Source organism: Amblyomma mixtum, chromosome 3 (genome assembly GCF_055824585.1).
Source record: "Amblyomma mixtum isolate Tamu chromosome 3, ASM5582458v1, whole genome shotgun sequence".
Lineage (NCBI taxonomy): Eukaryota > Metazoa > Arthropoda > Arachnida > Ixodida > Ixodidae > Amblyomma > Amblyomma mixtum.
This window is the reverse complement of record NC_143014.1, coordinates 324,503,297-324,606,880: the sequence shown is the minus strand read 5'-3', so window position 1 is coordinate 324,606,880 and position 103,584 is coordinate 324,503,297. Positions and strand designations below refer to the sequence as shown.

Sequence of the window (103,584 nt, the reverse complement as noted above, 5' to 3'; positions counted from 1 at the left end):
ACTACATGCGTGTTTGCTCTCGTGTAGAGGAATCGCCCTCAAGTCGTTGTGGTCATGAGTTTATGCTTTAGTTTTTTTTCATGTTCGTTTGTTTTCTTTTCATTTAGAAGAGCCATAGCCTTGAAAAACTTAGAGATCACTGCGTCGATCCGCACTAGAGCAATGAGAAAGCGAAACGTCAACATACTATATCGACGTCCGTGGCTGTTCTGACGTCCATGTACACTATAGACGTCCATGGCTGTTTTGAGCTGTTCTTTTTCACGTCGTCGCTTTTGATTAATTAACTAATTGCTCATCACCAACCAAATTTTTCCCGCGGGAACATTTTATCACACTCTATCGCAACCACACTTTCACACATTTATCTTGAAAGAACGATGTAATCGCGCGGAAAAAATTGCGGACACACATTGCTGACGTGAAAGAGTCATATAAAGCTCTCACATTAATCAAGGAGAAACTTGATTCCGCAGCAGTGTTTCTTTTTCAAGTTCAACTTGACGTGGCAATGAAGGCTAACTTTCCCCATCTGTCGCCCTTGCTTCAAATGCGAGCTGCAGCGCTGAAAATGAGAGACCAACAAACGCGCGTGGTGTTTAGAAAGTTCGTGGACTTTGCATTACATCAATGCTATCGTACAGCATGTAATTTAGACAGAAGTACGCTAGATTGACTCATGAAGAAACCCAGGCTTTTTAAAAGAAATGGGGCCGTATTCCTTGGCGCAGTTAAATCGCTCAGGTGGTGCCACAGGGACCTAAGTTCTTTATCTGGTTTTCATTTTGTGGTGTTTCTACATTAGATGAGCAGTGTTCCTGTTGGTCGAGGTGCTTCCCTCCAGCTCCTTCGCAGCTATACAGCGACGATCATTATCGTCTAGGCCTGGAAGCCTAACGGAGGGATCCTGCCTCAGGCGGCGCTTCTCACCTCTTTCTTCTACACCTCTAAATTCTCCTCCTTTGTCGTATTCGGTGACGTCACGAATCTGCTGATTACACCACCACTTATCCAGGACGGTGTCCACTGGACAGCTTCTCGCCCTCGAATTTCTTCAGGTAAACACAAAATAGAGAATTTGTGGTCCGAGTACGAAATGATTTGGTTAGGGAATGGAACACCACTCGAAGAGTTGTCGACGGTTCTGTTACGTGCACTGGGATCGCACAGTACATGGGCCTCCAGAATTTCATCTCTACCGAAACCAGACCGCTAAGGCCGAATTTCGATGTAGGCGAAATTCTAGAGGCCCATGTACTGTGCGATTTCGGTGCATGTTAATGTACCCTAGCTGGTCAAAATTTCCGAAGCTGTTCAATACTGCGTCATTCATAGCCTGAGTCACTGTGGGACGTTTTTTATTTATTTTATTTATTTCAGTATACTGCAAGCCAGAGTTGGCCCAAGCAGGAGGGGCATACAACTAAAAAAAATTCTAAAAGAGCATCATCTACAACACCACGAGTCAGTAAACAGGACACAAATCCAGAGTCATCAAACAAGATACTAGGAGCCATACAATAAGTTCTTTAGCTCCTTCTCAAAATTCCTAGACTTACATAGACCCGAAGGAAGACCATTCCACTCCGCGACAGTGTTCGGAAAAAAACTGTTCGTAAACCCACTAGTTCGAGCGAAAATTGGTGCTAATGACTGCTCATGTACATGACGTGTTGTCCTAGTGCTCGCCAGCTTCACACAATCACGAAGATCTGCCTTCAGATTTCCAGACATGTAATTATGAAGCAGTACTAGACGGGTAACTTTTCTTCTTATTGCCAAGAACTGTAAATTACTCTTTCGAATTAATGCAGTTGGAGAGTCTATCCTTCTATATTTCCCATAAATAAAACGAAGTGCTTTTCGCTGAACACGCTCCAGTTGAGCAATGTCTTTCTTGTTATGCGGGTCCCACACTGCTGCCGCATATTCAAGTCGGGACCTAACACAAGCCTTGTATGCAGTGATTCTGGTACTCACGGGAGAGTTTCTGAGTTTTCTTTTAATAAACCATAATTTCTTTACTGCTGATCAGCAGATGTCAGCTATATGAGTGGACCAAGTAAGTTTGTTCGTGAGGGTTACTCCGAGGTACTTATAGCTTTCTACTTCTAAAATGGGATGATTGTGAAGTATATAACTGTGAAATCTGGGCGCTTTTTTTCTTGTGACTTAATAATACGGTTTTGTGTGGGTTAATATCCATGCCCCAGCGCTCACACCAGTCTGCAATTGCTAGTACAGTTTTTTGAAGTGACAAGTGGTCAGAACCACTTACTACCTCTTTAAAAATTATACAATCATCGGCAAACAGCCTCACCTCTACATCCTTTTCAACAATATCCACTAGGTCATTCACATAGATTAAAAATAACAGGGGTCCCAAGACACTGCCTTGAGGAACCCCTGAATTCACATGCAGCATGTCTGAACAAGAGTCCTGGATTGCTACAAATTACTGTCTATCTGTAAGATAGCCATGCACCCACTGAATTATAAAAGAGGGAAGTCCAATCGATTCAAGTTTAAACAATAATTTTCCGTGAGGCACCTTGTCAAATGCTTTACTAAAGTCAAAAAATAAGACGTCTGTTTGTCCGGAAGCATCCAGCACTCTTGAAAATTCATGCACTACAGATAAAAGTTGGGTAACAGTAGACATACCTCGCCTAAAACACCAATCAACCGAGTAATGTACGCCTGAGCCACAAAGTTGATAACGGTCGCAGACAGAAAGCCGCTGGACTGACGCGCGGTCAGTCAAGCGACGACCGTGATGTGAGAGATAAAAATCCAGAATGTAGCCATGGCAACCGGTAAAAAAAAAGGAAAGTACAGGTGAAGCCGCGCCTTGGCAGGGGCGGAAATCGCCGTTTTCATACCTTTGTGAGCAGCTGCAGCAGCCCAGGTAGCACACGACGGCGGGCCAATATTGGAAATCCACTGGCAAAGCGCGGCCCTAACTAGGCCCAGAGTTGCCAGTGAGCATCCGATATTGGTTGTGCCACTCCTTAGCACATCCAGCAATGGCCCTGGTTGTCCGTCGCTTTACCAGTATTGGCTGAGCCCTCATTAGATCCTGGCTATCATGAGCCAGGTTAGCCAGGATTGCCCCACTGTTTGCCATTGCTGGCTGTGCCATAATCGAATCATGGCTATCATGGACCATGTTAGCCAGTGTTGTTCCACTCTTTGCCAGAATTGGCTATGCCATTTCCGGGAGATGGCTATATTGGCCTAGGATTACCACCGCTTATCCAGTGTTCAAAGTATACTGGCAAACGTTGGTAAACATTGTGTCATCCATTAAAATGGGTTCAAAATTAATTTTATTGTCGAGTACCATATCGGCAGTTCATAATTTTCGAACGCGCTAAAACATGCGAGTTCAAAGATTTGGTTTTATTTAGTATTATATTTTAACCGAACACTTTTGCAGTTTGTGAGCAAAGCTACCCATGACTCCGTTGGAAAAGCTGCACTCTGGTTGCGCAGTGAGCAGCAATAATACGTTTAGAATTGCGATTGAAGTCCTGTTGATCAGAATTAACGTTCTGATTACACCCGAGACGCCTTCAACAAAAATTTTGAACAGGTGCCTTCAACAAAAATCAAATAAGTTTCATTTGATTAAATTTTTGGAATAAAAAAATCACTTTTTTTATTCGCTCTAGGAATTCACTGCCGCAGTGCGCAGCTGGTGTCTGCTTCAGGGAGATCGCGATACAAATGTAATAGATTAGCGCAAGTGCATTCGCTAAACCGAAATTGTGCTCAGTTTTGGGAACGTCCAGAAACGAAGCAGTCGCCTCGTAATTTCGAATTATGCGTTGCGCTCGTGAAATATTAGGCGGGTGCTTCATAAACGCACGCGGACACGTGCTAAGCGATTCCTACGCTTCCCTACGTCGTGCCCTGTGGTCGCGTCTTTCCCGTGTTTTCTGATTTGCTATTTCCTTCCTTTTCTGCAAATCGTTGTGTTGGAAATTGTTGTTTTTGACCATTTTATACTTCTGTTGCGTAATTTGCATTGGGGGCAATATAGCTCTTGCTCACGTCCTTGCATATTTACTCGCAAGTTTTTTTTTCTTTCGAACATGACCTTTATTGATGAAAACCGTCGAAAGTAGTTGCGAACCACAATTCAACATGCCTTTGTTTGTTTTTGCTTTTTTTGCGCGAAACTTCCACACCAACAAACAATTTGAGGATTCTTCGACGACCACTGAATAAATGGACTGACAACTGGCGTTAGACGCATGTTAACCTAGCTTGTTTGGCGCATGTACGGTACATAAAACTATGAAAGAGCGCGCATTCTGCTTGGATATTTTTTTTGCTTTATATTTTTGTTATTATGTGGTAACATTTTAAGCTATCTTGAACTAACAGAAGCCACATCATACGGCCCCACAAAATACGCGAGTGTCTCAAGTCGTTTTGGCGAAATGCATCTTGAAGCTCCAAGTTTTTCACTTCAAAATTTTCAGGATTTTGCTGCAACTTTGTAGCAATACTTTGACACTTCCGTGTTTCCCATCCACTTCTCTCTTGTAGATATTGCTTTCTGTACTGCCTGTGGCCATGTGACTCATTCTCCAAAAATTCCAAACCCTTTTCACGTGTTTTTGCCTCTTTCCCTCTCTCTTTCAAGTCTTCAAGTCCAATATCTCCCCACCTGTTCTCCCGGCCGTGCCCTTTTCCGGGTAGCGGGCTAACCCCCCACCCCGCGAAGCGCTATTTTTTCTTTTTGGTTGTCACTTTCTCAAACCTGTTTTCCCTCGCGCGCAGATACGCGCTTCGCTGTTCCTCCACCTCCCTGTCTCCACCTTTCAGCTCGAGGACTTTTCTCGGAACCACAAAACCTGTGTAAAGGAAAATTACTCTCTCCCCTCTCTCCCACACCATCGTCTCCACTGCTCGTCTTGGAACCGCGCGACTCATCACAAAAAACATTCTTGACTGCACGGCGGAGCTCAACCACGTGCAAACCAACGCGACGAAAATGCATGCACACTCGAGCTAGCACCGTTCATAGTCTGCGCACGCGAAAAGCCACACTCATATATTAGGAGAGCTCCGACGCTGTTCGTACCGCCTGCAAGATCTTTTGTAAGTACTAAAACTCTTTTATCTTGATATACGTCTGGAAGTTAAAGTGGTTTTTGTAGTAAATGTTGCTTTGACTACATGCGCCATATTTTTTCGGCAGGAGAAGAGAGCGGGCCAAAAAGCACGAGGACGACTTCTGTGTACCCACTCTCATTGCGAAATGGCTTGGTTGACGTCGTGCGCAGTGGAATTGCGGCCGAATGGTGAGAATTTAATTTTTCGTCTTTGGTGAGATGAACTCACTAAAGATTCACTACTTTGGCTAACAGCGGGTTTGAACTCATATGAATTGAGATAGGATGCATTCGGGAATATGTCCTTTACCGCTTATGCACGACGGAAATCAGAACCGCTTAATTAATTTTCCACTGCAGACTAGTTGGTAAGGATATGTGTAATACTTCCGTAGTGTTTCTTTTTGCCTTCTACTCTTGCAGACTCAATAGGAAATCCGCAATTACTGGTTAAAGCTTTTGCCCAAGTTCTCTCGCAATGAAAAAGGGCATTACTCTGGACTATCAGACTAGTATTTTTGTGTGGTTTTCAAGTTGCAGTTTCGAATCCAACTATAGCATGCATGCGAAGCAACTAAGGTAAAACAAAGGTGCCCTGAGTTCCTTGCGTTCAGCGTATTTCGTCAAAAGTCGCAAGCCGCATTTTTGACCCCATTAAATAAAACTAATCAAAAATGTTGTTTTGACGTCCATGTGGAAGAGACGCTACAACCTGTGCATATTTACTGGAATAAAAAATTACCTCGCAATTTAGAGATACGAGTTATGATATTAAAACAAAATAATACATTAATCTGTTTTCAATAGCACATTAATTTGCTTATCTTGCATTGAATATATTTACTGGGAGTGCGACACGACGCATTAAACTAAATTAAACCATTTGGAATAAGGGAAGTTTAGTAAATTAAATTCCACTTTGTGCAACTAATGTGGGGCTGGTTCTTAAGAACAAATTAAAAATTATCCTGTAAAATATGTTGCTAGTGTGTTCACGATGACTGTTTCACAAAATTCGGTGTTATTTTTGTTATGTTTGTTATGTTATGTTTGTTTTTGTTCTGTGATGGCCATAATTCAACTTACCATGACATCATACATCTCTTTGCAGGCTTGGCACTTCGTGAGGCCATCGTGCAAGAACTGGACGAGGAATTTGTTTGAATGCAGTCCAGCAGCCCCCTTGCAAGTGGAGTGCAACGATTACTTCGGATATGACTGATCAGTTCACTGGAGGACAGCTCCGTTGAGCGCTTTATGGATGCCTTAGCCGTGCCGCAGCAGCTTGCCGAGATGCTTTGTCCAACCTGATCGGCACTCACCAAACTTGAAAATAAATTGTTTTCCCACAGCCTCTGCCACCATGCTCTTGGGCCCCTTTTCTTTACTCCCCAGGGTGGCTGGTGGTAGCGCAAACCATCCTGTGTGCGCTAGAAGCGTGATTCTTGTAACTCAAAGCAATAAACGGGTCTTTTTTCTGGAATTCTTTCGCACCCTCATTTATGAATATTTGCTAGGTAGAATGTTATGTATGTACATCTACCCACAGTGCCGGTCATTGGCGAGTGGGTTAATTGCATGTGCCAGCGTTGGAAAGCTGGAAACCTTTATTCGAATGCTGGATGCCAATATTCGAAAGCTGGAAACCATTATTCGAAAGCTGGCTACCAATGTTTGAAAGTTGGCTACCAATGTTTGAAAGTTGGCTACCAATGTTTGAAAGTTTGATGCCAGTATGAGACCTTTGCTGGTCCATGCTGCAGAACGAACATCGGGACTGCGTTGGCCGCTTGATCGGCCGAGCGTTGGCCCAAAACTGGCATGAAAGTAAGGCCAATGTGTAAAGTGGTAGCGCTCGGCCCAAATGCCAGTGTAGGACCGATGTTCGTGCCAAGTTTTGCCAACACTTGCGCGACGTTCGGCCAATGTTGTTGTGCTGCCTGGGAGACGGCGTGAACGATGTCTCCTCGAGGCCAGCAGTGCACGTTGGTAGGCTTCGCCGCCGACCCAGACTGGAGACCCCTGCGCTTCATTCAAACCATTCCGCAGAACAGGATATGCCGCGCCTGTGGATTGGTGTGCAGGATGACAGCACTGTTCCCCTGCATGCACCTGTTGTGCCTGTCCTGCTACGACCAGTGCAGCGAAGACGGGGACCGGGTGTGCCCTCTGGATGACCAGCATTTCTTGGACGCAGACGTCATCTGGACCGAGTGCCCTCCCGAAGAGATGCTGGAAAGACAGGTGGGGGCAATCTTATTTTCAAAAGGACGGCGCAGTAATCTGTTCAGCTCGGTTCAGTTCAGTTTATTTCCTTAAAGACCCTTATTCAGGGATTTATATAATGGATGGAGCTATGGATAAAACGTGAGATTTAATTTTCTAACATCAGCTACGTTTTTCTCTTGGTGGAAGCTTGATACACAGGTAAGGGCTCCGAACTGAACTGAACTTCTGTAATCTCAACTGAACTTCTGAACTTCTTGAACCTCATGTAATCTAATCATTAGCCTGACTACTCTCACTGCAGTACAAAGGCGTCTCCTATATCTCTCCAATTAACCCTGTCACGTGACAGTGGCGGCCACCCTATCCCCCCAAACTTCTTAATCTCTTTTGTGACGGAACAGCGCAAAACACCGGGACAACAATCACTGAGTAGGGGCGCGATACATGAACCGATACATGGGGCGAGATACATGCACAGTGTCGTCCACTCTTAGTCAGAATGCGCTAGCGCATGGCCGTGCTCTTTGGAGGGTCACTGCGTCCGAAACAGCTGAGCATCGAAACGAAGTGTGAGATGACGCGAAGGACCATGTCCAGGTAAACCTTCTCCTGCGCCACTTTGCTGCGATGAGCGACTGTGTCGCATGCAGTGGCCCTCTGAAGAGTGCGGCCACGCGCTAGCGCATTCTAACTAAGAGTGGACGACCCTGTACCTCAGGTCGACTTTCGTCCTCTGGGAAGAAAAAGTGTATCTTCAGAAACGCGGTGTTTGCATCGGTTCATGTATCGCGCCCCTACTCAGTGATTTGTACTTGGCGCGAAAAGGCAGGTTCCTGAACGCAACCCTTGCTGGTACAAGTGTTAAAAAGGTATTTAGGTACGTTGATGACTGCCTTGTTCTTTGTGATGGCCAACGCACTAATAAGCTGGAAACCGTAATGGAGGAGGTGGGTCGCTTTGCGCAGGCATTGCAGCCACTTATTGTCACGCACGAGCTTCCTGCTCAAGGGTCACTCAGATTTTTAGACCTGAGACTTGAGTTCACTAGTGGGCATGGCTGCTGGGCCTATGAGCCCAGAGGGGAGAAAGCGCCAATGCCCTACCAATCAGCTCACTCTAAGCTGACCAAGAGGGATATTGTGAACTTGTGCCTCACAAATGCCTTGAGGAAGTCCTGTGTTCACAAAATGGAAGCGAGCTTTCTTCGGCAGGCGGAACGGCTTGGCAACTCGGGTTACCCCTCGCACCTGTTGGTATCTGTTGCCAAGTAGATGAAAAAGCACCTGATGCGGGCTAGGCCCGAGCAGCAAGATGTGGCAAATAAAAAGAAAGAAAGGAGGCCGGTGGTAGCAATACCGTATATTCACAACGTTTCCCATTGCCTGAAAAGCATTGGTCGAAAAACTGGCGTGAATGTTGTGATGACGGCTCCTAATAAACTCAAAAGTCTGTGCAGACGAGTCAATTCCGACCCGACCAAAAAGAAGCAGGGATGCACGGTAAAGCACCGAACCCCCTTTGTGGAGTGTACTGAAGGCCTTGTTTATTCGTTGCCAGTGACATGTGGTAAACAATACATAGGGCAGACTGGCAGGTGCATGAACGAAAGGCTACTAGAACACAAAACTAATTTCGAGCAAGCTTACAGGAACCTGGAAATTCATTGCAGAGATTGCCCTTCAACAAGTTGTGCAGCTGATTTCCAAAAATGTAGAGCTTTGGCTAATCACAAAGACCAGTTAGTCCGTGAAATATTTGAGGCAGCTTCGATAGCAAGTCTGCGCGACGATTGTGTCAGCACGCCGTCTGTTGCTTTGACAAAGAAAGAATTTGACATGTTAAAAATGTGATTATAAATCTGAGATTATTTATCGGATGTTGTAATTTTTGGACGCTTGAACGATATGGTTGTGACGCATATGTTTTTGAGGGTGTGGAGAAGGTATAAGAAGCAGTGTTTCTACGAAATAAAAACCAGTTGTAAGTCAGCGCTTGTCTCTTGTCCCGGTGTTTTGCGCTGTTCCGCCACAAATGAATAACCAACATGCCCAAGCTAGTGTCCTGGAGCGCTATGCCGGAAGGCCCGAGTTTGGCGTTCGCCTGAGTTTCATCCGGGTTTGCGATGACGGCAGTCAGTGAACGAAGATAGCGCGGAACGTGCGCAGGCAGCGGACAATGAAATGTAGAGATAAAGCCACGCAAAGGCGATACAAGCGCACCCTGCGCGCCTGTTTCACACTTCAAACACAATCCACTGCGCAATACCAGGCCGCAGCGCTACCTGAAGTTATCAGCGCCATATAAGCAATCGCGAAATCGTGACTTCTCTGCTATCTATCTGCACACTCGCCGCTAGCTGTTTGACACGCCTTTTCGGGCGAGTCAAAGGCGTGCATAGGCGTGTCTTCTTTTTCAGGCTCTATCTGTCTCTCCAGTTCCGAAGACGAACAGCGCGCACTAGGTGCACTCTTGTATCAACCCTTTATTCTCTCTCGAATACGTTAAATGCAACAGATAATATTATGAGCATTTCGTTCATTTCCAAATATATTTTAAAATCTGGATCCATTGAAGCGTTGTTGAAAAGCATAGCTTTAGGAAATTAACAAAGATTTGACACTTTCTGCCGCTAGTGGCGATAGTGAGGCCATTGCTTGCATCTTGGGTTGCATACGAACAAGAGCGGCAGCCCACGGTGCCGAAAACGAGTGAGCTTATCGCTGACACTCCGCCGGTAGCGCTGCCTTCGACTGGAAAGACTGGGCAACTACTACACGCTGAATTTGTTTTATTTTTCGGCCATTGCGATAATATATTTTATTTTGTCGTATACCAAAATACAACAATGATGCATATTCCGGCTTGCATAATACACAAAAGTAAAAAACTGAACTGCACTGACCCCCGAGTCACTGCTGCTCTCCGCAGCGACCTCAGGTGGAGTTCTCCGCTGCTACGGCTGCTTCCGCACCCCGCTATGGCCAACCATTGCTTTAGTACGCTCTTGGCGAATCTCAGCGGTGGAAATTGGCCGTGAGAGCGGCTGTGGTGCGGTGTGAGAAAAAAAATTGCTGTTTGGTTGTATTCAACGATTCATTACGTGTGCCTGTTGTGTGTGACGCCTCTTTAGTGCACTGCGGGTGCGAAGAGCGTGCTACCAAGCGACACAACTCATCCTATGTCATCAGACGGTGACTAAAAGCTGTGAAGGTGGTGGCGCGCGTATCTGCGTAGTTTTTGTTTACGTCGCGGACTGGTTTTGTCACTAACATCGATCGCCGTTGTATACCGTAGTGACATCGCAATAATATCGTTCGGGCAGATGATTTGGTTTTATGGGGGTTTAACGTCCCGAAGAAGGCTATGAGGGACGCCGTAGTGAAGGGCTGCGGAAATTTCGACCACCTGGGGTTCTTTAACGTGCACTGACATCGCACAGCACACGGGCCTCTAGAATTTCGCCTTCATCGAAATTCGGCCGCCGCGGCCGGGATCGAACCCGCGTCTTTCGGGTCAGCAGCCGAGCACCGTAACCACTGAGCCACCGCGGCGGGGCCGTTCGGGCAGATGAGGGATCCTGTTTGTAATAATGGAATCGGACTTATCACAAAGAAAGGTGTTACGGTTGTGAAGTACGCAGTGCTTGCGTGCTGGAAATTACAAGCTCTTTATTGCACTGGGTCTGGAGCAGCGACCGTTTGTCGATCCCGGATGCAAGCCGCCGCGGTGGCTCAGTGCCTATGGTGCTCGGCTGCTGGCCCGAAAGACGCGGGTTCAATCCCGGCCGCGGCGGTTGAATTTCTTTGGAGGAGAAATTCGAGGCCCATGTACTGTGCGATGTCAGTGCACGTTAAAGAACCCCAGGTGGTCGAAATTCCCGGAGCCCTCCACTACGGCGTCTCTCATAGCCTCAGTCGCTTTGGGACGTTAAACCCCATAAAACCAAACCAATCCCGGATGTGTTTGACACATTGATGCTGAGCTTTATCACCGATGAAAGGACGGCCAAGCCAAACACCTGTGATGTGATGTTGTTGGAGTAGGACGTGCTCCAAGCACCGTTTCGTCGTCGTGCTCCGCGTTTGACGCCTTGCAAGCAGGTGTGACGCGCCGTCAGTGTTGTGCTGTCTTACGTAGTTGCAACAGGCTATAGTGTTGTGCAATCTTGGTATGCGAGCGAATAAATCGGCGGCTGTCGCCACCTTGCGTGTCCTTCGCCGAGGTGCTTAGATTAATCAGCTATGACGTCCGTTTTGCCTGTTATATTTCGATGGTCAACATCGTCGATGTCTGCGAGCAATCAGCACAGCCGCGCAGCATACCTGTAACCGGCAGGGATGTTGGGAGTGGCCCACCCATATCGCGTGCGCCTATAATTTATGTACGGCATGCCGGGGGCGGGACCAATGGTTTTGATTGACAGGTGAACTCGGAGCTAAACTCGCGAACGGTGAAGTGCCCCGAATTCATCTCGGGACTGTCATGGCGGCAGCAGCAGCAGCCTTGGTCATCGCTTCCTCTGACGGCAAATATCAGTACGGCCGGATGGACCCGTTTACTGCCATGGCCGACGACGAATTCCAGCACCATTTTCGCCTCTCCAAAACATCGGTGCGATGGTTGTGTAAAGAGTCAGGCGACGACCCACGCCTGCGGAAAGTGCGTACCGGGCCTCATTCGCTTTCGGTCGAAGAGCAAGTCCTCTGCGCACTCCGGTTCTTCGCGACCGGGAGCTTGCAGGGGAGCGTCTGCGCAGACCGCTTTATTGGATGCCACCAAAGCACTGGGAGCCGCTGTGTGAGGGACGTCTCCGACGCGCTTATCGACGCGGCTGTGCAGAAGCGGTGGCTCGCTCTCCCCACGACTACGGCCAAGCGTGCGTGTGTTAAGGAGCGTTTCCTTCTGCGTGGCGGCATCACAGACGTCGTGGGATGCGTCGACGGGACCTACATTGGCGTAAAGGCCCCTTCGAAGTCCAGCCCTGACATGGTGAAGGCCAACTATTTCACGAAGAAGGCACATTATGCATTGAACACAATGGTTGTAAGAATTCTCTGTTTTTGCTTTCATGCATGTCATGGTTAATGGAATGTTCTCCCATTTATTAGTGATAGTGGTCCGTGTACTGTGCAGTGTCAGTGGATGTTAAGGAACCCCATTTTTTTGAAGTTATTGGCAGCCCTTCACCATGACATGCCTCATCGCTTGAGTTACTTCGGGACATTAAACCTCAAAAACCGCTTCCGTTTATCAGTAACTGAGCAGTTTTACACACAGTGTACATATTTTTTTGTCTTTGCTCATGTTTGCACATGTAATAAGTGCATGGATTTTTCCACCTATTTCATGCAGGCCTTTTAATGGGTTTTTAAACGGTAGAATTTGTGTCACTTGGCAGATTGCATTCTTATGCAATATTCATAGTTGCAATAAATTATTCACTTTGACTGAAGTGGAAAAGCTTCTGCCGGAAGCACTGACGTCTGTAAGCCAGGAAAACTGGCAAAACTGTTGTGTTCATGTGGAGCAAGTTGAGGCTAAAGCATGGCAACGCGACATGATTGTTGCCGCGAAAACTGAACCGGTTGTCTTCAGCATTTCTGACTCGTGCAACTCCTCCTCTGATGAGTCGAGCACTGATTCTAGTGATGAATATTTGAGTGGCATCGAGGAACTTGTCTGACTTCGAATTGATCTGTAATACACATGCTGCCGAGGAAAGAGAGAGGACTCATCGGCTTGCTGTGATCACCTTTGTGCGTGTGTGGGTGGAAATGTGAAATACGTGTGCATGTGGGTGTGTGTGTTGATCAGTCCACCGAGGAAATTGTAAGTTTCCATCAAGAATTGCAACATTTCCATCAAATCATTGCATCATTGCAATTCATTGCATCAAATTGTATCGGGCAGTAACTTGTAGTGTAGGTGGTAAGGTGGTCGTGTTAATAGTGTCTGTATAGAAGTAGAATTTGTAAGGTTGTGCAAAGAGTACTTTTTCCAATTAGAATACGTATACTGGTACACGTCGTCAATGTGTGCAGTTTTTGGAAGATTAATTACAGAAAAATAACGTGGAGCTTAATCAAGCGTTGTGTCAATTATTCGAAAAGTATCTGAAAATTTGAGAGCAAATTGGATTCATTTAAAATAATTTTTAACATATACTGTTTGATTCGTTCCACTAACTGAACAGAAATTTATTCAGTTATGCTTTCCAAAAAGTTGGAACATTCACAAACCCCTAGGCATTGTCCTCATTTTTTGTGTGAGCGTTGCGAATGGTATGTATGGGTGTCTGATCTTCATGTCCTGAAAAGGGATTCATGGTTTGATGTTGTCTTGCATTACTGTCAATCTCTGGTCGTTTTGACATGTTATGCAGTGCCAGTGTTGAGGTAGCCAGTACTGTATGTTTTGTCCTTAATTTTTCGGAGGTGTGAATGATTTCAAGCTGGCTCTTGCTCAGTTGAGTGTGAATCTGTTTCGAGTCATGTCTTTGTTAGTACATTGGTCAGGTTTTCGTTTTATGAAATAGTGTTGTTCGATGGCTCCACATTTTTTTTTCAATTTTGGAGCACTTGATTGATTGTGTGTTGGCGTACGTGCACTGCACGTGTCCTTTAATTTGTATGCACTGTGATCCATGCCACTGGCTGTTTCCAGAATAAACCATTTCTCGCAAACACTTCGGGGTCAGCATTCTTTATTGTGCTGTCTCATTGATTGTTTGCTCTTTGAAAATATTTTTTCCTAGCGTTGTACAACTTTTTCTGCATTCTTATTTGACGCTCCAACAGCTTGGAACTCTTTTTACCTGGCTGCATGAAAATCCTGTCTGAGCAGCTTCTGCTCTTCTAGGAGAGCAGGGAAATCGAGCCAAGCTGACTCTTGGGGCATTACTATTTTCTGTCACTGTGTGAATCAACACTATGTTCAAAATTTAACACTTAACACAGGAAAACAGGCCATATCGACGTGGTGTGTGTAAAAATAATTTGACCAATCAGTTTAAATATACTGCTCTTTTGCCGCATATAATAGCCAAGTTATAGAGCTCTCTTCAATGACAAAGGAAAACGTCCCTTGCTTAAGAACGAAATATATTTTAACAAAAACAAAAGAATTGCTGATATGCACAAGAATGTGACACATTTAGAGTGACAAAATAGGCGATTAAGAAGTCTAGAACTTGTTTTCTGGGCTCCTGCATGATAAACCAGCATTTTAAATTAACAGACATCTTGCTACTGAACTTTGCGATCAGTAAAAAATAATTGTTCTCGCCAAGTCCTTTGGGCTACTCTACAGCACAGTGCCAAAGTCGCTCCCAGACTCTTTCGGCGCAGACTGGATCAGCCGCTAACCGGTTGCACAGAACAATTCATAACATGCCAGGTACCTTAAGAGAGGCCCACGAAAAAGTGGGCTCCTCGGCAACGGCGAAATCGAAAGTTGCAGACGGCCACTTGTTAATCGGGCCACTGCAGATCACTCACCACTGTGCTAATAATTAAGCCCGACGAATGAATGTCATCTTCCGCACAAACCTCTCGCTTGCATCTAAAAATTATAGTCACAATGCTGCAGAATAGGGAAGAAAACCGGCACTGCTGACCAAAAGCCGGTGCGAGCTCACTGACAACGAATTTCGGACAGCTCACATTAACGCGGTATGCATCAAATGAACAGATGCATGCAATTCATTTCAGAACGCGGCATAATATTCAAGCGATTCTGAACAAAACGAGTTTTCTCATTCAAGTCACGCGAAATTCAACTTGCGATGAAAAAAAAAAATTTGCGAAAAAAAAGTTTCACCATGCGGGATTAGAACCCACGCACACCCATTGCCTGGCTCGCAGGAGCGACGGGTTGGACCACACGGCCACAGAACAGTGCGGAGCGATACACCTCTCTTTATTTTTTTTTGCGGACTACTTGCGTAGCCTTCACAGCGTTGCACATGTACCTCGTCGCCATTGGCAGTCAGCTGATGACGGGGCCGTAGCGTTGGAAGCGTTCCCTCGCGGTACAAAGCAAAATTTAATAATGCATGAATCACTCTAAAGGGCTTTAAATCCAAATCTTGCAGAGTATAAAATGCTTATAAAGGTGTACTAAGTGCATTATAAAATTCAACAAACCTCGTTTCTTTAATTGCACACGCAATGCACTTGGTGGAGCGACACACAAATGAAAAGTGCACCGGCGGTTGGCTCACGTGACCTGTTCTTTGTAGACCGCCCAAGAAGCCCATGAGGTGGCGCCGATGTGATGATAAAGCACGGAATATATCCAGATAACCCAATGAAGCTGGAGGCGTGACGAGGGTGGGATTTTGTCTTGCTACCATTAGTTCACTCATCTGAGGGCGTCGCCAGAGCTCGGGAAGATTCCGAGTTTGAGCAACCTCGGGCCTTCCAGCATAGCGCCCCTGATACGGAGAAAGACAGCGGTTTACTCTGAGGTCAGTACCATTACTTAGCTGCAATATTTTATCATTTGAAGCTATTCGTGCCGAGCAGCCAGAATAAGCCGGCGACTCACGGGTGCTTTTATCCGCTCAAGTGCCGCACCGCAGTAAAATGCCAGTGCTGAATTATGTTTACTAGCAATTAAAGTGCTGGTTAGAGGAAATTTTCTTATATGGTTCTTTAGCCTACCACAGAAGGAGCTAAGTTGCTAGGGAGTTTCACGACTTTGTTATAATAACGCCAGAAGATTACGCACACCGATGCACTCATATGGAAATGATTTTCAGTGGTCTCTATGTTGTAACTATGCGTAGCTGCCGCTATTCGTTGGCCTAATCACAAATGATCAGACTTGATCCAGTCGTTGAAACTTAACTCGGTGAATTTATTAACATGTTAAATACAAAGAATCAAATGCAAGCAACTACACATCTCTCGGAACGCTCGAGCAGTCAGCGAAGCTAGCTGCTCGTCGTTCGGCGTCCGGAGTACAACTGCCTCTCGCTCTCCCCACGCTGTCCAAAGCCACTTCCAACCGCGGCACCTTTGAGGGGGCATCGGCGCCCGCGCTCACACAGAGAGCTTCCGCTTTGGGTGAGCCGGCACGGCTCCTAACTGATTACTTCGGAAGACCAGAGCGCGAGCCTCCAAAGGCCCCCCCAGGCGCTCCCAGGGCCAGAAGGACATGTGGCGGGGAACGACAAGTGGGAGATGGCACACACAAAAAACACTAATGGGCGGTAGGGTGAGCCCGTCCTTGACCGTCGCGACGGAAGGTCGCAACACTCCCCCGCCGAATGGGTCAACGACTCATTCTACGCTTCTGACAGCTCAGTCGGGTACATAGCTGTACAGGCCGTCTAACTACTTTGCCCTTCGGCAGCCGGACTTCGCAAGACCTTATCTTTCCGTCGCGTCCGTGGAACACACGTTACAACGACTCCGCTTTTCCACAGGAGGCGAGGAAAGCTTTCGCGGACCAAAACAATGTCCCCAGGCTTCGTGTTCATGTCCTTCACCAGTTCTAAATGCACAGCACGCGTCACAGCACAAGTGAACAGAACAATGTAGGATTTAACTACACTTGAACCCTCTTTCACGAGGAGTGGGCACGCAAAATCCACTCCGATGACTTCGAAAGGCTTTGCTTGAGAAGTTCTGTCGGGGGGGAGTTGGTCCGTGTCCAATTCGACGCGGGTGGCACTCAGCCGCCGGCACACAACACAGGAGCGCACTACACCTTTCACCAAATGCCGGCCACGCACTATCCAAAACCCTTCGCGCAGTTGGACGTGCGTGTCCCGCACTCCTGCATGCAACAACTTCTTGTGAGCCTGATGCACTAACAAGACAGTGTATCGGTACTGCTTCGGTAGGACGATAGGTTGCCGCTCGTCGTAGTCCTTGTCCGCTGAACAGGGGTGATTGCGTATCCGTAGCAACCCGTTGTCATCTCTCCGTAAAACGAAGTCGTTGAGGGTTGAATCACGCGGCGTCATGTCTCCTTTGGCTACGCGCTGCAGCTCTATACTGAATGTCGATTTCTGTGCCTGCTTCAGCCAATAAAGTTGTGCACGTTCCAAATCAAGAGCCGTTAAGGGTCCCGTATGTCTTTGTCTTGTTTGCAGGTCATTTACAAACCGCAGAATCCAACCTGTCACTCGGTTTACGTTAGTTACGGAGCTGAATCGATTCAAGTCTAGGAGTTCGCTTTCTTCTCCGCAGACGGGCTTCGTGGCTTTTACTCCCCTTTGTTCTTCAAGCTCGACAGGTGTGAAAAGGTTCAAAACAGGCTCCACCTGTTCATCTGCAACCGTCGCTCTCAATGCGACTGCATGAGCGCAAGTCGCTTCCTGACAGGAAAATGAAGTTTTGCCTTGCACTGCCCATCCAAACACTGTTTCGAGTGCCGTTAGCCGAGCGTCCAATTTCTCCATCCTGCCAGTTAGAAATTCCCAGAAGTGATCTGAACCGACCAGGACATCGATCAGGGCAGTGTGGGGATGCTCAAATTCGTCACCCGGTGACAATGAGAGCTCGCGCAGAGTCTTCCTGATCTGCTCGTCGGGACCAGGTATGGCTTGGTCGCATATAGTAGGTACCTCCAAGGCCTCAATTTTACATTCTGTTTTGGGGTCACCTTTTCCGAGTAGATGCATTTCGACGCGTCGGAATGTGCGCTGCTTCTGTGTTCTTCCGAAAACTCCAATAGTGAGTATTTCGTTTCCTAGCAGTCGGCAACCGAGCTGTCGCGAGCAATCTTCGGAAATGAAGCTTCTTTGGCTTCCGCTGTTAAATAATAGTCGAGACATTCGTGTTGCCCTAGCCCATTTGTTCCAAGCGGTCACCGTCGGCATTAGCACATTTTGATTGGGGCGATTCTCCTCGGCTTCGGAAGCATGCAGGATGACTCCTCCAGCTCTTTCGGTAGCTCTCTCTCCTTTCGATGAGTTCTTAATGAAGGCGGGATCGCACATGGAGGTTGCATGCCTTAGTGCGCATTTCTTACAGATCAATCTCACTCTGCAATTCTTGGATCTATGACCTTGTTTCGTGCAGCGAAAGCACCACCTGCCTTTGGACGTTAAAATTGCTTTCTTCTGCTTTACATCCAGATCTGAATTGCAATCTTCCCCTCCGTGATTGCTTGATCCGCAGATTGGGCAGCAGATGTTTGATGCTGAGCTATGCAAAACTGCGGCCGAGGAAGGTCGAATGCTCCCTCTAGATTCTTCCTTTGGCCCGTGAAAATGAGACGTTGGCTTACCGGATGCAGTGTCAGGTCGATGCTCGAAGGCTTTCTCGCGGCTCACCAACTCCAGTCTGAAGAACCGAAGTAGAGACTTGAGTGGTGTCCGGCTGACCGTCGCTGTTGCTGAGGATGTCGTGGACCGGGCACAATCTTCTGCCGTTGTCGATGACGTTGTACTCGGAGCATGTTGGTCCTCTGCGTGCGCGCGGTGATAGGCGAGGACGAGCTCTCTTGGAGGTGCACGAAGCAGGACGGTATAGAGCATCGCGTTGTAACTGTCGTCGCCAACACCTAATGCTCTCAAGCCTCGCATGCGCACTTGCACGTCGTCGTAGAGCCGCCGTAAGTCACGTACTTTTCCCGCAGACATCACACCCCGGATATCGATGAGCCCCTGCATGTGTTCCTGTATCAAGGCCGCTTGGTCGCCGAATCGCTGCTTAAGGATTTCGATGGCGTCGGTATAGCATTCAGCTGTAGCTTGAAGCCCGGCGATGGCGGCTTCAGCTTCTCCAGAAATCAGCGACTTTAGGTAGTTAAAGCGGTCAACAGGGGAGAGGTCCGGATTCGTATGAATAGCTGGCTCAAACTGCTGCCAGAATGGCTGCCAATTGTTTCTTCTTCCGTCGAATTTCGATAGTTCCAATTTCGGAAGTTTTATCTTGTGATGTGCGGATGTCGTAGAGGTGGTCGCTGACTCCTTCCGGCTTTTAGGACTTGTCTTGAGTTTTAATCTGCAGATGCTAATGGCAATCTTGTCCGTATACTCAAGGACCTGTTCAAACTCAGCGTCTGCGTCGTCATCTTTGATATGTGGCTCGATCGCGGAGTACACATCGTTGAGCGGCCGTTGCACCAATTGTAAGCGCTCGAGAAGAACGCTCACCTTTTCGATGTCGGGTGCTGTCTCGGCGGCCAAGATGTCGTCGGCTTCTTTAGTGAGACGCGTCGCTGATGCTCTGACAGCCTTCCTCTTCTTCTTCAGCACCACCATCTTGTCGTTGTCGTTGGGGGTCCGGTCGATGTAAGAAATCTGTTCCCGGGTTTCGGCACCAGAACTTTTGTTGTAACTATGCGTAGCTGCCGCTATTCGTTGGCCTAATCACAAATGATCAGACTTGATCCAGTCGTTGAAACTTAACTCGGTGAATTTATTAACATGTTAAATACAAAGATTCAAAGGCAAGCAACTACACATCTCTCGGAACGCTCGAGCAGTCAGCGAAGCTAGCTGCTCGTCGTTCGGCGTCCGGAGTACAACTGCCTCTCGCTCTCCCCACGCTGTCCAAAGCCCCTTCCAACCGCGGCACCTTTGAGGGGGCATCGGCGCCCGCGCTCACACAAAGAGCTTCCGCTTTGGGTGAGCCGGCACGGCTCCTAACTGATTACTTCGGAAGACCAGAGCGCGAGCCTCCAAACGCCCCCCCAGGCGCTCCCAGGGCCAGAAGGACATGTGGCGGGGAACGACAAGTGGGAGATGGCACACACAAAAAACACTAATGGGCGGTAGGGTGAGCCCGTCCTTGACCGTCGCGACGGAAGGTCGCAACACTCTACGACGGCCTTGGTTGCTGCCCATATGCAACATCTTTTCTGCGCATATGAGCAAAACATGGCCATGTTTTCCTTTCGTTCGTTCACTCTTTTTACGATTCTTACCGTGAAGTGCAGATGTTCATACTGGCTTTGTATTAATCTCTCTGCAAGGTAGCACGCCATACATTTAATACTGACGTTGCAGAATGACTATTTGAGCGGATGAAAGCGCCCGTGAGTCGCCGGCCTACTCTGGCTGCTGGGCACGAATAGCTTCAAATGATAAAATATTGCATCTAGGTAATGGTAGTGGCCTCAGAGTAAACCGCGTGAACTCTCATTTGGACGATGTCTTTCTCCGTATCAGCTTGTTGTTATGTGTTGATTGCAAGAAGAAGCGATAAGTAAAAGCCTTAGGTACCGAGGATGCAGCTCTCGACCACGCGTAGGTGCTGGGCTTCTAAGCTGCTGCGTCGGAAACAATAATCACCCCGGCGCTTTGAGCGCTCAGTGCGAAAGTGAACTTCACTGGAAGGCAAGGTTTATCCGGCTGTGCTGGCGCGCTGTTGCAGCCGACGCGGTGAAAGCCACGCCTATGGATTCCACTGCGCCTGCACGCTAGTTACCCAGGCGCCCGAGAGAGGCGCTGCGCAGAGCGCCGGCTGCCCGGAGCCGTGTTCAAACTAGAAGTGGACGACCGTGTACATCATCATCAGCCTGACTACGCCCACAGCAGGGCAAAGGCCTCTCCCATGTCTCTCCAATTAACCCTGTCCGTTTAAGTTGCGGCCACCCGGGTGTCGAACTGGAACCGAACCTGAGCCCTAAACCGGAACCGAACCCGAATTTTCACCCAGAACCGCAACCGAACCGAACCCATATTTTTTTTCCCCATCTTGGAGCTGAACCCGAACCGGAACGATTCAAAGGAACCGCTCTGAACCGGTTCGGACTCTGTTCAGCCCCACTTTGTTAAACCCTGCACACTTTTTTTTTTCATACAAAAAGAGTCTAGCGCGTAGGTTTACCCATCCGAAGCTGTCGGCGCTGGAAAGTGCGAAAATGGCACCCAGTGTATGCGACAACAGAATTGAATGAAGTGTGTTGCCTGGGAAGAAACCTACTTGACGCTTCTGTAATGTACCGGCACGAATTCTAAAACATTTATTTATTTAATTTTATTCCAAGGGCCGAAGCATTACAGAGAGGAGTGGGTAGTAATAAGAAATATACAAGAACAATATTGGTACAGCAGAATTAGATTATATAATCGCTAACAACATTCTTAACTAACTCAGGAGTTTGCAACGCATGCGATAGAAGCGGGAGGGTAATTACATTCCTTAGCTGTCTTGGGGATGAATGAGGAAAAATGAAAGTTGCTGCGATTTCTTGGCACTTCAACCTTGAAGTGTTGGTCGCTGAGGGAAGAAACATATGAAGGCGGCAGAATTACCGAGTCTCTGAGATGAGGGTTATAAAAGTAGATTTTGTGAAACAGACGTAAACATAAACATAAATAGGTACAGACATAAACAGACATTGTACGTCAGGTTTATATGAAATCTTGAGTTATTACTTCTCCCTCTTTATATGTTTGTGTATGGCTGTAATCATATTGTTAGCACTGATCTAACTCAATAAAGGTCTTAAAACACCAATTTTTTGTTTGCGTTTTTCCTTCTTTCAAACGATGCTTTCGACATAGGTGCTCGTGAAGCACCCCGTGGTATTCGCCTACGAAAAACAAATAAATTATATTTGAATTTCTTCTTGACGCTATTCTGGTTTTATCAACAGAGCGATGGTTCTGACGTGTAGTTGAATTCAGGGTACATTAGGCACGAAAAAAAAATAGCAATATAACTGCCAATATGTAGTTTGTTGTAATGCTAGTTTGTGAAGCACGCTGGTTTAAGTGCAGTAGTGACTCAGAACAATGTGTCAGCGCTTATATCACAGTTTTTCCGCGCCTCACGTGACCTAAATTTAAACTAGACGTTATAGCATCGTTCGGTTTATGAAACCGAGACCGAAAAAGCATGGGAAATTAAATTCTTTTCTGCATTATTCAGTGGCCGTAGGCAAATGCCACACGGTGATACAGGTATTCTATTATCTAGTGCATCATTTGAAAGAATAAAACGCGCAATAAAATTTGTTGTGCCTAGTACTTTAAACACCTATTGAGAATACCTTCCCGTTCTTTGCGTCATTAACCACAAATTTATGAAACATTAGCGCAACAACCCAACAACGTTGTGGTGATAGATTTTGAGGAAGGAAATGGCGCAGTAATAGTCTCACTTCTCTATGGACACCTCAACCGCGCCATAAGGGAAGGGAGGAAGGTGGGAGTCACAGACGAAAGAGAGCATAGGGTGCCGTAGTGGAGAGCTCCGGAATAGTTTGGACCTACTAGAGACCTTTAACGTGCACTGACCCCCCACAGCACACGGGCGCCTTTTGCGTTTCGCCTCCTTTGAAACGCCGCCGGGTTCGAACCCGGGTACATCGAATAAGTAGCCGAGTGCCCTTAAGTCTGAGCCACCGCAGTAGGTAGTGCAACATTTACTTTTTAAGCGCTGGGTGTCTCCGACAGCTGACGACATTGAGACTAGGGAGGCAGAAAGTTAGTCCCAACAATCCGCCTCACAGGTGGGCAATGGGGGTGGGGGGACGGTGAAGGTTGCTGAAAGTGCATTTTTACCAGTCAGTGCCCGGATGTGCACCCACCGCGGTGTGGTGTGCATCAAGGGTGGAGGTTGCACGCACGCACGAGCACACACGCAAGCCCCCCCCCCCCCCCCCAAACGCAGTGTGTTTATTATTTTTGGTAAAGGAGGCTATAATACTAAGGCAGTGAAAGAAAACAACGAAAACAGTATTCATACTCCGAGTTGGATTCGCACTAGTGGCGGCGCAACAGAAAAGCTCCGTTTAGAGATGCCTCAGGCTACTCGGCCATGTCCTAGGCTTCTTGTTATCTTGGTTGCATGGCATATTAGGAACCTTTCTGACCCTCCTTGTGCCTTGCTTGATCTCATCGAATTCAAGGATCTCGGTAGAAGTCCCTACGCCACCATCACTTCCTTACTCTGCTCGCACATCAAAATTCCGGAACCAGTCAGGAGGCTGAACTTACACAGAATATTCCTTCTGCGGTACTTACACAGAATATTCCTTCTCTGCACAGTGACTTCGTTGAACGCGGCAATTTTGCGTGTTCATCCATCATGCCCGTTTTCCACACGTTAAGTGGTCCTTAAACACGAAGAGTTCGCACGTAATTCCGGAGTCCTTCATCGCAGACAGAAATGTTGTAGTGAAGTGCATGATCTCAATGTATTTCTTAGCAAACTGCTGAATTTTGTGAAAAAAAAAACACAGCATCACGACAAAAAAAATCATTTTGTGGCTCAATGAATTCTCGTTGCTCGCACAGGTAGCGGTTCACTGACCACGGCACAAACGCTTCCTTGGCGCGAAGGTACGGCCTAACGCGTAATGTCCATGTTTGAAGCTTGGAAAAGGTTTTACCGGCCGTTGGAAACTAAAGTCGAGCCCATTTATAACGAGCCTCACGGTCACGCGGATTTCGTTCATTATATCCGATGCTCGTAGTAAGCTGACTCTCCGTATAACAGCGAAAAATACTAAGGCCGCTGAAAGTGGCCTTTACTTCTTATAGAACTGCGTTATGCGCGCCTGCTTGTGCAAAGCAGAGATTGCAGCAGATCTTTGCAGGCTATCTAGGGCAGTTATTTAATCCTCGTCGAGGCCCTTGTTGCCAACTATCAAATTTAGTGACTGTGTATAACTAATCATGGTTGATGTATGCACGGCAGCTGGTGGCACGAATAAAATTCCTGGTAGTACGGGAGGGCTCTTACTTGGTGTTCAAGGTCTTCGTCAGAGCACGCGCTTCTGCGATTTTGTGGTCCACAGGAACTTAGTTATCCGAGGAAACATCTGGCCAGCTATGGGTCAGCGAAGCGTTTTCTCAAATCTACATGCGTCTGGTCACGTGTGTTTCGAGCTTCTTGTTTTGTTCCTGGGCTCATGCAGCGACGAAAGTAGCGCCGCGCTCGTGGCACGGAGTGCATCAGTTGCAGCGCCCGCTCTATGACGCTGTCTGCTCTTGGTAGCAGTGCAAAAGATGGAGCCGACTGGGCAGGCAATGCATACCACGTGACCAGCATGTCTAGTAATTCTTTCAAAATTCTCAAGTCACTGCTATTAGTTGATGCATGACCATGGGCAGTAGATTCGCATTCGGCGATGTCCCTTTACCACGCGCACCGCGCTTCTTCCACCTGAGATGCTTTGTCCAGCCAGCGAACACGCAGGAAATGATTGCCCTCGTAGGCCATCGACGCGGGCTTGGCCGGAGTTACTTACTGCTTCAATAGAGTTATACCATGCCGTTACCGTGTTAATGCTACCGTTTACAGTGTTTCCAGACGCCGGACTTTGTTAGCTCTGCGCACTGCAGTGCTCCCTTTTATTGCATTTTTGGTTTGACATGTTCTTTTCAGGGCGGAGTCGTGAAGATTCAGAGGCGCTCTCTTATATCCGCGCTTACTGGAAGCACAACCTCTTCAACTCCAGGGGTAGTTTACGGCGCCTCCTCGTTCGTTATAACCGAGTGGTGCGGCCAAAGGTTTGATTGTATCTGCGACGAATTGCCATTGCCCTCATGCATATTTTTACGGTAGCACCGTACCCGTTCGTAATAAGCAAGCGTATACCTGCGGCCGTTATAAGTGGGCTCGACTACATCCGCTGAATTCGCTTGAATACACAGGTATCAAAAAGGCTAGGTAAAGCTGGAGATATATGGGTAGAGGAAGCAATGACCGATCACAACCTTAGTCATTTACCTTGTGGAGAGGTCGCACAGGTGTCCGAAAAAAGTGAATAGTGAAAAACCCGAATGTATTAGCATGAAGTTCTGTCACGTCCATGTCCAGAAAAGACCGACGAGCACTTAGTCGCCTGTTTAGCACAGTGGCCAGAAAGCGTTTGTTTTGTAGGTCTGAAAATAAATCCCCTAAAACAAGTTGTCGGACAAATGGTGCACGGCTGATTCACTAGACTTTATCAAGGGCCCAAAAAGTCTGTAGACGCACAGGTTCTCTTTAATAGCGCCCCAGAAAAAGTTACAAAAATTCCATGTAGTGTAATCATACCTTCTTTCGAGCAGAATGCTGCACTTGCAAGAATGATGCAATGCAACATCCCAAGAAGCTGTTACCATTTGCATCCGTGGAGAAAAGAAGCGTTCTCAACCCATCGAAGATTGTTTTTTTATCACACTCTTTTTATCAGAACAAAAGACGTCGACGTCATCATAATAAGCTAAAGTTGCAATATGTCCCTGTACTAGTGAGAAGCCACGATTAGCTGTGTTTTTGAAGATACAAAGGTATAGGGGCTTGAGATATACAACACGAGTCACAAAGGCGATATAGAAGAGATGATTTAACTAAAATATGTTTGGTAAGCTCAGGATAGGGAGAGCCAGTGCTCCCAAAAGGCTCTCGTTGGGTGGGGGATGAGCGGTTGAAGGGTTCTCGCATATTCCCGTACCATGTAGGAAAGGAAGGGGGGTGACTGGCAAGTCGGTTTCGGGGTGACGGAAAGGTGTCTATCTGTATACAGGTGCCGGTAAATAACAACTTCGTTTCTCAATAGTGCGCGGGAACGCAGAGGCCGCGTGCGGGGTCAAGTCGGCGCCCGCGTAAGTGCACTGCGCACGAGAAATTCCCGTCTGACTCCAGCGTCAAGATGACCAATTAATCGCGCGACGGGGTCGCCGAAACTGATCAAGCTGGTGGGTTTTGTAGATGCAAAATCCACCTAATAAGACGGATTATAGCGTACACAGCCGATATACATGAATTTCGATTTCATTGCATTTTGCGGCTCTTGCCGTAAATACGTCGTTTTGTCACGGACAATAAACAAAGTGGGTAAAATGAGAACATATCGCATTATAAAAATTTTTGCATTTTTTATTTTATATTTCGATGGTTCCCTGTTGAACATTACTTTAGTTTTCTGCATGTTAGTTTTTAGCCCCAGCGTTCTGCTCAGCCTGCCTAACTCATTGATCATGCTTTGCAGTTCATGTCCTGATTGGCTTAGCAAGGCAATGTCATCAGCGAATTGCAAATTACACCGATATTGTCCATTAACTCTTATCCCCAACTGCTCCCAATTCAGGCCCCGGAATACCTCCTGTATACAGACAGCAGTGAATAGCATTGGCGAGATCGTGTGTCCCTGACTGACACCTTTCCTTATTGGAATTTTATTGCTGACTTTATGGAGGACTACAGCAGCTGAGCAATCGTTATAAATATCTTCCAATATTTTCACATGACACTCTTCTACACCCTGATTTCGCAATGTATGCATCACAGGTGAGGTTTCCACTCAGTCAAATGCTTTGTCGTAATAAATGAAGCCTATAAATGGGGTTGGTTATATTCTGCGCATTTCTCTATCATCTGATTGATAGTGTGAATATATCTATTGTTGAGTGTCCTTTACGAGGGCTTGCCTGATCATTTGGATGATATAAGTCTAAGGTTGTCCTGACTCTATTAGCGATTACCTTAGTAAATACCTTGTAGGCAACGGACAGTAAGCTGGTCTCCTTTCTTAAGAATTAAGATAATCCTAGTGTTCTTCCAAGCTCCTGGTACGCTTGAGGTCACAAGGCATTGCGTACACAGGCTGGCTAGTATTTCTGCCACAATCTCTCCTCCGTCCTTCAACAAATCTGCTGTTACCTGATCCTCACCAGCTGCTTTCCCCCTTTGCATTGTTCCTAAGGATTTCATTACCTCCTCCTTCATTACTGGCGGGTTGTACCATTGGTGTGCTCTGCTTCCTCTCCAATTAACGTTCTGATTGCATTCGCTACTCGACAGATTTGTGTAAAACTCTTCGGCAACTTAAGTATCTTATCCATATTGCTAATGACATTGCCCTCTTTGTCTCTTAGCGCATACATCTGGTTTTCTTCACTGCTTTTAGGCTACCTCCGTTCTGTCGAGCATGCTCGATTTTCTCCATGTTAAACTTCTTTATGTCGGCTACCTTGAGCTTATTAACTTCGATAGCTCTGCTATTTCTATACTGTCTGCTTCGGCGTTTCTTAATCAGTTCTTTAGTCTCCTGAGATAGCTTGCCGGTATCCTGTCGAACCATCCTACCACCTACTTCTGCGGCGCACTCCGTAACGATAGCAGTGAGATTATCGTTCGTTGTTTCAACACTACGGGTGTCGTCTTCTTGAGTGAAAGCGGAAAATCTGTTCTGCTGCGACATCCTGAAGTCGTCTACTTTCCCTCTTAACGCTAAGTCGTTAATAGCCATCTGCTTCAAGCGTTTCCTTCGTTCGCTCTCCAAATCTAAGCTAATACGAGGCCTTACCATTCTGTGGTCGCTATAACGGACCTTTCCGAGGACCTCCACATCCTCTACGATGCCAGGGTGAGCGCACAGTATGAAGTCTATTTCATTTTTAGTCTCACCATTGGGGCTGTTCCAGGACCACTTCCTGTTGGCTCCACCATATGCGTCAAGTCACCGCGAAATATTTCGGAGTACAGACTTTCTTTTTTCCAAGCTGCCGGATATGGAATGTATCCGGCTGCATCAGCCCTGCGTTGTCAGAATGGCGTGCACCAACTATTGCAGGCAATTCGCTTTGAGGCGGCGCTAATAGTTCTTGAGCGTTGTCCTCCAGGATTTCTATACATTATGTACGTCATGAAATGATTTTCTCTCATAAGTCCCCGAGTGCTAGTTTACAACGCTGTGAGATCTAGCCGTCGCAACTAAGCTGGAGTTTCAGGGGCGACGCAGCTTTCATATCGTGAAAATGGCGTTAAGCTCAGTCACAGAAATTTAGGGCATCCGCTCGTATGAATCGTTTTCTATGCTGCCCCGAAGTTTTACCGATGGGATCCGGGCAATACTCCAAGCCCTAGAAAATTATTTCAATCATGCGCTCTAATGCTGTATATTGAGTGAAACAGTGTAAATACCGGGAGTTTTTAAGCTCTCTGTATTAGGAGTGACCAAGCGGCGCTATCGGCGGAAAGCTTATTTCTTCACCATCAAACCTGGCGCATCAGCTCATTCCACGCACAGAAGCAAACACGCCATAGAGGTGAAAAAGTCCAAGGACTGGCCACGCGACTGCTCCGCGTCACTAATGGTCTCATAGCAGTTGCCCAGAGCAGAAGGAGTTGGCGCGCCAGCCGATGGCGCGGCATCTGCTTCTGTGCTTTCATACCCTCTGAGACACCTTTTCTTGACAATGTATGCAGCCAAGGGTCCAGAGCGAAAACAGGCCTTTTTTTCCTACATCAGTCTCCTGTTGCAGTGATTAGGTGTCTCTTAAAACATAGTAGATTGGCGATGCGCATGTTTCTAACATAAGATGAATTTTCAACGTCAGACTGTCATGGAAGGTGTGTCGGAAGATTGTTTCACTTCAATCAGATGTTGAGGCATCCGGTTCGAAGAAGCTTCCATCGAAGCATAGCGCCAGCTGCTCCACCGACAAAGCGGAAAATAGCGGTATGGAAAAGAGTAACACGATTACTTGAGCCCCGCCTCTGCACATTTCGTTTAAATGCCCGAAAAAGTTGTCAAGTATAGCTCTTCTCGCAATATATTGTTTGAGTTTGGACTTCGGCGATCACGAACCGATATACCTTCGAAAGGAAGTACAAAACTGCTCATTGTTACGGCGACCACAAGTGAATTAAAACTTCAAACTGTCAAAGATAGCACCTCTCTGCGTACTGCTGCAAATGAATTTATCGTGGACGGCGTCAGGGACGCTTATTCGAGGACTTCAGGCTCCGCTGGCAGTGCGTCTGCGAATAATGTCGTAATTGGCATTGGGAGTGCAAACACATAGTGCAAACCACACTGTGAATGTCAGTGAAGCGCAGCTAAGCTCTCAGGGCACTGTTGGTTCCATACAACCTTCCACAAGCAGCTCCAAAAGGACCTCATGAGGAGAAAGGCTTCATAAAAAGCGCACCAGGTCAAAGGCGAAGTAGGCAAACAATGCCGAATGCAAAGGGACACACTGGGCGCATTTGTTTTTCAGTCCCGGACTGTCCGGGACTACTTGCGGACTCGAGTTCGGTATTTGGTTTTCTCGGGCAGCCCGAAAGCTCCGCCCACCTGCCTGCATCGCCATAGCAACACGTTCGTTTTTAGCCTATGGCAGTCCGCGGGCTGCTTGGGGCTGCTGAGAAGGCAGCAGACGATAGCTGCGCGCCGCGCTGGCAGCCATATTGAGTTAGACTCCATGTGCATTTTGAGTACTTTTCGTGTTCCTGGAGGTCGATATCATGCGTTAAACCTTCACATGAGCTCCGTGGCTGCTCTCTGAGCCATCGCAAGACTTTTTGTTCTTGCATCTTCGTTTATTTTCTTGAAATCCACCGCACACGGACGCGCGTTCGAAGCTGCGAGCGCGTATTGTTTGCTCGTGTCGTCAAGAGGTTCTCGTTCGCTTGTTTTGCGACATGCTGCCTGTACGCTTACCTGAAAGCATCGCAGGTGAACCAGTCGTATACTGGAGCAGCTATAGAGCTTGTTGTCAGCGTTTTTGCGAAGGCTTTCGTCTATCTGCCTATCCGCAACGAGTTGGGCTACTTTGTGCGAACTTCGCCGCAAGCAGTAGCGGCGAGCATACCTCCGAAGCTGAGTTCTGTAATGCACCTACGCTAAGCTGAGAGTACAGTCTTTAAATCGACTCAGTATCATGATCGAGCGCACGGCGTTGCTTCGGCATCGTGGTGGCCGTGGCTTGCGTCGTCTGCTAGCAGATGACAGCGTCCTTGTAAGGTAACCGAGGGGGAGCCCGGCTCTGGCGCCGAGTTCGAAAGCAGCCTATGGCAAGTAGGTCATGTGACCATGAGGCTGTTTCCTGTCAGAGCGGAAGCCGAGACCTGTCAGCAAGTAGTCCGGGACTGGAAAAACAAATGCGGCCACTGGCCGTATTTGTAATATGGAGATAGAAATAGCCCAGTTGATAGTGTATGTGCGCGCCTGCCTTGGCGCGAAGAAAGAACAGACGCATAGGGCGTTGACCGCTGTATCTCAGCCCGAGCCGCCGTTTAAGCTTCCGTGAAGCGCGCCCGCTCGACTCCCGGGACCACACCACTCGCTCAGCCACGGACCAACGAGGCAGCGCGTCCCAGTCTGAGGGACGGCATCCTCCTGAACCTCTGGACGTCGGACTGTCGCAGGGCCCGGGGAACAAATTGTGTTTTGTTTGTTTGCCTTTCTCTTGTGTTAGTGCACTTTTGGTGCAATATTTATTTTGTATTGTAATCTCTCTTGAGTGTAACTTTGCACGAGTTGCTTTGTATTGTAAATCACTTTGTGTTCGTACGAGCGATTTTGAAATCCTGTGTATCGTCTCATCGCTGTATAAACTTTGTTTTGTTTGTGAACCTTTGGCTCCGATCCATTCTCTAGCTTGCGACTGGCAAAACCTCGACACTAAACGACCAAAAATCTCTTGTCACTTGGTAGCCAGTCTCTGGCTGAGCTTGCCACGCTGAGTCGAGGGCATCTTTGTGACCGAGACGCTACCCCGAACCGCTCTGATGGTGTCTGGGGACTCACCTAAAGGTGCGGAGAAGTGGTGACATACACAAGCTAGAAGCTCTGAGTTTTGTAGAGAAGTAGATGTGGTGCTCAACGTGGAAAGCCTTTTTCTCAAGATTTTCCCGGGCTGTTGTTCACCTTGTGGGGCGGATTGCTTTGAGGCTGTCCTATTAGACCTAGTTTGTCCTGTTATAATCCTGGAAATAGCCTGAATGCAGTGTCTGACAATCCTAGGCATAGAGATTGGAGAATTGTGATATATTCTCAGTCTGCAACTCCATGCCAACTAGAGGACAAAAAAATTACGAAATATTCGTTTCTGGGCAAAAAAACATTCCGAGACTGTCCCGACACCTACAATACGTTCAGAAACTTTGAGAAGGTTAAACCAGACGATTATGACATTTAGTATAGTTTCCAGGCTTTTTATAATGTGTACAGTCTGATGAAACCTTTAAAAAACAGCAGTCTGTCACTGCTGCTTTCCGTATTACTCCTCTGACCAGTTGCAATAGTGCACAAAACTGGCTTTTCGGTGTTTGGCTATCAAGCTGTTGCTGAAGGCAATAAGTCTAATTTTGTCTCATGATTAACTTATTGTTTTGGTAAACAGAAAAGCTTGAATAACTGCTTGCTTGTTATCCCGGAGAAATTCTGTTTGCCAGTATTCACTGTGGGCAGAGCTCCATTGCAAACGGGTAGTATAGGAATACAGGAACAAAAATTGAGAAATACTTCGAAATATAAGGCAAGATCGTCAACCATGCTTTGAAATTCATACCTCTCAAGTTGTTTAGCAAGGCAAGCCCTGAAATGCACCACTGGCATGGCAACAGAATGAAATTTAAACCCATTAAGGAAAGCCAGAGCAGATATTCTAGTATTATAAAGTTGCAGAAAACATATTTCATGATGAGTGACGACCATTGGACTACAGTAATGGTGTGAAAAAGCCACAGCATTCTGCAGGCTTGTCAGGCACCGTGCAGCCTTTCTGCATTCACAGACTAGGCTGAAGAAAGTTCTCGCAAATGATATACGATCAACTTTATTACATTAGGCCATGTGCCCAGGTTTTCAAGACCTCCATGGTACAAATACGAGAAAACTAACACAAGACTGTAGCAGAGAATAAAAATGGGATACGCACGGTTTTGAAGCGAAAAGCATAAATTCACAAAAATACATTGTGATGCTTTCTTGCGAAGTGCATTCAACAATGAAGCTAAAGTTGCCACACGCATGCTACAAATACGTGCCACCAGCGGCCATACTTATAGTAATGAACAGAAATGTCGAAGCATTGCACTCGTTCAGAAATTCGTAAAGCTCTGCCCAAAGCCAACATGTCTGGACTATTTGCATGCCTAAATTCATAAGCATAGAGCAAAGGGCCAAAAAACGGCGTTGCTCTGATGCTCTTTTCTGAAAATCCGTCACATTTTTCAGTCATTAGAACAAAAGAAAAAGCATGGTACGTAGGGTGCATAATGGCTTCTGTGACACCATGTATTGCCCCTGGCGAACAGACTGAAGACCACTACTGAGCACAAAAAGTGTTGCAACCTGGCTTCAAAAGTGGTATTTTATGTTATTCATTACAGACCTGAAGAGCCCAGGAAGCAGGTATTTGCGACCAAGAGATGGCCGTTCTTTTGCTGCACACGTCATGACGCGTACGTCGGCCACGTACACAATTACAACCAGTTCACAGAACACCAACACAATGTAAGTTCTTCATCGGGACCAGTAACCTCAGCACAACCACTTCAAAGTGAACACAGCACAATTTTGTGCCTCAGTGCACAAGGACTATCGTCAGGGTTGTATTCTTCCTGTACAGTATCTTCCGATGTACTCGTGCCGGCAGCTCTTGCAATTGTCAAGTCTCCAGCAGCCTTTGCACTGCAGTCGCTGAATCTTGACTGTCTATTGTTCATAACAGTGTCCATTACAAAATCACACACTGCTAGGCAAGCACGATGACTGCATTACTTGTCCAAAATAAAGAACGTTATATAAAATTATACCATTACAGGTAAAATGATTGCGGCAACAATGCCTAGTCCCATTCTGCCGAGCCCTGAAAGATTCTTGCGTGCTGTGCCAATCTGGCACTGGTTGACCTGCAAAAGAAATAAAAGAGAGAAGGGCGGGACCTTCAACAAGACCCACTCTATACGAATGTTATAGAGCACTGCAGTGAGCTGCATTGGAGAAATGCTAAAGCATTTGCGTTTGGGCGTCAGCAACTTTTTTTACTTTGAAATTACCGTTGTCACCTGACGCTTATCACATGACCCTTGGATGACGTCGACAACTACTCTTTTTGCAAGTACACATCCCCAACAATCTTTACTGTCGCACAGACCCCCCCCCCCCCCCCCCGTGTTCACTTCATGCCCCTCTAACGCAGTTGAGCCAACGACAGCCTACTGGGATTCACAAATTTTAACTCTACGGCGGCAAACACAGGCTTGGATGGGTAGGGAACTCTCAGTGTTTGCGAGGGCACAGGTCTGTAACATATTTTTGTTTGCAAAGCTGGCGTATGTTCTTCAAGTCCTGCATTGTGCGAGGAGGAAGGTGCAAGCAATACACAGAATATTTGCAACATTCGTGTGGCGTTCTCAATGGGAGCCCATGAGGCGTGACAACTTGTTCCTTCCCTTAGAGGGTGGTGGAGTGGGCCTTGTTCACCTGTTCGTGCATCAACTTGTTTCCCATTTTTTCTTCTTCAAATCGGCAAATCAACCGTTTCTGGTAGCTGTGCTCATTAGGCGGCTTAGTTTTCATTTGCCTTACTCATTCGCACCGACTGTGCAGGCTCGTGAGTGAACTTTATGGGGATTCCTTAAGGAGGTTGCTGACACTTTCAATTTCCTCACTGTGCGCTTCTCTTTAGATTACCTCTATAGCCTCTTGAGAAAACAGATGGCCCAGGCTCTCACTGAGTCTTTGTTCCCTACACCATTGTATCGGCAGCCTTATCTGGGGTCTTTGGACATCAATGTTCTAAAGCGTGTTAGGCGGATGTGCATTCAGGCATCCCCTAAAACGTTCTTTTTCAAACTACACACAGCGACGCTGCCTGTCAAGACATTTCTTAATGACGAGCAGATGTTCGTGCCCTTGAATATGAATTGCCGTCTGTGTAACATGCCTGAGACAATGATCATTGCTTCATCCTGTGCCGTGATGCCATGTTCTTTTGGGACATACTACAACGAACTCTTAAGAAGGACATTGAAATTACACTACACACTATTAGATTTCTGCTTGTTGGCAAAAACTCTGTTGTGCCTTATGATCTGTTTGTGTTGATGGGACTATTCAATCTTTGGAAAAGCCGTATGATGGACAGACATGCCGAGCCACCAAGATCGTCCAAATCTGTGTTTCGTGAACAGGGTGCTTTGGTGAGGAGTGTATATGCTGCACGCGAAGAACCTCCAAGCTGACTGCCGTGCCTAGATGCATGTGTGTGCCTCCCTGAATTTTGATGTTTTGATGGTGATGCAGTGTTGAGTTAGGGCTATGGCGGGCTCCTATTAAGCAGCCCGGTAACTTCGACGCGAACCAGTTTTTTTTTGAAGTTTTTTCCCCTTTTCACGGAAGTTCTTCCATGCAATAAAGAAAAAAAAGACTCTTTGTGGCGTACGCGTTGCCTGCCCGCCAGACACACAGAATGCCTGGGTTCGAACCGCAACCTGGCGAATTTTTTTTGAATAGATATTTTTGTGCGCGCACGCTCCAGCAGACATGCTGTAGCCAGGGCGTCTAACTGGAATTTTTTCGGGTTTGGTTCGGGTTCATGCCTTTCGGGCTCAATTCTGGGTTCAGCTCCTGAGCAACATTCCGTTCCGGTTCAAACCAGTTCGGACTTCATTGAACCAGTTCAAACAGGTTCAAATGGGTTGAGGACCAAAAATATTCTGAACCAAGAAAAATTCTGAAAAAAGAGTAATGCGTTTTATGGAACTCGTTATGCTGTATACTTTTGTCTGTGGCATCGGCATATAATTTGAAAGATGCACAATTAACATGTTGTGAGATATTTTCACTTTTACACTAATTTACGCTTCATTGCAAAAATATACGAACTGAAAATTATTGTAAATCTATAAACATGCTTGAATCCATCTCATGAGGTACACATACATAAGGCAAAAGCAGGTGGATTTCGCCTCTATAAAACCTTCCAGCTTCAGCAGTTTCAGAGGCCCCGTCTCGCGAGTAATAAGTCTCCCCTGAAGCTAGTGTCAGTCAGAGTTTCTCCTAAGCGGAGTACCTAGGCGGGCGACGGCAGCACCACCGCATGCACCCTTTACGTTACCACACACTATTCACAAAGCAAGAAGTCTTGTATAATGGCAGCGTTACTTATACAGACAGACACCCTTCCATCTTGCAAGCCGTCCCCACCCTCTAACATATGGTATGAGAATATGCAAGACCTCCTCAACCGCCAATCCCCCAACTAACAAGAGCGAACACTGGCTCTCCCTAACAACCAAGAGCTTACCGAAGATATATTGTTTAAATAACCTGTTCGACATTGTCTTTGTAATTTGAGATATATCTCGGGCCCTTACAGCTCAGTATCTTCAGAAACATAGCTGATCGCTGCTTCTCTCAAGTACAGTGTAAAATTAAGACTTTGGCCTATGATGACATACCGTACACCCTCTTTCTGATGAAAAGGGTACAGTAAAAGAGAAAAGCAGGCTTGGATGAGTTGGGAGAACTTTGTCTCTGCACGGACACAAATACACAACATCTTCATTGCGACGAAGCGCTGCGATACTGTTTTGGGACTTTTCTGGGGTTTTACCAAAGGGAGCTTGTGCGTCGACAGAATTTGTTGCTCCCGTGATTAAGTCTGGTGAATCTGTCGTGCACTTTTTATCCAGCAACTTGTTTCAGGTTTTTTAATCAGAAAACATCTCTTCCTTCCCGAGTGGCGTGGACAGGATGTGTCACCATGGGCTGTGGACAGAGTGAACTATCGATCATCCAGTAAGTGTAATTATGATTTGAAATGATTAATATCAACTGAATGGGAAGTTTAAATGACTAATATTATTCTTTAGTAGCTCATTTACTAAGGCAATTAGGTTAGCTAATTGCTCCGAGTAATTAATGAAATTGGAAGACCGCTAGTAATTCCTCCAGAACTGAACGAACCATAGAGATCAAAGTAAAAAGATAATCAATAATTATTTAATAAAACTAAATAAATGATCAATTATATACCATATTAACAAGTCACTTAAGGTAATTTATTTCAATACTTAACAATAACTTATAAGCAATAATTAACCAACAATACATTGATAATTACACTGATTAATTATATTACTGAGTAGCATAGGTGGTAAAGGAACTCTAAATTCTTTCGTATTTCCGCATGCAAGGAGACTTAAGTGCACCTTTATTTTTTGTTTTTCTAAACTACAGACAACGCCTTCCTGGCAGCTATGCTTAATAGGCGGCAGGAAGTCGGAGCAGATCACGGAAGTCACTGCGTGTGCATTTCGAAGGCTCTTCCCGCGTGGATCGTGGGAATTTGGGTGGGGCCCTTACACTGATTTTTTTTAATATTTATTTTCGGAAAACAGGGTGCGGCACGTACACGGGTATGTTTATGCAGTGTGTTCAATTTTGAGAGTCGAAAAATTTTCGGAAATTTTACCCTGCGTAATAGGTGCACCACAAATTTTGAGCCAGATTTAGAAAAAAAAGTTAGCCTATTATGAGAGTAAATACAGTAATTACTCCGGGAAGGTGGCGTGAGGGCGAAGGGAGGCCGTATCCTGAGATCACTGAATCCAACGCAGTCAAGCTAGGCACGAGGATGGTCATAGGGGTATCCATTTTCTATGCAAAAACAATAAAGGTAAGCTTCAGAGACGCCAAGTAGCCTAAGGCATCGGTAAACTAAACTTCTCTGTTGCGCTGCCGCTGGTGTGAATTCCACTCAGGTTTAGAGTTTTTGTAGTAGTTTTAGTGCGAGAATACTATACTCTAGACGTACCAACCCCGGGCAAGAATCTCGTCTTCTCTTGTCGTGTGCTCTGAACTAACCCGAGCTAAGAGAAGGGCTAATTCTGCATATATGAACATTAAGCTACTAAAGCTATGTCCGTCATACCCTTAAGGCAGGCTGTAAGTGTCCCCTTAATTGAAGCACGAACACCTGCTTTTGCACGTCTTCTCTCCTTAATTATGTTAAACCCACGACAATTTATTTTGTTTACTGCGATAGCAGCATAACCTCCTTTCTCAAAAATAATCGTGGCCCGAGTGTGTGCATGAGTGCACTTGAGCGCACATCCTGGCACTCACTGGTAAAAATGCACCTTCACAAACCTTTAACCTGCCTCCGAATGAAAGCAGTTGTAGTCGAGGCAGATAGCTGTGAAAGGGCTACGTATGCCGTAGCCCAATCGTTTTACGAAAGAACGCCAGCAAGCATGAAGCTCTCACCTCGCACAACGAGAACCGGAAGTGCACCACTGAGAGGCATATATAAGCTGCTCGACACATTTCAAGGACCCAGCAGTCCAAGAACAGCGCAACAAAGCCAGCCTCTATCTATTGGCATCTATTCCTTTTTTGTTGTTGTGAAAGCAACACTCCGACAGCCAAACCGAGACCTCGGGTGGCTGCCGTCCGCCGTAGCTACGCTGACCTTGTTTTAATTGGTCGAAATGGTCGTGAGGGGACAGTTCGCGAATTTCAAACGGGGCCAATTGTACTTGGGCTTGTAATTACAATCAATTAAAGGGATCATATAGTGATGCTTCAAGTGGGGGGACTCAGTTTAGTTATTTGCTTAATTAACGAATTAGCCTAACTACCCTTTCTAGTCAGAGCAGATAAATAAATAAAACAGAGTAGGAAATTGGTCGAGTTGTGGAATCGAACCAGGGTCTCCGGAGTGCGAGACGAGCACACTAACCATTCCGCCATGGCAGCTCGATGATATGGAATGAACAAAGGCGCGTGTAGCTAATACGGCATCTTCGTTCACTCCGGTCTTCCTCCCTTCCCATTACCCCGAGGTTCAGGTGTCCACCGAGATATGCGAGAGAGAGAGATACATTTCCTTTCATCAAAAACCAATTTGCCGACGAGCAAGGCGTACAGCCGAACGGGCGATGGTGTTCTGTCGACTCCCTGGCACCGTTTCAAGGCGACGCAAAGCTTAACAAATTAACTTCACATCAGTGACACAAGCAGCAACACTGCGTTTAAGGCTTTCGCCCTACCGCACTTTAGACCAACAAAGTGCCCCTTTGAATTTTTTTGTAAGTAGAACAATTTCAGTGTGTCTGCAGAGCATAAAAATCATTTCATTGAAATTACATTTCCCTGCAGTGGCACCTTTCTGATTGTAATCACTATCACATGCTAGCGAGCCCATGCTTTTTGACGCTGCCCCTTTGTGTAATCGCCATTCAATTTTTTTCTCTTAAACATCTCTGCCGCTGCAGCAAAGATACCTTTCCTTGCTTATCTGCGTCGCGTGCAGAAAGAATGTTCAGATTAAAAAAAAGATACTGCAGAGCACGCATGCGTTTATTAAATTCTGCCGCAATCGAAATGTGGTCGCCGTGGCCAGGAGCGAGCTCACGACCTTGGGATCGGCAACCGAGAGCCGCAGCCACTGAGCCTCGTTAGGTGTTCTATTTAGTACCTGCTGTCTGATATAATGAATGCCTCAGAAACCAAATGCAACATGGCTGGGTCGTTGCGCCCATGTTTCACATATTTATAGTACATGGACACAATGAAAGCGAGCTATTCTCACTAGGTACTTTGCGACCATAGACTCACACCACAACGTTTGCTGCATCATTCTTTCCTCGCTCAGCAAAAGACTGGAACAGCCTTCCACATGACGTCGCTGCAACCGCCTGTCCATCCTCATTTTTGAATTGTATAACTGCCATATTTAACGAATAACATGTTTGTGCATAAAGTTTGATTCTGTCTGTGCCCATCCCTTATGTAATACTCCCTAACGGGGGGTCTTTAACGTAATCAATGAAGTGAAGTGAAGAGTTAGAACAGTGCTAACTATTCAATTAAAACTATATGCAAATATGTAAAAGGCTGAGGGTCTAAGAAACTTAAAATGTCACAGTCTGATGTACAGTGCTTCAGAATTGCCAAAAGCGCAGTACAGAAGTGCCAATTCCCCCATACCAGCCTTCCTTCAATTTTGTTTGCTCATAGACAATGTGCCATTTTCGCACTGTGTAGCGAAGACAGCTTTCTGTGGGTAAATCTATGCGCTAGCACATCTCATTTTGTCCTAGAGAAAAAAATGAATATGTCGTGCTGTAAAAAAAGTGGGACTGAACCGATTCCTAAACCAGTTTGGAACAGTTCCTTTTAATCGTTCCGGTTCGGGTTCCGTTCCAAGACTGACAAAAATCTGGGTTTGGTTCAGTTCCGGTTCGATATCCTGGCTGTAGCCGACACGTCACTCATAGACAAGAAATGCTTTCACATTAAAAATCAATACAGCCAACTGGAGAAGCAACGTTGCGAATTCTCCTCTGGAGCCCCACTCTGCTAGTGTACGCAACCATCCGAGTGGGGTTCAGCCCTGAAAACGGTTTCCTCTGGTTACAATTTCTGGATTAAGGCATGGTGGGCCATAGGAAGGAGTCCTGAAGGCATGCCGAATTCCTGCAGTGATAACATATCGTATTTCATGGGTGGTGACCTGCCCACCATTCCCAACACTAAAGCTTTGGTCAAAATGGCTAGATACAATATGGATAGCAACAAATGTACGAGACATACAGTATACAGCCCCGCTGTTGCCCTTTTCATAAGACCACGGAAAAAAACGTTTTTGCGGCCAGCTTACATTCGAAGAAAGTTTTTTTGGCCTCCAATTTCCAGGTGTCCGCTTAGAATCAAGGCCGGCCTAGATTCGAGCAAATACTGGAGTTGGGTCTAATTAACTATGTGGTACTGTGCAGTGTTCCAGCTGCTGCTAATTTCACAGATGGTATACATATCAATCTCTCATGGCGGCGCTGCCATTCTCAACAGTTTTTTTTGGACAGAACTTTAAATGTTTATTGCAAATTAAATTCATTTTCCGTAAGATTTGAGGCAAAATTCGCAAAATTGTACCATGGGTCAAAATTCATTCGTTTTATGGACAAATCAGGAGAGCTGGCAGGTATGTTTAATCATAAACTCCTTGTCTACTGGAAACTAGAAATTTTTGTCCACACTAAAACGTTAAGGGTACAGTGCCTCGAAAAAGCCGGTGTTGTCGTCACAGTCATTGGCCATGAGCAAAAATTTGATGGAAGCAAAGAATGTATATTGAGCTGAAAACAAAATTTGGGATCGAACTAGAACCTTTGAACTGCGAGATGGGCACGCGACCCATAGGCCATGAAGGCTGGTTGTTTCACGCTGAACAAAGGTGGACGTAGTGACTATTGTGGTCAGCAACTTCACGAAGTGTCAGAGTTACTCATGTACGCATCAGTACCTGTCCCTAACTATGCTAGCTGGGAATAAGGTAACCGAGTAGGCGATGCGAACGGGCCCAAAATGCTATTACTGTCTACTCTTAAAGGCAAAGCTTAAGCGTCCCCCCAATTTTCTAAGCCTCAGGCGACACGGTTAATGTGGATGAAAGAAGCATGCCTCGGCGTCAACCCATTCAACTATATCTCGCACAGCATTGTACAGCACTGCCTGCACTGTGCGTGCAGTGGTATAGTTTCGTTTTCGAGCCTTCAATCCTTCACACTCATGTCACACTAGCAATAGAACTGCCCCAACAGTCACAACAAAGTTCACGGCGCCCATAAATGTGCCTGGATGTGTCTGTGAGGGTGCAACGCGGCCAAGTCCCACTTTGGGCACTGCGCTTTTGCCGTTTTGCACGAGCTAAACGTAGGCTCTTAAATTGCCGGCACGAATTAAAGCACCATCGCAACGTAGCAAGCATGGAAAGATGCCACAACGGTGACGTAACAGCTCAGTCTGTATTGCATGTTTTTCTACGGAAGCTTGGCCAGTACTGGCTCACGAAAACATAGCAGCCGGGAAAAATCAACACCTGGATACACAACAGCGAGTTTCCAGTGTACCATACGTCATGATCCAAATAAGATACGTCAACAAAACTGCACTGGGAAGTACCATACGTGCCCAGTATTCGCTATTTATAATCCCCATGAACAAATATTTTTTACCACCGAGCCACAGTGTCAGCACTTATCTTAGCTGCCACTGCCACCATACAACGCGGGAGAAATGAAGCAGCCATTGCTTACAGCTGCCGAAGATTTAAGAGGTCCAATTTTCCACAGCCAATGAATATGGACAGAAAGCTAGTTTTCTGGATGTCACTACATTCTTGCTATTTATGCAAGCATTTGCTCCCAGAACAGCAGCGACCTGAAACCAGAATCTCTTATCCTGTGTTGCCTTTGACTGCCAAGTCTAGCAATCCAGCGCAACAAGATTGCTCTGATTGTCTCGAAATGTGCAAACAAAGATTAGGCAACTGAAACATCACTCTGCTCTGTACACGTCTGACGAGCTGAGGGTATTACAGTTTGGAAAAGTTTCCAGAGCCTGCGAAAAAGTAGAGCGCACTGCATAGTGGGCATGATCATGCTGTGCAGTCAATGCTCAGGAAAAAAGTACCCCTACAAGCTGCACTGACGAGAATTCAAGAAAATAATGGTCTACAGGACTGGAAATTGCAATTACCTGTTAACATGAGATATTAAGTCATAAAGAGTGTCACTGTTCCTTATGGCAATGATCACTGTTTACAGTGCAAAAGGGCTGCTGTCAGTAAGCTGAAGAAAGCATAAATTGAGAAAAAAGAGCCATGTTATGAAAAAAAAAACTACCTGTAATTGTTTAGCTGAATGATAGCGTGTAAAAACATACGATTACGCAGAGTGAAGCGGAAATCTTGAGGTTTAAATGGCCAAATATGTGGCAAGGATTTTGCGAGAGGCGTTCTTTGCCATTGGAGCACAAACAACAGAGTGCTCACCGTTGTGGCAAACCGGAGCGATTTATGGTCCCCCCTATGTTCTCTTCCCGCGGCGAGATGTTGAGCAGCATTAGTGTCTTGCTGTTGCCGTCCAGGCTGTCCATGGGGAGCTGTGTCAGCTTGGAGTTGCGGTATGGCACGTGGTCAGCCTGTATGAACGGCACAGTCCGCCGCGAGAAAAGCAAAATTAACGGCGCACCTGGATCAGTCTTTCAGCGACAGAGTAATGGAAAAAGCTACGCACGATAAAGTTGACACACGATGCGTTTTATGCACCTATACAGGATAGCAACGATTGAGTGAATAAATCTCAAGTCATCTTGCAGATTGCCATATTCGCACAAGGGTCATATACACTACTACCATATTGGCATGACTGTAAATCTACCTATTTTTTTAACTTGAAATTCTGCAGTTGGAGCATGGTTGGTGCACCTGTTTGCAAAGTGTGGGGTTTTGAGGGATAAAAACGCATGAGTTTTCGCTGGACGATATCAGAACAATGTGTTGCAAAACTGCAGCAGCGATGATGAGGGCTGCGCTTGTGAGGTCGATGGCCCAATTGTGGACGAGCAGTCCAGTGAATAATACATTTTCGTTGTGGAGTGTGCCCACAGGCCACTGATAAGTTACATGGAGGGTGTCGACTTAAAGTCGTGTAAACACCCTACAAAAGTGAGCGTATTACGAAACTGCCCAGTCCAAACAAGGGGTTTACCAATGGGTGACTTCAAATCAAGGGCAAGTCGCAATGTTGAGCTACAAAGCTATCCCCTGCACTGACCACAACATGGCAGCACGGCCCGCAACACCAGGGCTGATGACTGGCAGCAATCACTCGACAACGGTAGAGGATTGAAGCAACCCGGCTGAAAGGACTAGCGAAATACTGCAGCTGAAGAACCTTCAAAACTTCTGTACTGGATAACCCACGAAAACCCACGACCATGTTTTCAAGGTAGTGGAGCACCCACCCGGTTGGAGAGCGCCAGAATGACATTGCCAAGGTTTGCCTGGGAGCGGTTGATGTTCTGGGCCTTCCGCAGACGTGCCCCCGCCGACTGCGTCTCCGACAGCCGCTCGCTGCCTGCCAGGTCCACCAGGTTCAGCCGCCCTGTGCAGTCACACCACTACATGCCAAGCAATGTACTCTGCAAAGGTGCGCACCACGGGCGTAATGGCTTAACCGCCTCCCGCCGTATATTTCAAAACCAATTAAAAATACTGGCAATTTTCACGGTTTGGAGTGCTGCAGAAAGTAGCCTAGATGGCAGCTTCAGTATCAGCATAGGTAGAATACTGCTCGTTTTGAAAGCGCTCACCGCGGTTCCAATGCTCACCAATGCAACGAGAGATTTTGTCGATGCTGCAAAAAAAGAACAAAACTAGAGAAAAAAATAATTTGTTTGTAATATAGTAAAAACCTGGTTCATATTGCAGCAAAGATTAAAAGTTGATGCAGTTTGAATGAATTGAACTTTGAACTAACAAAGGTGTGAACAGAATACCTTATACACACGTGTAAGGGCCGGCCTTTTTTTCCAGATTCTAGGGTAAAGTTTCGGGTGCGGCCCGTACATGCGATGTGCGGAAAAAAATTAAGTAAAAACACACCAATTTAAGTAAAAACACAGCAATCAGGCAATGAGCGGCATTTATTCTGCGTTCAATCGTCACTTGCGGAGTATTTCAACTCTGACCTGGTGCTGTGCTCTGGTGCGCGCTCATCTCAAAAGAATCCGCGCAGCATGTCCACTGTCAACGCATAGCCATTGATCCACACTCCATCACATAGCAGAAAACCTCTTCAAGTTCGGGAAACTCTGACAGCTTGCATCGGAAAGCGCGCTTTTTGCAGCTTGTGTTTCTCAATGCATCCTTTTGGTTGCACCATCATCGGACGCATTCATCTGCCACGTCGAATTTCCTGCCCGCTGCATGCTTGCCATGTTCGAGAGCTAACTCACAACCGTGCAGCTATAAAGGTGCTTGCCCATCGTACTAAAACTGATACGCTCGGCGGCACTACAGTGAACACTCCACAAAAGCAACAAAAGGCTGCAGCTGGCGATACTGATGTTGATGAGGATAGCGGGAGGTCGCGGCGAGGGAATAAGTTGACGATGATGATGACGACTACGACCTCGGGCGTCATCTTTGGACGGCTCTTGGAGCTCCTGTGCGCGTGCATGGCCTCCGAGATCGACCAAACACGCAAGTCATCTCTGAGGCTATGGCACGTGCGTGGCCTCTGCGATCAAGTGCACCGTTGCTCGTAGCCGGCATGGCGCGTGCAATTAGAAGGCTATTCCCGCTTAGGTCATAGAAAGTTCGGGTGCGGCCCTTACACGAGCTTGTGCGGTATGCGGTACACTAATCGGGAAGCAGTTGGGAGCAACACCTGCTCTAAAGCCCTCTTCTGAGCCTTCAAAACTGAAGACGTGGGCGCCGTTCAGAGCGCGCAAACTAATGCAGCAGAGGGCAGCACCAGAGTCGCGAAGGGTACGCAACCACCTGTGACCATGGTAGCGGGGCTGGAAAATCTAGCAGCAAGCTGCTGTCCCACGACTACTGCATGTCTGATGCGCGATTTTCCTGCCTTCCGCCGCCTACCCCATTCTGTTGACTGCGACAAGAAATCCTGTTGGGGGATGCGAAAGCAAAAAGAATGCACCGACCTCGACAGCCGAGTTGTGTGTGCGCGTTGCGGCCCGTGATGTCCAGGCGAAAGACTGAGTGGGACCGGGATGACCACTCGTTGCACTTGGTGGCAGCCACAGCCCGGTTCTTACGCCCACACCGCAGCAACTGGCTGATCTGGGAAAAGAAGCAGCGGGTAGGAGAGTACAGTGAAACTTCTTTAATTTGACACCCGTGATCTTGGGAATTCGGACTGCCTCTAGAGTACCTCCCGCGCCCTTATGAGCCTATGGCATCACAAGCTCATTTATTCGGACACCCTTGAGCTGGCATCGGTTAATTCAGACAGGAATCCAAAGTGGCGGTGCATCGTGGTATGACCTGCTACACATGCGACCGTCTAAATACTTGTCCAATAAGATCTGAACTGCACAAAACATTGTCTCCCGTGCCCCTCTTATGAGCATGCAATGGCAGGCGTGACAACGTTCAGGAAGCCTGTGTCGATACGGTGATACGGCCCTGATTTCCTACATGTGGTATTTCCATTCCTCCAGACCGCCGAAACTCCGAGCTCATCACATGCTGTTTGCCATTTGTGCAGTGAAGCCTCCTCATGCGAGGCACCACATGCAAAGATGCTCAAGTGCTACAACACTGCACACTAAAAGAAGCTGCAGAAACCCTTGCCAACTTATGAGGAAGCTCTGCTGTCAACACTCCCGACAATGTGCACGAATTAAAGCATTCGGCCCAACTGCGAAAAATAGCCATGTGCAAAGAATATAAACATTGCCCAGTATTAACAAAATAAATTTTACTTTCACACACAATTTTTGGCAGTTTTGAGGACACATTCAATGATTCGACAGTTGGATCATTCAGACACTTGAAGACGAAATGCATGAGATTTCATTGCACTAGCACTGCATGACATTAAGACCCACACTATGCACAGGCATCTCTGGTCAGCATCCTCACAAATAAAAGAAACCAATCAAAGCACCAGTCTGAAGAAGGCCGTGTTCTTGCTGCTTCCACGCATGACAAATTTCAATGCATGTCCCGTACAGGATTGTTTGGACATGCATTGAAGAGAAGCGGGTTAAGTGCAGTGCTGTAGTGTTACCAACTTTTGCGGATTAATTAAGTGACCAGAAAGGTTACGGAATGTGTGCGCAGAGAACTGAGCTGCTCAGAGACCCTGTGCACACTGACCCTCCCTTGGACGTCCTGCAGACATCCTGAACATACGAAGGACGTCCATGGTAGTTTAAATGCCCATTGAGAAATTTTGCGAGCAAAAGGTGGTACTATATAAAACAGGGAACACCGACAAAATGTGACGAGACATCTGGTGAAATGCGACAGCTTGGACAACAACAGGGGTGGGTCCATCCCTGCCATAGTTCCTTCTTCCCCGAGCGCTGTGTCCTCTAGGCGATGTAGACCCCTTGTGTACCTTCCACCGCACTGCAGCCATACTGGAGCTATTGTCAGCCGAAGGCGTGAAAACAATACAATGCCACGAGATGTACAGCACAACCCATCTGCTGCGTGATGCAATTGCACAAAGCGGGTTCCAAGGATTTCACTTCTGTCACCCTTTTCCCTCTCTCTTGTCCCCTGTGGCTTAAGATACGTGGTTCAAATTTCTTTCCCAGAGCATTCAGTCAACTCCATCATAGGATGAGCTGACCCTATGACCTGTCACGTTGCACCTTATTTTCGGGCTCGTGCATGCAGCAGTTTTTTTTAAGTCTCGTGGCAGACTGTTTTATGAGGTAAGAGCAAGTTAAACGATGTGATAAGCATGCAGTGAAGTCCTCGACCAATTCCTCTGACCTGGCAAGACCCGAGATACCGTGTTTTCTCGCAAACCGTCTGCACAAAATTTTGAAGAAATAAAAAAAGAGTTTAAAAAGGGTGCAGGGGTGCAGGTTATTAAAGAATTTCTTTTCTAGGGGCAAATGACTTTATCGCAAAGCGCGGCCTCCTGTACATAGTTTGCCCCCACTGACACATCGACACGTGTCAAGCCGATGAGGGGCCAATGAAAAGCATGGCCAAATTTACCAGCATGTCTTTATTTGAAAACTCCATCCATGCTGGCTATGCTTAGAGCAACGCTGCGCAAGAACGCTGTTGCACCTTCAAAGTCGGGTGCCATTTTGGGTACATGCCAATTTACAGTGTTGGCCAGCCTTGTTTAGGCATCATGAGTGTGTCATGGCGGCAGCCAGTCAAGCGAAACAGAAACTGAAGATCATCTTCCCTGCTCGAAAATCAGCATCAGAGCAACCGCAAGAAAATATGACGTGGATGAGCCCTTTATTCGCAACTGGTGGAAGAAGAAAGTCTCAGAACATCAAACATGTAAGAGGAGATTGTTTCACAGCCTGAAACCTGGTGTGCACCCCAAGCTCAACACAATGCTTGCCAAGTTTATCAAGAGAAAAGGAGTCGCGGCCACGCTGTTCCTACAGAGGCGGCATGAAGGGTAGAATGGGCAAGAAGAAAATAAAACTGCCCAGCCCGCACCACCTGAGCACAATGGGCTACAGAGATGGCACACATGGAAGCTATCCAGCTGGCCTGCGCACTAGACATGTCAAACAAAAAGTTGCATGCGAGCCTTGGATGGCTGCAGCGATTTATGGGAGACAAGGGCTTTCGATGCGTGCCAGAGTCGTGCTTCCGTTATATCTGCAGCTCATCCAACATTACCGATGACATCCTTACAAGGGACATGGCCATGGGTCATGCTACGAATTAATTCTGTTCTAGCATGCTGCGATGTATGCCCCTGACCATCTAACATGCACTGCACGAGGAGGGTACAGATTACATTTCCACGGGCGATGGCGGTCGGGGAAAATGAATTGTCCAGTAAAAGCGAGGAAAAGCCCCACAATAATTGTAGAGTACTACACTATACGATGAGTATGCACACACAAATGGTGAGATGCAGTGTGAAACATCACCGCCACTAGAGCAGTCAATGAAGTTTTCCCTACACGCTGTTAAGGTACTTATTAAGATACCTGTTGGGCTGACTGGACTGGCACCTCAGTCAGGCTGGCCACCGTGACGGGCCCGTCCATGCTGCTCATCCTGAACTGCAGCGGCCGGGTCTTGTCTGCTTGGGACGGAGGCACCAGGAGGTCGCGCAGGGTCTCGATGTACACCTCCACAAGGCTGGACGTCATGGTGTACTGCAAGGGAGGCAAGCCACATCAATCATCACTCTGGAGAATCAAGAAGGGGTGCAGTGAATGGCAGGTTTGAAGAACAGTAGCGCAAGAGCGTCCACGCTTGCTCCTCTCTCCTGCGCACACTGACCGTCCACTGGGGGTGCTTCTGGGATGTCTCGAAGACCTGGTGGAGAGCCCGGGGGATGATGCCCCTCAGCTCGTCATTCTCGTCCCCTTCCATGGTGTGGGTCTTGCCGGCGCCCGTCTGACCGTAGGCAAAGATGCACACGTGATAGAAGTCCAGTGCACTCTGCAGCAGCTGGGAGACTTCGACATACACCTCCGCCTGACTGGCCACGCCCGGGAACACTGGTTCAAAGCTGAAAGCCACGACGGTCTCCCGTTGCTTCTGCACATAGGAGGGAGAAACGCACACACTTGCCACAAGTGTGCAGGGCTGACCAGGCATGGACGACACATTACACCTCGATGCAAAAAACAAATCTGCAGTCACCAATGTGCAATGTACAGAATGCACAATGTCGAGCTCAGACAGAATTTTGCTTGGCAGTAGAGGTGTCGTTGCACTGGGCAGTCAAGGTTAGATTGTGCATGTAGAGCGAGGGTGGCCTGATGGAAATATTAGGAGGTAAAACCATTAGGAACGGGAAAACCTATTTAGGCATGCAACCAACATGTAAGGCAGCGACAGAATTGTGTGCCATGCGCCGCTAGGTACAAAAGTGCCCTCCAATCCCCACAGGGTAGCTTCCCCACAGCCTCGCACAAAAGACTTTGAAATCCCTTTTTCACGAGAGTGAGTTTTCCTGTAAGGTAGTGTTCCACAATTTTTTGTTCCCTTACCGCGCTGCACAGACCTTCTGAGAGTACCACTGTGAAAAGGCACCGTGGTTCGCAGTAACCGTAAAAGTTAGTCTTCATTGTTCTTTCACACAGTAGGAAATAAAATTTACTAACGTGGCACTTTGGGCTGGTTGGTGTGATGCAGAGAGCAACACAGCTAAGTAGCCTAGCATCGCATCTCTCCAGCGCTACGAAATATCCTCACATTGTTTGCCACACCTGAGCACTTGTTAGAAACGAGTGAAATGAATTTTAATGAGTATCTTCTGTGCTTTTTTGTTGAAGCCCATTTATTTTTTTTTGCATTTATGACAGCATGTCATGCAGAGTAGAAAAGCAGTTATTGGAGCCACATTCATTGGCTAATCACGGTTTCAAACGAAAAACTGAAATTCAAGCTGCAGCAGACCAGCAAACAGAAATTATACAGCAGAAAGAGCCCACGTCATGTCGAGCATGTCAACGAAATAAACGAACAAAAATATCACTGTAGCACATTCTCTTCTTGCAATTGGGTAATTACAAAATATACAAAATACTAAGCTCCGGGACCTATGTCAGCCAGCATAAACCGAACCGTAAGTTACATCTTCTTGAAGAACCACTTGGAAAAGACATTAGTTCATTGCTTGTTGCAATATGTTGTAAGATATACCCACCCATCAGCAAAGTATTGCAGATACTTCTCAAAAATACATCTTAGCTGCTGCCTTAAAATTAAGGGCTTGCTTTATGTGTAGTGGCAGTGAATTCCAGGCTAGTTCCCCATTAAATTCTGCAATCCTTTTACCATCTAGATCATGAGACGCAGGCAGAATAAAATCCTGGTTGGCTGCAGCGCTCGTATTTTGGGGTGGAATTGTAAACAAACTGATTGGGAACAGGTGATTAGGTTATGTGTGAACAATTTCAGCAGTTTTTAATTTATATAGTGGATATTGGTAGCACGCGAAATGAGCCGTTGAACGCTTACCTTTATGAAAGAGAGTTCAGCGAGCCTTGGAGACAAAACACTAATAATCCCCTTCAAATTACCAAGTACAATAAACTGCTTAAGCCTGTCGGGTGATGCAAACAGAATGCCAACATGGCTAACTCTCTGATGTTTCGGAGTTGTACAGCATGCCGACAGAACATGCAGTCCACCATGGGCAACAAGCAGCCCAGGGTATCTTGCCACCCACTCGCACTGCCATGCAGTTTTCAGTTGGCCTTCACGCTCACAGGTAGCACAACAATAGTTAAATTCTGTAACTTTGTAATCCAGGAAGTGTGCCACAACCACACGACTGGCACGGTTACGAAAGCCCTCTGGCCACAGGGCCCCGCTCACCTCCGGGTCTGTGCGGAGCACCTCGACGGTCCGCTCATCTGGCAGCATCAGGAAAGGTCGCTGCGGAGCTTTCTCTGAGGGCAGGAGGAGACGCAGGCGGCAGAACACGCGGATATTGCCCTGCGACATCGCGTGCAGAGGATACCAAATATACACCGGTCCGTGCTCACTTGCTGCAAGTAAAGCAACACCATAGCACCTTCACTGCAGACCATAAAGGCATTCAAAGTTCACCAGCCCTAGAAGCAACAAGCGATATACAGTGGTAAAGGCGTCATGCCGGGCCATGTTTCCATTTTCCTTGACCTCTTGAAATCACAGTCTTAATCTTGCCCTTGCGCGATATTTCAGACCTCACTGAGGAAACATGACACACCTTATAGAACTTGAGTTTGGCTCGAGTCCGAAATTTCGATCGCAAAAATGCTCATCATCATCACTAGCCTGACTACGCCCACTGCAGAGCAAAGGCCTCTCCCATGTCTCTTCAATTAACTCTGTCCTTTGCCAGTTGCGACCGCAAACTTCTTAATCTCATCCGCCCACCTAACTGTCTGCCGCCCCCTGCTACGTTCAATTTCACTTTAATCCACTCCTTCACCCTTAAGGCCTAACGGTTATCTTGCCTTCGCATTACATGCCCTGCCCAAGCCGATTTCTTCCTCTTGATTTCAACTAGGATGTCATTAAACCGCGATTGTTCTCTCACCCACTCCTGCCACTTGCGGTCTCTTTTCGTTACACCTATCATTTCCTCTCCATACTTCACTGCATTGTCCTTAAATTAAGCTGAACCCTCTTTGTTAGCCTCCACGTTTCTGCCCCATAGGCGAGTACCCATAAGATACAGCTGTTGTATGCTATTCTCTTGAGGAATATTTCTAAACTGCCATTCATGATCTGAGAGAACCTGCGATACACGCTCCACTCCGTTCTTAATCTTTTAGTTATTTTCCTCTCATGATCCGGATCAGCGCTCACTATCTGCCCTAAGTAGACATATTCTCTTACTACTTCCAGCACCTCGCTACCAACTGCGAACTGCTGTTCCGTTGCTAGACTAATTAACATAACTTTGGTTTCCTGGTTTCCTGCGCTACCCTCATCCGTAGGGGCAGACGTAGCATGTCGTATATTACCGCGAGCGTGACTCAGGAACGTGGTTGAACAGTGAGGGTGGAAGGTGAGCAAGAACCTTCTTATGCTGCCTGTAGCATCAAGACTGTCAGAATCAAGGTCCTCCTCAGTTATTGAGCGGTCAAGGGAAGGGGAAAGAGGGGCTCCCTACGACAAACGTGACTGAAGCGACGAGCCACTGCAACTAGTGGGCCATGTTGCAGGTTGTGCTAGCCTGAAAGATTTTTGCCCAGGTGGGTAGCAAGAGTGGACAAGGGTAGTTACAGCACAAAAAGCCTACCGTTTTCCCAGACTCATACTGTCCAACAATTAGCGCTTGAAGGTATGCCCTGCATTCCACAGTTGCGCAGTTCGGGAAATAACCCTTTTTTGGCGCAGAACGGATGCTGATAGTTACGTATCGTCTAAAAGTTGTCAGCTGCAGTTGAGGTGAAATGAACTTTGCCAGGTCACTGACCTGGCAAGCTGTTCCATCTTGGAGACGTTCTCCAATAATTTTCTCTTTAGAGCATACACAGAACACAGTTTACGAGGCTTATTTTTTGCAATGAAGAACAAGAATGCGTACAACAGCCCTCGGTCAGAACTGGGGGTGCTATTGGGCCCTTGTAAGCGGAGAGATGTGCACACAGCCTCAGCTCTTAACAGCACGGGAGCAAACTGCAACGGGCAACCACCAAAGGGCTGGGCATGGTGTGCAAAAGAAATTTAACCATGAAGATGACATGAGCAGTGTGTGGTAAAACTGCAGAAACTGCAGAAACACACCTCACTAGAACGCGGCAGTATGCACCCAGATGTTGACAGTATAGCCATAGTCATTCTTCCCGAGGTAGTAGCTTAGAGATAAGGGTAATGAGAATAAATTTGACAGACGCTAGCAGGAGCGAAAGGAAAATTGGTGGCTCAAAAGCAAGGCGGTGACGCAAGCACACAAGTTCTGGACTAAATAATTTGCTAAATATAACATCAATAGGGCTAATATATAAAGAAACATGGCGAAGTTACAGAAATACCACTCACCTTAAGTTCCTGCATGCTTTTGTGCAGGGCGCGGCGGTCCTGCTCAGAGGCATTCAGCTCCTCCTGCTGTTCTGCCACCTTTGCACGCAGGCTTGCAAGGAACAACTCGAGCCGCCCCTTCTCGGCGGCCAGTGTCGCCCGTTGGTTCTCCTGGGACTCCTGTGCTGCCTGTGCCCGAAAGGCAAGGAAAAGGTTGGGAGCCCAAGGACACAGTACAATAATTGAAGTAGTTATTTTCGAAATTAGCCAAGTGCAGAAGCCAAAACTAAGTGAAGTTAAGCTGTAATGATGACTGAACACTATGATCAACCATGAACGATTAATGAAATGAGAGACTGAATATAATACAGGCCAAATAACTAAAGTCTAATACAAGTCAACTAAAATATTGGCAGTGGCTTAGCTCTGCTATGCCCATATATACGGAGCGTAAAGCGACGGTTATGCTTGGACAACCTCGGGATCGGAAGAATTTAAATTTTCCAGTCTTCTGCGCCGTCTGGCAGCGGCTCGACTCTCCTTAGCTTCCATGTCGAGCGCGACAGTCTTTTCTCCGCCGAGCGCATTATATATACGCGGCGCACCCTCCTCGCGCATGCGCAGTAGCGCAACTGTCGTAAACACGGCTCCAGCTAAAGGTCAGGCGTCGGAGAGGAGCGCGAACCGGCTGTGACGAGGAGGCGACGCACCTGCGCCTCTCGTGAAGTCACGCGGCTCTCGCGCATGCGCATAACGTGCTGCGCACACTGACGCGAATCTCGGGTCTGGCCCGGTTAGTGTAGCTTTACGCTAGAAAAGCAGTGGACCATGTAAGTGAACCTAGCTACACTTGCAGCTACCTCTGCCCCGTGCCATCGCAGCCATACAGCGACGGCAAAACCAAAACGCAAGCTCGTGCGTAGCACCTAGTCCATCAATACTGATCTAACAATTGAATGCAGACAAAAACTAGGCCAGAAGGCACAGTAAAAAAATGTCGGAGGTGAGGCGTGTGCTCGCAATCTCCCTTGCTTCCCGCCCGCTCATTTGTTAAAGCGAACTTCCCGATATCTTTTCAATGGGCTATCACATTGCTGTCTCTTGACGAAAGAAAAAGTTTTAATGGACACTGACAAAAAGCTAGCTCTCAGGGCAGTTCATTTTAACCTGTATCATTTTGCAAGCCATTTCTGCGTTAAAAGGGGAAGAGGGTCTTGTAAAAAATCTTAATAAAGTCACAATTATAAACCTTAAGGGAGAATATTTTTACACACACATTAAAAATATGTCATTTAATTTCGAACAAACCAGTGTCTGTGCACTTCTGTTATGTGTCATGTTAGCATTTGTCGTGACCTTTACAAAAATTCCTCCGCAGGGAACTTGCTATAATGCATGCCATAGCATTTTCCCCAAGCGCAAAAAATGGTTTGGTTTGGTTTATGGGGTTTAACGTCCCAAAGCGACTAAGGCTATGAGAGACGCCGTAGTGGAGGGCTCCGGAAATTTCGACCACCTGGGGTAAAATTATCACCCTGCCTATTCCAGAAACCAAGGTCTAGGGTTTTTCAAGCAGCCAGCTCAGAAATTGCAAAGAAAATTTCATCCAGATCGTCCCAACTAATTCATTGTAACCACTAGTACACTAGCAGCTGAGCCAATCAAGCAGCAGCACAATACTTCTGATAATTTTCCAGCACACCCCAAAGTATCTTCTCTGCAAAAAGTCTTCTCAGATTCCCCAGCGGAGACTGGTGCTAATGGTTGCCACAGTTCTATCACATCTCCCCCCCCTCAGGAGAGCCCACCATTGACGATTCCATCCTGCAACATCCAAGAGCAGCTGCAGTGAAGAAAGGAACAGGAGAACGCACCATGAGGACCGCACGCTCGCAGTGAAGCCCTGCCAACGCCGCAGTGGCTTCGGCCAGCGACCACTGCAGTGTTGCCACCTGCCCTGTGGCGGATGTCAGCTGAAGGGTGAGCGAGACCCGCTCCGACTCTGCTGAAGACCGCTTGGCCTCCGTTGTGCTGAGTGCAGAGAGAAAGGTGGAAGAGCCACAGAGTCACTCCAGCACCATTGCCAGCCTAGTACAGCAAAACCTTGTTTATTCGGACTTCAGTCGAAAGCGAGTGGAGAAAATGTACGAATTATCCGAAACTGAAATTATAGAATAAGAGAAAAGCAACTCACACGAAAGAAAAAGATCAGTGCCTAGCTTTGAGAAAAGAAATATTAAGGAGGAAAACAATGCGACAACGGCGATTTTTTGCAGTTCCATCGAATCCTTTAATTCGCACACACATGATGGTTTAAAGGTCCCTGCGAAGTCACTGTGTAACGTGGTAGCGCTGTAGCTTCTTTGCATGTGGGTTTGCAATACAGGAGGCTTCTCCACACAAACGGCAAACAGCGCGACAAGTGTAGAGTTTCTGCGCGCTGGAAATGGAGATACCACGCAGAGAGAAACGACAGAGGCACGCACCAATGCCGCATCAACAAGCTGCCTTCATGAGGCAAGAAAAGAAAAGATCAGTAACAAGGCAACTTCCGTTCTAAGTGGAAGCTCCGAAAATGGAACTAGGCTCATGGGTTCTGTAAGCCTGTCGATGGGGGCGTGCAGATTGCAAACACGCCTGCCGTTGCGCATGTCAGAGGGATACGAAAAACAATGCAATATTAGAGCTCAGGTCTCTAAAGACTAATATTTGTACGACTGCTTCTCGAGCAGGTCGTGCTTTGCCACGGCGTCACATCGGGAGGCTGTCTGAATTAGCCGACGCCAACCTGGGGCATTCGAATAAACAGGCTTCTAATGACATAGACTTGGTTGAGAGCTTGGAGGGACTCTAGAAACAGTAAATTATCCGAACTAATGGGGACCGAATTAACGAGGTTCTAGTGTAGCAGCAAAATCAACAAAAAGGGGCTACAGCACCTGTAGCTACTACCAGTGTATAACCAGCAGCTGACTTGCAAAAGAACCCTGCTCTTAAGTTCCCTTAGGCTGTGTTTTCCTATTTGCTACATTTTTGTGAGCCAATCCCATCGAAGCTCCCATAAAACCTATGCAATACAGCTTCTGTTGTTAATCACAACTATGGCAGTGTTCTTGCATGCTACATGGTGAACGCAACTAGGCGACAGTGCTTGACCTTAGGCTGGTATATACAGGGAAACCTGCATTAGCGAAGTTGAAAAAACTCGGGGATTTTTCATTACATCGAGGTTTTCGTTGCACGAAGTTTTCGCGAGAAAATCCAAAAGGGCAATGCAGAACGGAAACTAAAACAAGAAATGTAGGTGAAATCATCTGGAGAATGTTTACAGAAAACCCCATTATTCAAAGTCTGATAGTGCAACAGCCGCCACCACTCTGCCGCAGCTCGCGCAACGCCACTGTAAGGTGAGGAGACGGGGAAGGCGGGAGCACAGCGGCCAAGCTAGAGGAGAGCGCCTACAGTCGTGTCGCTGCCGTAGACCGGCCGCGACCGCGGAGGCGCATTCTTCCTGCATGTTCCCTCTTTTGTATTAGCAGCCGCTGTTGCCCCAGGAAACGGACTCTTTGCCTTGCGTCGCTGGAGTTCCAACGCGCGAGAGCTATCGGCGGAGACGGAATTACGCAAAGCACCAGCGTGACGGCGATGGACGCGCCTTGCTTGTGCCGTTTTGTTTTTGCTAGGTCGTATCATTTTTCGCTGCTTTTGGGCATGAACTGCTCTAGTGCCATGTGGTATGGCGTTCCAAAAGTGAAAGCAGAGGAGATGCGCCGACGGCGCTGGAGGATGACACATTATCTCAACTGCTGTCTATCACTGCGATTGTTGACTCTCCTCTCATGTCAGTTCATGCTTTATAGTCTTGAAACTTTTGTACCAGATTTTGTTGCCCAGTGGAAGATAACAGATAGTCGGCCTAGGGAGTTCGTTTTACCAAGTACAACTGCCGCTACACGTTCATTACATAAAGGCCTCAAATACACGGACTTCACTGGGGGTGACTTATCCCCCAATATCGCGGGCTCAGCTATCCTACACAGCTGGCTTTAGTGATCTTGACCTTGGCCGAGGACAATTTGGGACTCTTAATACAGTAGCCGACCGATATTTCAGACTCCAATAATTTGGACTAGCGTGATATTTCGGACTTCGCTAAGGAACCGTCGCGCACCTCATAGGAACCTGATAGGAACCTCATAGGAATTTTCATGACTGATATTTCGGAATTTGCGGAGTCTTCAGAGGCGCTCGCTTCCGCTCGCGTCTTCCCGTGGTTTGCCCATGGGTTACTTCCCCGTCTTCGCGAACGTCATTGCGCCATGCAAACTGACTGTTCTTGCTTCGCGCAGCGAGTGCACTCATTCGCGGCATACTCGCGGCTGCGTTGCACTACCTGGTATCATGTGATAGGGTGCGGACATGAAGAAAGCAGGGCTATGACTCACTCTATTATCACTTGTAGGCTGAATATAGGGAGCGCCAATTTTCGCAAAAAAGTTTTTTTTTTTTAATTTCATGAATTATTCGGACTGTTCGATTATTCGGTCCATGTTTCGAGTCCCGCCAAGTTCGAAAAATCTGTCGGTGACTGTATTTCATTGAAATAAAGTTCTCTCTCCAAACTGCTACTAAACTCAAGCAGCCTCAAGCAAACTCAACTCAAGCAAACTCAAGCAGAAGTGAAATGAGTGCATAAATATCTGGTCAAAGGCAACCAACAACGACTTAAATCAAACTGAAGCGCTGCAAATGTTCAATAAAAACTGCGTGGTCAGCAGAAGCAGTAAATTTGTTTCGATCAGCAGTATTCTTGTTCTGATTGCGGTTCGCACACCCGTGCCACTTACCTCAGTGCCGGCTGTAGCTCAAAGACCATCGTAGAGAGCTTGGCATTTTTGGTGCGCGCCTTATTCAGCTCAGCGACCACCTTCTGGAGCGCCTGCAGCTGGAAAACAGGCGGAGGGAAGTACGACACAGCCATTTCATTCGAACACTCATCATCCGACTACACCACTGCATGAGAAAAGCCTCCCCCATATCGCTCTAATTTGCCCTATCCTGTGCCAGCTGCGACCACGTAACCCCTGCAAACTTCTTAATCTCGTCTGCACACTGAGTTTTCTGCCACCCCCTGCTACGCCTGGCTTCTCTTGGAATCCACTCAGTTACCAGTCACGCAATACGGCTCTCAAAAGACGCCAAGGAACTCGCGAGTTAACACATCAGTCCCTTCCGGCTTGCATCGAAATTTCTAAGGTGAGTTATTAATCACCTGCTAATTAGAGAAACAGTCTGCTGCGAATAGACCCAAAACAAAGGGGGAAAGTAAAGGTTGGAGGGTCAGAGACATGCATAGGTGCAACTGGTCTGGGAACCCAAAAAGCACTCCAAAGGGAGTAGTGGTTCCTGCAGAGCCAGTATGAGATCCCCTGATCTAGAGCATGAATAGAGCTGAGCAGAATTGAGCGAGAGGGCACCGACAGAACTTCCTTATGCCAAACAGATGAATGAGTGCAGGAACAAAGAAAAAAATGCCTTGGATTGAACCCAGCTGAGCCTAGTTAAGAGAGTGGAAGGCGATCCTCTCGTCGCTTTCTACTTCATTCTTAGCATGTTTCCTCTCTCTATCCTTCGCCAACGTGCCCTGTCGACATTCTTGATTCTAAGAGTCATCAGATTCAATCAGCCGCCTACGATGCACAGCCGAAGCACTGCTTGCAGCATGCGACTCCTCCATGGCTATCTGTGAACGTCAAGTAACACTTCACGCTTTTTATTGTCTTATCATATGAATGGAGAGTCACGTGATTCAGCGCATCTGCGAGGTAAGCGTTGGATCACGTTGTTCAATGCAGTTGCGAACGCAAGCGAACGCCGCTTGGTTCATGGGCCACAGCTGCGCTGAGTCTTATGGCATGACTGCACAGCCACGCCCCTGCTCCACCGCTTGAAAGTCATTCTCCGGAGCAACATGACTTTGAGGTTTTGCATGGGAGTAAAGCTTCCGCTGCAAAAGCCCTCATCAGAGCCGTGAAGCAAACAGTGGGACCACAGTAGTGACTAGAAGGACAAGTCTCTAGAAATTTATGCGAACAGAACGAGCGCTCCTGTGAAGGTAGACACTTAAGCCACTCAAGAGCGTGCTGGCTGGCAGGAGACTCGAGCAGACATCCACATTAAACAGGGTTCCCCACTGTGCTGCAAAGTGACGACTCTGCTCCATATCATGGTCAATCTTACTCTGTGTGTTGTGAACGTTATGTTGGTAACGAGTAGAATTGCCGGCACCTGCAGTGAACACATATTGGCTTTGATTCCAGAAAGAATGCGGCCCGATTTAACATCACAATGCACCTAGTAACTGCACAACCACAGATCTCAAGCACCCTGCAGGGTTTTCAGGTGGCCTTCCACATGTCATCCATCATTACTCCAGAGTGAAGACCACTGATTACACGACCTGTCTACTAGCGTAGTCCACAGCACTGATCGGACCACTCAAAGAAGAGCCACGTCTACCAAGAACTGGGCATGCAGCTTGACTAAACGTACAATTAAAAGCAATTCGGCCACAATTCACACTCATGATTACAATGCTTATAATGCAGATCCCCAACATAGTGTAAGTTAGGCTCACTGGTCCGTTTTTTGAAAACCTTGCAACGCATTACAAGGCAAGGGTGAAGACAAAGGTTGAGACACACACCGGTTTGAAGTTGGTGCTGTATGTGTCCAAGGCAAATGCATTACACGCTTTTAAAGCCAGGCCTTAGGCACTTACCCGAGGCAGCCGTCAAATGGTCACAGAGTCACTCGTTGCGGCATTGCACAGAATCCATGAGAGCGCTGCATTGGATATGTGCCAAGAACTTTCCACACGTTTAGTGCGGGTGCCACTGGTGGGTTATCGAATGCCTCTCCCGCGGGCTCATTGCCTCGCTATGTTGGATGCCGATACGAGGGTGCAAATGTGCACAGTACGCATATATATATATATATATATATATATATATAGCGAAGTATACGCTTCGTTAAAGGAAACATATTTATTAAACTCGACGTTTCGATCGGAAGACCGATCTTCTGATCTCCTGAAGAAGATCGGTCTTCCGATCGAAACGTCGAGTTTAATAAATATGTTTCCTTTAACGAAGCTTATACTTCGCTATATATATATATATATATATATATATATATATATATATATATGTGGGTGTGTGTGTGTGTTACAGAAGCCAACAGCCACAGAAACCAAGGGGCACAGGGGATTTTTTTTAATTCATTTATTTATTTTGTGCCGTTGATCTGTTTAGAATATTACTGAATATGTTAGCGCTTAAAGCTAATTGATTAGAAAAGCAGAAGAAAAAACAACCACATGCCGCCGGTGGGATCCGAACCCACGACCTCCGAATTACGCGTCCGGTGCTCTACCTCTGAGCTACGGCGACGGCTGTCAAACCTTCTGCTTTCGGGGGTATTTATGTTTACAAGTAACCTAACCTTGAGAGTGTTCATCAGCGCCACCCACGTTCATAAGCGGCGGACGTAGAACGTCCTGAGTTACCGCAGGTGTGACGTAGAACGTCATCGAACGGAGAGGGTGGAAGCTTTCGTGGGTTCTGATCCCACGGGCGGCATGTGGTTGTTTTTTCTTCTGCTTTTCTAATCAATTAGCTTTAAGCGATAACACATTCAGTAATATTCTAAATTGATCAACAGCACAAAATAAATAAATTAATTTAAAAAAAATCCCCTGTGCCCCTTGGTTTCTGTGGCTGTTGGCTTCTGTCATATTTATAACGAGCCCCTCATTCCCTTCGCTTGTTTCCTTAATTGTTTAGCGAGGGCCTCGGTTCTGGCAGCCTTGACGCCATAGGAAGCATAAGAGGGTTCTCACGCAGCTTCCACCATCTCCGTTCGATGACGTTCTACGTCACACCTTCGGTAACTCAGGACGTTGTACGTCCGCCGCTTATGAACGTGGGTGGCACTGATGAACACTCTCAAGGTTAGGTTACTTGTAAACATAAATACCCCCGAAAGCAGAAGGTTTGGCAGCCGTCGCCGTAGCTGAGAGGTAGAGCACCGGACGCGTAATTCGGAGGTCGTGGGTTCAGATCCCACCGGCGGCATGTGGTTGTTTTTTCTTCTGCTTTTCTAATCAATTAGCTTTAAGCGATAACATATTCAGTAATATTCGAAATTGATCAACAGCACAAAATAAATTAATTAAAAAATATCCCCTGTGCCCCTTGGTTTCGGTGGCTGTTGGCTTCTGTCATATTTATAACGAGCCCCTTATACCCCTTCCTATATATATATACCAGGTGTCCCAGATAAAAGTAACCAGGCTTTTAAAAAACACGAAGCGTGCTAGCTGTCCGAAACCAAATGAGGGTTGTTTAGAGTCGCGTGACCTAGTCTGCAGTATTTTTTTCGTTCTTCAAGGTTGACTAATTAGTTAAGATTAATGAACTAACTTTTTAATTATTGACTTGAATAACAAAGTGTCAATCGAGAAGTTGTAGATCGCTTTGAGAAACAGCTTACTGAGGCATTTAGAGCAAAGTAATAATCACGTAAAGTAGTTTTTTTACCGGCCTTTAACCATAACACGCACAATAAAAAAAGGCTTCCACATGACAACTGTGCGACTTCAACGTCCCAATACGTGCCTTAAATAATAAAATTCATTTTTTCTGAAGTCCTCTCCTCGATAAGACTTTGCGTGCACATTGGGGCAGAGAAATGAGCGAGCAGCTGGTCACGTGACAACTTTCTTTTAAGGCCAATAAATGAAGCAACGTAAATCGTAACTTGACGGAAACAGCACTACTAGCGGTTTTTCGGGGTAATCTAAAACTTTTGCATTGCCACTTTCTTCCTGAAGTTAATAATTAAAAAGTTAGCTAATTAAACTTAACTACTAATAATTAACTTTGAAGAGCGATAAAAATACTCAAGACTAGGCCACGCGACTATGAGCAACACTGAGTTGGTTTCACTGGACTAGGACACTTCGCCTTTTTTAAAAGTTTGGTTACATTTAGCTGGGACACCCGGTGTATATATATATATATATATATATACAGGGTGTCCCAGCTAAATGTAACCAAGCTTTAAAAAAGGACGAAGTGCCCTATCACAGTGAGACCAACTGAGGGTTGTTGCCAGTCGCGTGTCCTAGTCTGTAGTATTTTTTTATTATGCAAACATGATTAATTAGCAGAGACTAATTAGCTAACTTTTTAATTATTGCCTACAGGAAGAAAGTGTCAACGCAGGAGTTGTAGATCCCATAAAAAATAACCGTTTGCCGTGTTTGCAGCCAAGTACCACTGATACAGCTTTTTTATTTGACTTAAAAGAAAGCCCGCGAAATACAAAGAGAAGCACGTGATAGGGAAGCAGTTTCAGCGCTCCTAGACGACCGGCCAAGCAACGACATTCGCTTAGCTTTGAAACGCTGTCCCGCACGGGGTTCGGCGTTTTGCGATGGTTGCGAGATATACCAAGGTGGATGTAGAATGGTGGCGAAGGCTGGGCCCAAAAACGGTTTAGCGCGACTGCAGCACAGCCACTTTGGGCGGCCCAAACATGAAATTCAAAAGCACAGATAAAATGCTACAAAACAACAAAAAGAATTGAATATTTTATTGCCACGTTTATAAAATAGGTAAACTATTTCTGCAAAACATTACGCTGAATTTTGTAATTTTTTGCAACGCTCTTGTTGCGCCCTCCGTTGATGAGTATGCGGTGCATTTGCAGCGCGACTTTGCAGGCCTTGTTACGGTACCCGGCCGCAGCTTACGAAGCGATTTCTTATCTCCAGCTGCCTGCTACGGCGCGCCTTGGAAAGCGTGCAAATTAAGCTCGCCGGTCTCAAAATGGCCCCTTTCAGAAGTTTTTGTGGTCCTTTCTCGTCGCTTCTCTGTCGCCGTTAGGCAGGATCTGCACCCCGCTGCACCGCTGCAGCGTTTCCTTCGGTGTACGGCCAGTGCGAAACCTTTTCCCGAGGCTTCGCGCTCATCGTTTCAAGCGCTTAGCTCTGCATTTCAAGATGAGGTTGCGGCATGTGAAGAAGCCTTGCTCCGTGGCACATTCTGACAGCGTGGGTTGTACCGTGGGTGTCTTACCAAGTCTACACCGCTTCCCTCTGGACTTTCGCAGGTGAGCTTTTCCCTTTGTCGTCTGCTCTAGATATGATTTTGTCGGGCTTTCCGCGCCTATTGTAGCTGTAACTGTTTCATACGCACTTGGCTTCATGTTATCGGGATATTTTAGTAAATTGCAGGGCACGCACTTGCAGTCATCAGATGTGCAAAAGATACAAATCATTTGTCTTATTTATAGCTAGTTTCGTGCAGCCAACTCTCACCAACGTGAAATTGATACCGGGCTCTCATGAGCAACCACGTGCCCTCTACTTGCCGCATGGTCAATTTAAAACCAACTGCGCTGCCTAACAGCTCTGAGCATGACATTAATGGGTTTTGCAGCACCCTGAAGCCAATTTGAGGATCCCCTCGCAACTGACAGTATCGAAACTCAACCATGTGTATGTGCGCCGCATTGACTGTGCCTTAACTGAATTCGGCCAGCAATAGTTATTGCCGTTCTACGTATACATGACCGTCAATGTAGTTTTAAACTCATTTCGCTGCATCGCTCTCGTCACTCTTTGAGCATAGAAAAGCAGCTAGCCGCGTAGTATCAGGCGAGCGTAACCGCACTCTGAGGCGCGGAGGCTTGGCGCGAGCATTTTCTGGCATAGTTATAACGTACTGCATTTAAGTTAAAGGAATCTTGGCGTATTGACGTTTGGAGTATATGGTATTCATTTGGGTGCAGTTGTATAACGTGGACGCTGCTTCATGTCCAGGTGCAAAACGTGGGTGCAGTTCCGCCGCAACCTCAGCCTGCAGAAGACGCCGTGCCAGCTGCGAGACCTGAGGGTTTCTTCCAAGCACTTCGACCTGTTTCTGTATATGCGGCCAGGATGGCTGCGTCTCGATGCTGTGCCTACTCGAGGAAGGAGTGGCTGTATTGAATGTCCTTGCACTTCTCTTTAAACTGCACTTCATGTATATTTTAGTTTGATTAGAATTGCTTCAAATTTCTTCGGTTAGCGACAAGGAGGTCTCGAGGTTGTGCGCAGGCCCTATGTATGGTGTAATGCTCTAGCGTTGTGCAGATTTGTTGATGCTAAATCTTGTTTTTAATATTGTCATGCAGGTGTATACATAGCTGCTATATTCTTTCAGTTGAAGAAATGAAATGTGAAGAGTAATCCCTGTGTGCTGCATGGTCAATGTGTTGATGCGCCTACTTATGTCATGTCATGTTTGCCGCAGTGGAAGCTGTCGTAGCATTGTTTTCTATACTTTTCAATTTCCTACCTGGCAACGTTCGTGGAACTTCAGGGCTTTTTCCTATCCGCACTGTGACCATTGAGATAAATAGCCAGCTTAAAAATCTACTGCTCCAGCTGCCTGTGACGCGCCTTTTTCGTTCGTGTGCTTTATCACTGTATTTCTTTGGTTGCTGTAATAAACCATGAATATGAAAACCATTGCTGTACACTGTATTGCAAACTGTGCACTTGAGCCTGTGCTTTGTGCATCGTACCTTGATATACTCAACGGTACTAGCACCAGTATTTTCACCAAGGTTTCCACTACGAATCATGCATGCTTAGCCACCGTCTGAAAGTGTTGCAGCCTTTCTATGCTAGCTTCTTTGCCAGTCACTTTCATTGGGTTCCCAATTGCACATTAACAAGGCCATAACTAGCAGGAAATCGAGCACATTTGACTGGCAAAGGTTGGTGCGCACTGAAAGGCAACCTTGAAGTGATACCGGCTCGAAAATGCGGGTTCTATAGAAAGGCCACTTTATAATTCGCGCCAAAAGATACGTATGCGTGACGTCATTCAACGTCATTCATACGTAGGTTGCCCCCCAAAATAGTGGCGCTGGGGTGCTCCCATGAGCCGCCATTGTTTGGACCAATGGGCGTCTATGGAGCCTTCGCTACCATGCTATATCTACCTTGGATATACGCCAGAAACTCTCGCATCAGCGCTATGGCGACCGTTTCTTCAGCGCGTGACGATGCAAGTTAGCGGCACGACCACATTCCTATCACTCGAGGCGAGGTTTCGCGTGAAAAAGTGCTCCGTGCGAGCCGCGCTTCACTTTCTTGAAAAGCAGTGCCCGCTCACTTTCCATCCCGCATAAGCAGTTCCTGGCGCATTTCTCGCCACCACCTCAAAACGCCGAACCCTGTTCGGGACAGCGTTGCAAACATAAGCGGATGTCGTTGCTTGATCGGTCGTTTGGAAGCACTGAAACTGCTTCCCTATCACGTGGTTCTTTTTGAATTTCGCGGGCTTCCTTTTAAGTGAAATAAAAGAAGCTGTATCAGTGGTACTTGGCTGCAAACACGGCAAACGGTTATTTTTTTCATGGGATCTACAACTCCTGCCTTGACACTTTCTTCCTGACGGCAATAATTAAAAAGATAGCTAATTAGTCTCTGCTAATTAATCACGTGTGCATAATAAAAATATACCGCATACTAGGACACGCGATTGCCAACAACCCTTAGTTGGTCTCACTGGACTAGGGAACATCCTCTTTTTTACAAGCGTGGTTACTTTTAGCGGGGACACCCTGTGTGTGTGGGTGTGTGTATATATATATATATAGGTTCCAAAGTGGAAAGACCAGTGGATGGCACGACCCTTGAAACACTTCTGCATCTGGTGCTGGAAATGAATAACTTTGAATTTGATGGCGACCACTATGTGCAAATAAGTGGCACATCAATGGGCACAAGAGTAGGTCCTAATTATGCCAATATATTTATGGGCATTCTGGAAACTGAATACCTGGAGAGCTGTCTCTTCAGACCCCTTTTTTATAGGAGGTTTATAGATGACATATTTCTTATATGGTGCCATGGTGAACAAGAGCTACTGAAATTCATTGCTAACTTTAATAATGCTCACAGAAGCATCTCTTTTTCCCACACCTACTCGACATCTACGATCAGCTTTCTGGACGTCAAACTTCAGATCTCGCAAAACAAGCTTGTCACCTCCGTGTTCAGGAAGCCAACGGACAGGCACCAGTACTTGCACTTTGAAAGTAGCCACGTTAAACATTGCAAGAAAGGAATACCATATAGCCAGGCTCTGAGATTTAAGCGTATCTGCTCGCGTGAAGAGGACTTCGCTTCTAACTGTGAGATACTCCGCAAGGATTTAGTCCGACAGCGCTACCCGAGGTCTATCATTGACGATGCCTTGGAAAAAGCTGCAGCACATGATCGCCGTACAATGCTAAATAGCACCAAGACTGCGCAGACGAACTACCCAACTAATCTGATATTAACGTACTCTCCATCAGCACCGAATGTTAATCCTATTCTCAGAAAGCATCACAACATTCTCCTTCAGAGCGACAAAATGAAGCGCTTGCTTCCCGAAGCCCCCCGTGTCGTATATCGGAGGGCAAAAAATATCAAAGATGCCGTAACCTCCTCGAAACTAGACAACGGTGTAGTCTCAGGGTGCACACCTTGCAATAAACCGCGCTGCAAACTCTGTCCAATGATAAATAAGGTCACAGAAGCTCACAGCACAGCATCGTCTTTCTCATTCAAAATTCGAGGAGATTTCAACTGTGACACCAGCAACGTGGTCTACCTTCTCGAGTGCGGTATGTGCCGTGCTCAGTATATTGGGCAAACTGAAACTCCTTTCCGATTGAGAATAAATAACCACAGAGCACATATACGATCTCTGCCAGATCTGCCGCTTTCAAAACACGTAACGACAAAAGGCCATCCATTTGGAAGGTTCAAGGCCACCATATTGCAATCTGGCTTCCAGACACATCACGACAGGGAAGCGTGTGAATCATATCTAATATTTAAATTTAACACCTTGTCTGCTGGTATTAATGAGAGCCCTGGCAAACTTTCCTGCCTTTCCGGCTAGATCTTCCTGCAATGTTTTGTTTCTTTTTTCTTTTCCTTGTGAACTATTTTGCATCCAAAATATTGTGTGTGAAATCCATTACGATGACAGTTGCGTAACGATTTGTTCTGTATCGAACACTTTCCATTCTGGTCGAGGTACTGACATTATTCTTGTTGTGGTTAAGCACGAATTTTGTGACGCTCGTCTCTCATGTGTATTCATCGCATTATTATCGTTTGGTTGTTGCTGATCACTGCGTTTGGGTAAACTTTGTTTCTTAGGACATTTTTCTACTCTTGAACTGTATTTTTGTGCGCCTCTATTATTTCGCTTGGTATTTGTATTTATTCTAATATTGTTGTGTTAAGTCTAAGCAGTGTTCCCTGGGATGAAATTTGTCTTTTTGGCACACTTTCTAACACTCTGCCGCTGTCTTTAACTTCATTTTTGGGCTTATATACATTTCCCCACATATCTCCTCCTGAAAAATGCTACAACAGTGACACAATTTTGTGTGTATTCTGTGTATTCTGTGCATTCATGTCACCTCTGCGTGTGTGTGTGTGTGTTTTTTTTTTGTTTCTTTTGGCCATCGCAGTGCCATTTTCTGTATTTATTTATTCTTTTATTCGTTTTTTTTCCACTCCTGCAAGCGAGGAACCTTTCCATGTGGTCACCATATGCGAACCACACGGACACTTAAGCGCAGACACTTAAGCGCAGCCGCAACCTGTGCGTGCTCGTGCTATCTCCTAAAGTCGCGCGGGGCCACACAGACGCGGCTAGAAGCCATACTGACGCACACAATTGGCAGGCACTTACCTTCTTTTGTTAACCACCCCCACGTTTTTTCCCTCTTCCGAACTAGTCGCGTGCCCGCCCAGGCCGCCTCCCTCTTTCACCTGTTTCAAGCGGCGCCTTTGCTGGACCATCTTGGCGTTTGGGTTTCCTTCCTCTTTTCCCTGTGTTTTTTTCTCATCTTTAATTTTTTATCTTTCTTTATTTGCTGATATTTTTTCTTTTCAAGCCCTCTGTGTGCCATGTTCACTGCTATAAGAAGATGCATCCGTGCACTGTATGATCACTCTTGAAAAAGACCAGTCCCTGGTCGAAACGTTGAATAAATCTGTTAAGTTTTTCAATGTGACTTCCCCAACTTATTATATATTTAGTCAGTTGCCTTGAAGATTTTCTTATTCCTTATATATATATATATATATATATACACGCACACACTTTATACACGTATATATACATATATATTGTAGGAACGCCTAGGAGTGCTTCATTGATTGCAGAGCACGGGCCCTGGCATCAAAGCCTCGCAATCACATGGCTGCCAGCCTCTGATTTTCGCACCTATCTGGTGCAAAAACTGCGATGTAGAGGAAGGTCAAAGATGAGCTCACTCTTGTGGTGCTCTGGAGGCTGAGCTGCTCCTTCTCGCCCGAGAGAACCTTCATCCTCTCCTCGAGGTCGTGGATCGGGCCTTGGAGGCCCCAGTGCTTCCGTTTGCCAGCTGCCGACGGCGCCAGTGCAGCGGTCACAGCCGGCGCTGGTCACACAACGAAGCCACTGTGGTTAGAGGCCTACTCTGCATTTCACAATCGGCATGCAATGTTGTGGAATCTGCGCTAGTATAGTTACCCACAAGAGCATTTTGCTCCGTTTAATATATCACTTTTCGAACCCTCCGTGAGGGTTTGGGTGAAAGCATGGAGTGGTATAAGATATGACAGGCAATCCAAACTGAGCTCTGTTACTGAACTCTCCGAATATAATTCTCACTGGCGGCAAACAGGCATGCCAGCCACATACCACTCCGGCGCATTTCACTCGTCCAGGTCTAAGTGAGGGGCAGGAAGAAAACGCTAAGAAAAATGAACATACACCAACCATTTTTGAGCCACTGATATTTTTTAGCCACTGACAGTCCTATCTTTGGCACACAAAGGAATGGCACATTTGTCTGAAGTGTTCAGGTGCTGCGCCTTGCCGCACTGTGCTGACATCGACTGCTGGGTCTGGGTTTTGACACAGCTTGTCTCGAGTGTGCATGGATCGCACCACATTGTTTCGCACCCCTGTGTTCACCGTTACCTGTGCGCTACCACTGAGAGCTGCAGTTTTCAATGCCGGGCGAAGCCATGGATTCATGGTGCTCCGTCACTTAAGCATGTGCCGTAAAATACCGACCATCTGCTCATGTTCGAATTAGCGCCCACTCCCTTTTCTTAAGATTTTGAACTTTCCTAAAACACTCAACAAAATACCATGCAATTACGCCCCCATGCATGGAAGAAGTTGAAAAACACTGCAGACGCATCAGGAGCCTTGTTTCGCATCTACTCGATGCTCATCGCGGAGGGAGAGTGGGGGGGAGGGAGGTGAACATGGCACTTAGGTCATTCAGATGATACGCCTAAGCTCAACGTCAAGGACTTTATAAAGAAAAGCTTGGGAGGATCGAAAGAAGGAACCAGAAAGGTGATATAGGAACTCCGTGAACGTGATGAAAGCCGCATAGGAAAGGGAGAGCTGACGAATTGCAAGCCGCATGCAGTGGTGTTGACAGACGGAGGGTCTCAGATTATGTGGTCACATTCTACGTTCGCTTACTTTCTGTCCACACACAATCCTATATGTTCTTTCACGTTTATTTCTAATGATCTGTCATCTGATCAAACGAGGATCCATTCCATCATGCGTGCGTTCTGGATTTTCGCGCCTGGAGGTAACAAGTATCCATCCCACAATATTTCACGATTATCTCCAAATTTTATGGGAGCGCTTGTTTGATATTTTACGGTAAGTGACACTCCAGTCAACAGCTAGAGCTCAGTCTTGTGCCTAGCCAGATTCATCGTCCTCGGTAGTAGTCCAATAGTACTGTCAGCAAACATGCTTGTAACACAACAACATCTGTGACCACAAAGTAAGCAGCTTGACTTTGGGACGCGCACTGCCTGTGGCCCCCGTGGCGATGTTGGCGACGATGTTGGCGGCAGAACTGGTCACATTCTGCTTCAACCTGCTGAGCGGTGGGGCCATGACAGCACCAGGGCGGGGCCGCTTCGGCTGATCCGCGGTGTTTGCTGGCTGCAAAGAGGAGAAATAGGTCGAACCGACAAGCATCAAAGGTGAAATTCATATCAACTGGAGTTGAACACGTGCCAGAGATGATGCACTTATCTCAAATAACAACAAGCAGGACGGCACCCAACCTCGCATTTTCCTGCAGAATGGCATGCAGGCTCTCAGTCAAACAAAAAAAAATTGTTCCAGTGCATTAAGAGAGCAAGGGGATCTTGAAACAATTTATTAGTAAAGTCACAGCCATGAAATTGTCAGGAAGCTTGTATTTTTGCATGCGGATTCCAAATATGTTATTTATTTTGTGTACAATAAGTCTTTGCATTTATACATGTTATGCAATTTTGCAAACGGAATTTTGCTGCACAAACCTGGCTAGATTGCATGCCACTCGTTTCTCTTGACATCGCGCTATGGGGCTATGCAATAAGGGTAAAATTATCCTTCCTCCAATACAAGTTGAGTTATGAGGATTGGAATTTGTCACTTAAGAAACAGGAATACAAATTTTTCTTCCCGTTCGTGAAGTGGCAACTTCAAAACCCTGTAAATCAACTTCTATGACAGGCGGGATAATAATTTTACCCTTATTTCATAGCTTGATATCGATAGATGCCAAACGCATGCATTCTGGCAGGTTCCCTGCAGGAAAATTTCTTTGAAGCTCTCGGGAAGAATACAACAGGACTTCCAAATGGATCCAATATCTGACTGGTTGCAATCGTGTACTTCGAACCAATTGGTTTCATTCGGACAGGTCAAGTCGAACCAATTAGAGTGTTCATTTGAAACGTCGTGACTGGATGGCTCCAAATACACAACTGGAACCAAATGGACATTCCAACTGGATCCAGTTGGAAATTCCTGTTGGACCCATTTCGCCTGGGCAGCTCCCACTCTGCTCCTTGCTGCCTGTACAGACACCACCGGTGCAGGCGACAGTTCTACCACTCGGCTACATTATGCACATCCTAATGGACATTGAAATTCCCTTGGACGTCCCATGGACGACCTAAATATCCACAGGATGTCCAAAGGAGGTCCAGTGCCCATTGGCATCTCTCGTCAGTGGGCTGTACATGCAAATGTCGCCTCGGAATCAATGTGCACGAAGTTCAACCACACGATTTTCTTGCAGTGCGCCCAGTGATAAGGTGAGCAGCGGCGTGAAATATGCCACTGTTGCTACGTTTATACAGGAGACTGGGAGGTTGACAGCTGAAAAGCATTTTCCTCGAGCGGAAATTAAATTGGTTGGCACCAGATTGGACTTAGCCGGCGTTAGTAATCACTGCTGTTGCACCAGCACATAGAAAACTTGCGACCAAAGGAAACTCTTCATAGCTTCCTAGTTTCAGCACAGTGAAAGGTGAAAAGCAGGCGCCAAGCTCAAACACGAGGGGAGATTTGTACGTTCAACAGTGCTGGCATAGTTCACTGTGCTTGCATATACTGCGACAGTATTGATTTGCCTGTGTTGCAACTTCTCCGCTGATATGACAAAAAGGCCAGCATGAGAGAGTGATTAGTACACTCTCTTCTTTGATTATATGAATGCGGCCGATATGAATTGGAAAAACTCCCTGGCCTGAGTGCACTGCATACAATGTGTAGAATTTAGGATGTTGCAAAAACTCTTCTGCACCACTACGGATGATACTAACACGTGGTTCCCTCGAGCACTAAGTGCTGCCCACGCATCGCAATCACCATTTGCGTTGCATGCACGAGTAGAGAGTTGTGGCTGCACAGCCATAAACAAATCGGCGTAAAAGCATTTCCCATGCGTGTGCATGCAATTTCTTTGCTTTGGAAGATACTACATTTTGAATGATAGCAATTTGTCGCGATCCAGTCAGGTTTCATATTACCCAAATTCTAATCTACCAGCCCAACCCCTCGGTTCATATTCTCGACGCACCAGAAGGCATTCTGTGAAAGGCAGCTAGGAAAAAGAGGGGAGGGCAAGTACAGAAACAACAATGTCATTGAATGAAAGTATTGCCCATTTCGTTACAGTCAACTGCATATCTGTTAACAAATGCTTCGATAAGAGTGCGAATCAGCTTCGCCATACAGTTGATGCTGGCTCCTTCTCTAGCAGTCTTGGACATTTTACAGAAAACAAGTAACAGATTACAATTACAATTACTCCTCCTGAAATGCAACTGGTTGTAACGGTCAATTATGGCCTCAGCAAAGTAACTGATCAATTACAGCAAAGTAATAGATTAGTATGGGGTTATTTTCCTTCCAACATTGATTGCAATAACACATTTACTGAGACAACAAGGAAATACTGTGGAATGGTTGATATTTTGTTACACATTGTTTCAGGGTTTTTAACCAGAAAGGATTTCTTGCCTAATGAGTGGCGTGGACCGGATGTGTCACCACGGGCTGTGGACAGAGTGAACTGTCGATCATCCAGTGAGAATGTACTTATGATTTGTAATTATTAATGTCGACTGAATGGAAAGTTTGAATGACTGAACTACTAAATAAGATAATTATTTAACTAATAAGGTAACTAAGTTAGCTAATTACGCCGAGTAATTTATGAAATTGGAGTATTGTTAGTAATTCTTCCAGAATTGAAGGAACCATAAAGATCACAAAGAAATGAATAATTATTTAATGAAACTAACTAAGTAATCAATTATATACCATATTGACTATTCACTTAAACTAATTGATTAAAGTTGTTAACAATATCTAATAACAAATAATTAACCAACAATACATTACTTGATAATTACAAACTGTGATTAATTGTATTACTGTGTAGCATAGGTGGTAAAGGAACTAGAAATTCTTTCGCATTTTCGCATGCAAGGAGACTTAAGTGCACCTTTATTTTTTGTTGTTCTGAACTACAGACAACCCCTTCCTGGCAGCTATGTTTAATAGGCGGCTAAGTGCACATGTTTCTTTTCTGGACATGGTCGCTATAGAAGTTTGTCCTCACTGATCGCTTTCCCTTGTCTCCAGAAGGCAGATGACAAAGGTTCTGCTTGATTATTACTTCCTCTACTCACATGTCTGCAGCATTACCTAAATCATTCCTTGACATCGTTGTACTAAACCGAGTTCAGCAGATGTAGATTCAATTGGCCACAACAACCTTCCCTACACTGCAAACGTGGCCCTTGCGAGTTAGGCCATGCCTTCACATCAAGGGGGCGTTTGTGCTGTGATTAGTGATTTGGTGTCTGTGCGAAAAACGAGAAACTGTAGTGAGGAACGAAATCATATCTTTTTGGTGGTGATGCTCTGTTTTTTAGGGACATACTTCAGTCAACACTCAAAAATGACATGGAGATCATGCCTTACACTAAAATTTCTGGCTCTGATGAGACGGTCCGGAGTTCTGTGAGAACTTTTCGTGTTAATAGAAATGTTTAGCGCGTGGAAAAGCCAAGTGATAGTTAAATACGCAGTACCGCCTTGTTCAACGAGGTCACTGTTCAGAGAACAGTGCATTCTAACACAACAGGTATATGCTTATCAAGCCCAACCTGCTGATTGGTTGCCTTTTCCTGATGCGTGCGCCTTCCGAAATTTTGATCTGCGGGCGGAGTACCGTATTTACTCGCATAATAGGCGCACCCCTAGGTTGGACGTGAAAAGCCAGATTTCTTTTATTTCCGCGCATAATAGGCGCACCTCTAACTTGGCACTGTGATCAATACTGTGTTTACACGATTGCAAACCGACGCAAACCGACGGGTCCCCCCTCAATATTTATTTTAACAAAGTTTTTGCTGAACTGACCACTAGTCCTACTAGTGCTGCTGCCGCCGCAGCTGCTGCGGACCCACAGCTCTTAATTAAAATAAAAATTAAGTTAAATTTACGATTGCTCAGGAGAGGTTTCTCGGAAAGAACAACATAGGTTCCAAAGTCCCTACCGGTGGCTGTGACAGGCGTAGCCACCTATCAGTGCAGTGGCGCATCTGTTGACCGCTGCGCCACTGCTATGATAGTGCATGGTGTGAGGACGCGCTGCCATCTATGAATGCTAAGTATAGAAGGGCCAATTCTGCATATATGAACATTAACCTACTGAAGCTATGTCCGTCATACCCTTAAGGTGGGGTATAAGTGTGCCCTCTATTGAAGCACAAACACCTTCTTTCTCGCGTCTTCTCTCCTTAATTATGTTAAACCCCCACCAATTTATATTTTTACTGCGTTAGCAGCATAACCTCCTATCTCAAAAATAGCCGTGGTGCGCGTGTGTGCATGAGTGCACTTGAGCGCACATCCAGGCACTCACTGGCAAAAATGCACCTTCACCAGCCTTCAGCCTCCCTCCGAATAAAAGCAGATGTAGTCGAGGCAGATTGCTGTGAATGCGCCACGTATGCTGTAGCCCAATCATTTTACGAAAGAACACCAACAAGCATGAGGCTCTCATCTCGCACAACAAGAACCGGAAGTGCGACAAGGAGAGGCAGATATAAGCCGCTCGACAAAATTGAGGACCCATCAGTCGAAGAACAGCGCAACAAAACCAGCCTCTGGCTATTGAAATCTTTTAATGTTTTTTTGTTGCGAAAGCAACACTCCGACAAAGAGAGACCTCGGGTGGCCACCGTCCACCGTAGCTACGCTGACCTTTTTCAATTGGTCGTAATGGTCGTGACGTCACAGTGCACGAATTTCAAACGGGGCCAATTGTGCTTTGGCTTGTAACCATGCAACCAGTTAAAGGAATCGTATAGTGATGCTCCACGTAAGTGGGGCTCAGTTTAGATAATTAGTTCATTAACCAAATAGCCTAATTAATCTTTCTAGTCAGGATAAATAAATAAAACCGAGTAGGAAATTGGCTGAGTTGGGGAATCGAACCAGGGTCTACGGAGTGTGACACGAGCACGCTAACCGTTCCGCCGTTATCGCTCTATGGCTTGGAATGAAGAAAGGCGCGTCTAGTGAATACGGTGTCTTCGTTCACTCCCATCTTCCTCTCTTGCCGTTACGGCGAGGTTCAGGTGTCCACCGAGATATGTGAGACATACATTTCCTTTCCTCAATAACCAATTTGCCAACGAGGAAGGCGTACAGCCGAACGGGCGATGACGACGCAAGCTTAACAAATTAACTGCACATCAGTGACACAAGCAGCAACACCGCGCTTAAGGCTTTCGTCTCATCGCGCTTTAGGTCAACAATGCGCCACGCAGATTTTTTTGCTTTTTCAAGATAGTATTATGAGAGCCATCTTAATTTTCTGTTTCCAAAGGGTGAAAAACTAGATCAAGTTGTTTATGACCCTATGACTCGGGGCCTGTTTTTTTTTACCGATCCAGGGAGCTCCGCCCACCGTCCGACGTGGACGGCACGGGGCTGCCCTGGGTCGTGTCCATCGCCTCTGCCGAGGCGCTGGATGACCGTGCAGGAGGCACGTTGATTTTCGAGTTTGACCTCGACCTGTGGAAAGAGGACTTGAGGCCCGCCGAACCGGGGGTCTGCGTCCCCTCCTTTGGTGTTGGCGGAGTAGCGCTAGCTACTACACCCGAGGGCGCGGATGGTGACCTGGACAGGTGCCGAAGCGTGGTGTGGTGCGCCGCGCACACGCACCACATCGGCGAAGTTTGTTTTTGCACTAACGGAAAACCTGTTTGTTTGAGCATATCGCCGTCTTGCTTCCTTGAAAGAAATGTTTTCAGCAGTTCTGGGAGTAATTATTTCTATTTCTTTCTTCCAAGAAGGACAAGCCCTGGAATAGGCAGCATGTACTCCTTCTCAGTTTGCACACCGCGGTGTAGCAACATATTCTTCAGATTGAGTTTTGCGGCCGCCACAACTCTGTGAGCCGTGGCCAAACCTCTGGCAATTGAAACATCTTCGTGAGTTGGGTATGTAAGGTCTTACATTTTATGCGAAGCATATTGCTAGAGCTACCACTCACGCCGTCGGCGTGGGACCCCTAGACGTCACACCACGTGACACCGTGACGTCACACCACGCGATACAGTGACGTCACACCACGTGACACCGTGACGTCACACCACGCGATACAGTGACGTCACACCACGTGACACCGTGACGTCACAGCACGTGACACCGTGACGCCACACCACGTGACGCCGTGACGTCACACCACGTGACATCGGATGAGAGAGGCGGCCTCCACCTCGCGCCGTCGCCGTGGGACCCCTAGCCGTCACGCCACGTGACACCGTGACGTCGTCGTGACGATGCCATCGCACAGACGCCGGAATGTCCTCGAGCGGCATTCCCTCGCATTTCGAACGCGCGTTCACACTCGGTGTAGATGAAACGCTCGCTCCACCGGGCAGGCAGACGCGGCTTCCGTGGCAATCCAGGCGCTCACCCAACGCGAGTCTCGGGGTTAGTCGGCGTTCCGCTGTAGCCATGCCGTTGTCCTCCCCCACGACGAAGGCTTCTAGTGGTTGTATTAAAATGACCAAGTATGCAACCAAGGAAAGCCATGTATTACCAAGCCTAGCCACCAATATGCTTCGCATCTGACTAGGCTTAACCTTAGCTAAGCCTCAGCCATAATTTTTTTTAAAGTATCCGACTTCAAGAAATTCAGCTAGTATGCTGGTGTTAAATGTGAGGATTAGGTGTTTCGTTTCTATTTCGTTGTTGTCTTCCTGGTCTTTATTCGCTGAACATTTATGACACCTTGATCGGTAAGGCCCTCAAGCATTTCTTTTTCAGAGGTGGACAAAGTCAATTTCAGGTATGACGCCTCGGACAGTGTATAGAGATCGATGTGAAGTAACGGAGACAGGAATATCACCTATGGACATGAGGTTTGGGAATTTAGAGTTCTGGACGGTGTAATGCACTTCGAGCAGTAGGTCACCGCTGGCCATTTTTGACACCTTGTACCCAAAGCCCAAGGTATCTGTCAAGCACTTTGCTACCAGGAACGGTGATATCAGTGTTGCTTGTGTTTCTTCTGTATTGCTGAGTACAACATGGAATTTCGGGAAAGTTACCTTTCTTTTCCGGAAAAACTCACATGCATTGTTCTGCCCTCTTTTCAGAGAGCGATCAGGTTCAGAAAACGGGGGGGGGAGCCATAAAAAATTCAAGTTTTTCAGTCATGGTGCCAGCCACCCACCATGGAGCATAACGAGGGGACGGGACAGGAACTTGCGAGCAAGTCGCGCGCACGCCAGCTGTACACCTCAACTATAACCAAATATGAAACAACTCAGGGTGGTTGCCCACACAAGGTTAACCGTAGCCGCCAAGAAAAAAGGAAAAACAAAGAAGGGAGGAGGAGACAGGAGAGTTGTAAGAAAGAAGATAGGTTAGTTAAAGATGGAGGGGAGCATAGGAAAAGGAGACTGCCGATTTTCCCCGGTCGGGTCAGGCCGGAGGTGCTGTCTGCAGGAAGCTGGGGCCAAAGTGGTGTGTTGCCTCCAATGAGGGACCTTAAAGGTGGAAACGCTCGGCATAGGCTCAACCACCAGGATCCCCTTTTCCCTGGACACGGCGATGCGACTCACGGCTAAGCGCAGGTGCTCGGGTCCGTCGTGACGCACTGCTCACCATCATCCCTCTGCGGGGATATCCCTGCGGATGCCCAGGAACCCGTGGTGTCGCAACTCACCAACGTCTGCATGAATCAGACGCCCCTGCGGGGCTACAAACTTTTGCGGATTAATTAAATGATCAGAGAGATTACCGAATGTAGGCGCAGCAAACCAAGCTACTCAGAAACCCAGTGGACAGTGAACCCCCCTCGGACGTCCTGCAGACATCCTGAACACCCGCACGACGTCCATGGGAGTTCAAATGCCCATTGGGAAGCTCTGCAAGCAAAGCTGGTACTATATAAAACAGAAAAATCTGCACAATGTGACGAGACATCTCGTGAAAAGCGACACCATGGACACCAACAGGGGTAGGTCCATCCCTGCCATAGTCCCTTCTTCCCCAAGCACAGTGTCCCCTAGGCGATGTAGCCCTCAACTCTTGTGTACCTTTCACTGCACTGCAGCTACATTGGACTTCTTGTCATCCGAAGGCATGAAACATTACCATGCCACGAGATGTACAGCACAACCCATTTGTTGCGAGTGCAGTTACGCAATGCTGGTTCCAAGGATTTCACTTCCGTCACCCTTTTCTCTCTCTCTCTCTCTCTTGTCCCCAGTGACTGAGGATACATCGTTCACAAACTGCAAAAAACAGTGGGACAGCTTCGCCTGTTCCACTATCCCTTTGCAGGCGGCGTTTCCATGCACGCGACATCTCTTAGCATAGCGTTAGGAAAGAACAGGTTCACTGGCACCCGTTCAAATTTCATCCCCAGAGCGTTCAGTGAACTGCATGATAGCATGAGATGAAGCTATGACATGTGATGTTGCACCTCATTTTATGGCTCATGCAAACAACAGTATTTTAAGTCTGCTGCCAGACTATTTTATGAGAAAAGAGCAAGTTAAACGATGTGATAAGCATGCAGTGAAGTCCCCGACTAATTTCTGTGACCTGACGAGACCCGAGATGCCGTGTTTTCTCGCAAGCCATTTGCACAAACATTTGAAGAAAAAAATGAGTTTTAAAATGGTGGAGGAGTACAGGTTACTAAAAAATTTTTTTCGAGGGGCAAATGACTTTATGGCAGAGCGTGGCTTCGCGTGCATAGTTTGCCTCCACTGATACATGGACACGTGTCAAGCAGATGAGGGGCCAAAGGAAAGCAAGGCCAAATTCACAAGTATGTGTTTATTCCACAGCTCCATCCATGCTGGCTTATGCTTAGAGCAACGCTGTTCAAGAACGCTGTTGTACCTTCAATGTCGGCTGCCATTTTCTGTGCAGGCCATTTTACAGGGCTGGCCAGCCCTGTCTAGGCATCATGAATGTGTCACGGTAGCGGCCACTGAAGCAAAAGAGAAACTGGAGATCATATTCTCTGTTCAAAAACCAGCAACAGAGCAGCCGCAAGAAAATTGACGTGGATAAGCCCTGAATTTGCAACTGGCAGAAGAAGAAATTCTCAGAACAGCAAACATGTGAGAGGAGATTGTTTCACAGCCTGAAGGCTGGTGTGCACCCCAAGCTCAAGACAATTCTTGCCAAGTTTATCAAGAGAGGAGGAGTCGCGGCCGCGCTGTTCCTACAGAGGCGGCACGAACGGCAGAATGGGGAAGAAGAAAATAAAACTGCCCAGCCCACACGACCTGAGCACAACGGGCTACAGAGATGGCACACATGGAAGCTATCAAGCTGGCCTGCGCACTAGATATATCACACGAAAAGTTGCATGGTGGCCTGGGCACTAGACATATCACACGAAAAGTTGCATGGTTGCCTGGGCACTAGACATATCACACGAAAAATTGCGTGCTGGCCTGCGCACTAGACACATCACAAGTTGCATGCTGGGCTGGGCACTAGACATATCACACGAAAAGTTGCATGCTGGGCTGGGCACTAGATATATCACACGAAAAGTTGCATGCTGGCCAGGGCACTAGACATATCACACGAAAAGTTGCATGCTGGCCAGCGCACTAGACATATCACACGAAAAGTTGCATGCTGGCCTGGGCACTAGATATATGGCACGAAAAGTTACATGCAGGCCTGGGCACTAGACGTATCACATGAAAAGTTGCATGCGAGCCTTGGATGGCTGCAGCGGTTTATGAGCTCACAAGGGATTTCGATGCGTGCCAGAGTCGTGCTTTTGTTATGTCTGCAGCCCACCCCACATTACCAATTTCACCCTAATAAGGGACATGGCAGCGGGTCATGCCACGAATTAATTCTGTTCTAGCATGCTGCGATGTATGCCCCTCACCACCTAACATGCACTGTACGAGGTGGGTACACAGTCCATTTCTACGGGCAATGGCGGCCGGGGAAAATGAATTATCCGGTAAAAGCGAGCAAAAGCAACACAATCTTTGTAGAGTACTACAATATACGATGAGTATGCACACGCAAACTTTGAGATGTAGTGTGAAACACCACCGCCACTAGAACGAACAATCAATGAAGTTTTCTCTGCACGCTGTTAAGGTACTTATTAACATACCTGTTGGGCTGACTGGACTGGCACCTCCGTCAGGCTGTCCACCGTGCCCGGCCCGTCCTTGCTGCTCATCTTGAGCTGCAGCAGCGGGGCCTTGTCTGCTTGGGACGGAGGCACAAGGAGGTCGCGCAGGGTCTTATACACCTGTACAAAGCTGGCCACCATGGTGTACTGCAACGGAGGCAAGCCACATCAATCATCACTCTGTGGAATCAAAAAGGGGTGCAGTCAATGGCAGGCTAAAATAACAGTGCGTAAGAGCGTCCACGCTCCCCCCTCCCTTCCTGCGCACACTGACCGTCCACTGGGGCTGCTTCTGGGACGTCTCGAAGACCTGGTGGAGGGCCCGCGGGATGATGCCCCTCAGCTCGTCATCCTCGTCCCCCTCCATGGTGTGGGTCTGGCCGGCGCCCGTCTGGCCCTAGGCAACGATGCACACGTGATAGCCGTCCAATGCACTCTGCACCAGGTGGGAGACTTCGGCCCACACGTCCGCGTGACTGGCGACGCCCGGGAACACTCGGTCAAAGGTGAAAGTCAGGACTGTCTCCCGTTGCGCCTGTACGCACTACGAGGCAGAAACACCCACACATGCCACCAGTGTGCAGGGCTGACCAGGCATGGACGACACATTACACCTCGATGCGAAAAACAAATCTGCAGTGACCAATGTCTTTGTAAAAGATTTCGAGCAAGACATGTATGTAAAATTATAGACAACTTGTCATTTATCACATATTTTCCTTCTTCAAGAAACACTCCACTAACAGTTGTTGACTGTCATCAGAGGAGCTTTGTGGTCGGAGAAATATATGAATATATGGTCGAGTTGCTGCACCAATGCCTGGTTTTCAAAGGCGAGGCTTCGCAAGTATTTCGCGAGGTTGTCTTAGCCGTGGGAGGCGTTACGAGCGGGAGGAACGGGATGTTCTCCAGCATAAGTGGTAAGAAATTCCTCTTTGTCTTTATATGTACATTAATGTCCCAGCCACCTTGCTACCCTGGCAGGTAGCAGTTAATGGTTGATCGCGAGAGTTCGCTCACTGTTGTCAGCACTAACCCATGAAGCCCACATCTCTCTCTCATCACCCCACGAGCCTATAAGCGCGATCCACGTTTACAGTGACCCAGGGACCCAGTTATGGGCACTTGCTTTCCTTAAAATGGCACAACGTTGTCAATGCCAACGCATGCAGCGCACATCTGTCCCTACCACCACGTAGGTTAAAGCAAGATTGAGGTGTGCACAGATTCGAGATGGCAGTTATGCGGCTTTTCTTTTTTTCTAAGCTCCTGCTCCAATGCTTTCGCAGCTTAAAGCACGACTAAGGTGCCCACTGCTGGTTACAACGACGACGGCGACGCTGCGAAACGCAGAAACGGGCGCCGAAGTTCTTTGCTCTAAATATGGCGTGCGGGTAGACTGCGGCGGCGTGAACACTACAGCAGCGCTTACTGCCTGCGAAACACGGTACGAATTCATGTGCGGCTCGTAGCAGGAACGCTTGCATTTGGCCTTAAAGTACGCGATCCGCGTTTCCACTCCAGTGGATATAGATACTACGCAGTTTGCCGGCAGTGAAGAGGGCATGACGCACTAGACCTAAGCGGTTAAGCCGCATAGCGAAGATCGCGGCACTGCAGATGGTGAACGATTAATGCCGGTCACACCCTCGACACGTACAGAAAGGTGGGGAAGGCATGCGCACCCCACGAATGTAGGTGTGAGCTACTGTAGTAAAGCTTCAGTGCACAGTTGGCGATCCGTTGATACCTGAGGCTCCCTGCGTGAGTGAACGCTTGCACAGAAGCTCACCTTTTCGCAGATGTCGCACTCCGTCAGGCAGCAGCGGCGATAAACGACGAAAAAGCAAAACACAGTTCGGAAGAAACGCGTGACGTATCACTCGAACGTTGTGATGAGCCACGTACCTCTCAGGCGCATGAATACGACCCTCGAGACGCTTTCGCTTCTTCCTCTTCGAAGGCAGCGCGTGAGAGGAAACGGAAAGATCAACGCAAGTGACCTTCATCCAGATTTGTTCTTTTGTATAGCGGATAGATGTGCGGTCTTTCCCGGGAGACATTTTTCAAGTTTAAATTGTGTACAGATTTACTCCTTCTGGACGTATTACTAAAATACGTTTTCTTTTTCATCATCGCGTTCCATTGGCTGTAAAGGAGTCTGGAAGGGACTCTCAATAAAGGTACGGTATTCCAGTGTTGCAAAAGGACGCCGCTTCACGAATATCAGCCAGCAAGAATACCTTTAAAGCGTTTCGCAGAAACTGAGTGTTCTGTAGGTAAAATTTCAATTTCGGCGTCGTCGCGCATTTCGCGCTCTTCTCTTAATTTTTTCCACGCTCAAAGACTCCGCCGGCCCTACCCACTCGGCCCGACCGCCTGCTGCTATGACCAGCGCGGGAATTTCCCGATGAGCCTCAGCTTGCTGACCCACCGGGGTGTGACGACTGCCCGCGTTTCTTCTGAAATAATTCAATTAATAACCATATCTTAACCGGCACACGCAAGAACGTGAAACGGGGGAGGGTGTCAACTTGGAAATGTCGCCCGAAGGGGCTCGCCAGTTTTGGGTTCTGTGCTGCGTGTGGATGTGTATTATTTGTTTCAGACTCTCAAGACAGCACAATGATTGAGAGAGTTAAAATCTACTCTCGTCAGAAGTGGTTTAGGCCGCCTTTAACAACGCTTTCGGCCCTGGTCTCCTCTCCTGAGGACAAACAAATAATAAATTTTTCGAAGACACACATTCAAAAAATTCACTGAGGTCGAAAGCGAATCGGTGCGAAATGGCCCCCCTAATATTTTTCCCCTTTTCAGAGTTAGGTTTTTTTATTGCGGCTGAAAACGACGAGAATGTTGGCGAATGACACGATCGAGCGCTGTCATAGAAGCTGCAATTTCTGACGATTTTAATTCTATACGTGCTTGCTTGAGCCCGCTGATAATTTTCTAGTTTTTTTTCAACTTTAATGGAGGCAATATTCCAACTAAGGGCTTTTTTCCTTAAAATAATAATAAATGTTGGACAACACTTCTTTACATGTTCTCATATGCGGACTCCACGGCTTTGTGGATAGCGTGTCGCCAACTGAAGCTCGGAAAGGCTTGTTGAAAAAACTGTTATAGCATCACATCAGATATGTATCTCATGTCTTCTTGACAATGTGAACACTTCCCGGTGCAGTAGACGGTGCAAACATGCCCAATGAGTTGAATACGAAGATGGAAATATCCAGCGTTCTTGGACGTCGCTTTTAATTGTGAGGCAACTGCGGAATATTGCAAGGTGCCATTAAGAAGGTACCGATGACAACGGTCTAATCTTCCGATGCGCAGAAAAATCTTGCATTTGACGCTTGACCTGCTCTCGCATCGATTGGTTAACACTGGAATAGAAAACCAATGGTTTGTGTTTTTGACAAGGAATAGCGGAAAACAACATCGAGACGATGCTTCTTTGGAAGGGGGGTAATGCCACGTATCATTGTAGTGTTTCTTCGTTCACGCTCAAGGCTGCGGGAGAGGATTGTTATCACTTTTGTTCGTGGCGCGAGAAGTGACCAGACTAATCTCGATTGATCGCAGCCATGAAAGACTGCATCTAGGTTTTTCCAGATTACTGTAGATGATCTTGTCCTGTTATCTGGAAGTTTCCTTGCCGGTTTTAAATTGAGCGATGCCGCGAGCCGGACATTCGTAGTTCGACGACCGACGAGCACGTTTGTTGCTTACGCCGCCGCCGAGTGATTCAGTTCTTTTGCGGGCGCAAGTCAGCCCAAATAAAGAGCTTCGTTTCCAAGACTGGTTGGTGTCTTCCTGACCGCTGGACTGGCGTCACTACAACGTGACAATATGATACAAGAATTTGAGACCTGCTGCATACCTAAAGAAAATGTGTGTAAGCCAAGCATCAGCCGTTCTATGCAATAAGAAATCTAAGTGAAAAAGATTCGATGTAAATTAGAGAACGCCTTGCCATTTTTGTACTTCTGCTTCTATGACTGCTTTCTGGATTTTTTTCTTTAGTTGAAAGCATTCTTCCATCCCTTCTCTGTATACACTTTTCCTCTGCCAAATGACTGAGTAACCCAAATAGCAATTCCTAAGTAGGGAGGGGGCCTTCCACAGTGACCACACAGGGGCCTTCAAGTTCTTGCAGCAATCAAAACATCCCTTTGTAACACTGGTCCTGAAGGCACCACTATACTTTTGTAGCAGGCCAAATACTTATACAATTTATGTTTCAAAGCCACACAGAAATCCACAACTGCCGTTATGAAAATAGCCTAGTAATGTAACCATAAGCGTACCTGGCCAGCATGATCACCATGGAAAGGCACATAGCTTGTGTGCAGCTCCTAAAATGAAAGCAAATTCACATGATTAACTGCAATGTCCACAAAGACATTATTTAAAAATCATGTTTTTGCACCTCTCAGCCTCATGCCTGCCTATTGCTCCTGCAGCAATGAGGCAAATGTGAGCACAGCTTGGGGTGAGCTGGTGGTATCACATTACGCACCTGACACTACGTGCATCAATCCATTTGTATGAGCTTGGTAATGATAATGGTGGGTGGATGAGATTAAGAAGTTTGCGGAGATACAGTAGCCGCAACTGGCAAAGGACAGGGTTAATTGGAGAGACATGGGAGAGGCCTTTGCCCTGCAGTGGGTGTGGTCAGGCTGCTTCTGCTGCTGGTGATGATGATGATGACAGCCTGAGCACACCTACAAAGTAAAAGTGAACTCGACCCAGCAGCATTTTACTGTGTTAAAAGAGAACAGGTACAGCTGAATTGCCTCATTACCTTGTTATTATCATTAAAAAGTAGAGGGCTGTAAGGACTTTCTAACTTACATCGAAACGAATGGGTTACAGTGAACTATCACGGACTACACTAAGAGGCACTGAAAATTCAACACAGCTGCCCAAGAGAATATTAGGCAGCCGCGCTAGCCTTCTTTTGCGCTACGCTCCCTTTACCTGATTAAAACTCCAGAGTAATTGACTCATACTCTAGCACTGGGATACGTTATGTCCCACACTGATGCAGCTGTCTTACTGAAGGCAGATAAGCTTTCAGTGTGGGTCATGTGTGCTGTGGCGTGAACACATGCACAGCATCGCCTGCTACCATTCAAGTCCTCTGTGTACACAAATGCAGGAGCAGTAGAAAACCCACATCACAAATTTGGCTAGTCTGGTTGGCCAAGCATGCGACAGCTGATAGCACGAAGCAGCTGGTGCGACACATACCATCATCATCAGCCTGACTACGCCCACTGCAGGGCAAAGGACTCACCCATGTCTCCACATTAACCCTGTCCTTTGCTAGGTGTGGCCATTATATCCCCGCAAACTTCTTAATCTCATCCGCCCACCTAACTTTCTGCCACCACCTGCTATGCTTGCATTCTCTTGGAATCCACTCTGTTACCCTTAAGGACCAGCGGTTATCTTGCCATTGCATTACAAGCCCTGCCCAAGCCCATTTCTTCTTCTTAATTTCAAGTAGCATGTCATTAACCAGCGTTTCTTCCCTGACCCACTCCGCCCTCTTTTGGTCTCTTATGTTAGACTTATCATTTTTCTTTCCATAGCTCACTTTGCTGTCCTTATCGTTTGGGCACGTGTTTTTCTTTGTAATAAGGCACAAAGTATTATACACGGATTACCACATGGTATCCTCCTATGACCGCTAAATAATTTATAATCAAATTTCTTTCTCCTGCTGTATTTGTTTCTGTTTCAACAGCTGAATGATAGCTGTGATGTCAAAGCGAGCTTATTGGTCGCGTGAAGCATGAAAAACTGCAATACAATTGGCACTTCCGGCTCTTAAGGAAGGCTGGCTTCAGCGCTGTAGCGAATTAAAATGATGAAGCAGCGATTATAAGTGCAGTGTTTCCACGCCTCACGGGACCTATAACCTCTCTTTGATGTCATAGCCACAGTTAAATTGTTCACCGAAACAGCATGGCAGAAATGTTTGATTTTAAATTATTTAGCGGTCGCACGCGAATACCAGATGGTGATTCATGCATAGTAGTGTCTTCCGCATCATTATAGAGAAGAAAACATGCCACCAAGATTGGGTGTCTATACTCTTCTACGCTGAACTCTTTTCATTAGCCTCCACGTTTCTGTCCCAAAGGTGAGATACATGCAGGCTAACGAAAAGATTTCAGCTTAAGTACCAAAGTGGTTCTAATCACACGATGAAGTGGAAAAACAGTCGACACTTGAACAGAGAACAAATAGGAATTCCAACAAAATTTTAGATTCTTGTAAGGCTATAAAGCATTTCTGAATATTGTAAACTGCACTTTCACACATACAGTACACATGTATGCCAAGCTCACATTCAGTAGCCCTGTTTTCCGGCTGTAATTATCACGGTCTGAGCTCAGTTACAGGTTTAAAACCAGCCAAAAGATGCAACATAGGAAAAGAGAAGAAAACAGGTAGTACTGTCAATCGAAATGTTGATGAAGGAAAAGAAGGCTGGCATGAAGATGCGCACACACATGACCCACACCAGTGAAAGGCGGGACAATAACAGTCACCGATATACAAGCACTTAATGTAAAAGAGAAAATTCTTTCCGCTGAAGATTGACTAATGGCTTCGCTACTCATGCAGCCTTTGCCTTGGAGATATGCACCAAATACCTGAAAGATTTGTTTACGACTTCTATACACCCCTGAAGTGTCACAGAAATCAGGCGTGCACACGGATGGGTCGTCGTATAATTTGCGCTCACGACATTGGCACTGTAGTGCCAGATCAGAAGCTGCCTTCCCCCTAACGAGTTAGTGCTCACTCAGGAACACATTAAAGACACCTGCACATATCCCTGAAGTAGTTTCTTGCACAAGCTAGCGGAATGTGATAAACCACTTTTTGCAAGTCCTGAACCTAGTTTTATGGGATACCATACGGCTATCCCGGTTTTTAACAGCACCGCAAAGGCCACCAACACAATGCTTGGCGCAAAAATTACATTTAAAAATTTCCCCGCCACTCGATTTGAACTCATGACGTCTACATAAAGGACTCCATGATAACCGTTCTGAGGTGAATGGCAGTTCAGCCTAGCCTCTGGAACCTGTGCCAAAACAAACGGAGTCAACGCATCGCAATTTACTTCCGAAATCAGCCGGTGCTCATTACAATTATATTTTTCCTTTTTCTGGCTACAAAGCTCCACTTTCAGAAAAAGTGACGTCTTTGTGGTTAGAATGCGGAACTCCATCAACACAGATCAACTTCAGTTTGCCATCAGTGCCCTTTAATGCCCCAAAGTTGAACATTAGCTCCATCCACAGAGGAGGACTGTGCCTAAATTTCGACCACCAAGGATTCTTGAACATGCCCGACATCGCATAACACAGGGGCAAATATGCATTTCGCCTTGCCGAAACGAAGCCACCGCAAGTCAATCCCGCGTCTTTGGGCCCAGCAGCCGAACACCAATGCAGTAGGCCACACCAGCAGGTGAAAAACAAAAGAGAGCCCTTAATAGGCAACCTAACTTGCCAAAATCCACATAACGAGGGGTTACACAAGTAGAAGTGGACTAGGAAAATAAAAGCTACTTGTGTCGGAAGATGTGTTCAGTGCTTACCTCAAAAGCCTGCCTGCTTGCTGGGCATCCTAGCAGCAAGTGAAAGGCTGGTAAAGCCATACTACAGAGCTTGGAAGAGGCGTTGCTGGTAAAGCTATGTGGAGCTTGCTGCAAGGTAAAAAGACACATTTAACAACAGCACAGTGCAAAAAAATGGGCTAGAATCAAGCATGCAAGGCACAAACAGGCACACAGTGCACATTCTTGGCCATGGTGGATCTAGTGGGTTCTTCTGTCTTCCTAGTATTGGCAGTTTGAACAGTAGTACTCACCTATGCAATAGTTTTAAGCCAAATGAAAAGTGTCATCCCTGACATTAGTCTTATTAGTTTTAGTTTGCGTTTACTGCTTCTTTTCAGTCTTCTTATTGCACAAAAAGCTTATAACATTCAGAGACATCACATTTTGGATCCATTTCCTGACTACAAAAGAACTAAGTTGAAACTAGGCACCCAGCCAGCAGAAAAGTAACGCCTAATCAGGTTGCCACCTCATTTCTGCTGGTGAAAATTGCCGCTACATGTCGACACAATCGGCCCAAAACGAGACTTTCTTGACCAGGTTAAATTATTAAACGATAGCATTTTGGTGATCTCCTTGGACGTTCAGGCATGACAGTGTCTTTTATTATGAGGAACAAAAAGCACATGCCTAATTGCACACTCGATAACAGATAGATTTCCAACTTCAACTGTTGACATTGTGATATTTGTGAACCAAAAAGTTTTTAAATTGTGAGGTTTAACATCCCAAAGAAACACACGGGTTATGAGGAATGCTGTAATGGAGGGCCTCAGATTAACTAAGATACTCTTATATTCCTTAACGTATGCTTACTCTGCACAGCAGGCAGGGGTCTTTTGTGTTTCGCCTCCATCAAAACATGGCCACCTCAGTCGGGATTGATCCCAGGTCCTCAGGTTCAGTAGCCGAGCGCCATAAACAGTGAGTCACAGCAGCAGAACGTGAAACAAAGATGCTTTCTGTAACCTAACTGTTCATATGAAGACCGCCTAAATAATTCACGAAGACGAACCTCGACAGAGCCACATCACTTGAGCACGGCGCCAACCATGATGATTCGGCACACTGCGAGCACGCAGGGAAAAAGTATGCAGCGGAAAGCAGCAAGCTCATGCCTAGAAATAGCATGCTGATGCCGACAAGGTTGGGACAGAGATCCACTTGTGTGCTAACATTCCCCTGCTTCCACAGCTGACCAGAGAAAAGAACATTTCTGTGAGTTTGCCTTTCACGAGCTGCTCTGCTGAAGGGTGCTACACCCAAAAACTAGTGAAATAAATGTGCATATACAGCTATTTGTGCACTTCCATTTAAAGGACATAAGGCTGGCACAAAACACCAAGTACCTGACAAGGAACAGGTCCACGAAGGGTCAACGCTCTCACACTCCCGAACCTTTCCTCGCAACAATGATTCAGTCAATTGCGAGCTATAAAAAGCTGCGCACTCGAAAGTGGAGGCATTTCCATGAAAAAAAAGCAGAAAGGAGTCAGTCGCAGAATGGAACACGACTGTTTAACCACATTTCGAAGTGGGCCTGGCAACAAGAAATTCATAACTGCGGCAGTCATTCACAACCTAGCCTCAGACGAGACATCACTTGCATACCAATATCCAGCATCGTTTCTACAATACATGCCACCATTAAAAAGAACAGACCACCACAGACCGATATTTTCACTAGAAGGCTGGTTTGCTTCAAATTATGCATGCGTTCCTCAATTTGAAATCTGCATGATTAGTACTGATTACACATTATCACAGGTATGAAGAATTAATAGTGCCAACTGCAGAAAAAGCACACTTTTTTCCCTAAACATCAGATAAGGTGTTGAAGAGGTAGTACCTCAGCATATTTAAGACAAGGTCAGATTTATTTTCGCCATTGGTTATAACCATGAAACAATCAAGTTTATTCTTCGTACATATTAAAGGATCAATTACCCTTAAATTTTAGTGCAACTTCGGGATTTAGAGCAAATGAATCTAGGGCACCTGTGCGCATTTTGCAATTTTTTGGACCATTCCAGCTCCGAACCAAAGTATGAAAACGCGATTGCCAAAACAGAGGCGAAAAACTTCAAAGCAGTTAGTTTTTTTTTTCTCACCGTTCAGCCATCCAAGGCTCGACTACACTGGCTCGGTTATAAGTACGAAAGCTGCTGGATCATACGGAGCTTCGTACCTTAAATACACAATTTCAATTTTAAATACACAAGTGAAATATACAAGTAAAAGAGGAGGAAGCTCAATCCTAACACATACAGCTGATTCGCAGTCTACGTAGTTTAACTGCTCCAGCGTTGTCACTTCAATTACAGCGTAACATACGGCGAGTATGTAAAGCCCGGGCGAAGAACTATTGGCGGGCACATATTCCATTCTCGCCGAGAGATGAATGGCAGTACGGCGCCAATATCGTGCACCCCGCGATCGGCTCAGCTGTGCATATTTGCATGGCATACTGACCATGACCGTGTGACCACTGACACTACACGCGCATTCATGCCCGTGTGCCGCCAGCAAACAACCTTTCAGCGCTGCGTGCTGCCGCGATAGGCACTGCGTCTTCGCGTCTCTGTACTAGCTGTGTTGACGTGGCAGTTGTGCGTAAAGGCTTTGAAATAATGTACAGGTTCGAAGAAAATTAACTTACCCATGTCACCCTGCTAGTGGTCTCCCAACAGCTGCTCCGCCATGGAGGAAATTAGCCCCGCCGTCAGCATAGTGTTTCCAGTGAAGGCGCGCAAAGCACGACGCGCTATCCGTCGAGCCCGCTGATACGCAGGTTTACTCAGCACCTTACCACGTTTTCGTACATCGCACCAGCGAATTTCACTGCTGTCGGCACATCACATATCGGAAGAGTGACAAATGCTCATGCTATCGATGGTTCATGCCCTCGGCAGCACAAAGGAGGAACACTACAAACCATGCTACAAACGGACCGCAGACCGCTATGGACTCCCCAGATGCTGCGTTCGTTGGCTAGCGCTTCGGCCAGTTCCGGCTTCCTTCGGCCCGTTTAGAAAGGCGTCGCCTCCAGACATGCTTCCAGGTCGAATGTTTTGGGCTCTATGCTTTTGGGCAGTGCGATAACAAAGCACAAAAACCAAATGAAATTTTCGTTACAACAAGCATTAAGTTTTTGTGCACATATTTGCATTAAAAACTTGAGAAATTTGTGCCGCGGGGATGCATGAATATGCGTGTCGGTAGATGCGTGCGTGCGTGAGTGCGCACGGTCTAGCGCGTCAAATCCAAATCCGATCCGACATGCTGCATGGTCTCTGAGATCACGCGCAAGCGAAAGAGTGCGCGGCGGGTGATCTCGGAGACCATGCATGCTTTAGTTACTGCTGCCTGACGCTGCTGACGGCGCGGCTCATGTTTGCGGTACGTTTGCGGTGATAGCAAATGCTGCTCTCGGCTAAACTTGAATTACTGCCGTGAGCTTTATTTGTTTTCTCGTGCTGCTGCTGGGCGCTCTTGCGCGCCGCTGTTACTGTGCTGGAATCGCAAAAGAAGGATTACCGGTGTGTGCTGCTGGTTGGCGCGCGCTCATCCAAGAGGGGTAGCAGCTCCCATTTAACTGATCCGTCGGGGCATATGTGTTATGGATGTCTGGTCGACAACGATAATGAGGTAAGCACTGTGGTGCCGTCGTTTGGTGAGTCGAACCTTTCGGGCTATTGCACTGCTAACTTCGTTGCAAAAAAAGGCCTGGCTCATATGCAGCGACAGTGGCCATTATTTCTGTGATGTGTTTCTATTACAAGACTGCGCCCTTCTACAGTGTGGCTTCCTTGGAAACTCTGTCGACGATGTGCTTATTATGCCTGCAACGTCTGTGGCTGTTAGCTCAAACTGACCGCCTGCGAGCGCTGCCTTCTTTTTGCGATGTGAATGGTGACGGGACACTAACTGCCTGTGGCCGGAGCTTATAGCAAAATCGAAGAGTGTTTTGTGTGAAGGTTTGACCAAGTGCGTGTGTCAGTCTGGACCCTTAGCAAGTCATACGAGATGCGACATGCAAAAGTGGTCCACCAGTCACTTCAGCAGAAAGGAGTGCGGAGGTTTTTTACGTTACTTCAATCGAGAACTGCCCATGCAAACTCGTCTCTTGCCTAAACAGCATAGTAAAGAAGCTAAAGCAACAAAACTGCTGTTTCCATGCTGTATTTTGATTCCGCACTCGTGCTAGAGGTGGGAAATATGTAGCAGTTATTGGCGGAGTTACAGCCTATAAAGCACGTGCAGCTTCATGCAATTGCAGGTTAGGATATGCGCCTTACTTGGTATTGACTTTGCGACCAGACATAGATATCTGTCAACTAAAAGAAATTTCCTTGCTATAGGATTCTGCAGCATTGTGTATGCTTCTGGACAATGAATACCGGGTGCGTCGCCTCTCTTGAAAGCACTCAGGTTTGTGTACTTATCAGTACGTTTGAGATGAGAAAATTTTAACAGCTTCTTTTCTTTATTTTATAATTAGCTATATGGCATGTTGCAAAAAAAAATGTTTTAAGGAAAAGTATTTCAGTTTCGGGTAGAAGAGCTCAACAAAGTTGTTTTGGGCATCCTGGTAACTTCAAGATGGTATCTGATGGTTGCATACAGATGTGCAAGTCAAACCTCAAAGGACATCAAACTTAACAGTATTGCTGAGCTTATCCTTTCATGCTTTTAATGTGTCTGTAGCTCACCTGGGGAAGTTCAGTATTGGATGTTGGATTTCATAGTTCTGCTACAACTTTTATCTTCCTTTCTACACATGAAACATGACTGGATTGCATCCTCCAAGCAAATACCTGACGCCTTACAAGCGTTCCTTACTGTGCACAGTTATCCCGGTGCATTATATCCACTCATGTGCAGCACACTGTTGTGCTGCTTTTGGTCTCCGAATGTGACTCTCAGAAATATGATGGAATCATAGTGCATCCAGATGGTCTTTGTGGTAGTGCAAATTTCAAAACAGATTGTAGAAGAATGAAGAGTGTGATACTTCGTCATGCATCACGCAATGCTAGTGCTAATGAGGTAACATATGTGGTATATATACTTCGCAAATTTGAGATTCAATGGCTTTGTTCTGGAGCCATACTGGAAATTAATTAATCGATCTGTGATTTGTCACTTAAATTGAGAGAGGGCACTAATTTCTAAACTTTTGACACCAACTGTGAATTCAAAACTGTCTTTTCATGTAGGCTTATATGGCCTTTTTAAGTACGCGTCACCGGACGCGTAATTCGGAGGTCGTGGGTTCGGATCCCACCGGCGGCATATGGTTGTTTTTTCTCCTGCTTTTCTAAGCAATTAGCTTTAAGCGATAACATATTCAGTAATATTCTAAATTGATCAACACCACAAAATAAATGAATAAAAAAAATCCCCTGTGCCCCTTGGTTTCTGTGGCTGTTGGCTTCTTTCATCCTTTTTAGGTGTATGTAAATTTAGGTTTGGTTTATGCTAATGACTTTAAGTTTTGGAAATTGCCTCGTAACATTCCTGTTACTGCTCACAATTCGCTTTCTGCACGTTATGTTTCATTGAACCTAATTATATCCACAAGCATGTTTGTTGCACCTCACAAACACTGTTGCCCTTTCAGAGTTATTCCATTGATTGACTCCTTTCGAGTGCAAGCAACAAATGGTTGTGTTGCTTCTGATTTCGAAATGTTTCTGTCTCCTGACGGGAAACAACATAAGTGCTCTGGATGGCTTTCATCATGCATCTATAAGATATCTGTAACTTTCAGAATTGGTTAAAGGAAGAACTGAAGGATGCTGTAAGAGTCATTAGCAGCTTGCTTTTTACATTATTTTACAATGAACTTGCAATGTTGACAAGTTCTTGCTCAGTGTGCATGTTGTCATGTACAGGTCCCTGCAGTATCAAAGGGAACAGCCACTTTGCACTAAAAGATAATTTTTTGGTTATTTGTTTGCTGAAGTTGAAAATGATTAATGTGTACTATACGCTGATGTGGGCGGTGTCTGGGACCGTGGGCTTCACCGCATGAGGACGAAGTGGGCAGACTACGGAGGGAAGTCTTCAGGAGAAGCGGTAACTTGAGGGTTTATTTACATTATGTACAATATAAACAGAGAGATCAAAGGTCAGGGAAGAAGTCCTCGACGAGAGGTCAGGTAGAAGCTCCGTGACACAGCACAGATTGCTGCTTAAATACAGTTCACATTCCCCAGGCCCCCAGCTAGGGAATCCGAACTCTGGCCGAGGGTCCAATGGGCCTTGAGCCTCTACATAGGCTCCGCCCTCCCCACGTACACCGCACAGACACACACACTGGCAAGGAGGAACTTGGCGCCTGGCTGTCCCGAACTGTTTGGTTTGCCGCGGGCCGACCAGGCCCAAAAAAACTCGCTTAATCACATCGGACCTTGGCATTTCTGGATCAACATCCGTGTTCGTAAATCAACATCTTTGCCGAGAGTATAAAATGTTGCTTGCTAGGGCTATAGCGGCGAAGGAACTTTACAACTGGAAGTATGCATGGGTATCTCCTGGATGGATCTTGGCGCGAAATGCAGACCATTCGGACGTGACCCGAATTTCTACAGAGGCCTACCTCGGCCTTATAGTCTAGTTCATTCAAAATGCTCACTGTACGAACCACTCACAAATTTTTCACATTCGATGAATCACGCACCATACTGCATTGCAATGTAAGGAGCATAGCCAGAAATTTTGACGGCCTTTGTACGTTTCTAGCAGAGCACAGCTTTCTTTACGATGTTATAGCCATTACAGAAACCTGGCTGATGCCCGGTGAAAGCTATAACATTCCCAATTATGTATTTTGTCCCGTCCCCGCATTTCGAACAATCGAGGAGGAGGGGTAGGTTTGTACATTAAAAAAGACCCTTGTACACTGCGAATGTCCGTATCTTAACGCATCCGTCAGTAGCAGTTCGGAATATCTATTTGTTGAACTTGAAGGTGTCATGGTTAGTGTTGTTTATAGAGCCCCCACGCCGATCGCAGCAAGTTTGTGAATGATCTCGAGTCTGTTTTTATACACGTAACCGATATGAACAAAAAAGCAATCATCGTCGGCGATACTAATATTGATACTTTAGGTGCCAACCACAGTGAATACACTGACCTGTTATTTTCATATGGATTTACGAATCTTATCTCTACTCCGACCCGAATGGCAGGTTCTAGCTCGACATGCCTCGACCATGTGCTATGCAATTTCGTGCCACCTAGTTATTTGGCTGCGGCATATGATACAGCAGTGGCAGATCACTTCGCGATTGCCTTCTTATACCGCGTAGACGATAGAGATAGCCGTAGAACTTCTGACAGCACGTGCGAACTTAGGAAGAAAATTGACTATCAAAAATGCGCACTCAGGCTCTCTGAAATGAGCTTTTGCAGACCTCGCCGATATGAATGCCAATGAACACTGCTGCAGCCTTGTCGATAAAATTAAAGCTGGGATAAATGTTTGTAGTTTTAAGCAGAAAAAAACCTACTATACACATCCAGTGTGCCCTTGGATGACAGCAGCTGTGCTAAACATGATAAAAACGCGCGATCACTGGCACACAAAAATGAAACAAAACAGAGGCAAGGCATATTGTAGTGCTGAGTATAAGATTCATAGAAATAAAGCTGTTGCTACCATGCGTGTGCAGAAGAAGCTATATTTTAGTAACCAAATAAACGCATGCGCCGGCAATTCTTAAACTCTGGGCTACAGTGGACTCGATAATTCAGCCTACTTCATCAAACCGAATACTTCCTGACTTGGCCCTTTCCGCAGATAAACACTGCTATCAGATCACTTTAACGATCTTTTCTGCTCAGTGGGTGCTGATTTACTCTTAAGTATGTGTCTCACAGACAAACCTTCTCTGCCTGAGTATCTTGAAAAGACCTTCGGTTTTATAGAAATAAGCAGTGACGAAGTAATGAGGGCCCTTGATTCAATGGATGCCACTAAGGCCACGGGTCTCGATGATATTCCTGTTTCCATAATTAAAAACAACAGTGGCGTCCTAGCTGCCACCTTAGCCTCTTTATTTAATAAAGCGTTTCTGTCCGGCATCTATCCTGATATTTTGAAGCTCGCTAAGGTAGTCCCTATCTACAAAAGTGGGAATCCTAATGAACTCGGAAACTATAGGCCGATCTCAATCCTTAGCTGTATCAACACTCTCTTCGAAAAACTATTGGCTAAAAGAATTACGCAATTTCTGACTAAAAATGTGATTCTGTCCACGTCCCAACATGCTTTTCAGAAATATAGATCGACCACCACGGCTGTGCTTTCTATAACTGACTCAATCAATGAAGCACTCAATAATAACAATATTTCTGTTGGTGTATTCCTGGATATTAAGAAGGCATTCGACACTGTGGATCTCGATATTTTATGCACGAAACTAGAACGATATGGGTTCAGAGGTGTATCACTCGATTTCTTTAGAAGCTATTTAACTGGGCGACGGCAGTGTGTTATTATTGACAAACACGCGTCAAGTTCGCGTTCTATTGACGTAGGTGTTCCACAGGGCTCAGTACTGGGGCCTATACTTATTACACTTTGCATAAACAACTTATCCGATTCTTAATAAATACCCGTACCATTATGTACGCCGACGATACCTCATTGTTGCTGACCGCTAATTCCGTTGAAACAGCCAAGCATATTTTAAACTCAGAACTTCAGAGAGTCAACAAATGGTTTTTAACAAATAGACTCACTTTGAGCATAGGCAAGACTAAGTATGTTATATTTGCATCCCCTTATAAAAGGTACCAGAATACCTGCTCTGCAATATCGATAGGAGATAAAGAAATTGAAGAAGTTAAAACTATTCAGTACTTGGGTGTAACCTTAGACGCAGCATTAAACTGGAAACCGCATATCGAAAAATTGCGCAGCAAAATATCTTATGCATGTTTCGTTCTGGCCAAAGCTCGGCGACATTTCGAAATACACACACTAAAAACAATATACTTTAGCTTCTTGCAGTCCCAATTAACTTACTGTATAGAATCATGGGGGTTCACTTACATCACTTACACTGAACCTGCTTTACGCCTGCAGAAGCGGGCACTGAGAATAATGACTTGCACAACACCGTACACGCCTTCTCGCCCTTTGTTTTTTAGACTGCAAATAATGCCGGCATTGCAGCTTCGAGATTTTCGCGTTGCACTACTCGCACTAAGAGTCCTCTCCGGCATCTCCCCCTTTCCTTTGAACACATTCCATAGAGCCCCACTAACAGCCGTTCAGCAGCACAGGGAAGATTTCTGGTTCCTACATCTCGCAGTGACTATGACCAGCGCCGCTTCGAGTATCAAAAGGTTAAAATTTGGAACAAAATCCCCTGTGCAGTCTTTGCAACGTCTAATCCTTATATTTCACTGAAGAGTTTTTTTCTGTCACAAATAATTACCTGATTTACAATGCAAATCGATTAGTGCTTGTGTCTTATTATTCTCTGTAGTGTCGGTGTTGGGTTTGCCATTCATATGTCATTGAATAATCACTTCTAACGCAACTGCGTTTATTTTGTATAAAGAATGCTGTTCCTCTTCACTCTTCTACTCTTCTATTTTTTTTTGTCATGAGCCCTCTTGTATTTCTGTAATTTGAACCATCTTGCTTGTACGCTTTGCATTTTTCCACCATTCTTATGTGTATTACTTTAGCATGCAGTAGAAAGCATTTGTCCTCACTAATCTCTTTGCTTTTATTGCATGGATCCATAACTAGCCTTTGGCTAAGGATCGAGACTGTGATGTTATGTACTGTGCGCAAGAAATGATAATAAAAAAGAATTGAATTGAAAAGAAAGGTCGATCGCTGCGGTCCGGCGATCCTGATCGTGGGAGACGCGAGTGCTGACGGTTCACACCGGTGACCTCTTCAGGTGGGTGGAAGGGACAAATCAGCCGTGACCACCCCCGCCTTGTCGGCTGCTCTGGGCGCACGCGGGCAATGGGTTGGCGCCGGCGCCGCCGCCGCCTCTCGCTGTCTCCTCTGCTAGTCCCCAGGAGCGCAGTTCGGCACCAGAGCCGCATTCAGCATGGCCGGCGAAGGGGATTTGAGCCTTTGTTCACGCCGACGCCGTCGCCAGAAGCCGCCCCCAGGCCAGCGTTTCCTTGCGTCTTCTCTTGAAAACAGCGCCTTTGATCAGCGTAGCCCGATGGCGCCAGCCCGGCTCGCCGTTCTCCGCTGGCTCGGCCTAAGATCACAACAGTCCGTCTGCCGCCAAGAAGACGTCACGAAGTGGTTGCAGCTGACCGGTGCACCACGAATGTACGTCAGTGTCCGAGTCCTTCTGGTCGACAGGTCGGCCAGGAAGCCCTGCACATCTTGCAATGGTCCTCGTAACGGAGCATTAATGATCAGGCCTACGCTAAGCCCATACCTCTAGCAGGGCAGCGAACAGCCAACCTCAGAGAACTGCCAGGTTTTGGGATAACAAAGGCTTTATTTTTTTATACACGACACAACCTTCGCCTCGAAAGCGCATGCCTGGAAAGCTGGCCTACCGGACCTAGTTGAGCCAATTTTTGTTTTATTTTGTACTGGAAGCCACTCGCTTCTTTTGTTCCTGTGCCTTCTCTAATTCATCCTGCTCTCTCTTCAGTGACTCCTGAATGTCCTCCCAACATTCGACTATCTCCTCCGCGTCTGCACCGCTTGCCTGAATTACCGCAATTAAGAGCGGTTTCCTAAGGATCGACCCACAATCAATGCCCAATTCCCCGCATATCACAACCACGTCTGGTTTGCGCAGCTTTTTCCAGTCCATGTCTGCTCCCAAGCGACGGCTAATCTCTACTAGTGGTGAGAGAAGATTCCCAGGCAATCTCTGGAGCCACATTACATTACCTAGGTTTACAAATTTCCAAAGTTGTAGAACCTACCAAACTCAAAGAGACAAGACCGTGCACTTACCCATACCAGAGCCAGGACGCCGCGCAGACCATCCCACAGCTGCCATCCAGTTGATGTGGGCGGTGTCTCGGGACCGTGGGCTTCACCGCATGTGGACGAAGTGGGCAGACTACGGAGGGAAGTCTTCAGCAGAAGCGGCAACTTGAGGATTTATTTACATAATTTACAAAATAGCAAGGAGAACAAAAGTCAGAAAAGGGATGATGCTCTGCGACATAGCACAGATTGCTGCTTAAATACAGTTCACATTCCCCAGGCCCCCAGCTAGGGAATCCGAACTCTGGTCGAGGGTCCAATTGGCCTTGAGCATCTGCATAGGCTCCGCTTTCCCCACGTGACCTCGCACACCGCATAGACACACACACACTGGCAAGGAGGAACTTGGCGCCTGGCTGTCGCGAACTGTTTGGTTTGCCGCGGGCCGACCAGGCCCAAAAGGTCGTTCGCTGCTGTCCGGCGATCCTGATCGTGGGAGACGCGAGTGCTGACGGTTCACACCGGTGACCTCTTCAGGTGGGTGGAAGGGACAAATCAGCCGTGACCACCCCCGCTTTGTCGGCTGCTCAGGGCGCACGCGGGCAAAGGGTTGGCGCCGCCGCCGCCGCCTCTCGCTGTCTCCTCTGCTAGTCCGCAGGAGCGCAGTTCGGCACCAGAGCCGTATTCAGCATCGCCGGGGAAGGGGATTTGAGCCTTTGTTCACGCCGACGCCGTCGCCAGAAGCCGCCCCCAGGCCAGCGTTTCCTTGCGTCTTCTCTTAACAACAGCGCTTTTGATTAGCGTAGCCCGATGGCGCCAAGCCGGCTCGCCGTTCTCCGCTGGCTGGGCCCCAATCACAACAACGCCAAGACGAAAATGATAAAACAGCAAAACGTGAGCTTATTGCTCATTATTGAGAAGTAATCATTAACTGAATGCTCAAACTTTGTTTGCTTTCACATTAAATGGGCCTGTACAGTCTCGAAGGTTTCTACTAAGCAAGCAAATGTACACATGGCCGCACGCAGCCTCAGTGAGCTTACTCAGTATGCACGTAAGCACGCACAGCTTCGGCAAGCCCCCTCTCAGCACGCAGATGTCCACGCAGAGAGAGTTGTCCACGAGAGTCCATGCTTTTTTCCACGCAGAGAGTGTGGGTGGATGTCTATCAGCGCAGAGTACACGCTCATGTACACACAGAATGCGCACAGTCAACGCACAACTTCTGTTAGTTCGTGTGCAAAATGTAGTACGTGATCGAACAAAAATAACAGTTCTCGTGCAAACTCACGCAGAGTTTTTTCAGTAGGGATGCGTTTTTTTACAGGACTATTCATGCCTGTACAGGGCGCTTATGGAGCAGGATGTGGCTTCACTGAGGTGCTTGAAAGTTTTAAGATGTGCTTTTATACAGTACACAATTTTAGTTTCTACACTTCCTCTGGAAGCGTCAACGAAAGTTCCATGTTTAGTCACTGTTAACAAGGACAATGTTTTGGACGGAAAAATGCGCGCAATTTCAGCTGGAAAATGGGAAACGGTGTCCAAGGTAGACATGAAAAAGTACTGCCTTGTACTGAATCAGTTTTGCGCAATATTTCCGGGAGAACAAAAAATTGCAGTTGCAACGGCGCCATCTTCACTTTCTGAGCTTTCCAGTGATCTGTTCTCATACGTCATATCGCCATCAGGCGCTGTGTCCACATATGTGATCGCGACCTAAATCTGCTCACATTTTCTTATACAAGGCGAATTTCTGACCCTCCCTATCATAGAGTTTCTAAATATTACCTAGATGGAAAGCTGGCGCTACCGTCTATGCGAGTTTCTTAAAGGACACTTCATCCATCGTGGGTATGCCGGGAAGAGAGTATGTCGTACTTGGGTTGGCCCTAAAACAACGAATGCAGAGATACAATTTTTTGCAAATTAAGTAATTCAAAGAACCATTTTTATAATAAGTATGACCTGTAATAAAATATGGTCACTATACATTGCAATAAACGAGCAGAAAAGCAGATAGGCGCAAACGAGCACCCAATTTGCCCATGGCGAGAGAGACCTCTCTTTCAGTCCCTCCTTAATCCCTTCACTTAAGGCGCGGTGCAGGTGTCCACCGGGATATGTGAGACGGATACTGTACCATTTCCTTCCCAAAAACCAATTTATTTTAATTTAAATAGACGACTTTATCTTCATGCCGCTTAATATTGCGAACCGTGGAATATGTTTTTTTTCCTTCCACACACACACTTTTGGAGCAAATGTTCTTGCAAAAAAAAAATTGATAGTGCTTAAAATCCCACACTTTAGGAGCTTCAGTTTTCGCATTGTAAATTACAGGGGCCAATCACCATTCAAGAAAGCGCAGAGCAGAGAGACGGGCATATGCAAGATTCTGCTGTGCGGCGGCACAGTTCACAGAAATGAGCTACTTTCAAAATCAAGGGCGTTTATTCTTTTCAAGTCTTTGGCGCCATTTCTTGCAGCTACAGGAAAATCTGTTAGTAAAACTTTAGTCGGAAATCACGGCGTTCTGTGGCGGGACGAGTATGTATCGCATGTTGCGCAAATAAACGCACGCGGTAGAATGCTTTTCCCAGCTAAACGGGCGCATAGTTCGAGCTCGAATTTCGCACAGAAGTGGCATTTGGTCGGCTGAGTTGTTTCATCCTACATTTGTTTGGGTTACTTGCATTGACTCGATGAGAAGAAGTGGCAAATTCGCATCGTCGCGACGACATCCAAGGTAAAATTGCTAAATTAGTTTTTGAGGAAAGGAAAGGAAGCTCTTAGAAAGGATCTGAGTGCTCCCGTGCTTAGAATGCAGAGACTGCATGAGTACGAATCAAGCTCCCATTTTTTATTCTTGTCAGATTGGTATGACCATTTTTTCTTTATCATTTTGAAATTTTGCTGCGGTTTTCAGCAAGAATCATTACCATGTTTTCAGAAACGCGAGGCGTAAAAAATACAAAACTGACAGCTCAACATAAAGAGTGGATAAAAAGGAAACTCCATGCCCTCATACCTCCAGCCAGTCCAGTGCTGGCCGCTCAGCTCGAAGGCTACACAACCATGAGCAGAATGGTAAACCGTGGGGATGTTTTGTTTCAGGTATGCGAAATAAACTGAGCAAACAACTACCTTTGAAAAAGGTTTTCTTTCATTTCTAAAAAACATGTGTAAAACAGGCCGATTGCCGCTTTCTCTATCTCTTCTCCACCTGTGCTTAAATCACTGAGACACCCTTCGATGGATCCACACGTAGAGCACAGGCTATGATGGAAGCAACCACTGGCCCAACTTCTCAACAGCCAAATGAACAATGCATATCCGAAGGCAGCATATACAAGAGCAGCGTTCTGTAAGCGAAATTCGTATTTTCCCGCTGCCTGTCATTACAAAACGACTGTCTTCATGCCTTCCGTAAGTCAGGACGTAAAGAAAAATTCTTTACGGTCTATACACTCACAGCTAACCATATATTCATGTCTAACGACCAGTTAGAAAAGTTTACGTTCATTCAGGAGCGTTACGTTAATTCAGGAGCTTTGAGGCGCTATGTAGTCATATGTGGACGCGAATGAAATGTTCCAATATGAAAATTCTTGCGTAATTTTCTAAACTTCACTTGTGCTTTTGATTTATGCACAAAAAATTTCGCACTCAACAGATTTTATTGGCGCCTCAAGCGGATATATTTCTCCTGATGAACGCGTCATGCTCTCCGAGTAGGCTTTATGGCTTGAGTTCATAATTTCACCCCAGACAACACTTGCTAAGACTAAGAACGGAAAGAATATGCAGTAAGCCTCTAGCTGGGGCGTCCATGATGTCGAAACACTACTGGGAAAACAGCGACGTATAGGAACCTCGCCGGCCAGGTCGGCCTGACAGAACTGGAACACACTCTGCACTAAAGGAGTGTAAACGAACGCTGTGGTGCATATGGCGTTACTTGGGACTTGCCGGTTGTACAGTCTAGCCCGTTTATAACGAAGCCACTTATAGCGAAATAGCGGTTATAACGATGGGATTTCAATTTCCCATTCCCATTTCTGCATTTTCAATAGATTTTGGGTCCGGTTTTAACGAAGTAAATAAGAGCGCGTCAGCGGATATAACGAAGAGATTTAATACCAACCGAAAAATAACCTGCCAATCAACACATTTTTGCGTACGTGAGGCTCTTTTTTCCGCGAAAATAAGAGCGAAATTCGGCTTACGGCGTCCTTTCGTGGCGTCGTCTGCTCTCCTGCGGAGCGAAAGGTTGCTTCACTGCATCGCATGGCACGCCGGTCTCGTGTTGCGCCGTCCTTGAACGGCGTCACGGCGTAGAGCGGTAGAGCACGCCGCGCAGGGGAAAAATGTAAAAAAGAACAGAGTCGATTTTTTTTTTCGATAACGTCGCGCCTCCGACAGCGAATGCGACGATGCTAGTTGTGCCCCTAAGCCGGTCACCCCCGCAGCGGCCATCGCAGCTGTTGACACGCTACGGATGTACCTCGGGAGTCCGGAGTTCGACCAGATCTTTGGTTCGCAGTTGGATGGTAAGGAAGCCGCTATCCTCAAGTCCGCACTCGCGAAACGTGTTCAGGGGACGCTGGACGACTTCTTTCAGCGGCAATAAATCGGTATGCCGATGTTTGCATTTTTTTTTTTCGTAGTCCGCATATAACGAAATAGCGGATATAGCGAAGTGATTTCCGATTCCCGCCAACTTCGTTATAACCGGGCTAGACTGTATATGATATATTACAAGCTGCTTTGTACCAGAGAACACTTTCAAGGCAGACTCATTTCATCGTAGTAGAGCACCACTTTCAGTAGAAGTACCGCTCGAACTGGTACGCCTCTCCTAGAGGTTTTCGGTTTTTGGTGGTTGCATTCAGCGGCATCTTGCATTTATGATATATGTGTTCAACGCAGGGAGGTTCGGTAGAATTTTTCTTTTCTATTGCGATGTGGGTGCACCCAGAGCAGGTAGAGGCCTCCACAAAGCTCGGTCGTTACTTGGCAGCGGAGGTAGCTGAGCGTTCCCGGAAATTATGTGCTATTGGATGTATTTATTTATTTATTTATTTATTTATTTATTTATTTATTTATTTATTTATTTATTACAATACTTGCAGGGCCCCAGTGGGGCGTTACAGAAGGGAGTGGATAAAAAAGTAAAGACAATGCAGCAAAACGAATACAAAAATTAAATGCGAAATGTAATGTAATACAGCAAATAAAGAAAAAACGTAAGCTTGAACAAAATACATTTCAGATTACGTAACAAAACAGCCTAGTCAAACACATAGTTTTCCGCGGCATTTTTAAATATACAGGTGTCAGAAATATCGGCAACCAAGGTGGACAGGTGGTTCCAATCGCTCGCCGTCTTAGGTATAAACGAGTTAAAGTATGCATTGCTTCGGCAGTATGGAATGCGTACCTTGTGGCGATGATCCGTGCGAGGTGATATGAATGATGGTTCAGATAGATGATCCCGTTTTAGCTGATTATTGTGGTAGTAAATCTTGTGAAAAGTTAGCATTCGCGCGAGTTTTCTACGAAGGGACAGGCTAGGAAGGTTCAAAGTATTTTTTATGGCAGTTACACTAGCAGTGGGGGAAAAGTTAGACAAAATAAATCGGGCGCTATGATTCTGTACTGACTCTAACTGATTAGTAAGAGTTTCATGTCCCGGGTCCCACATAGAGCACGCGTATTCTAATTTCGATCTAACTAAGGTTTTATAGAGTTGTAGCTTTAAAGAAGATGGAGCCATGGAAAAATTACGACGCAAGTAGCCAAGCATGCAGTTAGCATTGTTAACAATATAATCAACATGTGC

The 103,584-nt window shown here is 46.5% G+C and overlaps 1 pseudogene; it reads right to left on the bottom strand.

Moving 5' to 3' along the window:
* Window positions 1-14,657: 14,657 nt before the first annotated feature.
* LOC149355804 (uncharacterized) lies at window positions 14,658-86,991 on the bottom strand (annotated as a pseudogene).
* Between the last annotated feature and the right edge of the window lie 16,593 nt (window positions 86,992-103,584).